Source organism: Chiloscyllium punctatum, chromosome 28, assembly GCF_047496795.1.
Source record: "Chiloscyllium punctatum isolate Juve2018m chromosome 28, sChiPun1.3, whole genome shotgun sequence".
NCBI lineage: Eukaryota > Metazoa > Chordata > Chondrichthyes > Orectolobiformes > Hemiscylliidae > Chiloscyllium > Chiloscyllium punctatum.
The window spans coordinates 47,000,357-47,144,535 of NC_092766.1; positions in this window are offsets into that span (position 1 = coordinate 47,000,357).

Here is a 144,179-nt window from a genome sequence, read left to right on the forward strand (position 1 = left end):
ACCGGCATGTCCTTTCAATAACTATACAGAATACTTTATATAGTGTTTCAATGTTCTTCCGACAAAGGTGTATTACCTCACACTCCTCTGTATGGATACTTATAAGGCCTCTCCCCGAACAGCACACCAGAGTTTCGCTGCTGTTGTCGTTTTCCACACTGTTTTCCTCATAAAATGCAATTCTTCCAGGTTATTGCCACCTGTAAGCGTTGGAATTGTCTGAGAGGCACATTCCTCACACAATAAATGAAAATCTGGCACAGTCATTAAGGTGAGCAAGTCATATAATGAACCACTGCAAACAGAGAGACTGAAGTATTGACACACTGCCAAGGGAGCCAGAAAGGTAATGACATCGTGCGAACTGAGCAAGGAAATGCTAACACACAGCTTCTGCACCATGTGAAACAGTTGCAAACCCACCACACAGCAAGATAAATACTGACAGATATTCCATATTCGCATCTGTGTCAATGCTTTAGTGTATGTAGCTGTGCTGCTGCTGTTATGCTGCCTTTGTGTGTGTGTATGTGTGTGTGGGGGGGTAAGAGAGAAAGTACACGTGTTTGCGTTTGAGTGTGCATGTAAATGTTTGTCTGTACCTGTGCGCATTTATGTGTGCCACGGACTGTTCGTTTGTGTGGTGTTTAATACTATTTAATACCATTCTTCTCTGTCCTTCTCAGAGACTGCCCAGATGGATACGGAAGAGGATGAATACCATCTGGGATTTCATCTCCATTATTATATTCACGGGATGTGGGTATATATTGCCTGTTTCAAGTTGCACTTAAGCAGGTGGTGGAGCGATGCTTCCTTGAACCTTTAGGGCGCCGGACAGTGGTTCAGTGACTAACACTGCTGCTTCAGTGTCAACTACTTGAATTCAATTCCACCATCAGGCAACTGTATGCGTGAAGTTTGCTGTTTCTCTCGTGTATGCATGGGTTTGCTCCAGGTGTTCTGCTTTCCTCCCACGTTCCAAATATTTGCAGTTTCGCTGAATTGGTTATGCTAAGATTGCCCATAGTATTCAGGGATGTGTATGTTCGGTGCATTAGTCATGCGAAATACAGGGTTATATGATTACGGTAGCAGGATCGGTGAGGGCGGGACACTATCCGGAGGAATGTTGTGGACGTGTTGGGCCAAAAGGCCTGTTTCTACTCTGTCGGGAATCCATGATAACCGCAACAGTCGTCGTGACGATTAGAGTCACAGTCATAGAGTTGTACACAGAAAATGGCACTTCGGTCTAACTCGTCCATTGCGAATATGTATACGAACCTAATTTAATTTCACTTGCCAACACTGGGCCCATATCACTCTAAACCCTTTCTATTCATACACAAATTCAGGTGTCTTTTAAAAACTGCAAGTGTACCAGCTTCTACCACTTCCTCTGGCAGCTTATTTCTTACACGCAACACCATCTGCTTGAAAACGTTGACACTTAATTCTCTTTCATATCTTTCCCATCTCACCCTAAACCTGTGTCCCCGAGTTCTGGGCTCCCACATCCCATCGAAAAGGCATTGACAATTTACCCTATCCATGACCTTCATGATTTTATAAACCCCTGTAAGGTCATTTACCAGCCTCCGATACTCCAGAGATAAACAGCCCTATGCAGCTTCTCCCTATAACTCAATCCTCCAACGCTGGCAAAGTCCTTTTATATCTTTGCTGTACCCTTTCAAGTTTATCAAAGTTCTTCCGATAGGAAGGAGTGCAGCGCTGTATGAAATGTTCCAAAAGTGGCCTAACCAACGTCCTGTTAAGCTCCAGCATGACCTCACAATTCCTCTGACGTATAAAGGAAAGCATAACAAACACCTTCTTAACTATCGTTTCCACCAGCGACTCTCCTTTCAAGGAGCAATGAACATACACTCAAGGTCTCTTTGTTCAGCAACAGTCGCTAAGACATTTCCATTAAGTGTATTTGTCCTGCTTTGATATACTTTACCAAAATGCAGCACCTCAAAATTATCTAAATTAAATGTCATACACTACTCCTCAGCTCATTTCCCATCTGATCAAGATTCCATTCTAATCTTTGCTGTCTACTGAGCCTCCAATTTTGGTGTCATCTACAAACTTACTAACTGTACCTCCTACGTTCACATCCAAATCATTTATATAAATGATGAGCAGTACTGGACACAGAAGTGATCCTTGTGGCAGTCCACTGATCAAATGCCTCCAGTATGAAAATCAACTCACTACCACCACCTTCAGTCTTCTGCTGTCAAGCCAGTTCTGGAACCAAATGGGTAGTTCTCCTTGAAATGTGGTGGTTCTAGCTTTCAAAGGTGATGTTTAATGATTTGTTGTGAATTTCTGCAAAGCATCTTATAAATGATAGGCACTGTTGCTTCAGAGGGTCGTTGGAGGGCGTAGATACTTGTGGGTGTAATTCTAATCAATCTAGTTACTTAGCCCTGAATGGTGTTGAGCTTCTAGAGTGTTGTTGCAAGTTAGACCTTCTATTGACCATGTGAGAAGACCTCAAAATATTTCAGGTATGTAACCTAGACTTTAAATTTTTTTAAGAATTTTGACGAGGTGTAAATTGAATATTCCAGGAGTGACACAGTCGGTCAAAGCCCCTCGGTTTTAAACAAAACAGAATTTATTGATAGAATACTGAATGAAACACAATCAAACGAGAACACAATACAGAATAACAACCTATCTGAAAACCCAATAGATGAACACAACTTAATAATATTGTTCGAAGTCCCTGTAGTATTCCCAAGTAACTGTTCTTATTTGAAAAAAAAGAAATCAAACACAGTTTTACCGGCGAGAGAGATTCAGCATGGAGCACCTTCTTCCATGTTGCTGTTCCTTAAACCTGCAGCCTCACACACTGACTGCATGCTAAAACCAAACCAAATCAGTTCAGAAATGGTTGAGCAAGAAGAACTGGCTATTCCCCTTTCCTTTTGGAAGGTATTTCGGAAAAAAAACTGAAAGCCTTTTGCCTGAGGCAGCATTTCTTAGCTATCATTAAACCGGCCCTAAAACCCATCGAGACGAGACACCGCCGACCTCTGCTTGTATGAACTCTCTGAAATAAAATCCAGTGACAACATAACCTTGTTAAATCAGTATCATCGTCACAACACTCTTCTTATAAAGAATGAAACAACAATACGTAAAGATGGCTTCATTTTAAACAGCTTAATCTAAATTGTCAATAAACTACAACACTCACTTCGATCATATTGACTTTAAAAATGCAAATATGCACGCTAATTTGTATTATAGTCTGCTTTATTCCTGTCTTCGAATGCTCCGTTTCTCATCCAAGTCTCAGCACACGTCGCAAATCATGTTTTCTCATCCTTCCACATGCATTATTTTCAAATTGAACGTACGTAGCAACAAGCTCCATCTAAACAGTCTGGAACTTTTGTCCTTATGTTTCTCTCCAAACTACATTGATTTATGATTCGTGTGTATTGTTGTCACAGATACATTGCTTGTTGCATTAAAAAGTTATAATGCCAATAACAAGCTCAAAGGCTTCTTCTCGACTGTCGATTTTTTTTGGTTGATGAATGTCCTGTTTCTTTGAGAAGTACCCGATAGGTCTATTTTATCTTCCCTTTGTCTTCCATTGCGAATACGGCACTCAAACGCATATCACAAACATCAATGGCTACCTTGAATGGCTTTGCACAATGAGGTGTGGCTTCAACTGGGCCGTGGTTAACACAACGTTTAGGCTGTCAAATAGTATGGACAGTCGGGTTTTCACTGGAACGTATTGTTTTTTCTTTAGCAATTCAATGTTACATCAATTCAATTCAATGTGGAACAAGTTTTCAATAAAGTCCACTCATTCCCAGGACCATCGCGCTAATCTTTTTATCGATGGGAGAGAAAACTCCCACCTACCTTTGTTTTTGCATCCCGTGTGGCCCTTTGTGCGTGTCCAATAACATGTCCCAGGCAGGTGACATGGGCTTTGGAAACTTCATTTTTAGCGATGCTTACCACCAAGGCTGCCTCCAGAAGACAATGGAACAGTGATGATAAATTATGCAAATGATCCTTTCATGTCTGATGAGAAATTACTAGGTTAATCACATATCAGGCACAATTTAATAATCCAGAAACGATCTTATTGATTAGGCACTGAAATGTGGCTGCTCATTTTTCGTACCAAATGATATGACTTGAAACTGGTACATTCCATTCTATATTACAAAAGCTGCAACTTTCGTCCGTCTTTTCGACAAGGTTTTCTGTCAATATCCTTTGAACAGGTCCCACTTAGAAATATGCTTGTCCAACTTTTCCACACAGTCTTCGAAACGCACGATAGGACACTTATCAGCCTTTGTAACTGCATTGACTTTGCGATAGTCCACATATAATATTTGGATTCCGCTACTATTAGCATGGATGTGCTGCAGCCACTTTAACTCTCTTGGATTATACTGTCCTGGACCATGAGGTCATTCTCTCTTTGTAACTGTGCCATCTTTCGAGGATTATGCCTTCAAGGATGTTGCTGAATCTGAACGGTATCTCCTACATCTACATCATGCACAATCAGGCCAGTACCTAACAACTTATTTCAACATTTTTCACTGTGCAACAGTAAGAACTCTTGTAGGTCATATCGATTTTTCTCTAGAAGTTAACACAACAATTTATCCCAGTTCTTGACATCTTCTTCATTGCCCAACTTAGTTTGCAGGAGAGATCATAGAAGATAGAACGAACAATAGTACAGTCCCTTCAGGCATCGATATTGTGCCGACCTATTATCCTCCTCCATGGTCAAATGATTTTACATACTCTTCATTCTACGATCTTTCATGTGTCTATCGAAATGTCGCCTAAATGTCCCTAAAGTATATGAATCCACGAACAACGCTAGCAGTGCATTCCATGCACCCTCCACTCTCTGTTTAAAGAATCTACCTCTGATCTCTCCCCTGACGTTGCTCCAATCACCTGAACATTATGTCCCCTTCTGATAGTAATTTCGCCTTGGGGAATATTCTCTATCTAGCCACTCTATCTATGACTCTCATCATGTTGGACACCACTGCCAAGTCACCTCGCACCCATTGTTCTAATGACAAATTCCATAGTTCCTTCAAACTTTCTCATAAGGCATGCCCTCCAGTACAGACAACATCCTAGCAAATCCCCTCCGTACCCTCTCGAAAGCATTCACAGCCTTCCTATAATAGGGAGAACAAAACTGAACATAAAGGGTCTTGTGTGAGCTAACCAGGGTTTTATTAGAGTTGCTGTATTAGCTCGTGGCTCATGAAAACCAACACAAAATACACCTGATTTCCAGCTCTTTGAACTAGGGTGAAAATTTTGAGCGATCTATGGACATGGAACCCAAGTTATCTCTTTTCCTCCACACTACCCAGAATCCTGTATTTCACCCGACATTCTGCATTCAAATTCGTCCTTCCAAAGTGAATCATTTCACGGTAATCTAGTCTGAACACCATGGGCAGTACTGCATCCCGTTAATGTCCCGTTGCAGCCTACTATAGTTCTCCACACTATCTACTATTCAACTAACCACAGTTTCATCGGCAAACTGACTATCCCAACCTTCCAATTCGCCATCCAAATCATTATTAAAAATCACAAAGAACAGATCAGATCTGTTCCAGAACAGATCCTTGAAGAAACGACAGGTCATAAAACTGCAGGTTGAATATATTCCATCTACTAGCACCCTCTGTCATCTATGGCCAGCCAATTCTGTATCCAGACATCCAGATTTCCCTGCTTCCCATACATCCTTACTCTTTCAATGAGCATACCAGAGGGAGCCTTTTTAAACGCCTTGCAAAAATCAATGGACACCACATCCACTGCCCTCTCTCCATTAATTTTTTTGTCACATCCTTAAACAATTTATTAAGATTTGTAAGGCATGACCTGCGCTCACAAACACATGCTGACTGTGCCTGCCAAGGGCTGGCTTGCCAAGTAATCAGAAATCCTATCTCTCAACACCCTCTCCGATAACTTGCCCAACACACATGTAAGACTCATTACTCTGTAGTTATCTCTGTTCCATCCCTTGAACAAGGGACTAAAATATGCCATTCTCCAATCATCTGGCACTACTCCAGTGGACAGCGAGGACGAAAAGATCATCACGAAGGGTTCAGCTGTCACTTCCCTCGCTTGCTTTAATAACTTTGGGTGTGTACCGGCAGGCCCAGAGAACTTGTATATATCCAATTCTGAATCCTCTGATCTTGATGTTTCACTCTGCAACCAATAACACATTCTCTTTTCATTTCATTCTGTACAAAAATGTATTTTGACCATATTCATATGACTCACCCCGTGAGACTTCTTTCTGCCTGGATTTCTTTTTAATCAGCTCAGCTCACTCAATTTCCCTTCGAATGAATAAGGTCCACGAAACCTTGCTTTTGAACGTTCCCTGTTACATGAAGTAACACTAAGCCTTTATCCCGAACGCAAAATTACATTTAAAAAATTCTTCCCTGCTTCCTCTTTCATTGTGCACTGTGATACATTTAAATTGTGTAAAACGAACGCCTCCGCTTCATTTCATCTTTCCCAAAAATCTGACAAAAATTCCAAATATGTTGTTTCTGAGTTATGACTTGTAGATTCTTCGTTGATCAATTTTCGCAGTACTCTCACTTCGTGCCCAAAACAGTCAAATGAACTGAACTTGCTCGATTCATTTGGTGTGTCTGCAATCGCATGAATTGTAAACAGAAATCCCTTTGGATAGCCATGACTGTAAGCCATCAACATGACTTTTAGTGCCTGATGCTACCTTTTTAGTGTTCCCTGCGATTCCGAATGGTACGCAGTCGATTTGAATCATTTTAATCCTCAGTTATCCATAATTTTATTGAATAATGTTCTTGTGAAGTTTGACCCCTATTCTGCTTGTATCTAGCCCGTATCTAGTGAAATATTTCACGAACTCCTCTGCAAACGTTTTCACTTTTGTATTGCATAAAGACATGGCTTCTGGAGATCTACTGGCACATCCATTATTGTGAACAATGACTGATTCCCATGTTTTGTTTGAGGTGAGGGTCCAATGCAATTGAAAAAGAGTCTTGTAAAAGGTTCCAGAAATGCAAGAATGGGTATTAAAGGTGTGGGTTTTAATACTGCCTGTGCATTTCCAATTACCTAACAAGAATGACGGGTCTGGCAAAATTCAACGACACACTTTAGTAACTCTCACGAATAGAAATGTATTTGTATTTCAGCTTGAGACTTTCTTACCACAAAATGAACGCTTACCCGCAGTTTGTGCGCTATCTGCAACACATCCTTTGTCTGAACCATCGGCAGTGCGACTTGTTGAACCTTTGTCTATTTCTTATCTGCCTGAACATGTGATGTTCTCCACTTTAAGACATCATTTCTAATTCAGTAGCACACCGCAATTCATCTGGGTTCTTCTTCTGAGTATATTTTGATAAAATTAGTTTAGCTTCTCATGTTCCTGCTGTAACTCAGTTAATTTCTCTGAAATAAAGATGTCTGCTTTCTCACCTATGTGTTCCTGGTTTGACTAAAAATATTGAGCACCAGGGTCTCTGGTAATTTCACTGCGTGGTGATACTACCATTTAAGTGTTATATAGCCTTTGGTTCTTATTTTTCTGAGTTTTGGTAAACGCAGAGACTCCAGGAGCTCTGGTTTTGAGAGGTTTTCGGGCCAGTTAGATGATAGCCAACGGATCCATTCTCAAGCAAAAGACTTTGAAATTTGAGAAATAAACCCTTGTCCAATAAAAGGAGAGTGGCCAGTCCTCTGGTTTGGATTGATTTTAGCAAACAGATTTGAGACGTGTCTACAACCCAAATAATCAGATCCATGCCGCTTCTCCATCTGCATCACTTCTGTAAGACCTCGTTTTGAATTTTACCTTTTAGGCCAAGACGTGTTTATGGGGACTGCGGCAAGTATTTGGAAAAACATCATTCGGTCAGGACAGTTTATTGTGTTTTCGGATACGTTAGATTATTCTGTATTGTGTTGGTGCTTGTTTGTGTTTCAATTAGCAATCTTGTGATTAAATTCTGTTTTATTTCTAACTGTGTGGTCGAACCAGTTTGTGTCACTCCTGGAATATCCACTGCAGAACTGCTTAAAGCAATGAGCAAAGTTTGAGTCCGGGCTATATCTGTAGTCTGATCTCTCCTGTTTCAACTGGTGAATTTTCGACCTTGTGAACACACGTTCCGGAACAATGCTAGGATATGGGTCCTGAAATCGTTAAGGTGCCTGAGTTTCCAATAGCTTTTCAGCCACACTCTGTAGCGATCCTACCTGTGTAATAGTTACATCATCAGCAAGGACAAATTGTATTCCTTGAGCTGAGAGCTGGTCCAGCATTCCTACCACGACATCTCCACTCTTCACTGGACACTAACATCACTCTAAGCAATTGCAAGCTTCTTGTATCACTATAAATTCCAATTATTAGTACTTTTTTCTGACAATAGTTCTTCAGAGATACATATCTCACTCACAGTTCAAAATCAAAGATTGAGAAGATGCCGTATCTCTTAATGTTGTAACCACCTTATGTGCTGTTGCTGGCCTATTCAAGTAACGTTCACCTTTGCCTATGTTTGAAGGAGATCTGGCAGTTCCTCCTTAACCATTCTCCGTTAAGGTTATACATTCTGGTGTCGCTTTTGTTTCTCCGAAATGCTTCATCTGCACATAATTCACTGACTTCCCTACATCTGGCGTCCTGGTTCTTTTGTTAACACACCAACACTGTGATTTTACGTGTCCCACTTTATTGCAGTGAAAACACCAGAGCATTTTAACTTCTACTTTCATTTCAAAGATTCCCTTTCTACCCTATGGTAAGATATCCTATGATCGTCAACAAGATCTTTCTTCCCCTTTCCAAATGAGGATTTCTCTTCTCACCAATTTCTATTCTACACTGAGTGAAACTGAGGTTGGAAGCCAAACTTTGACTAAGGAGCCAATTCATAATCATCAGCCATTCCCACTGCTACTTTTGCCGTTTTCGCTCTGTAATTTCCCACAAGGGTTATTACTACATCATGAAGTGTATTGTTGAACACCTTCAAAATAATTATCCCTGTAAGAGCGTCATAGGTGTTCTGAATTTTAATGCAATAATCCACCTTTCAAAATTAATTTGCTTGACTTTTTCAAACTCAATATATATTTGGCAAGCGTCACTCCTTAGATTCCTGAAATGTTTTCTGTATGCTTCTGGCACAACCTCATGCGCACTTTACATGGCTTTCTTCACCTCCTCATACGCCCCAGATACCTCCTCTGGCGGTGATGAAAATACATCGCGAGCTTGAACTATATGTTTTGCTTGCATCCACAGAACCTATCTTGGTCTGGAGCCAGGGCCACCTTTTCAAATGTGATGAGAAAGGTTTCTACATCATTCTTGTAAACGTTATGTAATGGGTTCACTCAGACACTCACTAGGACTTTCGCTGTCATACATTTGCTCAGCCTCACTCTCTTCCTCACTAAGCCTACCTTCAGCTTTCATCGACCATCCATTTAAACTGAAATTCCATATCTGAGTGCCAATTTCAGAAGTTCAAGCTCCTTCTCTTCCTTCCATTCCTGGGTCTCTTTTTGTCCATCTGCTTTTATTCTTTCTCTTTCCCTCTCTTTTATTTTGTCCTCCAAAAGCGATTCGTTTTGTTCCATTTCGTCTACTTGTAATCGTTATTGACACAGATCAATTTGTTTCACACTTTCCTTCTATTTGTCTTCTAAATCAAGTTGCTTGCTTTTCAATTGAATTTTAGTCGTTTCAAAGATTCTGATCGTGTTTTCAGCAAATTTGAATGTTGAGCTTTGCTGTAATTATCTGTCCTTTTCTCATGGAAGTTACAACTCCAAATTGTCTGATAACTCCAGCAGCTTGGCGTAATTCATCTTTTGTAACTCACCCAAAATCACTCCTTCCAGACCCAGAAAACTCTTAGTAATGCAATTATCCGAAGCACTGTTGAAACCAAACGAAATCAACAACAGAACGAATTGCATTAACACCTATCACAATTTGACTTCCAGTCTAGTAAAGCTAGTCCTAAATTGGAACTGTAGAACACATCTCGAAAGTTATGTTATGGATCAGGCCCCCTTCGAAACATTTCAAGAATGTAGCCCAGACACTAACGTCCAGTTGTTTTCAGCAAGTGTACAATGGAAATTCCAGGAATGACGCACTCATCAAAGGCACTCAGATTCAAACAAAGAATAATTTACCTACAGACGACGGAATGAAACACAAACAGAACATAACACAAAATAACTTAACATATCCAAAGAGCCAACAGACTATTGCAACTTAACGATAATGTTCCAATTTCCTCCAACAATCCCCATAAACACCCCTTCACAAAAAAAAAGAAAATCAAAATCAGGGTCGTAGAGACGGGAGAGCGGTTGCAGAGTAATTAAGCGTGCAATACCTTCTTCCATGTAATTGTCACTTTGACCAATACCCTCTAAAATCGACTGCTTGCAAAAACTAAACGAAAGATGAGCTAGGAGAACTGACCATTCCCCTTTCATCATACAAGATTATTTTTTTAAATTTGAAAGCTTTTTGCCTGAAGTAATATCTGTGAGCTATAATCGGATTTGCCCCAAAACACATCCTGGTTAGACACCATGAATCCTCTGCTTTTACGACTACTTTGTAGAACAAACAAAAGGGTACCATAAGCTTGTTAAAGGAGCACCATTATCACGTACCCATTCAGGTAACTGGGTCGCATTCTGTCACCCTCCTGACATTTGTCTTGTGGGGAATGAAGAGGTTTGGGGGAGTCAGGAGGTATATTACACAATGCAATACTCCTAGCCTCAGCACAAGGCAAAACACACACACACACAGGCACATACACACACACACACACAAACACACATAATCAATGACAATCAGGTCAATTTAGACAATACTTCCGAACCTCACATCATTTAATAAATACAAAACGAGATGTATGCTGTTTGGTGCCCACGTCCAACTCATTTCTTTGCGTTGCAATTTCTGTGTTTCAAACACTGGCACATGTGGTACTCCATGAGTAACGGCATTCATTCCAGAAAAAGATAATGCCACTTTCAACTTTGATTCCATGAACGAATTCTTAATCCTATGGTATACTTTCGCCCATTTCCCAAGGTTCTGAGTTTCTTCACTCATTGTTTAACTACATGTAAAAAAGACTTCTTCAAATGCCAATACACCACTCCCACTGGCGCTTACTTGCAGATGCCTCAAGTATCACGAATTGCAGCAGGGTTGTCAAACATGATTTTGCCTTCCTGAATCTAACCTGCCTCTGATTCGCCAAGTGCCTCCTGCTCACATTCCTCCGTAGAGATTCCAATATGTTGCCCATAAATAGTATCATGTCGTCGTACAGTTAGGATTTTGTTTGGTTTCCTGCCCACTATGTCGTCATTTCTTTTTTTCAGAATAGAAAAATCTTTGAAGCATAATCAGCAATTCTCTCTTGTAGTTACAAAGTTAAAAGACTTTTGGATAAGTATATGAACATTACATGTTTTGAGGGATATAGGCGAAGAGCAGGCAGTTGGGATTATTTTTATTTTGGGTTGAGACTTGACATGGACTGGTTAGAACGAAGGGACTGGTTCCATCCTCTATGACTCTATAACTATTTCACGAGCTTTATTGCCATCATCTTGAATACTGGAGCATGGAGCTGATCGGATGCAACATCGTATCAACCATAAACTTAAACAGTAATTTCTCTTCCTTAGTTTTAATCTCCCACTGATTCTCATTTTCAGCAGTTACTTTGTCTCATAATATTTCTGGACCATTTTCAGTTTCTTTTGTGCAATTTCTCCTAAGTGGGGAGTGGGACAGAGATAGCTTCCATCATCGTTTGAATACATCGGAGCTATGCATTTGGCAGATGTTTAACATGGAAAACCCACTCTATCATCAAAAGTAGCATCAAAACAGTTCATTGGAACTGTCACTTCATGACATCAATAGCATGAGGTGACAGGTTATGTTGAGAGAGGTGACAGAAAACTGTAACACCCCATTTCTAATCAAACTGGTTACACGCCTTGCAGCCGCAGAAGCCCTGGTAAAGGCAAGAATGCGTTTGCAATCGAAATACTTGGAATTGGAAGACTGACAGGAACAGAACTGCAACCAGAACTGTCTGGATGGCTTACTCAGAGACAGCACTGATGCAATGCTGAAGACTGGGGATATTATGGAACTGGTAGTGGAAAGCTTTGCTGAGAGAAGGAATTTTGAAACATAAATTACCTCAGGACAAAATGGGGCCACGGTTGTTATAAAAAGGTTGTTCCTCCTCATTTATTTGCAAGTGAAGTGTAATAAATCGAAGGAATAAAAATGAAGCTTGTGAACGAAACTGAATACAATGGTTTACATCTTTCCAAAATATAGATAACAGAAAAAGTGATTGTGTTCAGAATAGTTCAGAGAGTCAATAAATGGACAGAGACTAACTTACCAGGAACACCAACAAGAGCGAGGATGGGATAGTAACCTGCTTGAATAATCATCAGTACACCTTCAATACGCGATGGTATCCATTTCCAAAAATAAGAAACCAAGTACACACCATAGGATAAACTTCTGTCGATTGTTTGACCATTCCATTCTATGACTCTGTGATTCTCGTACATTTTTCGAATATTTCAATCAATGATTCTCAGAATCGGATCAATTTGTAACATTCCATTCTATTGTTCTCTGATTCTGATCAATTATTGGAACATCACATCTTTTGTTGTTCTCAGATTTTGAATTTTCCCGTTCTGCTCATCCTATGCATGTTGAAGATTATTCCACCGTCGATACTATAGGTTAATTAATTCAAAGAATTCCCTTATTAATGGAACAAAGGAACCCCTCTAGTGACACAGTTATGATCCATGGAGACTGACATCATTCAGTCTCTGAACAACCATCTCCGGTTAACTCCTTTCAGTACAGCCTTAATACATCACAATAGTACTTGGTTCGAGTTGAATGGTTTCATCGCCTGCTATTGGCCATATGGCCCAGCTCCAATTGCTCTAATAATTTTAAAGGTGGAGGAGAATGTTGATGTTTTACGTCACAGGGTCGATTATATACTCATACATATCTCTCTGAAACCACGTTCAATAGAGCTAATCGAGAGATTGTTACAACACTGAAGTCTCTGCAATGAACTGCCAGGCTGAAAACCGATAATCTGAACATATGCAAGAAAGTGCGGATTTCTTCAGAATTTCCTCTCACTGCTCTAATGAGACAACATTTTCTCTGCGGCACAAAGCACTTCACTTTTGAAAAAAAAACAGAAAATATCTTTTTGCTCGGTTTATATGCCTTGAAGTTGCAATTAGTCTGTTTTTTGGCCTCACTCCAGAAGTAAATAATCCATTTACAATTACCTTCTTTGTTGAAATGGAAGATTAAAGTATCAGAGACAGGTTACATTTGTCATTAATTAAGAAACAAAAGAAATAAAAGGCAATCACTTTGGAGTCACTCCAGCCATGAATATTCGTTTTTTGACAGACAGTGTAAATAAAATGCATTGAAAGAAGCCGAATACTTTTCGGAGAAGAAACAACATGTGACAATGTCAACAAAACAGGATAACTTCAATGGATGGTGGAAAAATGATTTTATATACATTGTCAAATCAATATGTTTGTCTGCTCATACGTGCACATGATACAAGAATTAATAACAGAGAAACAGTTCCTGAAGTTTTGATTGTGCTATACGAGAATATGAAGCATTATTTCATTCTCAGAATTGTGTTATATCTCCCTTTTCTCAACAGTGCCGGTACCTCCGCACCTTTCTGGGATTCCCTGCTCTCATCTCCATTTCTATCAGGATGTGTATTATAAATTCGTGCATCTCATATACCGCCTTATTTGAATGAATAGAGTTTCTAACAGGAAATAAAGATGTTGGCCTGCTGCGTTCTGCCGGTAGCTAATGTCTGTCACATTGTTTGCGATATACATTCTGGCATTGCACCAAGTATGTGAACATATTATTCTGATGTACAAAATAGATACAGAGGACCACTGCACTTGGGATTTGCCAAAATAAACAGGGAAGTACATCTGCTTTTGTCTTTCATGTAGTTTTCTCTATTTTATACTTCTCCTCCATATCTCTCTGTCTTTCACACCAATCGTTTTTGCATGTTCCAACGCTCAAGTCCCGATCCTTCAGTTTAAAACTATTGCTCATATTTGGATGAGACACAATCATAATCACAAAGGTATGAGGGAGAATTCGACAGAGTTAACGGAAAGGGATCCTCGCAATGAAGACGGTGGGGCAGTATTGACAGGATTTTCTCGTATAATTCAGAAGTACAGCTGAAATTCCTCACAAAGAATGAATATACTCAAAAAAGCATAACTATAATCAAGTGAGGATAAGGTAACGAAGCCTTAAAACGAAATTAATGGAAAGAATAAAAACAAAAGTGAAAGCATGCAATGTGGTGAAGATTGTTGGGAATCCAAAGAATTGAGAAGCCTTCCAAAGCTCGAGAATATTTACAAAAACAATTTATTTGGGAAGAGAAGCGAAAATATGAGAGCAGGTTTGTAAATAATATAGGAAAAACTGCAAGGTATTTTTACGCATAGAACAGGTTATTGTTATGAAGTTGAAGCCATGTTCTGTACCTTTCACAGTGAGTGAAAGCTGTTTTGCACAAAGCGTTTACAAGCACTTGTCATGTGATTGACCGTTGGAGAGTTTACTGAAAAATGGAAACATGTACCATTTGGCTGTTTTCACAACAGTTTGAGTTTAACCAATCCATTCTAATTGTGCCCGGGGATACAACGAATTTGAATTGACTACCTTTCACAACATCGATCCAAAGAGACAATCCAATGTTTGATCTCTAAAGAAGTTCGCATTTTGAGAGTTAGCCAGAGAGTACCGAACTGCCATCGTCAGATTATCTGGCAGCTTCACATTCTACGAAAGGTAATTGAATATGAAACATCAATGAAACAAAAGACTAAAAATGGCAGAATTTGCAACTGAAACAAAACAGACAAACGGAAATGGTGGGTGGCTTTGGAAATTTAGTTGACAAAATTTTAATAGTCATTTTGACTGGATCAGCATATTGTTAGAGTTGGGTGGGGGGATAACAAAACTTTATGAGAAAGGAGGCCTTGAGCTGCAAACAGTTGTTCTCTAATCTTCACTTTTCGAGGTCAAGAATGAATTTGTGTGTTTTTCTTTTAACAATGGAATTTGTGGAGTTCTCTCTCACTCATACTTTAACAGATTACAATGCGAGGAGAGCTTTGCTGGGTATTTTGGTTCAATTAGCAGGTGACTTTACCGCCATATCGCAACAATTTGGTGGCTCGTCCAGGTTTGGATAGACTGAGACAAATCGAGTATGAGATTTGGATAGAATTAAGCACATTTGGTGCATGGAAGATCCCAGCTGGTTTAAATACTAACAGGTTAGCGTCCTAAATCTACAAATAAAACGTAGCTGAGACAATTGGTTTAAGTTCGGTTACTTGTGACTGGGTAAATTAAAAGTGATAGAAATCGCTCTTCAAGCTGCTAAAGAGGTCCTAGAGTTTGAAGAAGATTCTTAATTTTGGGAAGAATCTGTGGATGAGCAGAAAAGATCAGCGTAAGAATTATCAATGTTGTTAGAAAAGGGTTTGAACAAGGTCAAAAGAAAAACTGAAATTTGAAAGGAGAGTCTCAGACACTTCGTTATGTCCGATAAATGTTCAAGAGCAGTATGCTAGAAAAATTTAATTCCAATAGAATATAGAGTTAGAAGATAAACAGATGGAGAGAGGGAGAGAGGAAAGTAAAAGTGAAAGAGAGGAAAAGAAAAACTGGTAATGGTCTTCGCTAAGCGAACGGAGAGACAGAATTGAGAGAAAGAGAGAGAATTTGAACTTCGTAAGTTGTGACTCAATCAGGAAAGTAAAATTAACAGGAAGTAGATTAAGCTGACACTACCACATTTTGATGAGAATTATGTTGATACCTTTTTATTTCATTTGAAAATGTATCTCAACAGATGGAATTGTTAGTTGACATGTAAGTAATGCGAGTTCAGACTAAACTGTAAGGCAGAGCTTGTGAAGTATTTCCAGCACACTCAGATGAGGGGTCAACAGATAATGAAGTGGTCAACCAGGCTGTTCTAAATGCTTATGAATAGGTACCAGAAGTATAAAAAGAGCACTCAGAAACACAAAGAAGGAACCACGTCAGACATAGTTTGACTTCGAAGATACTCAACAGTAATCTTGATAGATGGGTCCGGGCTTAAAATTCGATGATGAAGGGCTTTTGCCCGAAACGTCGATTTCGAAGCTATTTGGATGCTGTCTGAACTGCTGTGCTCATCCAGCACCACTAATCCAGATTTAAAATTCGATGAGACCCTTAAGACTCGAAGTGCGATTATTCTGCTGGAGGAGTTTAAAAGCTGACTTCCAGAGATGATAAAAATTCATGTTGTTTAAAAAACAGTTTCAGAAGTGAGAAGAGCAGCAGAAATTGCAGATGAATGTAGGTGAGTTCATAAGGCAATATTTATGACAAAAAAATGTGATCCCGGGAAGGATAGAATTGAGAGAAGGGGATATCCTACACTACAAAACAAAGAGTAGAGAACACTGGAAATTGTTTTCCGGAGGTTAGAAAATGCCAAGGGGGTGAAAGAGAGGTGAAGGGCTTCAGGTATTTCCATTGATGTAAAGTGGGATAGGTAATGTCACAGTGCTTCATTGATTTAAAGAAAGGCACTGTGCAAAAGATGCACCAAAATAAGATAAGCTTGTGGCATTGGTGAAAGGAGCAAAAACGATCGAGGAGCACTCAAGGAAGTCCACAGCCTAGTCGAGGGCTGGTTATGGAGTTTGCGCCAGATTTCTCTGAAGAATTCACCTCCTGCCTTACTCTGAAAGAATGGGGGATAAGGGAAAAAATTAGAATTTTAAAAGATACAGGATCCACGCAGTTTCTAAGAATAATAAATGGCCATACTTGGAATCTTTTGACCTGTTACCAAAGAGAATTTTAATTTGTGGGTTCAATGCACATAAATGTAGCAACCCCATGTAAGATCAGGTTTGAGCGCCAACACAAGCCTGAGTTCGATATGCCTCAAACTGCGTTAAACAATACAGAAGTTCTTGGGGCTTGGGATAGTTTAGTGAAATGTCCATCTCAGGAGCAAAGAGCACAAATGAAGTGTTTTGTTGCAGCAGTCTTAGACTATATTCAGGATTAAGATCGGGAGGACTAATATTATTGTGCATGAGGTGAATATAGGGAATGCTGTTCCGATTAAACAACACCCCTCCAAGATTAATGCTTTCAAAGCCACACAGGTCCGGAAGGAAGTGAATCTGAAGCTGGACAAATAAATCATTCAGGGAGAAAGTGAGGACTGCAGATGCTGGAGATCAGAGCTGAAAATGTGTTGCTGGAAAAGTGCAGCAGGTCAGGCAGTATCCAAGGAGCAGGAGAATCGACGTTTCGGACATTAGCCCTTCTTCAGTCATAAGGAAAGTGTGCCAAGCAGGCTAAGATGACAGGTAGGGTGGAGGGACTTGGGGGACGGGCGTTGGAAATACGATAGGTGGAAGGAGGTAAAGGTGATTGGGATAAGGTTAAGGTGATAGACCGGAGTGGGGGTGAGGGCGGAGAGGTCAGGAAGAAGATTGCAGGTTAGGAAGGTGATGCTGAGTTCGAGGGTTGGGACTGAGACAAGGTGGGGGGGGAGGGAAAATGAGGAAACTGGAGAAATCTGAGTTCATCCCTTGTGGTTGGAGGGTTCCAAGGCGGAAGATGAGGTGTTCTTCCTCCAGCCGTCGTGTTGCTATGGTCTGGCGATGGAGGAGTCCAAGGACCTGCATATCCTTGGTGGAGTGGGAGGGGGAGTTGAAGTGTTAAGCCCCGGGGTGGTTAGGTTGGTTGGTCTGGGTGTCCGAGAGATGTTCTCTGAAACGTTCTGCTAGTAGGCGGCCTGTCTCCCCAATATAGAGGAGGCCACACCGGATACAGTGAATGATGTGTGTGGAGGTGCAGGTGGATTTGTGGCGGATATAGAAGGATCCCTTAGGGCATTGGAGGGAAGTAAGGGGGGAGGTGTTGGCGCAAGTTTTGCATTTCTTGCGGTTGCAGGGGTAGGTGCCGGGAGTGGAACTTGGGTTGGTGGGGGTGTGTGGACCTGACGAGGGAGACACGGAGGGAGTGATCTTTTCGGAATGCTGATAGGGGAAAGGAGGGACATATATCCCTGCTGGTGTGGTCCATTTGGAGGTGGCGGAAATGACGACGGATGATACAATGTAGACGAAGGATGATGGGGTGGTAGGTGAGGACCAATGGGGTTCTATCTTGGTGGCGATTGGAGGGGCGGGGCTCAAGGTCGGAGGAGCAGGAAGTAGAGGAGATGTGTTGGACAGCATTGTCGACCACGTTTGGGGGGAAATTCCGGTCTTTGAAGAAAGAGGCGATCTGGGTTGTTCGGTATGGAACTGGTCCTCCTGGGAGCAGATGCGGTGGAGACGAAGGGATTGGGAATATGGGATGGCAAGGTGGGAGGAGGTGCAGTCTAGGTAGCTGTGGGAGTTGGTCGGTTTATAGTAAATATCCGTGTTGATTCGGTCACCCGAGATAGAAATGGAGAGGCCTGAAAAGGGGAGGGAGTATTCTGAGACAGTCCAGGTAAATTTGAGGACGAGATCGAAGCTGTTAGTAAAGTGGATAATCAGTTCAATCTCCTTGAGGGAGCACGAGGCAGCGCCGATTGTCATCGATGTAGTGGAGGAAAATGTGCCAGTGTAGCTGCGGAAGATGGACTGTTGCAAATATTCTCCGAAGAGGCAGACATAGCTGGGGCCCATGCGGGTGCACATGGCTCCTCCTTTGGTTTGGAGGAAGTGGGAGAATTGGAAAGAGAAATTGCTCAGAGTGAGCACCAGTTCAGTCAGTCGATGGAGGGTGTCAGTGGAAGGGTAATGTTTTGTACGGCGGGAAAGGAAGAAGCAGAGGGCTTTGAGTCCTTAGTGATGGGTGATGGAGGTGTGCAGGGACTGAACCGAGTCCAGTGAACATCATTCAACTGAGTCAAGTGAGTGGAGTTCGCAGATCACCTTAGTTACCAAACCTGATGGGACTGAACGATTTTGTGGACTATTGGAAGTGTCAACTGCGCAAAATTCGGAATCATACCCAAAACCAAGAATAGAGTACTGTATGATAAAGGTGCACATGACAATAACATCACATTTCATTTCCTTATTCAAACTCTTAACCCCATTTTAATGAACTTCATTGGACATAATTATAAGTTCATATCAACTACTGCACACGTATAGATATGTAACATTGGAATCTGTTATATATCTGTATAATCCTGTCTGTACTCTATCCGGTAAATCCGCGATCACACAACTACTGTCACATTTTTACGACCCGTAGCATGTGCAACTTTCTCTGTACAGTACTCCAAAAGGGGGACCTTTTGCGGGTTCGCCAATGTGCACTAGAGAAATTAGTCCCACTAATGCCGCTGCTCAGCGTCGTACAGTCCTGAAATTATTAGGCGCTTCATGCTTTCCCTTTCTGTTACCACTTGCTCCATGTTGTCCAGCATCATTGGAATCACTGATTTTTTAAAAAAAAACTCATGTGAAATTACTCAGAATATATGGACAATGTCTTTGTCAGGGTTGCAGTGCTTCAAATGTAGGGCAGGATTGAATAGGCTGGGACAGTTTTCCATGAGGGGCTGAGGGTAATACTGACGCAGTAAGTGTGAGGGGGTCAGGCTGATAACGACGCACTAAGTTTGATGTGATCTGGCTGAACATGACAAAGTGAGGGGGTCAGGGTGATAATGACACAGTAATTCTGAGGCAGTCAGGGTGAGACTGAGCAGTACGTGTGACGGGTGAGAATGATAGTGACGCAGTAAATATGAGGAAGCCACGGTTATAGTGATGCAGCATGTGGGAGGGGGTCAGAGTTATAGTGATACAGAAAGTATAAGGGCGTCAGGCAAATTGTTACGCAGTAAGTGTGATGGGGCCACTGTGATAGTGATACAGTAAGTGTCGGGGGTAAAGGTGACAGTGACGTGGCACGTTTGAGGGGGTCAGGTAGACTGTGATGCAATGATTGCAAGTGGTTAGTCTGAGAGTGACGCAGGAAGAATGAGAGGGTGAGGCTGATAGTGACGTAGGAAGTGTGAGTGGGTCAGGGTGATAGTGAAGCAGTAAGTGTGAGGGTTTCAGGCTTATAGTGACGCAGTAAGTGTGAGGGAGTCAGGGTGATAGTGAAACAGGAAGTGTGAGGGTAATAGGCTGATAGTGACACAGTAGGTTTTAGGGGTGAGGCTGATAGTGACGGAATAAGCATGAGGGTATAACGGAGATAGTGATGCAATAAGGGGGAGGTTGTCGGCTTATAGTGACATCGTAAGTGTGAGGGGTCAGGAAGCTTGTGAAGCATTTAGTGTGAGGGATTCAGGTTTATAGTGACGCAGAACGCAAGAGGGGGTCAAGGTGATAGTGACACAGAACTACTGAAAGGGTGAGGCTGCGAGTGACGCAGTAAATGTGAGGGGGTAAAGGTTATCGTGATGCAGTAATTGTGAGGGGTCAGGGTGATAGTGACGCTAAATTGTGAGGGGGTCACGGTGATAGTGAAGTAGTAAGTGTAAAGGGGTCAGGGTGATGGTGATGCAGCAAATATGAGAGGCTCAGGCTGACAGTAACGGTGTGAATGTGAGGGGTCCATCTGATAGTGATGCAGTAAGTGAGCAGTGATCAGGCTGTGTGAGAGATGCAGTGTCAGTGGATCAGGGTGATAATGACGCAGTATATTTGTGGGGGTCAGGCTGAGAGTTAAGCAGTAAGTGAGAGGGAATCAGAGGATAGTGACGCAATAAATTGGAGGGGTTAGGCTGATAGTGACGTGGAAGTGTGAGGTGGTCAGGATGATATTGACACTGTAAGTTTTAGGGTCAGGTTGAGAGTGACACAGTAAGTGCGAGGGGGTCCAGATGATAGTGAAGCAGTTTGTGTGGGGGTGTCAGGCTGAGAGTGATGCAATACGTGTCATGGGATCAGGCTGATAGTGGCACATTAATTGTGAGGGGTCCGGCTGATAGTGACGCAGAATGTGTGACGAGGTCAGGGTGACAGTGACGCAGCAAATGTGAGGCAGTTAGGGTGAAAGTGATGCAGTAAGTGTGAGTGGCTCAGGTAGATAGTGCCACTGTAAGTGTGAAGGGGTCAGGCAGATAATGACGCACAAAGTATGAGAGGACAGGCTGATAGGCACGCAGTAAGTGCGAGGGTGGCAGGCTGATAGTGATGCAATACGTGTGAGGGGTCAGGCTCATAGTGGCAGAGTAACATTGAGCCTGTCCAGCTGATAGTGATGCATTAAACGAGAGGGGGTCAGGGTTTAGTGAGTCAGTGAGTGTGAAAGGTGAGGGCGCTAGTGACGCAGTAGTTGTGAGCTGGTCAAGATGATAATTACGCAGTAAGTGTTAGTGCCTGCTGTGATAGTGTCGTAGTAAGTGTGAGTGGGTCAGGGTCATAGTGACTCAGTAAGTGTGCACGGATCAGGCTGAGAGTGAAGTGTCAATCTCTCTCTGTCCACCTCTCTCTGACGCATTTTATATACCCCACTCTCTGTCCCCTCTCTCTCCGTCCCCCTCTCTCTGTCACCCCTCCATCTGTCCCCCACCCTCTGTCCCCCTCCCTCTCTCACCCTCTCTCTGTCCACTCTCTCTCTTCCCCGCTCTCTGCTCCACTCTCTGTCACCCTCTCTCTGCCCCCTCTCTCTCTGCCCCCCTCTCTGTCCCCCTCTCTCTCTGACTCGCCCATCTCCCCCACTCTCTGTCCCCCTCTCTCTGTCGCCCTCTCTCTCACCCCCTCTCCCTCCCACCCGCCTCTCTCTGGACCTCTTCACTGTCCCCCTCTCTCTGTACCCCCCACTCTCTTTCCCCCCTCTCTCTGTCCCCCCTCTCTCTGCCCCCTCTCTCTCTCCCCCCACTCTCTCCCTCTCTCTCTCTCTCCCCTCTCTCTCTGTCCCCCACTCTCTCTCTCCCTTCTCACTCTGTCACCGTCTCTCTCTCTCTCCCCCACTCTTTCTGTCTCCTTCTCTCTCTGTCCCCTTCTCTTCATCTCCCTCTCTCTGGCCCCTTCTCTCTGCCCTCCTCTCTCTGCCCCCCACTTCTCCCCAACTCTCTGTCCCCCTCTCTCTCTGGCCTCCCCTCTCTCTGTCCCCCTCTCTCTGACCCAACTCTCTCTGCCCCCCTCTCTCTGCCCGCCTCTCTCTGCCCTCCTCCCTCTCTGCACCATCTCTCTCTGCCCCCTCTCTCTCTGCCCCCCACTCTCTCTGCCCCCTCTCTCTGACGCCCCTCTCTGTTCCCCCACCCTCTTACCCCCTCTATCTCCACCACTCTCTGTCCCCTCTCTCTCTGTCCCCCCTCTCTGTCCCCCTCTGTCTCTATGCTCCTCTCTCTGTCCCCCTCTCTCTGACGCCCTCTATCTCCCCTCACTATCTGACCTCCTCTGTCTGTCCCTCTCCCTCTGACCCCCATCTTTATCCCCCTCTCTTTGTCCCCCTCTCTCTCTGTCCCCCTCTCTCTCTGACGCCCCTCTCTGTTCCCCCTCCCTCTTACCCCCTCTATCTCCACCACTCTCTGTCCCCTCTCTCTCTGCCCCCCTCTCTCTGTCCCCCTCTCTCTGTCCCCCTCTCTCTGTGACCGCTCTTTCTGTTCCCCCTCTCGCTAACCCACTCTATCTCCCCCACTCTGTCCCCATCTCTCTGTCCCCCTCTCTCTGTACCCTCTCTCTCTATGTGTCTCTCTCTATCCCCCTCTCTCTGACGCCCTCTATCTCCCCCACTATCTGATCTCCTCTGTCTGTCCCTCTCCCTCTGACCCCCATCTTTCTCCCCCTCTCTTTGTCACCTATCTCTCTGTCCCCCGATCTCTCTGTCCCCCGATCTCTCTGTCCCCCCACTCTCTGACCCCCACACTCTCTGTCCCCCTCTCTCCCCCTTCTGTCCCCGTCTCGCTGTCTCCCTCTCTCTCTGTTCCCCACTCTCTCTCTGTCCCCCTCTCTCTATGTCTCCCTCTCTCTCTGTCCCCCATTATCTGTTCCCCCACTCTCTGTCCCGCTCTCTCTGCCCCCCCCTCACTGTCCCGCTCTCTCTCTGTCCCCCTCTCTCTCCCCCCTCATCCCCGTCTCTCTGTCCACCTCTCTCTGACGCATCCTATATACCCCACTCTCTGTCCCCTCTCTCTCCGTCCCCCTCTCTCTGTCACCCCTCCATCTGTCCCCCACCCTCTGTCCCCCTCCCTCTCTCACCCTCTCTCTGTCCACTCACTCTCTTCCCTGCTCTCTGCCCCACTCTCTGTCACCCTCTCTCTGCCCCCTCTCTCTCTGCCCCCCTCTCTCTGTCCCCCTCTCTCTCTGAATCGCCCATCTACCCCACTCTCTGTCCCCTCTCTCTCTGTGGCCCTCTCTCTCTCACCCCCTCTCCCTCCCACCCGCCTCTCTCTGTACCTCTTCACTGCCCCCTCTCTCTGTATCCCCCCACTCTCTGTCTCCCCTCTCTCTGTCCCCTCTCTCTCTCTCCCCCCTCTCTCCCTCTCTCTCTCTCTCCCCTCTCTCTCTGTCCCCCACTCTCTCTCTCCCTTCTCACCCTGTCACCCTCTCTCTCTCTCCCCCACTCTTTCTGTCTCCTTCTCTCTCTGTCCCCCTCTCTTCATCTCCCTCTCTCTGGCCCCTTCTCTCTGCCCTCCTCTCTCTGCCCCCCTCCCCATCTCTCTGTCCCCGTCTCTCTCTGTCCCCCTCTCTCGCCCTCCCACTGCCCCCCTCTCCCTCTGCCCCCCTCTCCCTCTGTCCCCCACTCTCTCTGTCCCCCACTCTCTCTGTCCCCCACTCTCTCTGTCCCCCTCTCTCTGACGTCCCTCTCTGTTCCCCCTCCCTCTTACCCCCTCTATCTCCACTAATCTCTGTCCCCTCTCTGTCTGTCCCCCTCTCTCTGTCCCCCTCTCTCTGTCACCGCTCTTTCTGTCCCCCCCTCTCTGTACCTTCTCTCTCTCTATGCCCCTCTCTCTGTCCCCCTCTCTCTGAAAACCTCTATCTCCCCCACCTTATGACCTCCTCTGTCTGTCCCTCTCCCTCTGACCCCTCTCTTTGACCACCTCTCTCTGTCCACCTCTCTCTCTGTCCCGCTCTCTCTCTGTCCCCATCTCTCTCTGTCCCCCTCTCTCTCTGGACCCCCTCTCTCTGCCCCCCCTCTCTGCCATCCCCCTCTCTGACCACCTCTATCTCCCCCACTCTCTGTGGCCCTCTCTCTGCCCCCATCTCTCTCTGCCCCCTCTCTCTCTGTCCAGTCTCTCTCTGTCGCCCTCTCTCTTCCCCTCCTCTCTCTGCCCCCATCTCTCTCTGCTCCCTCTCTCTCTGTCCAGTCTCTCTCTGTCCCCTCTCTCCCTGACTCCGTCAATCTCCCCCACTCTCTGTGCCCCTCTCTGTGTCACCCTCTCTCTGATCCTCTCCACCTCCAATTCTTTCTGTCCTTCTCTCTCTGACCCCCTCTATCTCTTCCATTCACTGTGCCTCTCTCTCTGTCCCCCTCCCTCTGATCCCCTCTATCTCTCCCTCTCTGTCCCCCTCTCTCTCCCATCCACCTGCCTCTAACCGCCTCTCTCTTCCACCTGCGTATCTCCCTGTCCCCATCTCTCTTCCCGCCCTCTCTCTGTCCCCCTCCCTCTGTCCACTCTCCTTCTCCTCCGCTTTCTGCTCCCCTCTCTGTCGCCCATTCTCTGCCCCCACTCTCTCAGCCCACTTTTTCTTTGTCCCCCTCTCACTCTGACCCCCCATCTTCCACACTCTCTGTTCCCCTCTCTCTGTCTCCCTGTCTCTGCCCCCCTCTTCCTCCCACCCGCCTCTCTCTTTCCCCCCTCTCTCTGTCCCTCTCTCTCTTTGCCCCCCTCTCTGAGCCCGTCAACCTCCCATTCTTTTTGTCCCCCTCTCTCTGACCCCTTCTATTTCCCCCATTCTCTCTGCCCCTCTCTCTGTCCCCTTCCCTCTATCTCTCCCTTTCTTTGTCCCCCTCTCTGTGACCACCTCTCTCCTACCCGCCTCTCTCTAACCCCCTATCTCTCCCACGCGCCTCTCTCTCTGCCCCCTCTCTCTCAGCCCCCATCTCTTTGCCACCCCCTCTCTCTGTTCCCCTCTCTCTCTCTCTTTGTCCCCCTCTCTCTCTCTCTCTGTCCCCCTCTCTCTCCCTCTGTCCCCCACTCTCTGTCCCCCACTCTCTGACACCTCTCTCTGTACCTCCTCACTGTCCCCAACTCTCTGACCCCCCTCTCTGTTCCCCGTCTCTCTGATCCATTCTATATCCCCCCACTCTCTGTCCCCTCTCTCTCCGTCCCCCACTCTCTGTCACCCCTCTATCTGCCCCCCGCCCTCTGTCCCCCTCCCTCTCTCACCCTCTCTCTGTCCACTCTCTCTCTTCCCCGCTCTTTGCCCCACTCTCTGTCACCCTCTCTCTGCCCCCTCTCTCTCTGCCCTGCTCTCTCTCTGTCACCCTCTCTCTGTCGCCATCTCTCTGCCCCCCCTCTCTCTGTCCCCCCTCTCTTTGACCCCTCATCTCTCCCACTCTCTGTCCCCTCTCTCTTTCCCACTCTCTCTGTCCCTCTCTCTGTAACCTTCTCACTATCCCCCTCTCTCTATCCCCCTCTCTCTGACCCCCCTTTCTCTCTCTGTCTCCCTATCTCTGACCCCCTCTCTCTCTGTCCCTCACTCTCACCCCTCTCTCTCACCCTCCCTCTCTCTGTCCCTCTCTCTCTCTGTCCCTCGCTCTCTGTCCCCCACCCGCCTCTCTCTCACCCCCGCTCTCTGCCCCCTCTGTCTGTAGCACTCTCTCTGTCCCCAGCTCTCTCTGCCCCCCTCTCTCCCTGCCCCTCTCTGTCTGCCGCCCTCTCTCTGCCCCCCTCTCTAGCTGATACCCCCTCTCTCTGTGACCCCCCTCTCTCTCTTGCCCCCTCTCTCTCTGCCCCCCTCTCTCTGCCCCCTCTCTCTGCCCCTCACCCTTTGACCCCCCATCTCCCTCACTCTCTGTCCCTCTCTCTCTGTCCCTCTCTATCTGTACCCTTCTCACTATCCCCCCTCTCTCTGTCCCGCCTCTCTCTGTCCCTCTCTCTCTGTCCCCCTCTCTCTGTCCCTCTCTCTCTGCCCCCCCTGTCTGTCGCCCTCTCTCTGTCCCCCTCTCTCTGCTCCCCTCTCTCTCCCATCCGCCTCCCTCTATCCTCCCTCTCTCTGTCCCTTCTCTCTCTGTCCCCCCTCTCTCTGTCCATATCTCTCTGTCCCCCTCTCTCTGTCATCCCTCTATCTGCCCCTTCTCTCTCTCCCCCGCTCTCATTCTCCCTCTCTCCCTGTCTCCCTCTCTCTCTGCCCCCCCTCTCTCTGCTCCTCTCTCTCTAACCCCCTCTCTCTCTGCCCACTCTCTCTCTGCCCCCTCTCTCTGCCCCCTCTCTCTCTTGCCCCCTCTCTGTCTGCCCCCCACTCTCTGACCCGTTCTATCTGACCCACTCTCTCTCTCACCCGCATCTCTCTCATCCCCGATCTCTGCCCCCCTCTGTCTGCCACACTCTCTCTGTACCCCTCTCTTCCCCCCCTCTCTCCCATCCGCCTCCCTCTATCCCCCCTCTCTCTGTCCCCCTATCTCTGACCCCCTCTCTCTCTGTACCCCACTCTCTGTCCCCCCTCACTGCCCCCTCTCTCTGTCCCTCGCACTCTGACCCTCCCTCTCTCTGTCCCTCTCTCTCTGTCCCTCTCTCTGTTCCCCACCCGCCTTTCTCTCACCCCCGCTCTTTGCCCCCCTCTGTCTGTCGCACTCTCTCTGACCCCCTCTCTCCCTGCCCCCCTCTCTCTCTGCCCCCCTCTCTCTCTGTCCCCCACTCTCTCTCTCCCCCACTCTCTCTCTCCCCAACTCTCTCCCCCTCTCTCTTTCCGTCTCACACTCTGACCCCTCTCTCCCTCGCCCTCTCTCTGCCCCCGTCTGTGCCCCCTTTTCTTCTGACCCCCGTCTCTTTCTGACCCCCTCTCTCTCTGTCCCACTCTCTGTCACCTTCTCTCTCTGCTCCCTCTCTCTCTTGCCCCCTCTCTCTCTGCCCCCCTCTCTCTGCCCTCCCCCTCTCTGTACCCCCTCTCGCTGTCCCCCCGTCTCTGTGCCCTCTCTCTCTGCCCCCCTTTCTCTGCCCCCCTCTCTGACCGCTCTCTCTCTCTCTGCCCCCTCTCTCTGACCCCCCTCTCTCTCTGTCCCCCTCTCTCTCTGCCCCCCTCTCTCTGCCCTCCCCCTCTCTGTACCCCCTCTCGCTGTCCCCCCTGTCTCTGTGCCCTCTCTCTCTCTGCCCCCCTTTCTCTGCCCCCCTCTCTGACCGCCCTCTCTCTCTGCCCCCTCTCTCTGACTCCCCTCTCTCTCTGTCCCCCTCTCTCACTGCCCCCTCCCTATGCCCCCCCTCTCTCTGCCCCCTCTCTCTCTGCCCCCCTCTCTCTGCCGCCCTCTCTCTCTGCCTCCCTCTCTCTCTGCCCCCTCACTCTCTTGCCCCCTCTCTCTCTGCCCCCCACTCTCTGACCCGTTCTAGCTGACCCCCTCTCTCTCCCACCCGCATCTCTCTCATCCCCGATCTCTGCCCCCCTCTGTCTGCCACACACTCTCTGTCCCCCTCTCTCTCTATCCCCCTCTCTTTCTGCCCCCTCTCTCTATTACCTCCACTCTCTCTGCCCCCTCTCTCTGTCCCCATCTCTCTGTACCCCCTCCCTCTGTACCCCCCTCTCTCTGTCTCCCCTCTCTCTGTCTCCCCTCTCTCTCTGCCCCCTCTCTCTCTACCCCACCTCTCTCTCTGCCACCCTCACTCTCTGTCACCCTCTCTCTGTCCCCCTCTCTCTGCCCCCCTCTCTCTGTCACCTATCTCTGAACCCCTCTCTCCCTGCCCCCCTCTCTCACGCCTCTCTCTGTACCCCACTCTCTGTCCCCCTCTGTCTGTCCTCCTCTCTCTGTCCCCCTCTCTCTCTGTCCCTCTCTCTCTGTCTCCCCTCTCTATGTCTCCTCTCTCTCTCTGCCCCCTCTCTCTCTGCCCCACCACTCTCTCTGCCACCCTCACTCTCTGTCACCCTCTCTCTTGTCCCCTCTCTCTTCCCCCTCTCTCTGTCACCTATCTCTGAACCCCTCTCTCCCTGTCGCCGTCTCTCACCCCTCTCTCTGTCCCCCACTCTCTGTCCCCCCTCACTGCCCCTCTCTCTCTGTCCCGCGCACTCTGACCCTCCCTCTCTCTGTCCCTCTCTCTCTGTCCCTCTCTCTGTTCCCCACCCGCCTTTCTCTCACCCCCGCTCTTTGCGCCCCTGTGTCTGTCGCACTCTCTCTGCCCCCCTCTCTCTCTGTCCCCCACTATATCTCTCCCCCACTCTCTCTCTCCCCCACTCTCTCCCCCTCTCTCTTTCCGTCTCACACTCTGACCCCTCTCTCTCTCGCCCTCTCTCTGCCCCCTGTCTGTGCCCCCTTTTCTCTCTGACCCCCGTCTCTTTCTGACCCCCTCTCTCTCTGTCCCACTCTCTGTCACCTTCTCTCTCTGTTCCCTCTCTCTCTTACCCCCTCTCTCTCTTGCCCCCTCGCTCTCTGCCCCCTCTCTCTGCCCTCCCACTCTCTGTACCCCCTCTCGCTGTCCCCCCGTCTCTGTGCTCTCTCTCTCTGCCCCCCTTTCCCTGCCCCCCTCTCTGACCGCCCTCTCTCTCTGCCCCCTCTCTCTGACCCCCCTCTCTCTCTGTCCCCCTCTCTCACTGCCCCCTCCCTATGCCCCCTCTCTCTTTGCCCCCTCTCTCTCTTGCCCCCTCTCTCACTGCCCCCCTCTCTCTCTGCCTCCCTCTCTCTCTGCCCCCTCTCTCTGCCCCCCTCTCTCTCTTGCCCCCTCTCTCTCTGCCGCCCACTCTCTTACCCGTTCTAGCTGACCCCCTCTCTCTCCCACCCGCATCTCTCTCATCCCCGATCTCTGCCCCCCTCTGTCTGCCACACTCTCTCTGTCCCCTCTCTCTCTATCCCCCTCTCTTTCTGCCCCCCACTCTCTATTACCTCCACTCTCTCTGCCCCCTCTCTCTGTCCCCATCTCTCTGTACCCCCTCCCTCTGTACCCCCCCTCTCTCTGTCTCCCCTCTCTCTGTCTCCCCTCTCTCTCTGCCCCCTCTCTCTCTGCCCCACCTCTCTCTCTGCCACCCTCACTCTCTGTCACCCTCTCTGTGTCCCCCTCTCTCTGCCCCCCCTCTCTCTGTCACCTATCTCTGAACCCCTCTCTCCCTGTCCCCCTCTCTCACGCCTCTCTCTGTCCCCCACTCTCTGTCCCCCTCTGTCTGTCCCCCTCTCTCTGTCCTTCTCTCTCTGTCCCCCTCTCTCTCTGTCCCTCTCTCTCTGTCTCCCCTCTCTATGTCTCCCCTCTCTCTCTGCCCCCTCTCTCTCTGCCCCACCTCTCTCTCTGCCACCCTCACTCTCTGTCACCCTCTCTGTGTCCCCCTCTCTCTGCCCCCCTCTCTCTGTCACCTATCTCTGAACCCCTCTCTCCCTGTCCCCCTCTCTCACGCCTCTCTCTGTCCCCCACTCTCTGTCCCCCTCTGTCTGTCCCCCTCTCTCTGTCCTTCTCTCTCTGTCCCCCTCTCTCTGTACCCCCTCCCTCTGTACCCCCCCTCTCTCTGTCTCCCATCTCTCTGTCTCCCCTCTCTCTCTGCCCCCTCTGCCTCTGCCCCACCTCTCTCTCTGCCACCCTCACTCTCTGTCACCCTCTCTGTGTCCCCCTCTCTCTGCCCCCCTCTCTCTGTCACCTATCTCTGAACCCCTCTCTCCCTGTCCCCCTCTCTCATGCCTCTCTCTGTCCCCCACTCTCTGTCCCCCTCTGTCTGTCCCCCTCTCTCTGTCCTTCTCTCTCTGTCCCCCTCTCTCTCTGTCCCTCTCTCTCTGTCCCCCTCTCTCTCTGTCCCCCTCTCTCTCTGTCCCCCACCCGCCTCTCACTCACACCCGCTCTCTGCCCCCCTCTGTCTGTCACACTCTCTCTGTCCCTCTATCTCTGCTCCCCTCTCTCTCCCATCTGCCTCCCTCTATACTCCCTCTCTCTGTCCCCCCTCTCGCTGACCCCCCATCTCCACAACTCTCTGTCCCCATCTCTCTGTCCCCCTCTCTCTGTCATCACTCTATCTGCCCCCCCCACTCTGTCCCCCTCTCTCTCTCCCCCGCTTGGGAAGGTAAGTGATTGTTATATGAAGAACTTACCTCGACGCCAACAGTCTTTTCGCAGCAGAGAGCGGCGGGAGCTGGGCGGAAGTTCAGACGGAGCGCAAAGCCGGTCGGGAAGGTAAGTGATTGTTATTAGAGTGGGTGTGTTCTAAACCCCAGGTCCTACAAAGTAGGGTCTCCCTCCCTCCCTCCTCCTCTAACCTGAATTAAGAGTCCTCAGACTTGCCAGAGGAAGAAGGTCTAAGGAAGTTTAGATCGAAGAGTGAGGCTTCAGCTCAGGAATCTTGTTAAGGAGGTTGAGTAAAGAGATTACACCACAGTTGAAGAGGGTGAAGACATGACTGCTCAGCTGGTTCAGTGCGCTACGTGTTTGATGTGGCAGGTCAACGACTGTGGTGTGTCTGGCTCGTAAATGTGTGGAAAGTGTGCGCACATTCAGCAATTGACCGAGCATATTGCAGCACTGACGAAAGAACTCGAAGACCTTAGGCTCATCCGAGAGAACGAGATCTTTCTGGACAAGACCTTCAGCGAGGTTATGACACCAATCATGCCAGAAGTGAGCAGAAGAGTGCAGACGGTGAGGAAGGCAGAGAGGAGACAGGTGCAAGAGACGCCGGGAGAAGTACCTGTCAGGAACAAGTTGAAGCTTTGGAAACAGTAGAGTCTGATGACACTGCCAGTTCGCAAGGCGGCCATGTTTGTCAATCAAACGTTGCCGCAGAAGCAGAGTGGAAGAGTCGGACATCGCACAGAGCCGTGGTAATAGGGGACTCCATCGTGAGAGGAACTGACCGGGGTTTTTGTGGCAGCAGACGGGATTTAAGGATGGTGTGTTGCCTTCCTGGTGCTAGAGTGAAAGACATTGCGGCCAGAGTGCAGGACATCCTCAAGGACGATGGTGAAGAGCCCGAGGTGGTGGTACACGTCGGCACAAATGATGTCGGGAAGAAGAGGAGGAACATACTACAGCGAGACTTCGGAGAACTAGGAAGAAGGCTGAAACGCAGGACGTCCAAGGTGGTTATCTTCAGTTTGCTTCCAGTTCCTCGGGCTAGTGTGTCCAGAAACCGGGAGATAATGGACTTGAACGTGTGGTTGGGGAACTGGTGCAGGAAGCAAGGTTTCAAGTTCTTGGATCACTGGGGTATATTTTATGGTAACCATAAATTCTACAAGAGAGACGGCTTGCACCTTAATAGATCAGGGATCAGCATTCTGGCAGGCACGTTTTCTGCTGCAACACCGCTACATTTAAACTAAGTAGCGGGGGGGAGGGGACAAGCTGGATGTTTAAAAAGGAAATTACAGGAGTAGTTAGAACAAGAGAAGTCAAGAAAGACAACTGTATCAAGGAGGCAGAAAACTGGAAAAGGCATCTTGCTGTAAAGTTGAGTGAAATAAGGGTTGAGGGGAAGGGTGAGAGCAGTAACAAATCAAAAATTCAATATATGAATGCACGAAGCATTAGACACAAGGTGGATGAGCTTGAGGCTCTTTTGGAAATTGGCAGATACGATATTGTGGGGATAACTGAGACGTGGCTTCATGGGGACAGGGCCTGGGAAATGAATATTCAAGGCTACACGTGCTACCGTAAGGACAGACTGACGGGCAGAGGGGGTGGGGTGGCCTTGTTGGTAAGGGAGGATATTCAGTCCCTTGCGCGGGGGGACCGAGAGTCAGGGGATGTAGAGTCAGTGTGGATAGAGCTTCGAAACACTAAGGGTAAAAAGACCCTCATTGGAGTCAACTACAGGCCCCCAAACAGTAGTCTGGATGTCGGATGTAAGTTGAATCAGGAGCTGAAATTGGCTTGTCGCAAAGATGTTACTACAGTTGTTATGGGGGATTTTAATATGCAGTTAGACTGGGAGAATCAGGATGGTATCGGGCCTCAAGAAAGAGACTTTGTGGAGTGCCTCAGAGATGGATGTTTAGAGAAGCTGGTGCTGGAGCCGACCAGGGATAAGGCGATTCTGGATCTGGTATTGTGTAACGAACCAGAATTGGTCAGTGACCTCGAAGTGAAGGAGCCATTGGGAAGTAGTGACCATAATACAATAAGCTTCAATCTGCAATTTGAGAGGGAGTGGGTACAATCGGAAGTGACAATATTTCAGTTGAATAATGGGAAATATGGAGCTATGAGGGAGCAACTGGCCAAAGTTCAATGGTGCAATACCTTAACAGGGAAGACCGTGGAGGAACAATGGCGGATATTTCTGTGTATAATGCAGAAGTTGCAGGATCAGTTCATTCCTAAAAGGAAGAAAGATCCAAGCAGGAGACATGGGCGGCCGTGGCTGACGAGGGAAGTAAAGAAACATATAAAGTTAAAAGAGAAAAAGTATAACTTACCAAAGATAAGTGGGAATACTGAGGACTGGGAAGCTTTTAAAGAACAACAGAGGATTAGTAAGAAGGAAATACGCAGAGAAAAAATGAGGTAAGAAGGTAAACTGGCCAAGAATATATGGAGGATAGTAAAAGCTTTTTTAGCTATGTCCAAGGCAAAAAAAATGGTTAGGACAAAAAATGGGCCCTTGAAGACAGAAACAGGGGAATATATTACTGGGAACAAAGAAATGGCAGAGAAATTAAATGGGTACTTCAGATCTATGTTCACTGGGGAAGACACAAGCAATCTCCCTGAGCTAACAGTGGCTGAAGGACCTGAACTTAAGGGAATTTATATTTGCCAGGATTTGGTGTTGGAGAGACTGTTAGGTCTGAAGGTTGATAAGTCTCCGGGACCAGATGGCCTGCATCCCAGGGTACTGAAGGAGGTGGCTCGGGAAATCGTGGATGCGCTGGTGATTATTTTCCAGAGTTCAATAGAATCGGGGTGGGTTCCTGAGGATTGGAGGGCGGCTAATGTTGTGCCACTTGTTAAGAAGGGTAGGCGGGAGAAAGCAGGAAATTATAGACCAGTTAGTCTGACCTCAGTGGTGGGAAAGATGCTGGAGTCTATGATAAAGGATGAAAATACGGCACATCTGGATAATAGTAACAGGATAGGACAGAGTCAGCATGGATTTATGAAGGGGAAATCATGCTTGACTAATCTTCTTGAATTTTTTGAGGATGTAACTCGGAAGATGGACGAGGGAGATCCAGTGGATGTAGTGTAACTGGACTTTCAGAAAGCTTTTGATAAAGACCCACACAAGAGGTTAGTGAGTAAAATTAGGGCGCACGGTATTGGGGACTAAATACTAGATTGGATAGAGAATTGGTTGGCTAATAGGAAACAAAGGGTAGTGATTAACGGCTCCATTTCAGAATGGCAGGCAGTACCAGTGGGGTACCGCAGGGATCCGTGCTGGGACCGCAGCTTTTTACAATATGTGTAAATGATATAGAAGATGGTATCAGCAATAACATTAGCAAATTTGCTGATGATACAAAGCTGGGTGGTAGGGTGAAATGTGATGAGGATGTTAGGAGATTACAGGGTGACCTGGACAAGTTAGGTGAGTGGGCAGATGCATGGCAGATGCAGTTTAATGTGGATAAATATCTGGTTATCCACTTTGGTGGCAAGAACAGGAACGCAGATTACTACCTCAATGGTATCAAATTAGATAAAGGGGCTGTTCACAGAGATCTGGGTGTTCTTGTCCACCAGTCAATGAAGGCAAGCATGCAGGTACAGCAGGTCGTGAAGAAGGCTAATAGCATGCTGGCCGTCATAACAAGAGGAATTGAGTATAGAAGCAAAGAGGTGCTTCTGCAGCTGTACAGGGCCCTGGTGAGACCACACCTGGAGTACTGTGTACAGTTCTGGTCTCCAAATTTGAGGAAAGACATTCTGGCTATTGAGAGAGTGCAGCGTCGGTTCACAAGGTCAATTCCTGGAATGGGGGGATTACCTTACACTGAAAGACTGAAGCGACTGGGCTTGTGTACCCTTGAGTTTAGAAGACTGAGAGGGGATCTGATTGAAACGTATAGGATTATGAAAGGATTGGACACTCTGTAAGGAGGAAACAATATTCCGCTGATGGGGGAGTGCCGAACCAGAGGACACAACTTAAAAATTCAGGGTAGACCATTTAGGACAGAGATGAGGAAAAACTACTTCACCCAGAGAGTGGTGGCTGTGTGGAATGCTCTGCCCCAGAGGGCAGTGGAGGCCCAGTCTCTGGATTCATTTAAGAAAGAATTGGATAGAGCTCTTAAAGTTAGTGGAGTCAAGGGTTATGGAGATAAGGCTGGAACAGGATACTGATTGGGAATGATCAGCCATGATCATATTGAATGGCGGTGCAGGCTCGAAGGGCAGAATGGCCTACTCCTGCATCTATTGTCTATTGTCTATTGTCTCTCACCCCTCTCTCTGTCCCCCCTCTCTCTCTGATCCCCCTCTCTCTGTACCCCCCTCTCTCTGTCCCCCTCTCTCTCTGTCCCCCTCTCTCTCTGTCCCCCTCTCTCTCTGTCCCCCCCTCTCTCTGTCCCCCCCCCCTGTCCCCCCTCTCTCTGTCCCCCTCTCTCTGTCCCCCCTCTTTCTATTCCACCCCTCTTTCTATCCCTCACTCTCTTTGTCCCCCTCTCTATGTCCCCCTCCTCTCTCCATCACCCCCTCTCTCTGCCCCCCTCTCCTTGCCCCCCTCTCTCTCTCTGCCCCCCCCTCTCTCTGTCTCCCTCTCTCCACCTGTCCCCCTCGCTCTATGTCCCCCTCGCTCCCCGACGCCCCACTCTCTGTCCCCCTCTCTCTGTTCCCACCTCTCTCTCTGTCCCGCTCTCTCTCCACCCTCTGTCCCCGTCTCTCTGTCCCCCTCTCTCTGTCCCCCCCTCTCTGTGCCCCCACTATCTGTGCTCCCCCTCTGAGTCCCACCCCTCCCTGTCCCCCCATCTCTGTCCCCCCCTCTCTGTCCCCCCTCTCTGTACCCCCCTCTCTGTACCCCCCTCTCTGTCCCCCCTCTCTGTCCCCCCGCTCTGTCCCCCCTCTCTGTCCTCCCCTCTCTGTCCCCCCCCTCTGTCCCCCCTGTCCCCCTCCTCTGTCTTCCCCCTCTGTCCCCCCTCTGTCCCCCCGTCCCCCCTCTGTCCCCCCCTCTGTCCCCCCTCTCTGTCCCCCCTCACTGTCCCCCCACTCTCTGTACCCCCACTCTCTGTCCCCCCACTCTCTGTCCCCCCACTCTCTGTCCCCCACTCTCTGTCCCCCTCTCTCTGTTCCCCCCCTCTCTGTTCCCCCTCTCTCTGCCCCCCCTCTCTCTGTGCCCCCTCTTTCTGTTCCCCCCTCTTTCTGTTCCCCCCTCTCTGTTCCCACCGCTCTCTCTGACCCCCTCTCTATCCCCCCTCTCTGTCCCCCCTCTCTGTCCCCCCCTCTGTCCCCCCCTCTCTGTCCCCCCTCTCTGCCCCCCCTCTTCCCCCCTCTCTGTCCCCCCCCTGTCCCCCCTCTCTGTCCCACCCCTCTCTGTCCCCCCGTCCCCCCCTCTCTGCCCCCCCGTCCCCCCCGTCTCTCTGTTCCCCCCTCTCTCTGTTCCCCCCTCTCTCTGTCCCCACTCTCTCTGTTCCCCCCTCGCTCTCTGTCCCCCTCGCTCTCTGTCCCCCTCGCTCTCTGTCCCCCTCGCTCTCTGTCTCCCTCTCTCTGTTCCCACCTCTCTCTCTGTCCCGCTCTCTCTCCACCCTCTGTCCCCGTCTCTCTGTCCCCGTCTCTCTGACCCCATCTCTCTTTCCCCGTCTCTCTGTCCCCCTCTCCATGTCCCTCTCTCTCTCTCTGTCCCCCTCTCTCTCTCTGTCCCCCACTCTATGTCCCCCTCTGTCCCCGTCTCTCTGACCCGTCTCTGAACGCCCCTCTCTATCCGCCTTTCTCTGTCTCCCTCTCTCTGTCCACCTCGCTCTGACGCATTCTATATACCCCACTCTCTGTCCCCTCTCTCTCCATCCCCCTCTCTCTGTCACCCCTCCATCTGCGCCCCACCCTCTGTCCCCTCCCTCTCTCATCCTCTCTCTGTCCACTCTCTCTCTTCACCGCTCTCTGCCCCACTCTCTGTCATCCTCTCTCTGCCACCTCTCTCTCTGCCCCGCCCTCTCTGTCGCCCTCCTCTCTGTCTATCCCATCCTCCCCACTCTCTGCCCCACTCTCTCTGTCCCCCCTCTCTCTGTCCCCCCTCTCTCTGTCCCACCTCTCTCTGTCCCCTCTCTCTCTGCCCCCCTCTCTGTCGCCCTCTCTCTCTGACTCGCCCATCCTCCGCACTCTCTTTCCCCCTCTCTCTGTCCCCCCTCTCTCTGCCCCCTCTCTCTCTCCCCCCTCTCTCTCCCTCTCTCTCTGTCCCCCCTCTCTCTTTCCCGCTCTCTCCCCCTCTCTCTCTTTCGCCCCTCTCTCTGCCCCCTCTCTCTCTCACCCCCTCTCTCCCCCTCTCTCTGACCTCCTCACTCTATGTCCCACTCTCTCTCTTCCCCCACTATCTGTTCCCCCACTCTCTGTCCCCCTCTCTCTGCCCCCCCCTCACTGTCCCGCTCTCTCTCTGTCCCCTTCTCTCTCCCCCCTCATCCCCGTCTCTCTGTTCCCCTCTCTCTGAACCCCCCTCTCTGTCCCCCTTTCTCTGTCTCCCTCTCTCTGTCCACCTCTCTCTGACGCATTCTATATACACCTCTCTCCGTCCCCCTCTCTCTCTGTCCCCCTCTCTCTGTCACCGCTCTTTCTGTCCCCCATCTCGCTAACGCCCTCTATCTCCCCCACTCTGTCCCCATCTCTCTGTCCCCCTTCTCTCTGTCCCCCTCTCTCTGACGCCCTCTGTCTCCCCCACTATCTGACCTCCTCTGCCTGTCCCTCTCCCTCTGACCCCCATCTTTCTCCCCCTCTCTCTGTCCCCCCTCTCTCTGTCACCGCTCTTTCTGTCCCCCATCTCGCTAACGCCCTCTATCTCCCCCACTCTGTCCCCATCTCTCTGTCCCCCTTCTCTCTGTCCCCCTCTCTCTGACGCCCTCTGTCTCCCCCACTATCTGACCTCCTCTGCCTGTCCCTCTCCCTCTGACCCCCATCTTTCTCCCCCTCTCTCTGTCCCCCCTCTCTCTGTTCCCCCTCTCTCTTCCCCCCTCTCTCTGTGCCCCCTCTTTCTGTTCCCCCCTCTTTCTGTTCCCCCCTCTCTCTGTTCCCCCCGCTCTCTCTGTCCCCCCTCTCTGTCCCCCCTCTCTGCCCCCCCCTCTCTGTCCCCCCTCTCTGTCCCCCCCCTCTGTCCCCCCCTCTCTGCCCCCCCTCTGTCCCCCCTCTGTCCCCCCCTCTCTGTCCCCCCTCTCTGACCCCCCCCTCTGCCCCCCCGTCCCCCCTCTCTGCCCTCCCTCTCTGTCCCCACTCTCTGTCCCCCCTCCCTCTGTTCACCCCTCTCTCTGTTCCCCCCCTCTCTGTTCCCCCCTCTCTCTGTTCCCCCCTCTCTCTGTTCCCCCCTCGCTCTCTGTCCCCCTCGCTCTCTGTCCCACTCGCTCTCTGTCCCCCTCTCTCTGTTCCCACCTCTCTCTCTGTCCCGCTCTCTCTCCACCCTCTGTCCCCGTCTCTCTGTCCCCGTCTCTCTGTCCCCGGCTCTCTGTCCCCCTCTCCATGTCCCTCTCTCTCTCTCTCTGTCCCCCTCTCTCTCTCTGTCCCTCTCTCTCTCTGTCCCCCACTCTATGTCCCCCTCTGTCCCCGTCTCTCTGACCCGTCTCTGAACGCCCCTCTCTATCCCCCTTTCTCTGTCTCCCTCTCTCTGTCCACCTCGCTCTGACGCATTCTATATACCCGACTCTCTGTCCCCTCTCTCTCCATCCCCCTCTCTCTGTCACCCCTCCATCTGCGCCCCACCCTCTGTCCCCCTACCTCTCTCACCCTCTCTCTGTCCACTCTCTCTCTTCCCCGCTCTCTGCCCCACTCTCTGTCATCCTCTCTCTGCCACCTCTCTCTCTGCCCCCCCTCTCTGTCGCCCTCTCTCTCTGACTCGCCCATCCTCCCCACTCTCTGCCCCCCTCTCTCTGTCCCCCCTCACTCTGTCCCCCCTCTCTCTGTCCCTTCTCTCTCTGCCCCCCCTCTCTGTCGCCCTCTCTCTCTGACTCGCCCATCCTCCCCACTCTCTTTCCCCCTCTCTCTGTCCCCCTCTCTCTGCCCCCTCTCTCTCTCCCCCCTCTCTCTCCCTCTCTCTCTGTCCCCCCTCTCTCTGCCCCCTCTCTCTCTCTCTCCCTCTCTCTCTCTCTCCCCCCACTCTCTGACCCCCCTCTCTCTGTCCTCCTCTCTCTCCCCTCTCTCCCCCTCTCTCTGACCTCCTCACTCTATGTCCCCCTCTCTCTCTGCCCCCCACTATCTGTTCCCCCACTCTCTGTCCCCCTCTCTCTGCCCCCCCCTCACTGTCCCGCTCTCTCTCTGTCCCCTTCTCTCTCCCCCCTCATCCCCGTCTCTCTGTCCCCTCTCTCTGAACCCCCCTCTCTGTCCCCCTTTCTCTGTCTCCCTCTCTCTGTCCACCTCTCTCTGACGCATTCTATATACACCTCTCTCTGTCCCCCTCTCTCTATGTCCCCCTCTCTCTCTCTGTCCCCCTCTCTCTGCCACCGCTCTTTCTCTCCTCCATCTCGCTAACGCCCTCTATCTCCCTCACTCGGTCCCCATCTCTCTGCCTCCCCTCTCTCTGTACCCCTCTCTCTGACGCCCTCTGTCTCCCCCACTATCTGACCTCCTCTGCCTGTCCCTCTCCCTCTGACCCCCATCTTTCTCCCCCTCTCTCTGTCCCCGCTCTCTCTGTCCCCCCTCTCTCTTACCCCCCTCTCTCTGTCCCCCGATCTCTCTGTCCCCCGATCTCTCTGACCGCCTCTCTCCCCTCTGTCCCCGTCTCGCTGTCTCCGTCTCTCTCTGACCCCCTCTCTCTCTCAATCTGTCCCCCACTATCTGTTCCCCCACTCTCTTTCCCCCTCTGTCTGCCCCCCCGTCCCCCTCTCTCTCCCCCCTCATCCCCGTCTCTCTGTCCACCTCTCTCTGACGCATCCTACATCCCTCACTCTCTGTCCCCTCTCTCTCCGTCCCCTCTCTCTGTCACCCCTCCATCTGTCCCCCACTCTCTGTCCCCCTCCCTCTCTCACCCTCTCTCTCTTCCCCGCTCTCTGCCCCACTCTCTGTGCCCCTCTCTCTTGCCCCCCCCTCTCTCTCTGTCCTGTCTCTCTCTGTCCCCTCTCTCCCTGACTCCGTCAATCTCCCCACTCTCTGTGCCCCTGTCTGTGTCACCCTCTCTCTGACTCTCTCCACCTCCAATTCTTTGTGTCCCCTCCCTCTGATCCCCTCTATCTCTCCCTCTCTGTCCCCCTCTCTCTCCCACCCGCCTGCCTCTAACCGCCTCTCTCTCCCACTCGCATCTCTCTCTGTCCCCATCTCTCTTCCCGCCCTCTCTCTGTCCCCCTCCCTCTGTCACCCTCTCTCTGTCCCCTCTCCTTCTCCTCCGCTCTCTGCTCCCCTCTCTGCCCCCACTCTCTCTGCCCCTCTCTCTGTCACCATCTCTCTGTCACCATCTCTCTGCCCACTCTCTCTCTGTCCCCCTCTCACTCTGACCCCCCATCTTCCACACTCTCTGTCCCCCTCTCTCTGTCTCCCTGTCTCTGCCACCCTCTCCCTCCCACCCGCCTCTCTCTTTCCCCCTCTCTCTTTCCCATCACTCTCTGTCCCCCTCTCCCTCCCACCCGCCTCTCTCTTTCCCCCCTCTCTCTGTCCCTCTCTCTCCTTGCCCCCCTCTCTGTCCCCCTCTTTCTGAGCCCTTCAACCTCCCATTCTTTCTGCCCCCCCCCTCTGACCCCCTCTATTTCCCCCATTCTCTCTGCCTCTCTCTCTGTCCCCCTCCCTCTGACCCCCTCTATCTCTCCCTTTCTCTGTCCCCCTCTCTCTGTCCGCCTCCCTCTCCTACCCGACTCTCTCTAACCCCCTATCTCTCCCGCCTCTCTCTCTGTCCCCCCTCTCTCTGTCCCCCCCTTTCTGTCCCCCCTCTCTCTGTCCCCCCTCTCTCTGTCCCTCTCTCTCTGTCCCCCCTCTCTCTGTCCCCCCCTCTCTGTCCCCCCCTCTCTCTGTCCCCCCTCTCTCCGTCCCCCACTCTCTGTCGCCCTCTCTCTGTACCTCCTCACTGTCCCTCTCTCTCTGACCCCCCTCTCTGTTCCCAGCCTCTCCGATCCATTCTATATCCCCCCACTCTCTGTCCCCTCTCTCTCCATCCCCCTCCCTTTGTCACCCCTCTTTCTGTCCCCCGCCCTCTGTCCCCCTCCCTCTCTCACCCTCTCTCTGTCCACTCTCTCTCTTCCCCGCTCTCTGCCCCCCTCTCTCTCTGCCCCCCTCTCTCTCTGCCCCCCTCTCTCTCTGCCCCCTCTCTCTCTGCCCCCCTCTCTCTCTGTCACCCTCTCACTTTAACCGCCCATCTCCCCCACCTTCTGTACCCCTCTCTCTGTCGCCCTCTCTCACCCCTCTCCCTCCCTCCCGCCTCTCTCTGTACCTCCTCACTGTGCCACTCACTCTGTATCCCCTAACTCTCTGTCCCCCACTCTCTGTCACCCCTCTCTCTGCCCCCCTCTCCATCTCCCCCTCTCTCTCTCACCCTCTCTCTCTCTCTCCCCTCTCTGTCCCCCACTCTCTCTGTCCCTTCTCACTCTGTCACCCTCTCTCTCTCTCTCTCTCTCCCCCACTCTTTCTGTCTCCTTCTCTCTCTGTCCCCCTCTCTTCCTCGACCTCTCTCTGACCCCTTCTCTCTGCACTCCTCTCTCTCTCTGCCCCCCTCTCCCCATCTCTCTATCCCCAGCTCTCTTAATCCCCGGCTCTCTCTATCCCCGGCTGTCTCGGTCCCCCTCTCTCTCTGTCACTCCTCTCTGTGCCCCCCCCCCTCTCTGTCCCCCCCTCTCTGTCCCCCCCTCTCTCTGTCCCCCCTCTCTCTGTTCCCCCCTCTCTCTGTCCCCCTCTCTCTCTGTCCCCCTCTCTCTCCCACCCGTCTCTCTCTCTGTTCCCCCCTCTCTGTCCCCCTCTCTCTCACTCTCCCCCTCTCTCTCTCTGTCCCCCAACCTCTCTCTGTCCCCCACTCTCTCTGTTCCCTCTCTCTCTCTGTCCCCCAACCTCTCTCTGTACCCCACTCTCTCTGTTCCCTCTCTCTCTCTGTCTCCCCCACTCTCTCTGTCCCCTTCTCTCTCTGTCCCCCAATCTTTCTCAGTCTCTCTCTGTCCCCCTCTCTCTGTCCCCCTCTCTCTATGCCCCCCCTCGCTCCCCCTCTCTCCGTCCACCTCTCTCTCTGTCCCCCTTGCTCTCTGTCCCCCCTCTCTCGCCGTCTCTCTGGCCCCCTCTCCCTCGGTCCCCTCTCTCCTTGTCCCCCACTCTTTCTGTACCCCCCCTCGCTGTCCCGCTCTCTCTCTTTGTCATCCGCACTCTGTCGCCCTCACTCTCTGTCCCCCTCTGTTTCTTTCCCCCTCACTCTCTGCCCCCTCTCTCTCCCCCTCTCTCTCTGTACCCCTCTCTCTGACGCCTCTCTCTATTCCCCCTCCCTCTTATCCAATCTATCTCCACCACTCTCTTTCCCCCCACCTCTCTGTCTCCCCTCTCGCTAACGCACTCTCTGTCCCCCACTCTCTGTCCTCCACTCTCTGTCCTATCTCGCTCTATGCCCCCCTCTCTCTATGCCCCTCTCTCTCTATGCCCCTCTCTCTCTATGCCCCTCTCTCCATGCCCCTCTCTCTCTGTCCCCTCTCTCTCTATGCCCCTCTCTCTGTCCCCCTCTCTCTGACGCCCTCTATCTCCCCCACTATCTGTCCTCCTCTGTCTGTCCCTCTCCCTCTGACCACCCTCTGTCCCCCCTCTCTCTGTCCCCCCCCTCTCTGTCCCCCCCTCTCTCTGTCATCCCCCTCTCTCTGTCATCCCCCTCTCTCTGTCATCCCTCTCTCTCTGTCTCCCTATCTCTCTGTCTCCCCCTCTCTGTCGCCCTCTCTGTGACCCCTTCTCTCTCTGCCCCTCTCTCTCTGTCCCCTTCTCTCTCTGATCCCTCTATCTCGCCCTCTCTCTATCGCCATCTCCCTCTGTCCCCCTATATCTGCCGCCCTGTCTCTGCCCCTCTCTCTCTCTGCCCCTCTCTCTCTCTGCCCCCCTCTCTCTCTGTCCCCCCTCTCTCTCTGTCCCCCTCTCTCTCTGTCCCCCCTCTCTCTCTGTCCCCCTCTCTCTCTGACCCCCCTCTCTCTCTGTCCTCCCCTTTCTCAGTTCCCCTTTCTCTCTGTCCCTCTCTCTCTGACCCCCCTCTCTCTCTGACCCCACCCCTCTCTCTGTCCCCTCTCTCACTGCCCCACCCTCGGTCCCCTCTCTCTCTGCCTCCCTCACTCTCTTGCCCCCCTCTCTGTCGCCATCTCTCTGTCGCCATCTCTCTGTCGCCATCTCTCTGTCGCCATCTCTGTCTGTCCCCCTCTCTGTCTGTCCCCCTCTCTGTCTGTCCCCCCTCTCTCTGTCCCCCTCTCTCTCCCTCGCCACCCCTCTGTCCCCCCTCTCTCTTTGTCCCCCCTCTCTCTCTGTCCCCCACTCTCTCTGTCCCCCACTATCTCCATCCCCCCACTCTCTGACCCCCCTCACACCACTCTGTACCCCTCTCTCTGCCCCCCTCTCTCTCTCCGAGATTGATAGGTTCTTGTTGTCTAGAGGAATTAAGGGCTAAGGGGAGAATGCTGGTAAGTGGAGCTGAAATGCGCATCAGCCATAATTGAATGGCGGAGTGGACTCGATGGGCCGAATGGCCTTACTTCCACTCCGATGTCTTATGTTCTTATGGTCTTATGGTCTGTCTCCCCTCTCTCTCTCTGTCTCCCCTCTCTCTCTCTGTCTCCCCTCTCTCTATGTCCCCCTCTCTCTCTGTCCCCCCACTCTCTGTTCCCCCCTCTCTCTCTGTCCCGCTCTCTCTCTGTCCCGCTTTCTCTCCACCCTCTGTCCCCGTCTCTCTGTCCCAGTCTCTCTGTCCCCCCACTCTCTGTCCCCCCACTCTCTGACCCCGCCCTCTCTCTGTCCCGCTCTCTCTCTGTCCCGCTCTCTCTCTGTCCCCGTCTCTCTCCACCCTCTGTCCCCGTCTCTCTGTCCCCGTCTCTCTGTCCCCGTCTCTCTGTCCCCCTCTCCATGTCCCCCTCTCTCTCTCTGTCCCCCCCTCTCTCTCTGTCCCCCCCTCTCACTGTCCCGCTCTCTCTCTGTCTCCCCCCCGTCTCCCCCCTCTCTCTGAACCCCCCTCTCGGTCCCCCTTTCTCTGTCTCCCTCTCTCTGTCCACCTGTCTCTGACGCATTCTATATACACCACTCTCTGTCCCCCTCTCTCTCTGTCCCCCACTCTCTCTGTCCCCCTCTCTCTCTGTCCCCCTCTCTCTCTGTCACCGCTCTTTCTGTCCCCCATCTCGCTAACCCCCTCTATCTCCCCCACTCTGTCCCCATCTCTCTGTCCCCCCTCTCTCTGTACCCTCTCTCTCTATGCCCCTCTCTCTGTCCCCCTCTCTCTGACGCCATCTATCTCCCCCACTATCTGACCTCCTCTGTCTGTCCCTCTCCCTCTGACCCCTCTCTCGGTCCCCCCCTCTCTCTGTCCCCACCTCTCTCTGTCCCCCCCTCTCTCTGGGCCCCCTCTCTGGCCCCTCTCTCTCTCATCCCCCTCTCTGACCACCTCTATCTCCCCCACTCTCTGTGCCCCACTCTCTGTGCCAGTCTCTCTCTCTCTGTCCAGTCTCTCTCTGTCCCCTCTCTCCCTGACTCCGTCAATCTCCCCACTCTCTGTGCCCCTCTCTGTGTCACCCTCTCTCTGACCCTCTCCACCTCCAATTCTTTCTGTCCACCTCTCTCTGACCCCCTCTATCTCTCCCATTCACTGTGCCCCTCTCTCTGTCCCCCTCCCTCTGATCCCCTCTACCTCTCCCTCTCTGTCCCCCTCTCTCTCCCACCCGCCTGCCTCTAACCGCCTCTCTCTCCCACCCGCGTCTCTCTCTGTCCCCATCTCTCTTCCCGCCCTCTCTCTGCCCCTCTCTCTGTCACCATCTCTCTGCCCACTCTCTCTCTGTTCCCCTCTCTCTCTGACCCCCCATCTTCCACTCTCTCTGTTCCCCTCTCTCTGTCCAGTCTCTCTCTGTCCAGTCTCTCTCTGTCGCCCTCTCTCTGCCCCCTTCTCTCTGCCCCCATCTCTCTCTGCTCCCTCTCTCTCTGTCCAGTCTCTCTCTGTCCCCTCTCTCCCTGACTCCGTCAATCTCCCCACTCTCTGTGCCCCTCTCTGTGTCACCCTCTCTCTGACCCTCTCCACCTCCAATTCTTTCTGTCCACCTCTCTCTGACCCCCTCTATCTCTCCCATTCACTGTGCCCCTCTCTCTGTCCCCCTCCCTCTGATCCCCTCTACCTCTCCCTCTCTGTCCCCCTCTCTCTCCCACCCGCCTGCCTCTAACCGCCTCTCTCTCCCACCCGCGTCTCTCTCTGTCCCCATCTCTCTTCCCGCCCTCTCTCTGCCCCTCTCTCTGTCACCATCTCTCTGCCCACTCTCTCTCTGTTCCCCTCTCTCTCTGACCCCCCATCTTCCACTCTCTCTGTTCCCCTCTCTCTGTCCAGTCTCTCTCTGTCCAGTCTCTCTCTGTCGCCCTCTCTCTGCCCCCTTCTCTCTGCCCCCATCTCTCTCTGCTCCCTCTCTCTCTGTCCAGTCTCTCTCTGTCCCCTCTCTCCCTGACTCCGTCAATCTCCCCACTCTCTGTGCCCCTCTCTGTGTCACCCTCTCTCTGACCCTCTCCACCTCCAATTCTTTCTGTCCACCTCTCTCTGACCCCCTCTATCTCTCCCATTCACTGTGCACCTCTCTCTGTCCCCCTCCCTCTGATCCCCTCTATCTCTCCCTCTCTGTCCCCCTCTCTCTCCCACCCGCCTGCCTCTAACCGCCTCTCTCTCCCACCCGCGTCTCTCTCTGTCCCCATCTCTCTTCCCGCCCTCTCTCTGCCCCTCTCTCTGTCACCATCTCTCTGCCCACTCTCTCTCTGTTCCCCTCTCACTCTGACCCCCCATCTTCCACTCTCTCTGTTCCCCTCTCTCTGTCCAGTCTCTCTCTGTCCAGTCTCTCTCTGTCGCCCTCTCTCTGCCCCCTTCTCTCTGCCCCCATCTCTCTCTGCTCCCTCTCTCTCTGTCCAGTCTCTCTCTGTCCCCTCTCTCCCTGACTCCGTCCATCTCCCCACTCTCTGTGCCCCTCTCTGTGTCACCCTCTCTCTGACCCTCTCCACCTCCAATTCTTTCTGTCCACCTCTCTCTGACCCCCTCTATCTCTCCCATTCACTGTGCACCTCTCTCTGTCCCCCTCCCTCTGATCCCCTCTATCTCTCCCTCTCTGTCCCCCTCTCTCTCCCACCCGCCTGCCTCTAACCGCCTCTCTCTCCCACCCGCGTCTCTCTCTGTCCCCATCTCTCTTGCCGCCCTCTCTCTGCCCCTCTCTCTGTCACCATCTCTCTGCCCACTCTCTCTCTGTTCCCCTCTCACTCTGACCCCCCATCTTCCACTCTCTCTGTTCCCCTCTCTCTGTCTCCCTGTCTCTGCCCCCCTCTCCCTCCCACCCGCCTCTCTCTTTCCCCCCTCTCTCTGTCCCTCTCTCTCCTTGCCCCCCTCTCTGTCCCCCTCTCTCTGAGCCCGTCAACCTCCCATTCTTTCTGTCCCTCTCTCTCTGACCCCCTCTATTTCCCCCATTCTCTCTGCCCCTCTCTCTGTCCCCCTCCCTCTGACCCCCTCTATCTCTCGCGTTCTCTGTTCCCCTCTCTCTGTCCACCTCCCTCTCCTACCCGCCTCTCTCTAACCCCCTATCTCTCACACCCGCCTCTCTCTCTGTCCCCCCTCTCTCTGCCCCCCCCTCTCTGCCCCCCTCTCTCTGTCCCCCCTTCTCCCCCACTCTCTGTTCCCCACTCTCTGTCCCCCACTCTCTGTCCCCCACTCTCTGTCCCCCACTCTCTGTCGCCCTCTCTCTGTCGCCCTCTCTCTGACACCTCTTTGTTCCTCCTCACTGCCTCTCTCTCTCTGACCCCCTCTCTGTTCCCCGTCTCTCTGATCCATTCTATATCCCCCACTCTCTGTCCCCTCTCTCTCCGTCCCCCTCTCTCTGTCACCCCTCTCTCTGTCACCCCTCTCTCTGCCACCCCTCTTTCTGTCCCCCGCCCTCTGTCCCCCTCCCTCTCTCACCCTATCTCTGTCCACTCTCTCTCTTCCCCGCTCTCTGCCTCCCTCTCTCTCTGCCCCCTCTCTCTCTGCCCCTCTCTCTCTGCCCCCTCTCTCTCTGCCCCCCTCTCTCTATGCCCCCCTCTCTCTCTGCCCCCTCTCTCTCTCTCTGCCCCCCTCTCTGCCCCCCTCTCTCTCTGCCCACCTCTCTCTGCCCCCCTCTCTCTCTGCCCCCCCTCTCTCTGCCCTCCTCTCTCTCTGCCCCCCTCTCTCTGCCCCCCTCTCTGTCCCCCTCTCTCTCTCTGACTCGCCCATCTCCCCCACCTTCTGTCCCCTCTCTCTGTCGCCCTCTCTCTCACCCCTCTGCCTCCCTCCCGCCTCTCTCTGTACCTCCTCACTGTGCCCCTCACTCTGTTTCCCCCCACTCTCTGTCCCCCACTCTCTGTCACACCTCTCTCTGCCCCCTCTCCATCTCCCCCCCTCTCTCTCTCCCTCTCTCTCTCTCTCCCCCTCTGTCCCTCACTCTCTCTGTCCCTTCTCACTCTGTCACCCTCTCTCTCACTCTCCCCAACTCTTTCTGTCTCCTTCTCTCTCTGTCCCCCTCTCTTCCTCGAGCTCTCTCTGGCCAATTCTCTCTGCCCTCCTCTCTCTCTCTGCCCCCCTCTCCCCAACTCTCTATCCCCGTCTCTCTCTGCCCCTTGCTCTCTCTCCCCCCTCTCTCGCCCTCTCTCTGCCCCCCTCTCCCTCTGTCCCCCTCTCTCTCTTCCCCCCTCTCTCTGTCACCGCTCTTTCTGTCCTCCCTCTCGCTATCCCCCTCTATCTCAGCCACTCTGTCCGCTCTCTGTCACCCGCTCTCTGTCCCCCCCACTCTCTATGCCCCTCTCTCTGTCCCCCTCTCTCTGACGCACGCTATCTCCCCATTATCTGACCTCCTCTGTCTGTCCCTCTCCCTCTGACCACATCTTTCTCCCCCTCCCTCTGCCCCCCTCTCAAGCTGATATCCCCTCTCTCTGTGAACCCCTCTCTCTCTCTCTTACCCCCTTTCTCTCTGCCCCCTCTCTCACTGCCCCCCCCTCTCTCTGCCCCGCTCTCTCTGTCCCCCCCTCTCTTTGACCCCCATCTCCCTCACTCTCTGTCCCCCCCTCTCTGTCCCTCTCTATCTGTACCCTTCTCACTACCCCCTCTCTCTGTCCCCCCTCTCTCTGTCCCCCTCTCTCTGTCCCCCCCTCTCTCTGTCCCTCCCTCTCTGTCCCTCCCTCTCTCTGTCCCTCCCTCTCTCTGTCCCCCTCTCTCTCTGTCCCCCTCTCTCTCTGTCCCCATCTATCTCTGTCCCTCCCTCTCCTCTGCCCCCCCTCTCCCTCTGTCCCCCTCTCTCTCTTCCCCCCTCTCTCTGTCACCGCTATTTCTGTCCCCCCTCTCGCTATCCCCCTCTATCTCCCCCACTCTGTCCGCTCTCTGTCACCCCCTCTCTGTCCCCCCCTCTCTCTATGCCCCTCTCTCTGTCACCCGCTCTCTGTCCCCCCCTCTCTCTATGCCCCTCTCTCTGTCCCCCTCTCTCTGACGCACTCTATCTCCCCATTATCTGACCTCCTCTGTCTGTCCCTCTCCTTCTGACCACATCTTTCTCCCCCTCTCTCTGCCCCCCTCTCAAGCTGATATCCCCTCTCTCTGTGAACCCCCTCTCTCTCTCTCTTGCCCCCTTTCTCTCTGCCCCCTCTCTCACTGCCCCCTCTCTCTGCCCCCGCTCTCTCTGTCCCCCCCTCTCTTTGACCCCCATCTCCCTCACTCTCTGTCCCCCTCTCTCTGTCCCTCTCTATCTGTAACCTTCTCACTATCCCCCTCTCTCTGTCCCCCCTCTCTCTGTCCCCCCTCTCTCTGTCCCCCCCTCTCTCTGTCCCCCCTCTCTCTGTCCCTCCCTCTCTCTGTCGCTCCCTCTCTCTGTCCCCCTCTCTCTCTGTCCCCCTCTCTCTCTGTCCCCCTCTCTCTCTGTCCCGCTCTCTCTCTGTCCCTCCCTCTCCTCTGTCCCCCACTCTTTCAGTCCCCCTCTCTCTCTGTCCCCCTCTCTGACCCTCCCACTCTCTGCCCCCTCTCTAGCTGATACCCCCTGTCGCTGTGAACCCCCTCTCTCACTGTGCCCCCTCTCTCTGCCCCCGCTTTCTCTGTCCCTATCTCTCTTTGATCCCCCATCTCCATCACTCTCAGTCCCTCTCTATCTGTACCATTCTCGCTATCCCCCTCTCTCTGTCCTCCTCTCTCTCTGTCCCCCGCTCTCTCTCTGTCCCCCTCTCTCTCTGTCCCCCTCTCTCTCTGTCCCCCCTCTCTCACTGTCCCCCTTCTCTCTCTGCCCCCCTTCTCTCTCTGTCCACCCTCTCTCTCTGTCCCCCCTCTCTTTCTGTCCCCCCTCTCTCTCTGTCCCCCCCTCTCTCTCTGTCCCCCCCTCTCTCTGTCCCCCCTCTCTCTCTGTCCCCCTCTCTCTCTGCCCCCCCTCTCTCTCTGTCCCCCCTCTCTCTCTGTCTACCCCTCTCTCTCTGTCCCCCCTCTCTCTCTGTCCCCCCTCTCTCTCTGTCCCCTCTCTCTCTCTGTCCCCTCTCTCTCTCTGTCCCCCCACTCTCCCTGCCCCCCATCTCCCTGCCCCCCACTCTCTCTGCCCCCCACTCTCTCTGTGCCCCTCCCTCTGTCCCCCTCCCTGTGTGCCTCTATCTTTCTGTCCCCTCTCTCTGTCCCTCCTCTCTCTGCCCTCCTCTTTCCCCCGCTGTCCCCCTCTCTCTCTGTCCCCCTCTCTCTCTGTCCCCCCTCTCTCTCTGTCCCCTCTCTCTCTCTGTCCCCTCTCTCTCTCTCTGTCCCCCCACTCTCCCTGCCCCCCATCTCCCTGCCCCCCACTCTCTCTGCCCCCCACTCTCTCTGTGCTCCTCCCTCTGTCCCCCTCCCTGTGTGCCTCTCTCTTTCTGTCCCCTCTCTCTGTCCCTCCTCTCTCTGCCCTCCTCTTTCCCCCTCAGTCCCCCTCTCTCTCTGTTCCCCCCTCTCTCTCTCCCCCTCTCTGTCTCTCCCCCCCTCTCTCTCTCTCCCCCCTCTCTCTCTCCCCCCTTTCTCTCTCCCCCCTCTCTCAGTCCCCCACACTCTCTGTTCCCTCTCTCTGTCACCCCCTCTCTCTGTCTCCCCCACTCTCTCTGTACCCCTCTCTCTATGCCCCCCCCCTCGCTCCCCCTCTGTCTGTCCACCTCCGTCTCTGTCCCCCTCGCTCTCACTCCCCCCTCTCTCTCTGTCCTCCCCTTTCTAAGTTCCCCTTTCTCTCTGTCCCCCTCTCTCGAACACCCTCTCACTCTGCCCCTCTCTCTGTGACCCCTTCTCTCTCTGCCCCTCTCTCTCTGTGCCACTCACTCTCTGATCCCTCTCTCTTGCAATCTCTCTGTCGCCCTCTCTCTCTGTCCCCCTCTCTCTCTGCTGCCCTGTCTCTGCCCCCCCCCTCTCTCTCTGACCCCCCTCTCTCTCTGAATCCCTCTCTCTCTCTTGCCCCCTCTCACTCTTGCCCCCTCTCTCTTGTCCCCCTCTCTCACTGCCCTCCCCGGTCCCCTCTCTCTCTGCCTCCCTCTCTCTCTTGCCCCCTCACTCTCTGTCATCCTCTCTCTGTCACCCTGTCTCTCTGTCACCCTCTCTCTCTGTCACCCTCTCTCTCTGTCCCCCCTCTTTCTATACCCCTCTCTCTCTGTCACCCTCTTTCTCTCTGTCCCCCCTCTCTCTGCCCCCCCTCTCTCTGTCCCCCCCCCTCTCTCTATCCCCTCTCTCTCTGTTCCCCACTTCTCGGTCCCTGCCTCTCTCTGTCCCCTGTCTGTCTGTCTCCCCCTCTATCTGCCCCCTCTCTCACTCTGTCTCCGTCTCTGGCCCCCTCTCTCTGCCACCCTCTCACTCTGTCCACCCTCTCTCTCGCCCCCTCTCTGGCTTCTTCTCTCTCTGTCCCCTACTCTCTCTGTCCCCCTCTCTCTCTGCCATCCTCTCGCTGTCGCCATCTCTCTGTCGCCCCCTCTCTTTCTCCCCCTCTCTTTGTCCCCCACTCTCTCTGCCCCCACTCTCTCTTTCCCCCACTCTCTCTGTCCCCCCACTCTCTCTGTCCCCCCACACTCTCTGTCCCCCCACACTCTCTGTCCCCCCACACTCTCTGTCCCCCCACTCTCTCTGTCGCCCCACTCGCTCTGTCCCCCAACTTTCTCTGTCCCCCCACTCTCTCTGTCCCCCCTCTCTCTCTGTCCCCCCTCTCACTGTCCGCCCCCCTCTGTCCCCCCCTCTCTGTCCCCCCTCTCTCTGTCCCCCCCCTCTATCTGTCCCCCCCTCTGGCCCCCCTCTCTCTCTGTCCCCCCTCTCTCTCTGTCCCCCTCTCTCTCTGTCCCCCCTCTCTCTCTGTACCCCCTCTCTCTCTGCCCCCACTCTCTCACTGACCCCCCTCTCTCTCTGACCACCCCTCTCTCTCTGATCACCCCTCTCTCTCTGACCACCCCTCTCTCTCTGACCCCCCTCTCTCTCTGACACCCCTCTCTCTGTCATCCCTCTCTCTGTCACCCCTCTCTCTGTCACCCCTCTCTCTCTGTCCCCCTCTCTCTCTGTCCCCTCTCTCTCTCTTGCCCCCTTTCTCTGCCCTCTCTCTGTCACTCCCCTCTCTGTCACTCCCCTCTCTGTCACTCCTCTCTCTGCCCCCCCTCTCTCTGTCCTTCTCTCTCTGCCCCCTCTCTTTCTTGCCCCCTCTCTCTGACCCCCCTCTCTCTCTGACCCCCCTCTCTCTCTGTCCCCCCCTCTCTCTGTCCCCCCTCTCTCTCTGACCCCCCCTCTCTCCCCTTTCTCTTTGTCCCCCTCTCTCTCTGCCCCCTCTCTGTCACTCCTGTCACTGCCACTCCTCTCTCTCTGCCCCCCTCTCTCTCTGCCCCCCCTCTCTCACCCCTTTCTCTCTGCCCCCTTTCTCTCTGCCCCCCTCTGTCATTCCTCTCTCTGTCACTCCTCTCTCTGTCACCCCTCTCTCTCTGTCACCCCTCTCTCTCTGCCCCGTCTCTCTCTGCCCCCTCTCTCTCTTGCCCCCTCTCTGTCACTGCTCTCTCTGTCACTGCTCTCTCTGTCATCCCTCTCTCTGTCACCCCTCTCTCTGTCACCCCTCTCTCTCTGCCCCCCTCTTTCTCTGTCCCCTCTCTCTCTCTTGCCCCCTTTCTCTGCCCTCTCTCTGTCAATCCCCTCTCTGTCACTCCCCTCTCTGTCACTCCCCTCTCTGTCACTCCTCTCTCTGCCCCCCCTCTCTCTGTCCTTCTCTCTCTGCCCCCCTCTCTTTCTTGCCCCCTCTCTCTGACCCCCCTCTCTCTCTGACCCCCCTCTCTCTCTGTCCCCCCTCTCTCTCTGACCCCCCTCTCTCTCCCCTTTCTCTCTGTCCCCCTCTCTCTCTGCCCACTCTCTGTCACTCCTCTCTCTGTCACTCCTCTCTCTGCCACTCCTCTCTCTCTGCCCCCCTCTCTCTCTGCCCCCCTCTCTCACCCCTTTCTCTCTGCCCCCTTTCTCTCTGCCCCCTCTCTCTGCCCCCTCTCTGTCACTCCTCTCTCTGTCACCCCTCTCTCTGTCACCCCCTCTCTCTGTCACCCCTCTCTCTCTGTCACCCCTCTCTCTCTGCCCCCCTCTCTCTCTTGCCCCCTCTCTGTCACTGCTCTCTCTGTCACTGCTCTCTCTGTCACCCCTCTCTCTGTCACCCCTCTCTCTGTCCCCCTCTCTCTCTGTCCCCCTCTCTCTCTGTCCCCTCTCTCTCTCTTGCCCCCTTTCTCTGCCCTCTCTCTGTCACTCCCCTCTCTGTCACTCCCCTCTCTGTCACTCCTCTCTCTGCCCCCCCTCTCTCTGTCCTTCTCTCTCTGCCCCCCTCTCTTTCTTGCCCCCTCTCTCTGCCCCCCCCCTCTCTGTCACTCCTCTCTCTGTCCCCCTCTCTCTCTGTCCCCCTCTCTCTCTGTCCCCCTCTCTCACTGACCCCCCTCTCTCTCTCTCTGTCCCCTCTCTCTCTCCCTCTGTCTCCCCCTCTCTGCCCCCCTCTCTCTGAACCCCCCTCTCTCTCTGCCCCCCCTCTCTCTCTGCCCCCACTCTCTCTCTGACCCCCCTCTGTCACTCCTCTCCCTGTCCCTCCTCTCTCTGACCCCCCTCTCTCTGACCCCCCTCTCTCTGACCCCCCTCTCTCTGTCCCCCCGCTCTCTGACCCCCCTCTCTCTGACCCCCCTCTCTCTGACCCCTCTCTCTTTATGTCCTCCCCTATTTCTCTCTCTCTCCCTCTCCTTATCTCTCTCTTCCCTCTCTCTCTCTCTGTCTCTCCCTGCTCCTTCTCTCTTTCTCCATCTTCTCTCACTCTCGATCCCCCTACCTTTGTCTCTCTCTCTCTCTCCCCACCTCCCTCCGTTTCTCTCTGACTGAATCTCTCTCCCTCCTGTCACGCCCTTCCTCTCTCTCTGCTACCCTCTGTCTCCCTGGTCCTTCCCTCTCCCTCTGACCCAGAGACTTGGGGTTGGTGGTGAGGCTGCGTGTGCGGGTGTGGGGTGAGATGATTGAGAGATGTGGGAGGTGGGGTAAATGGGGTAGAGATGGAATTGCAGGAGGGAGACCGAGACGGCAGGGGAGAGAGAGAGAGTGAGGGTGAGGGGGAGAGAGAAGAATGGAGGCAGGTGTAGAAACTCATGTTGGGGTTATGAGAGAGAGAGGGGAGAGTGAGGCAGAAAGAATAGTGGAGGCAAGTGGAGAAACCGGGGTTGGGGTTGTTTTCTGAGAGGGGACCAGAGAGAGTGAAAAGGGAGAGGTGGTGAGAAAGAGATAGTGTGCAGAAATAGATCGAGAGGGAGAGAATTGAGGAGGAAAAGTGGGGGTGAGGAAATGGGGAGGCCACGTTGGAGTAGGGGGGTCAGAGGAAGTTCGACCCAGCTTCTGAGCTCAGGGCGCGGTGCCCTCCCCTAGCCTGAGGACCAGGACTTGGGGCTGAGTCTGTCTCTCTCCAGCTCAGCTTCTCCAACACAAAGACACACAACAACATCAGTCACTCTGCTGTTCGGCACGCTTTAATCAACATTTTTATTGTTTACAAATGGAAGTGATGGATACAGTCAGTGGGATGGTGCCTTTTCTCACTGGCCCCTGAGTTGTGAGCAACATTGAAATGTTTCCCTGTAACCCCCCTGGGGGATAAGGATGGAAAAACCAGCACTACCCTCAGTCTGTTACCATAGCGACTGGCTGCTCCATCGCTGAAACACTGAACTGAAATGAGAAAATCCCGGATGGTGTGATTAATGAGGGAAATTGATGGATGGATGGATTTGGGTGAAGGGATATTTCAGCACATTCTTCAGCTGCTGCCTGAACTTAGTCTGGGTCACGGCATAAATCGCGGTGTTTGTGCAGCAACTGAGGAGCTGCAGCATGAAGCCCAAATCCAGAACAAACCAATCGAGATACACAGACTGATACCCAATAAAATACATCCGGAACCATATAGAAAACAGCATTAACGTTGACCATAACAGGATGAAATTGGCCGAGATCACAAACAGTAAAATGATGGATTTTTTTCGGTTTCTCATTTCAGTGTCAGAATGAGCGTCCCCATTGGTGTGAACGCGGAGTCTCCTGCGGGCTCTGCTGGTCACTAAAATGTGTCTGACGGTGAGAACATTGAGCAGCAGAATCAGGAGAAATGGGACACATGGGGTTAGAATGTGGTGGAGGAACTCGATTGTGACCCAGAAACTGGAGAAATGAACAGCGTCTGTTGCCTCACAAAACCAGGGGTGTTCACCAGCCGATACTGATCCGTGAGCATAAAATACCAGAAAATGTTCTTTAAACAGCTCAGCACAGTCACTGCCCCCAGAACCACAGCCGCCGTTTTCTCACTGCAATATTTACTTTTCAGCTTCTGGTAACAAATGGCCACAAACCGATCAAAGGTGAAAGTGACGGTGAACCAGACAGAGCAGTCAGTGGTTGCATGAACCAGGACGGCGTGGATATTACACACGGGGACTGAGTCCCTCAGGAAATAAAAGTGTTCCCCATAAACAATGGGAATGTGTCTCAGGATCAGGTCGAGGATAATGACCAGGAGATCCGCCGCTGCCATGGCCCCCAGGTAACGTCTGACACATGGAGACAATCCACAATCTTCATAAAGCAGGACGTAGATGGTCACTACGTTAACTGTGAGGAAGGAAAACAAACCCATTATCCATCAGCTTGGAGGCAAAGGGACCCGTTTGATCGGGGACCCAGTGAGATTTTCAAATGTGTCCCTGTATTCAGGGATTTATTAAAATAATTGGAGCTGGAATAACAAATGGGAAGGTGGGAATTGCTGACAAAAACGTGTCATAAACCACAAGAAACCCTCCCTTCCCAAACACACAGAAACACATCCATAAGGACAGATGGTTTCTAGAACATTCCCACACACTCGATCCCTCGAGAGCAGACACAGGTCACACCTTCCCAGTTCCTAATACGGAGGGTGGGAATGTTGCTGTCCTGAAGTATTCTCTCCCAGTTTCCTGAAGACAAACGGAGTTTGGGAATTCCTGTATATTGGTCTAAATTGTGGTCGAACCTGTGTCGGGAAGAAATGTAAACGCAGGGAAAACTTATTCACCCCTTTAACTGCCAGAGGGGCCTTCGGAACAGTGTCTCCTTCTCGCTGGAACGGGATCTCTTCCCTCGGAATCTTATCGTTTGTTCAATTCGCTGACGTCCGGCCGTTCACAAACAATGTCAGGGACAGAACGTTCCGGGGAATGTCAGTTATAGAATGTCAAGGACAGAACGTTCCGGGGAATGTCAGTTATAGAATGTCAGGGACAGAACTTTCCGGGGAATGTCAGTTATGAATGTCAAGGACAGAACGTTCCGGGGAATGGCAGTTATAGAATGTCGCGGACAGAACGTTCTGGGGAATGTCAGTTATAGAATGTCAGGAACAGAACTTTCCGGGGAATGTCAGTTATAGAATGTCAAGGACAGAACGTTCCGGGGAATGGCAGTTCTAGAATGTCAAGGGCAGAACGTTCCGGGGAATGGCAGTTATAGAATGTCAAGGACAGAACGTTCCGGGGAATGTCAGTTATAGAATGTCAGGGACAGAACTTTCCGGGAATGGCAGTTATAGAATGTCGCGGACAGTACGTTCTGGGGAATGTTAGTTATAGAATGTCAAGGGCAGAACGTTCCGGGGAACTCCTTGACATGTCCATGACCTTCCCCCATCCTCTCTGACCTATCACCTCTCCCCCACCTCCGTCTCCCGATCACATTCCCAGCTCCGATACCCCAGCCCCAACTCCTGCACCAGCCCCAGCCCCCTCCCATTTATCTCTCAGCTCACCGGCCCACAAGCCTCATTCCTGATGAAGGGAGTTTGCCTGAAACGTTCATTCCCCTGCTCCTCGGATGCTGCCTGACCTGCTGTGCTTTTCCAGCACCACACTCCCAGTCAGGAAACAGTCCGACACCGTCATACTCACAGGATCAGGCCGGATGGGTAATGTAGATTAGATTAGATTACCTACAGTGTGGAAACAGGCCCTTCAGCCCATCAAGTCCACACTGACCCGCCGAAGCGCAACCCACCAAGACCCATTCCCCTACATTTACCCCTTCACCTAACACTACGGCAATTTAGCATGGCCAATTCTTTGGACTGTGGCAGAAAACCGGAGCACCCGGAGGAAACCCACGCAGACACAGGTAGAATGTGCAAACTCAACACAGTCAGTCACCTGAGGCAGGAATTGAACCCGAGTCTCTGGCGCTCTGAGGCAGCAGTGCTAACCACTGTGCCACCGTGCTCACCCATGATGTTTCATGAAGCCCCATCACCGTCCCTAGGTATATCCTGTCCCACCGGCATGACAGACCCACCAGTGGTGGGGGCACACTGGGATACAGTCAGTGAAGGAGTTACCCTGCAAATCCCCAACATTGATTCCAGAGCCCAGGAAATCTCATGGTAACATAACATGGTCAAGGAAGTCGCCTGAGGTTGGTTATCTCCTGTCCCCCACCCCTCCTCTTGGAAACAAATCAGACGAAGCAGTGAGGGTGATAAGGACTCAGACCATCCTCTGGGTGTGGGACTTCAATGTCCATCACTAAGAGTGCCCCCAATGGCCAACCGCTGCCTGAGCAGGGACAGGCTTCAATACACAACAGCCAGACTGGGGGAAACTTTCTCACCAAACTTCTTGTCCAAGTTGGATCTTTCCCTGACAGTATCTGAAGGAGCAGCCAGCACACAGTCCTGGTCGAGGCATAGTCTCAGCCCCATATTTGACATACTCAAGATTCGTATGTTCCTGGAAAAGCACAGCAGGTCAGGCAGCATCCGAGGAGCAGGAAAATCACCGTTTCGGGCAGCAGACCTTAATCACGAATGAGGCTGCGAGCCTCCAGGATGGAGAGATAAATGATATTCGGCGTACTGCTCACTGTGTGATGTGGCACACCCTCCTGTGAAGTAGGACATACTTCTAAAGGACCGAGCACATGGAAACTGGCCATCCATGAGGCACTGTGGGCTAGTAACAGCCGCAGCATCAATGGCCTTCCCTCCATCATAAAGTCAGAAGTGGCCTATTCACTCATGGTTTCAAAATATTCAGCAGCATTCATAACTTCACCGATACCGAAGCAGGCTATTCTGCCCATCAAGAGTTTTAAACCGGAACAGAATGAGGCCAGTCAGCCATTGGAGGCTGTTACTCAGCGATTGGAAAATAACTTTTAATCTCTCATACCTGTTACACAGGAAATGGAAGGGAACATTCAGCATTTCAAAGCTGCTACACAGGAATACGGGGAGCTGCGTAGACCACAGCAGTGCATTGATCTATAAACCCGGACGAGATATCTGTCCAGGATGGGGAGCTGTGCAGACCACAGCAGTGCATTGATCTATAAACCCGGACGAGATGTCTGTCTAGCACGGGGAGCTGTGCAGAACACAGCAGTGCATTGATCTATAAACCCGGACTAGATATCTGTCCAACACGGGGAGCTGTGCAGAATTCTGCAGGGCACTAATGTGTGAACCTGAAAGAAATATCCATCCTGTATGTGAAGCTGCACGGAATACACCATTGAATTATCTATAAACCTCAACCAGTTAGTCTGACCAGCATAGGGATCAGTGCAGTAATCACCGTGAATTAATCTGTAAAAGAGGATCAGTTACCCTCACAGCATGTAGGACTGTGTACCCCACCACAGTAAATTTGATCTGTAACCCAGGAGCAGTTAGCCTCACAGCATGAAGGACTGTGTACCCCACCCCAGTGCATTGATCTGTAAACCAGGAGCAGTTACCCTCCCAGCATGTAGGACTGTGTACACCAACCCAGTGCATTGGTCTGTAACACTGTGTTAGATCCCTGCCCAGTGTGGGGAAACTTGCAGCACATGCTGGAAGTGACAGGATGTGCAGCTCCCATCCATTTCCAGCTCCAACTCTCCATTGTGCCCTGACAAGGGAGTGCTGTGAGTGTGAACATCACTGCCACAGAGATACAGAGATGGAGGGGGTATCAGTTTAAACAAAAAGAAATGAGAGGGGTCTGGGAAATAGACAGAGAGGGGGAGACTGAGAGAGAGTGTTGTGGAAGGATGTGTTCCCAGGTTTCAGAATGCAGAAATGAAAACATTTAAACCGCATCCTGTAACGTAAGCCAGTGTTTCCAGGAATGGTAGGTGAACATGATATTGGTGGGAGTTCAGATGATGCAGAGTTTTGGATGAGTTCTGCAGCTTTGTATCTGTGTGGAGGTTCAGCAGAGTCTTTGACACTTTGGGCTAAATCTAACAATAATTTGTCTCAGTGTAATTTCCATTTACTGTGACAGATTAGATTACTTACAGTGTGGAAACAGGCCCTTCGGCCCAACAGGTCCACACCGACCCACCGAAGCACAACCCACTCATTCGCCAACATTTACCCCTTTACCTAACACTATGGGCAATTTAGCATGACCAACCCACCTAGCCTGCACATCTTTGGACTGTGGGAGGAAACCGGAGCAAACCCACGCAGACACAGGGAGAATGTACAAATTCCACACAGTCAGTCACCTGAGTCGGGAATTGAACCCAGGTCTCTGGCGCTGTGAGGCAGCAGTGCTAACCACTGTGCCACCGTGCTGACAGAGGGATCATCTACACGAGGCCGAGTTAGTTTCCTGGTGCTATCTTATTGGACTCACCTCATTAACTACTCCATGGTGTCCCTCATTCAATACCAGCCCGATTATCCCACCCAATATGGCTGGAGGTACTCACCCAATATGGCTGGAGGTGACCCTGGATATTCCATGATCCCTGACACTGGCGCCATCTTTAAAAGGCCATGGGGCACACGGTTGAGCTTTCTCTGATAGGAGCTGCCCTGCATAGTTTACCCCGAGCATGGCAGATAAGGGGTAATTACACCACGGTTTGTCACCAGGGGCACAGAGGTCCTGGTGGATGGGCTAGTACAGAGGGGGACCATTTTCTTCACAGAGGGGGCACACCACCAGACCCACCGAGCATGGTCTGAGCTCACCACCCAGCTCAATGCAGTATCTGCGGTCTGAAGAAATGTCCAGCAATACAGGACAAGCATCAATAACCTTCCCCGCTCTGTCAGGATAAGGGTCACCATATTCTCTCTGCTCCCTCACACTCACTGTATATCTGTTATAGCACCGACCCCCGAACAAGGCACATGGTCCACCACTCTCACTGCCGCATGCTGCACCTTCTCTCTCTCTCTCTCTCTCTCTCTCTGTATCTCTGTCTCTCTCTCGCTATCTCTCTCTCTCTCTCTCTCTCCACTTTAGCACCCCCACGTCCCCCCCCCCCCCCCCCCCACAGTAATAACACTGCATGGATACAACCCTGTGGACTGACTCCCTCCGGACACCTCACCTTGACCATGTCCACCACCTACACCAGCACGAACAGCAGGGCCACTCACTCCCTACTCCTTTCTCCCGTTCCAGGAGAAACAGCCTGGAATAGGACAGAAAGGGCCAAGCCGGGTGGTGGAGTGCCTGATATCCGTTCCCTTACCCCCTCCCCCCGCCATGTGGGGAGGACCCTGGTACGAGCCGGAGAGGACAGGGACACCTCGTGTGGAGATTCTGAATCATCCATGACCCACCGATCGAGTAAGGAGCAATGTTTAGTGAAGGTCAATTCTCACTTTTAATCCACTGGCAGCTCCGTTTCCCCCCGGCACAACTTAGAAGCCATGGCCCTGATGCCATCTCCCTTTTGTGTCGAGCTGTTACAAATGGAATCCCCACAGTCTCGGTGGGCAGGTGGGTCGGTTAACAACACATCGTCACCACCACCTCCCAGGAAGGGAGCACCGAGACTCCCTCCTACACCTCCCCATGTAAACAGCTCAGATACTGAAACTAATCTGTGATTGTTACTGCTCTCCCCACTTGTCCTGATATCTTCAACAATCTGTGCTCATATACACCCAGCGCTCTCTGCTCCTGCAGCCCCTTTATAATGGCACAGCCTGTTTTAAATTGTCTTTCATTGCCTTTCCTACCAATGTGTATCACCTCAAACTGCTCGACATTGATCCCCATCTGCCATAAACCTGAACACTACACCGACGTGTGATTGTCCTGTTAGAGTTCCACACTCTCCTCCATTGACTTCAGAGTTCTTACAGGTTCGGTGCCATCTACAAACATTGAGATTGTTATAGTGTCACAGTCCCCAAGAAACAACTGAAATCCTGCCCCACACACACGAGTGTGAGCAAGTGAAATACTGATATATTCCTATGGACAAAGTCGAATAATGACATGCTGTCAATGGAGCAACAAAAGTCCTGACACACACCAGACGGAGCGAATGAAATATTGACAAACCACAGAGCAAGAGAAATCCGGAGAGGTCCCACTTATCTATATTCATCAGGGTATAATGTGATGAAGTTGAAAGTATGTACTATTCCTTTAAGAGAGAGTGAATGCTGTTCTGAACTGAGAGCTTACAAGCTCCTGGATATGAGAGGATAGCAGACCAAGAAACAATATATCGCTATAGAGCTAGAGTCGGGGAATAAGCAGTTAAGAGAAAGAGGGCCCCAGAATTGTGAATAGTTGATGTAAAATGTTCACTTTCAGAGTGAAAAAAAATTGATGTTTTTATTTAAGCAGTGGAATTTGGCAGATCTGTCCCTCATATTTTAATAGTTTATGAGGCGAATTGAGCATTTCTTTATGTTTCATTTAAATTACCAGATGAGCTTCACGTCGTGTACTAACCTTTCCCGTGTGTGTATCTGTGTTTCTCTGTGTGGGGCAGGTCTGGCAGTCTCTGTGGTGCTTAAAGTGATGCAATGCCACCCTCTGCTGGCCTCCACACGCCACTGCACAGTCATTGGCAGAGGGTGAAAACCAACAGGGATTCATTCAGAGATGGGGAGGGAGAGGGCAGCTGATAACAGCACCATCCAAACTGATGTCTTATTCATTGACTGATCTAAATGTACTTTAAACGTTGTAACTGTCCCTGCTTTCACCACTTCCTCTGGAAGTTCATTCCACACGCAAGCCAGCTTCTGTCTAACATAATTACCTCTCAAGACCTTCCTAAATCTTTTTTCCACGCACCTTAAAACATCCCTCAGTTTTGAATCCTCAACTCTAGAGAAAAGACATCAGCCCTTCAGCTTCTCTGTAACCCTCATTATTTTATAAACCTCTGTAAAGTTACTGCTTAATCTCATATTCTTCAGTGAAAAAAGTCCCAGCCGATCCAGCCTCTCCTTATAGCTCACTCCCTCCTTTCCCAGCAACATCCAGGTTAATCTCTTCTCAATCCTCGCCAACTTAATAATATCAACGTCAGTAATATCAAAGTGAATAGTCAAGGTATTTTCTAAGGGTACGGGGAGTCCAAAACTAGAGGACATAGGCTTAAGGTGAGAGGGGAAACATTTAAAAGTGACCTAAGGGGCAGCTTGTTCACCCAGAGGGTGGTGTGCCTATTGAATGAGCGGGCAGGGTGACTAGACTGGACACAGTATTCCAGAAGAGGTCTCACCAATGTCCTGTACAACCACAACATAACATCCCAATTCCGATACTCAAAGGTCTGTAATATGAAGACACGTGTGTTAAACACGTTCTTAACCACACTAACTATATCAGATACAAATGTTAAAGAATTAAACCTGACGGCCTAGGTTTCTGTACTACAGCACTGCCAAAGGCTCTACTTTTAATTGTATAGGTCCTGCTGTTGTTTGATTTACCAAACCCAATACCTCGCATAAATCCAAACTGAACTCCATGAGCCACCCCTTAGCCCAGTGAGTGATATTACAGTCACCTCACCCTCCCCCTTTACTTTTAAAATACCCATCCCTCTCCAGGATGCCTACACACTCTGGCCTTGATTTTCACAAAAACCCTGAGCTTGGGATGCGTGGTGTGGTTAGGGGGAGGAGGGACAGATTGCAGACACAGTCAGTGGGGAGGAGAGGCTGGACTGCAATCAGCGGCCTGGTGTCATTTCATGGTTTAAGGAAAAGGGGAGTTGCACGTAAGAGGTGGGTAAGTGTGATCAGTGTTTTGGGGTCAGAAATTAAGCTCTTCCTTCGTCTCTGGTGTTCAGTAATAAATATCTATTTGATACCCTTCATGGGGCAGAGTGTGTCTGCAGGATTTCTTTCCTTAATACTGCAGACTACAGATCATAGCAATTAAAGATGTTTATAGTTAATTTCGATGGCACAGCACGTGCACTCAATATCCTACAGTTGAGACAAATATCTTGCATATGTTTAATAATACAAAGTGTTTTGTGTAGTTCAGTATTGGGAACCTGATTATAATAAATCCACACCGAGCTGAAAGTGGGCACTAAAATATGACCCAAAATCTGGGTATGGTAGTGTGGTGGGTAGTTTCTCGGTCTCTGAGCCAGAACTCTGGATTTGATTCCAATTCCTGAACTTGAGTGGTCGTGTTCCTAGCTCTGGGCTAGAAGGCCAGGATTCAAGTCCTGCCTATTGCAGAGGTATGTCTCATCAGTCAGAACAGGCTGATGAACAAACACACAGGAGAATACTGTTACAGCTTTATGGGTATTGCTGAGTGATGCTAGAGTCCCTACCTCCGGGCACAAAGGTCTCGGTGTAAAGCCCACAGAAGTGTCTCAGGATACATCTTAACAAACTGATTAAAATGGATTTAGAATTGTGACTTGATGGAGAAGGAAGAGGCATCAGTATTGCATTTCAGAATTTAGGCCCAGGATGACTGAAATAACAGCCATTCGTGTTGATTGGGGTCACATTTTCCAGCAAAGGTTTATAAAATCAATATGGCCATAGATAGGGTGAGTAGTCAGGGGTTTTTTCCCAGGTTAGGGGCGTCCAACACTGGAGGGCATTGGTGGAAAGTGAGAGGGGAAAGGTTTTGAGGAGGCCTAAAGGGCAATATTTCACACAGAGGGTGGTGTGCGTATGGAATGAGCTGCCAGAGGAAGTGGTGGAGGATGGTACAACTACAGCATCTGGGTACTGAGAGACCAGGCAAGCTTTTCGCATTCAGGTAAACACAGGTATTCTGAATAAATTAAACATTTTTATTTTTTAATGACGCAGGGCCATGTAAACATATTTCAAATCAAACGAGACCATTTTCTGCGAAGGGTATGGCTCTGTGTATGACAGCAGCAATGATGCACCTACATGGAACAGGGAATGTGATGGAGACATAGTTTGGACAATGTACAAGGAGACCTCACATGGTCCACTTTGGGAGAGGATGACATTACTGTGAGATTCAACCCAGAGAGGGAGAAAATGCAATCTGCCTGAGAAGGAATGGCCTATTGCACTCTCTCTCCTTCATTGTTCCTCATCACAGAAATGTGTGCGAGCTAAAAAAAACCTCGACAGTCATCGTTACCATTCTTATTTTTATGGAATCCCTGCAGTGTGGAAACATGCCCATCGACCCAACAAGTCCATACCAACCTTCCCAAACCATTTCCCTATATTTACTCCTGACTATTGCACATAACCTAGAAATCCCTGAACACTGCAGACATTTTAGCATGGCCAATCCACCGAACCTACACAGTTTGTGGTAGGAAACTGGATCACCCATTAGAAGCTCACACAGACAAGGGGAGAATGTGCAAACTCTACACAGACAGTCACCCAAGGCTGGAATCGACCCCAAGTCCCTGGTGCTGTGAGGCAGCAGTGCTAACTACCGTACTACCGTTTGGATGATTCTGAACCAGAATTCACTGGAATCTACTCACTGCATAAAGCAAAGGGAATTCAGCCAAATCCAAACTCTCCCAGGATGAAATCTCATTGCTAGCAGCATGTGTGAGTGCAATATCTTCAGAAGCAGAATAAGGTTTTAGACAATCTCACAGTTTTTCCTTTGTCATGAGTTCCAATAATATTTGGACCAAGTTCTTTCAAGTTAAAGTTGCAGAGATTGTGTGTGTGTGTGTGTGTGTGTGTGTGTGTGTGTGTGTGTGTGTGTGTGTGTGTGTGTGTGTGTGTGTGTGTGTGTGTGTGTGTGTGTGTGTGTGTGTGTGTGTGTCTCAGTGTTTTTAGAAAGGGAAATATTAATGATATATTTGCAATATCCAAACAGTTTGCCATTCGTCTTTCCATCATAGTTTGAGAAACATTGCTCTGGATTACTAACGTGTTGTTTTAGCAGATTAACGAAACTAGCCTGACTTGTTCCTAAAACTGACCCTGACCCTGACCCAGTCTGAGACCGATGTCATCGGCCATATCACCAACCTGGTCACATTTAATATTTGTTGTGAGCAGTGGAGGAGTGGGACTAGAAAAGGAAACAGTGACCCAAAAAGTCGGGGAACTATAGACCGGTGAGCCTGATGTCAGTGGTGGGTAAGTTGTTGGAGGGGATTCTGAGGGACACGATTTACAGACATTTGGGAAGGCAAGGACTGATCGGGTTAGACAACATGGCTTTCTGTATGAGAAATCATGTCTCATTAGTTTGGTTGATTTTTTTGAAGAGGTGACAAAGAAGATTGATGAAGGCAGTTTGGTAGACATTGTCTATATGGACTTCACAAGGGGTTCTTTTAAAGAACAAAGACCAAAGAAAATTGACAGCCCAGGAACAGGCCCTTCGCCCTCCAAGCCTGAGCCGATCCAAATGTACTGTCTAAATCTGGCGGTCAATTCCGAAGCATCTGTCTTCCTCTGCTCCCCACCTAATCATGCATCTGTCCAAACGCATCTTAAATGAATCGACCGTGCCTGCCTCCACCACATCTGCTGGAAACGTGTTCCAAACGCCCACCACCCTCTGTGTGAAGTACTTACCGCGTGTATCCCCCTTAAACATTCCACCTCTCACTTTGAAAGCATCACCTCTCTTTATTGAATCCTTCAACCTGGGAAAAAGCTTATCTCTATCCACCCTGTCTATACACTTCGTGATTTTGGAAACGTCAACCAGGACCCCATCAATCTCCTTTTTTCTAGTGAAAATAAACCTAACCCACTCAGCTTCTCTTCATAGCTAGTATTTCATTCTGATTGGTAGACAGATTAGTATTTTTCAGTCACATGGGATACAGAAGAAGCTAGTCACAATTGGCTTGAAGGAAAAGGAGTATTTTTCAGACTGGAGGCATGTGAGCAGCAGTGTGCTGCAAGAATCAGGTCTGAGTTCACTGCAGTTCATCATTTACGTAAAGGATTTAGATGTGAATACTGGGGCCATAGTCAGTAAGTTTACAGATGACATCAGAAATGTGGTGCAGTAGATTATCTTAGAGAACAACGAGACCAAAATCAGATGGGACAATGGGGCAAGGAGTGACAGATGAAGTTTAATTTAGATAAATATGAGGCTTTGTATTGTGTGAAGGCAAATCACGGCAGAAATTATACACTTAATGATCAGGTCCTGGGGAGTGTTGTGGAACAAAGGGATATAGGACTGCAGGTATATTATTCCTTGAAAGTGGAGTCACAGGTAGACAGTGTGGTTCAAAACACATTTGGCACATTTGCCTTCTCAGTCGGAGCATTCAGTACAGGACATGTGGTGGCATGTTGTATCTGTGCAGGATGTTGTGAGGACACTTTAAGAATACTGCGTACAACTCGGTTTTCTGCAGAAAAGATTGACACGGATGTTCCAGGACTGGAGGTTTGAGCTTCATGGAAAGGTTCGTCATGTTGAGGTGTTTCCCCTAGAAGTGTCAGAGGTTGAGGGGTGACATTGTAGAGATTTATAAAACCATCAGGGTCATGGATAGTCTGAACAGCCACTTCCTGCTCCTCAGGATGGGTGGGGGGGGGTCCAGAACAAGAGGGCATAGGTTGAAGGTGAGAGGGCGAATGAGGTAAATGTTTCAGACACAGAGTGGTGTGTGCATAGAAAGTGCTGTCAGAGGAAGTGGTGAAGCGCACATTTAAAAGTATCTGAGAGGAGTGATATTGGCCAAATGCTGACAAATGGTACTGAATCAGATTTGACATCTGCTCGGAGTGAACAGACTGCACTAATGGGTCTGTTTCCGTTCTGCATGACTCTCATATCTCTTTACAGAGCTTCCCCTCTCTGCAAATTGTGCTCGATTTATTGGTCATGTTGTAAACGCAGATTCACTGAGAATCCAGCCTCCATACCTCACCGGAGATGGCTCACAAAATCATCTGGTGTCACTGACTGCAATATGCAATACCAGAACATTCATAAAAATAACACACACTGACTTTCCAATAACAGAATGTGAGAACATCAGAAACAGGGGCAGGCCGTTCACTTCCCAAACCTGCCTTGCACTTCACTCAGATCATGGCTGATCTGCTCCTGGTCTCAAATCCTCTTTCATACCCAATTCATCATTGCCCTCACCTCTCTGACAAGTCAATATCCATCTATTTCATCTTCAAATATTTTCAGTCATCTAGCTCCCCTAACATTCTTGAGAAGAGAAATCCTGACATTCAATCCCACCTGTTTGAAGAAAACACTTGCTGCTCCTATATCATGGTTTATTGATATGAACAAAAGAGGTTGAGACAAGGGTTCAGGTAAAAATGACTGGCCCTGATATCAAGGCAGTGGTTGACTTCTGTTGATATCAAGGAGCTTAACAAAACTGGACATCATGGGAATCAGAGTAAACTCTCCAGTGTTTGGAGTCAAACATGGCACAAAGGAAGATGTTCATCATCCCAGTCCTGGGTCACCTCTGAGGGAGATCCTCAGAGTAGCTTCCTCTTCACAAACATCTTCAGCTGCTTCATCAATGTCTCCCAGCCCCCACCCTCCCCACCACAATATCAGTAGTGGGGATGGTCGCTGAAGATTTCACAATGTTTGGAACATTTTGTCGCCCCTCAACTCCTGAACTGGTCCATGTCCATGTGCAGCAAGACCCAGACTCCATTAAGACTTGTGCTGTTAAAGTGTCAGTAACATTCATGTAACAGCACTGCCTGACACTGCACATTGCCACAGTAAAATAGAGTTCATTCAGCACCTCACGCTGGCTTCAAAGGAATATGAGGAAGTCATTCAGCCCATTGACACTGTTGGAGAAGAACAGGGACAGCCGACTCAGTGTCTCCAGACTTTTTTCTCAGGAAGGGAAGGAGTCTAGTGTGATGGACCACATCGGAGCCCCTCGACAATATTTGAAGGCAGTAGCCGCGATTCTAATGTTTTCTTATTTTAAAAGAAATGTAAAGTTTCTGTTCCAGATGCAATGTGACTGGTCAAACTGCTTGGTGTGAAGCAAAACACTATTTACTTAAACACGAAAGATGAAACAAAACCAAAGAAATAGGAATTTAGAATAACGTAATTCTATTGGACAAGTTAACAGAATAATGGATCTAGGAACTATTACTAATGAACTGTTCCAATATAGGAAAATCCCATAAACACAGCCCTTGGCAAAAAGGAATATTCAGACACAGGTTGTCACAAACATTTCTCCAATCCAGGAATTAAAAACAGCAGCAAGAGAAATTTCAGAGAGGTTAGCAACCAGGAGACACTCCCTGAAGCTTCCAAATCTGTGGAGAACCCAATAGTTTTTGATGTTACTGAGAAACCAAAACCCAGTGATCCTAATCTGTGAGAGCTGGCCACACCCCTTCAGACTGCATTAAAACAAACACAAGGCGACCCTCGATGTTTACTCGAGTGGTCTTAACTCGCCAGCTTGGTAACGGTCGTTCAATCTCTCTCTTAAAATAAGCGAGGACAAAATAACCTCTTAAAGCTGCAGCATCATCACACTTGTCAGCACATCGAGCTGTCAAACAGGAACCCAGTCAGGCCCTTGGCCCTGTGCAATTGGGCAAGGAAGTAGCAAGTCAGTCCCTTGAGCCACTTACACAGGAACAGTAGGAGACCATTCCCACCATAATGCACTTACACGGGGGCAGAATGAGGTAATTAGTGCTGATTCCTGATGAATGTCTTATGCCCAATACGTTGATTCTCCTGGTTCTCAGACGCTGCCTGACCGGCTGTGCTTTTCCAGCAATCAACTCTCTACTCTGATCTCCAGCATCGGCAGTCCTCACTGTCTCCTAATTGATGCTCCAACATGATGAACAAGTGGAGCAGAGGCTGCATAGACAGACAGCTCCACGTTGTTCCTCTTGGCTCCATTCCCTATGATACACAGGTGGGACTTTAACATGGTTCTCTTGCGGTGAGCAGAGAAACCATATGTCTTGTGTGAAGTCACAAGAAGGCATCTTTCATCTCTGAGAAGAAAGCCTGGTGATTCAATGTAGGGCGGAAGTGGGTGGGAATGGTTACCTGTTTCAGATCGAAGGTATTGTGGCTGCTGTTGGGGATTGTGAGCAACCTGACGTTCAGTACAGGGTTCATACGCCGACTGCACAATAACATGGGGAGAGTTCGTAGAGGCATATAAACTGTTAGCAAAGCCACGTTAGGCTGATGAATGGATTCTCTAAGTTCAAATAATGCTGACCATGCTCATGTTGATCTTGTCTAGTGCATGTCCTGTTCAGTGTAACCTGTATGCCTTACTCTGTCCAAGTCTATTTCCACCCTATGATCTGCCTGGCCATGCTTACTATGACCTGTCTCGACTGCTCAAAAATAAAGTGTTTCCCTGTACTGAGGTACACGTGACAATAAATCAAACCAATCAATGTATGGAATTTCTCTCTCTGTCAAAGTCTGTTTTGGAAATAAGTGATTGCTGTCACTCCTCGTGTTTCAGCATCACTATTTCTTGGTCTCTCACAGCTCTACAGGTTAAACACTCAGCTTCTTCACTTTATTCTCATGATACCATCATCAGTGTCAGTGGTAAGGACATCATTCCTTACGAAGGAGATCAACTCTGTAGAGAGTGCCCCTAATGCTCTCTCAGCGAGGCTCTGCAACAGCAGAAACATGGCTTTACTTATGTACTCGAATCATCTTACAATGAAGCTTAGCATACCATTGACTGCACCCATTACTTACACGGTTTGATTCAGAACGGTCAGCATAGACTTGTGAGTGGGAGATCATGCGTCCCAAATTTCTTAGAGTCCTTTGGTAAAGTGACCAAAAAGGTTGACGAGGGCAGAGTGGTAAACGTAGTCTCTACGGATTTCAGGAAGGTCTTTGATAAGGTTCCACATGGCAGGCTGCTCTGGAAGGTTCCATCACGTAGAATGTTGGGGGATTTGGCCAGTTAGATACACAGTTGGCTTGTTGGTAGGAAGCAGAGTTTTTTAGTGGAAGGATGCTTGTCAGACTGGAGGCTGGGTTCATAGCTGTTTGTTATCTATGATTTGGTTGAGAATGTACAAGGCATGATTAGTAAGTTCGCAGATGACACTAAAATAAGTGGGAGCATGATCATTGAGGAAGATTATCAGAAATTGCAGCAGGCCCTTAATCGGGTGGGCAAGTGGGCCGGAAAATGGCAATGAAATTTAATATAGAAATGTGAGGTCTTGCATTTTGGAATCTCAAATCAAGGTAGGAGTTCCATGGTGCATGGGAGAGCCTTATGGGGTGTAGTGTGCAGAGAGACCTTGGCGTTCAGGTGCATGGTTCTCTGAGAGTGGAGTCACAGGTCGACAGGGCAGTGAAAAGGGCATTTGCGACACTGGCCTTCATCAGGCAGGATATTGAGTATAGAAGTTGGCAATTTATGTTTCAGTTACACAGGACTTTGGTAAGGCCGCACTTGGAGGATTGTTTTCAGTTTTGTCACGTTGTTATAGGGAGAATATAATGAAATTAGAAAGAGAGCAGAAGAAATTTACAAGGACATTGCCAGGACCCAATGGTCTGAGTTATAGGGAGAGGTTGGACAAGATAGGACATTTTCTTTAGAGTGTGGGAGACTGAGGGAGTCCTTATAGAGCTGTATAAAAGCATGAGGGATATGGATAGGGTGAATGCTCTCAGTCTTTTCCAAGGTTTAGAAAATCGAGGACGTGAGGGGATCAGTAGAAGGTTAAAGGGGAAGGAATAAAAGGGAACCTGACGGGCCACTTTTTTACACAGAGGGCTGGTACGTGGATGAGCTGCCAGCAGATGTGGCTGAGGGGGTTACATTAACAGCATTTCAATAGCATTTGGATAAATATGTGGATCGGAAAGGACTGGAAAGATATGGGCCAACTGTAGGGAACTGGGGTTAGCGTGGATGGACATTTACAAAGTGGAGTCAAACCCCTCTGTTAATTAAAACCAAACACCCAGAAAAGCTCGCCTCACCTTGTTAATTTGTTAACATATGAGGGACACTATCTCCTACATTCCAATATTTAAACAAAAATTAGCAATTAATTTCTTAACTTTAATAGTGAACACTAAACAACAACTATTCACGAATCCAAGCACCCCCCCCCCCCTTGTCTGAGCTACTTACGATCTGCCTCCGACTCTATAAAAATATACTATTCCACCAACCCACATATGAAACATTACAACCACACATTCTCTATCTTCCCCGCTGTGTTCACTCTTTCAGCTGCTGATCTCCTGGGTCATTTCTTTGCGCAAGTAGGTTTGACATGAACATGTATCTTTGATAGAGAGTGTTAGAAATGGCCAGTTAGCACTCCTGCTCTCCAGCAGTTACTCTGCTGTAGGATGGCAGTGGGGTAAAAACAATGAATGCAGATGCTGGAAATCAGATTCTGGATTAGTGGTGCTGGAAGAGCACAGCAGTTCAGGCAGCATTCAAGTAGTTTCGAAATCGATGTTTCGGGCAAAAGCCCTTAGTGGCTCCTCTAGTGTTCAAAATGCTGGGTTTTTCTACCCCCCATGATACAATAATTCTCATAATTTGATTGCTTTCCAGGTGTCCAAACAATAATATTCACATTCTGTTGGCTTCTGGTATCCTGAGCGTTATTTAAACTGTTTGGTTATATTTGAATTGTTGTCAAAACTGCAAACAAAATTCAGGTTTCTATTTCCTAGTTAATTGTTACATGTGGAACAGTGTGACCTTTAGCTGGCATCTGTGGCTGTACTTTCTATTCATCAAAACCCGTTCTGTCTTTAAATGACCGGACATGATTTCGGCTTCATAACACTTCCCCACTTCAAAAAAAAATTAAATGGCAGAATGAAAAGATGGCTTCATTTCTTTTCCTCTAATTCTTAATCCCAATATTATGAAATACAAAAGTATTAATCTCAGCTTTACCATACATATTCATTCTGCACACATATATATAACACTGCAATAAGTCAAATCTTATCTAAACATTTTCCTTTAAATCCACAATTAAGCATCTGCTATCACATTTTAGGACCTACAGCATGTACGTTTTGTAACGTAAAAGTTGGTAAGATAAGACTCCAATGAAATAGTCTCATATTCTGGTCTTTAAATATTCCAAAAAATGCGAGAGGTATGTCGTTCTCCACAACCATCTCCGACTATTCTTTTGTCATATAAACATTAAAGTATTGTCAGTCCAGTGCTAAACTTCATCATTCTTTTTCAATAATGGAAATTTTGTATTTTTTTTCCGGTGGATATTGAGTTTTTTTCGACAAGTAGCCAATTGGTCATTCAATCCCATCATCCTCTTTCTCTATCAATACATCTTCGACCACTATACCCCGAGCATCAAACACAATTTTCAAAGGCTTTAAAATTATTTGGTGTAGCTAAAACTGGTGATGTGATTAATCCTGCTTTAAAATTCTCAAATGCCTCCTGGCATTGTTCTGTCCAGCACAATTCTATGTTCTTCTTTAGTAATTCCATCAGTGGTGCCAATACGCGCTGAAGTTTGCAACAAACGTCTGATAGAATCCACGCTGTTTCAAAAATCGAAGCACCTCTTTCTTCGAGGATGATCTTGGAAATTCCCCAAATCCCTTTGGCTTTGTGTTCCATGGGTCAACCTTCCATTTCCAATGTAATGTCCCAAGAACATTACCTCTGCCTTCGCGAATTCTGTTTTCTTTAAGTTTATTACCAAGTTTGCTTCTTTTAATCGTTCAACATGCTCAGCCAACTGTTACATGTGAGCTTTCAATCACTTGCTAAAGATCACCACATCAAAACAAAAAACTGCACAATTTGTTCATCTGGCCGCAACTCCATTCTTGAGTCTTAAATGTGGTGGTGCATTATTCATTCAGATGACGTACTCTAACTTTTTTTTGTCATATCCGGTATCTTTACCAGATAGTTGAACTGACTTATTTTTTTAATTTGAAAGGGAACAATAAACCTGGCTTTGAAGGGATTTCCTACGACTAGTGGAAATACTAACACGTCATCCCCACGTGAAATCATCAGTGTTTCAGAGTTTTTATCTGCCACCTGCTTCATTCCATGCTGTGTCCTCTTCAGGTGTTGTTTAGCTAACTCACCGACTCCATCTAATTTCTCCCTCATGTGAGATATATATTCCAAGTGTGAGATCTCGGACTTCGGTCCTGTCAATTTAATTTCAATTTTAATTTCAAAGGACCTCTCACTTCATGTACGAATATTAACTCAAAGGAAGGAAAGTGAGTAGATTTATTTGGGGCATCTATAATGGCAAAGAATATAATGAGGCGCCTTTATTTCAATCATTCGGGTAATTCTGACAGTACACTGTTAATATTGTCTTCAGCTTCTGATGCCAACTTTCCAAGACTCTCTGCGATTCGGGATGCGATGCACTTGATTTAAACTGCTGTGTGCCGAAGCTATCCATGGCGTCCTTAAACAGCTGCGCGGTAAAATGAAACCCTTGTTCTAACTGAATCACACAGCATAGCCCACAGTGAGTAAAGAAAGCTACCAATTCCTCCACCTCCCTTTTTGCCTTTAAACTCCATAATGGAATTATGCATGGAAATCGGGTAGACACATCCATTATGATCAGCAGATATTGGTTTCCACTTTAATTTGGAAAGGGGAGCTGCACAATTAATCATAACCCATAAGAAAGGTTCGTCGAATACAGGAATTGGCAACTACGGTGCTGGTTTTATTACTTCCTGTGACCTACCTACCATTTGGAATATATGAAATGTACAACAATAAATACCCATGTCCCTGCTCATTCCAGCCACTAGAAATGCATTAGCCTGAGTCTTCCGTGCATCAACTCCTTTGGAGTTTTCTTTCGGTTTTCCTTCCTGTTGTAACTTACAACAGTGGGATCTTGTTACTACACAGTCTGGAAAAATCCCTGGGTATTTTTATTTTAATTCCCCTGTTCCCTGGTCTTACTTTGGCTTCTCCACCACAAGGGGTGCCTTTCCCACCTTGGATCCTGCTAAATCATTCCCAAGAACAAACTGTATTCCTGGTACTGACCCTCTGTCACTCAATTTCACTGTTACTTCCCCAACCTTGATGTGGCACTCCAACCTGATGTTACACAAGGGAATGCTTAATTTCTGTCCCCATTCCATAAATTATCACGCTGTTCAGTAATTTGTCAGAAAAAGTGATAATATTTCCATCTCTTACTATTCGAGGCCGAGGGAAAGTGAGGACTGCAGATGCTGGAGATCAGAGTTGAAAAGTGTGGGGCTGGAAAAGCACAGCAGGTCAGCAGCATCCGATCGGCAGGAAAGTTGACGTTATAGACAATAGACAATAGGTGCAGGAGTAAACCATTCTGCCCTTCGAGTCTGCGCCAACATTCAATATGATCATGGCTGATCATCCTAAATCAGTATCCTGTTCCTGCCTTATCTCCATAACCCTTGATTCCACTATCATTGAGAGCTGTATCCAACTCTTTCTTATATGGATCCAGAGACTTGGCCTCCACTGCCCTCTGGGGCAGAGCATTCCACACAGCCACCACTCTCTGGGTGAAGACGTTTCTCCTCATCTCTGTCCTAAATGGTCTACCCTGTATTTTTGAGCTGTGTCCTCTGGTAGGGCACTTGCCCATCAGCGGAAACATGTTTCCTGCCTGCAGACTGTCCAATCCTTTAATAATCTTTTTTGTCTCACTCAGATCCCCTCTCAGTCTTCTAAACTCAAGTATATACAAGCCCAACTGCTCCAGTCTTTCAGCGTAAGATCGTCCCGCCATTCCAAAATTGACCTCGAGAACTTACGCTGCACTCCCCCAATAGCAGAATGTGTTTCCTCAAATTTGGAGACCAGAACTGCACACAGAACTGCACACAGTGTGGTCTCACCAGGGGCCTGTACAGCTGCAGAAAAACCTCTTTCCTTCTATACTCAATCCCTCTTGTTATGAAGGCCAGCATGCTATTAGCCTTCTTCACTACCTGCTGTACCTGCATGCTTGCCGTCATTGACTGGTGTACAAGAACACCCAGATCTCTTTGTATTGCCCCTTTACCTAAATTACTTCCATTTAGGTAGCAATCTGCCTTCCTGTTCTTGCCACCAAAGTGGATAACCATGCATTTATCCACATTAAACTGCATTTACAATGCATCTGACCACTCAACTATCCTGTCCAAGTCACCCTGTAATCTCACATCCTCCTCACATTTCATCCTATCACCCAGCTGAGTATCATCAGCAAATTTGCTAATGTTATTACTCATACCATCTTCGATATCATTAACATATATTGTAAAAAGATGCAATCCCATCACTGATCCCTGTGATACACCACTGGTCACTGCCTGACATTCTGAAATGGAGCCATTTATCACTACTCTTTGTTTCCTATCAGCCAACTAATTTTCAATCCCAGTCAGTACTTTGCCCCCAATGCCATGCGCCCTAATTTTGCTCACTAACCTCCGATGTGGGACTTTATCAAAAGCTTTCTGAAAGTCCAGGTACACTACATCTACTGGATCTCCCTCATCCATCGTCAGAGTTAAATCCTCAAAAAAATCCAGAAGATTAGTCAAGCATGATTTCCCCTTCATAAATCCATGCTGACTCTGACCTATCCTGTTACTACTATCCAGATGTGTCGCAATTTCATCCTTTATTATAGACTCCAGCATCTTTCCCACCACTGAGGTCAGACTAACTTGTCTATAATTTCCTGTTTTCTCTCTCTTCCACCTTCCTTAAAAACTGATACGATATTAGCCACTCTCCAATCCGCAGGAATGATCCCAAATCTATCAAACTCTGGTAAATAATCACCAGCGCATCCACGATGTTTCGAGCCACCTCTTTCAGTACCCTGGGATGTAGACCACCAGGCCCCGGGAACTTATCAAACTTCAGACGTAACAGTCTCTCCAACACCAATTTCTGGCAAATATAAATTCGCTTACGTTCAGGTCCTTCAGCCACTGCTACCCCAGGGAGATTGCTTGTGTCCTCCCCAGTGAACACAGTTCTGAAGTACCAATTCAATTCTTCTGCCATTTCTTTGTTCCCCGTAAGATATCCCCTGTTTCTCTCTTCAAGGCCTAATATTCGTCGTAACCATTTTGTTTTGCCATTCACATTCCTGAAAAAGCTTTTACTACCCTCCTTTATATTTTTGGCGAGTTTACCTTCGTACCTCATTTTTTTTCGGTGTATTTCCTTCTTAGTAATCCTCTGTTGTTCTTTAAAAGCTTCCCAGTTCTCCGTTTTCCCACTTATTTTTGCAATGTTATACTTTTTCTCTTTTACCTTTAAATGATTCTTTACTTCCCTCGTCAGCCAGGGCCACCCATGCCTCCTCCTAGGATCTTTCTTCCTTTTTGGAATGAACTGATCCTGCATCTTGTGCATTATATACAGAAATATCCGCCATTGTTCCTCCACTGTCATCCCTGCTAAGGTATTAAACCATTGAACGTGGAACAGCTCCTCCCTCATAGCTCCATATTTCCCTTTATTCAACACAAATACTGTCACTTCCGATTGTACCCGCTCCCTCTCAAATTGCAGATTGAAGCTTATTGTATGATGGTCACTACCTCCCAATGGCTCCTTCACTTCGAGGTCCCTGATCAATTCTGGATCGTTGAACAATACCAGATCCAGAATTGCCTTCTCCCTGGTAGGCTCCAGCACCAGCTGTTCTAAGAATCCATCTCGCAGGCACAAAGTCTCTTTCTTGAGGTCCAATAGCATCCTGATTCTCCCAGTCTACTTGCAAGTTGAAATCCCCCATAACAACTGTAGTAACATCTTTGCGACAGGCCAATTTCAGCTCCTGATTCAACTTACATCGGACATCCAGACTACTGTTTGGTGGCCTGTAGATAACTACAAAGAGAGTCTTTTTATTCTTAGAATTTCTCAGCTCTATCCACACTGACTCTACATGCCCTGATTCTAGGTCCCCCCACGCAAGGGACTGAATATCATCCCTTACCAACATGGCCACCTGACACCCTCTGCCCATCAGTTTGTCCTTACGATAGCACGTGTAGCCTTGTATATTTATTTCCCAGGCCCTGTCCACTTGAAGCCACGTCTCAGTTATCCCCACAATATCGTATTTGCCAATTTGCAAAAGAGCCTCAAGCTCATTCATCTTATTTCTATTGCTTCATGCATTCATATATAGTATTTTTAATTTGTTACTGCCCTCACCCTTCCCATCAACTCCTATTTCACTCAACCTTACAGCATGATCCCTTTCAGAGTTTTCTGTCTCATTGATACAATTGTCTTTCTTGATTCCCCTTGTTCTAATTTTCACTTCAATTTCCTTCTTATACATCCGGTTTGTCCCCTCCCCCAGCTCGTTAGTTTAAACGTAGCTGTGTTGCACTCGCAAACTTGCCTGCCAGAATGCTGGTCCCTAACCGATTAAAGAGCAAACCGTCTCTCTTGTAGAATTTATGCTTACCACAAAACATACTCCAGTCATCCAAGAATTTAAATCCTTGCTTCCTGCACCAGTTTCACAGCCACACGTTCAAGTCCATTATCTCCCTGTTTATAGCCTGCGGAGAAACTGGAAGCAAACCAGAGATAACCACCCTGGACGCCCTGCTTTTCAGCTTTTTTCCTAGTTCTCCGAAGTCCCGCTATAGTATGTTCCTCCTCTTCTTCCCGACATCAGTTGTGCCGACATGTACCACCACCTCTGGTTCTTCACCTTCGTCCTTGAGGATTTCCTGCACTCTGTCTGTGATGTCTTTAACCCTGGCACCAGGAAGGCAACACGCCATGCTTAAGTCCCGCTTGCTGCCACAAAAATCCCGGTCAGTTCCTCTCACTATGGAGTCCCCTCTTACCACGGCTCGGTGTGATGCCCGACTCTTCCGCTCTGCCTCCACGCCAACATTTGATTGACAGACCTGGCCGCCTAGCGGACTGGCAGTGTCATGTGTCTCGACTGTTTCCAAAAGATTCAACTTGTTCCTGACAGGTACTTCCCCCGGGGTCTCTTGCATCCCGGGGTCTCCTCTACGCCTTCCTCATCGTCTGCTCTCTTCTGCTCTTTTATGGTATGGTCGGTGTAATAATCTCGCTGAAGGTCTTGTCCAGAAAGATCTCGTTCTCTCGCATGAGCCTAAGGTCCTCGAGTTCTTTCATCAGCGCTGCAATACGCTCGGTCAGTACGTGAACGTGCACACACTTTCCACAATTATAAGAGCCAGACACATCAGAGTCGTTGAACTCCCCCATCAAGCACGTAGCACACTGAACTTGGCAGTCATGTCTTCACCCTCTTCAACTGTGGCATAATCACTTCACTCAAACTCCTTATCAAAGACTCGTTTCAGGCATAATTCCTTCAACAGGAAAGTGGGGGGGTAAGGGAAGGGGAAGGGGCTGAGGATTAATTAGGATGGTGAGGGTGGAGCTAGGTGGAAGATAGCTTGGAAGGCGATAGGTAGATGTAGGCGGGGTCTCATGGTGATAGGTCGGAGGGGAGGTTGAAGTGGATTGGTGGTAGGACAGCTGAAACCGTCAAACTATACAGCATCATCGTTGACTTCACCAATTTCCAAATTGCCTCTCCCCCAACCTCATCCCAGATCCAACCATTCAAATTAGCACTGCCCTCTTGAACTGTCCTAACTGTCCATCTTCCTTCCTAACTATCCACTCCACCCTCCCCTCTGACATATCACTTACACTCCCACCTACATCTTCCTATCGCCCTCCCAGTGACCCTCCTGCCAGCCCTTGTATTTATCTGTCAGCCCCCTTGTCCCCCCGCCACATTCCTGATGATGGGTTTATGCCTGCTATGTCGATTGTCCTGCTCTTCGGATGCTGCCTGATCTGTTGTGCCTTTCTGGCTCCTCACTTCTCAACAAACAGAAACTGAACAGATCCCGCATCATGCAAAATTATAACTTCTTGTCCTCCCCCCACATCCATTTTTTCTTAGTAAGGTTTATCTACAGAGGCGAATTCTCTATAGGGATCCGGCACTGACTCCATACACAGCCCTGTCTAGGCTGTACAATCTCCTGCAGCTCCTCGGCTCTACTTGGGGTCTCCTTTACCAGGTTCACTAATACCACTGGCTTAAACTCTTTTACCACAACCTTTCCTAAAGTGCCTTCCTTCAACCCCCAGCACTGTGTGACCCAGCTTACTGCAGTGAAAGCACCTTTTCCCAGTGCCCTTTTTAAACCGTCAGCACTGTTATTTTATGTGTTCCACTTCCTTATACTGAGAACACCTGAGGTCTTTCACTTCCTTTCAACGCCTTTGGGTTTTTTTGTTCACCTGTGGTAAACTATTGCCAGTGTGCTTTTCTCTATGTTTTGTAGTGTTGGATCTCCCCTTCTCCCAATTTCTATCCCTCAACAGGATGAAAATCCTCCCAGAAGCTAAATTTCATCTCATGCACCAATGCATATTTACCAGCCATTTCCGCCACTGTTCTCACTTTTTGAACTTCCTGTTCATTCACATGAATTCTTACCATCTCTGGAAGTGAGTCTTTAAACTCGTCCAGCAGAATAATCTCCCATCGGGCCTCACAGGTCTTACCAATTTTTAAGGCCTGCACTCATTTATCAAAATGACTGTGGTTAATTCTTTCAAACTCAATATAAGTCTGACCTGGTTCCGTCTCTATATTTCTGAACCTGTCTATGTTGTTCGCGTACCAATTCATAAGCACTCAAAATAGCATGTTTGACAACTGCATAATCTCTTGCTCCCTCATGTGACAGCACTGCACATACCTCTCAAGCTGTGCCAACCATCTTAGTCTGAACTAGCATTACTCACAAGTTCACAGGACACGACATCTGCCGAGCCAATTTTACAGATGAAATACAAAATGTTTTAGCATTTTTCTCGCCGAAATATGGCAATGTATGCACATAGTTGTATACATCCCGACGTTCTCCCTTCATCTTCATCCTGCCAATTTAACTTTCCTATCTAATTCCAAATTTCTGAATTTCAAATTCTCCCTCTCTTCCTTTTTCCTCTCTTTCTGTTTCTCTATCTTCTCTCTGTCTTTCTGTCTCTCTCTTTATCTTCTAACCCCAGTTGCCCCACTTGCAATTTAAGTTTTTTCTAACTCGACTGCAGTTGCCTGCTTCTCTGATACACCAAACTGCTTGACAAACTCCATTATGATGACAGCTTTCCTTGTGTCCCTGGTGAAACCCAATTCTAATCTACATGTTAATTCTAAAATTATGTCCTTCCTTTGTCTTTCTACACTTTCTTGGCAAATTTGTGAATCATCTTCAAACCTCAGAACCTCTTTAGCAATGTTAAAAGCCATTTCTTTTAATTTAACCAACCACAAGGAAACAAAATTAATTGAATTTTGTCACCTGTTTTATTTGAAGATCTAGATCACTAACTGACAAATGATGGAATCTGCTGGGACCTTTTGTACCCCAAATCTGTTCAAATCTCATATTACAAGCGCTCAAACCGTTATTATGTCGATGTCTAACCCCTCTGTTAATTATAACCATTACACCCAGAAAAGCTCAACTCGCCTTGTAGTATGTTAAAACATGAGTGACAGAGAAGTCCCAAATTCCACTCGTATGAGAAAAATAACCATGTATAAGTATGTACGTTAGCTCGCTGAGGTTGAAGGGTTGTTTTCAGATGTTTCGTCACCATGACTAGGTAACATCATCAGTGAGAGTCTCTGGTGACGCACTGGTGATATGTCTCGTCTTTCTATTTATAGGTCTTAGTTCCTTCAGGTGTGTGATGTCATTTCTAGTTTTTGTTTAAGGGAAGGTAGATAGGATCTAAACTGATGTGTTTATTGATGTACTTCTGGCTAGAATATCATGCTTCTAAGAAGTTTCGTGCGTGGCTTTGTTCTAGGAAGTGTGTGTTGTTACAGTCAACGTGGTGTCCTTCTTTGTCTGTATGTATGGAATCTCGTGATAGTGGGTTATGTCTTTTGGTGGCCAGTTGGTGTTCATGTATCCTGCGAGCACGACAACAGGAGAATTTTAAATGGAGAAAAAATAATTTTATATACACTGTTCAATCATGTGTGTGTTCAGAGAAGTAACATTTTTCATATGTGTCCATAACATTCTGAATGAACAACGGAGACACAGTTAACGAAAAATGATGCACATGATGTATAACATTCATAAAGCATTAAAACATTATGTGATCCTCATCTGAAGTGATACCTTCCCTTTCTCTCAACGTTCCCCCTTTCTCTGGGATTCCCATCTCTCGTCTATCATTCTTATCAGGATGTGTGTTATAAATTCTTGCTTCTCGTGTCCCAACTTATTTCATTTAATTCCCTTTCTACCAGGAATTAAATATGTTGGCCTGCTGGGTTCTTTCCAACACTAGTGTTTGTCATATTATTGGAGATAAAAGTGATAGAAGCAGACCCAGCATTTGAACATATTGCTCTGATGTACGTGCACTGTAAGAGGACCACAGCATACAGGCATTGCCAAAACATTGAGGGAAGTACATCTACTTCTTTCGATAATCTAGTTTCTCATTTCCCACACCTCCATAACTATAACCTCTCTCTCATTCTCTCTTTGTAACTCGTCAATAAATCCACCAATTATTCTTCGTGTTCCATCTCTGAAAACTCCTTCTTTCAGTTTATATCTATTGCTCTCTTCAAGATGTAATGTGGTTATAATTAAGCAATGTAGCTACAAAGACATGGGGGCGTAGCTGGCCAGAGTTAATTGGAGGGGGAGCAGTGCAGAAAAGACCATGGCGCAGCAATGGGAGGAGTTTCTGGGGATAATTTGGAAGATAATACCAGAAATGCAACCCCAAGCAGACGAAACATACTCACGGGAGGACAAGGCAGCCATGAGTGAAAAGGCATCAAACCAAAAAAGAAAACATACAATGTGGTGAAGATGATTGGGAATCCAGAGAATTCATTGACTCTGAAACTACATAAGGCTGGCATCACTGACACGACAGAGCTCTTAGTCACGGTCAGGGAGAGAAACAGAGGAAACACGTTAATTTTAAACACAGAAGATGGCATTTCTCAAGGAAAAGGATTCAGGTGAATTAAACATGAGAATTAAGATCTGTTAAATGCTTTTCCGGAATGTGTCAGATTGGAAGCAAGACCCGGGGAGACAGACCCTCAGCAGAATGAGAGTTTGAAAATGGAAGTATTTCCACATCAGAAACCAGGTTAGGTCACTGAGTCCAGGGCTGATGGGTGAATGGGTCTCAGTGAGAATTGGGGAACAGACAGCAGAATTGCATTGCAGATGTTGCAGCTCGAAACTGCGTGTTCATGTCGTGCTGTAGACCACAGCAGCAGGAGAAGCAGACATGCATTCAATCACAACCTGGAACTTTTTGCCAGGATAACACCTCAGTCTGCCATTACCATCAAAACCATCAGTGACGAGAGTGGGTGAACATGTCAGAGTCAGAATCACATGAGCCTTAACCTGATGCTAACTCATTAAAGCTACCGTACTTGACCAACAAATCTGAACGAAGCCCTGCCGTCCTGGCACATTCAGTTATAAATGGTCATGGACGATTAAACAAATGACTGGAGGAGAGGGCTCCACAAACATCCTAAATAATGGAACAGACCTGCACATCAGTGTAAAACAGAAGGATGTTTTGTCTGCACCATCCTCTGCCAGAAGTGTTGAGTCGACGATAGACCTCACCCTCATCATTTTGTCCACCAAATCACAGATGACAATCTTCAACCAATTCGATTTGCTACCCGTGACATGAAGAAACAGCTGAACACAATAGATACGAAAAAGGCAATGGGTCCTGACCCCATTCCTGCAATAGGACTGAAGACTTGTGCTGCACATCAAGCCGGGTCCCTGGGGAAGCTGTTTCATTCCAGCTCCAACTCTGACATCTCCCTGGCAATGTGAAAAATTGCTCAGCCATGTCCCGTCCCCGAAAACGGGAATAATTACAAACTGACCAATTACCACCCCCTCAGTCCCATCACGACAGTCAAATTGGTGGGGGTTATTTTTGATAGAGCTGACAAGCAGCACAGAAATAACCTGCTCAGTGTGGTTTCCGATAGGTCCCCATGTGGAGATGGTCTGTTGTGTAAATTTCACTGGATTACTAATCCAGACCAGGCTAATGATCTGGCAGCGGGTGGAAGTTAACTACAATTAATAAAATATCGAGATCTAAAATCTGGTTTCAGTAACAGTGCCCTTGAAGCCAATATGCATTGTAAACAGAATTTCCTTCTCCAATGTACTTTTAGGAAGTGATTCTCCGGTGATTTCCTGATTCTGGCTAAAAGTGACTACAAAGCACATGACATGTGATAAACATTTCAATGGTCTCTGAACCTCAATCAAGGGCACTCATTTGTATCAAACTACTCCGAGGTCTGAAAGGAAGAAACCGGACAGAACACTCGGCCTCAGCATCAGTGTCGGAAAAGGGAATGGGAACACAGTACTGTTGACCCTGCAGAGACCCCCTTCCTAACATCTGAGAGCTTGTGACAAAATTTACAGAGCTTTCCCACAGACTGCACAGAAACAGAGGGAAAAGAGTAGGTCATACAACACATTTAGCCTCCTCATTCTAGTTCATGGAAAAAAATCTCCTCAATGCACTTACCCCACACGATATGCATATCCGTTAATGTGAGTAACCTTGGGAAGCTATAAAATAGGAAGTGAATGAGTACGTTTGGTCCATCGAGTTTGCTTCCAAATTCAATGTAATGATGGTTGGCCCTTCATTTCCCCACCGTACTCCTGCTCTCCCACTATCCCTTTACTGTCTCTAAATCCTTATTTATAAACAGTGTCTTGGTTTCCAGGTGCGAGCGAATTCCCCACATTCACCAGTCAGTGAGTGCAAACATTTATTATCATCTCAATGCTGAATGGCCTGCCTGTATCTAATGCTGTGGCTCCTTGTTCCAGACGTCCCAGCCAAGGGAATTATCATCCATGCTTCCAATCTGTCTCACCCTGTCAGAGTTTTGCATATTTTACTGATATCTCCACTCATTTTCCTAAATCCCATGGAATACAGGCCCAGTCACCCCCAACTCTGCTCCCACAACAAGCCCGTCATCCCAGAGATCAGTCTGGTCATCCTTCACTGCTCTCCATCAATGTCAGGTTTGTCCTTTATTAGGTAAGGAGACCAAAACTGCCCACAATACTGCACAATGTTTGAATAATGTCTCACCAAGGCCCTGTACAGCTGCCGTAAGACACCCATTGTACTGGACTCACATCCCCCTGAAATAAAGTTCAGAACACCATTTATCTTCTTTACTGCTTTCTTTCCTGCAATATTGCTTTCAGAGACTGGTGTGCAAGGAGCTGCAGATCCTTGTCAGTGTTGTAGCTCCCCACTTAGTTGGTTTGTGGACACTGGTCAGCGTGCCAATGCCATGCCCAGTATTGACTTCTGGTTACAAACTCACTGCGCTGCAGGGACCTCAGGGGTTTATGCAGAACGAAACAACAAAAAGGACCATACGTCCCTTTGTAGATCAACATGTTTCAATCAATCATTTTCAAATGGTAGGCTGCCAATTTATCGTTTCTACCAAAGGGCACACCGTCACCTCTATCCACATTGTTCTCCATCTGTCACGTATTTACCCATTCACTCCACTTGTCTTAGTCTTCTCGGTGCTTTTTTACATCCTCCTCACCCACTCACAATCCCACATCCGTTAGTGCTGTCAGCAGGTTGGGATATATTGTATCTGATTCCATCAACCAAATGTTTAAAGGGCATTGTGAACAGCTCAGCCGCAAGCACCGACCGCTGCAACACCTCAGCAACCGTCCTTTGTTAATTTCTATTTATTTATTCCGTGACTCTTGGAGTCACTGGCTGGGCCAGCATTTATTGCCTGTCCCGAGTTACCCTTGAGAAGGCTGAGCTGCCTTGTTGAACGCTGCAGTCCACCTGCTGTGGTTGACCTCCAATGCCATTAGGGAGGCAATCCCAGGATTCTGACCCATCAACTGTCAATGAGCTGTGATATAATTCCAAGTCAGGATAGTGAATGGCTTGGAGGGGAACATAAAGATGATGGTATTCCCAAACATCTGTAGCCCTTGTCCTTCTAGATAGACATGGTCGTGAGTTGAGAAGATGGTCTGTTAGGATCTTTGATGAATCATTTCATTGCAGCATCTAGATAGTAAAACACTGCTGCTGCTGCTGAGCGTTGATGATGGAGCATTGTGGATGAAGGGACAGTCAGACTGGTTGCTTTGTACTGGATGGTATAAAGCTTCATGAGTGTTGTTGGGGCTACACTCATCCAGGCAAATTGGGAGTCTTCTATCACACTTCTGACTTATTCATTGTCGATGATGGACAGACGTTTGGATTTCAGGATGTGAGTTACTCGCCGCAATATTCCTAGCTTCGGACCTGCTCTTATAGTTACTGTGTTCATGTGGCGAGACCAGTGAGTTTCTGAGGGATGATTACCCAACAGGAATCTGATATTGGGGGATTCAGTGATAGTAACACCATTGAATGCCAAGGGGCAGTTTAGATTGTATTTTATTGGTGATGGTCACCGTCTGGTATTCGTGTGGGCTGAATATTACTTGCCACTTGTCAGCCTGGATACTGTCCAGATCTTGTCACATTTGTACATGGACTGCTTCAGTATCTGAGGAGCCGCAAATGTTGCAGAACATTGTACAATCATTGGCGAACATCCCCACTTCTGACCTTAAAATGGAGGGAAGGTCATTGATGAAGCAGCCCTGAAGAAGTTTTCAGCCACTGCTCGAGGGACTCCTACAGATTTGGAGCTAAGTTGACTGACCTTCATCAACCATAACCATCTTCCTACGTGTCAGGTATGATTCTAACCAGCAGGGAGTTTGACTCTGATACCCATTGATTCCAGTGTTACTAAGGCCCCTTGATACCACACTTGGTCGGAGGTAGTCTTGTTTAAAAGGGCTGTCACTCTCACCCCACCTCTGGAATTCAGCTTTGTCCATGTTTGAACCAAGATAATGAGGTCAGGAACTGAGTGGCCCTGGTGGAGCCCAAACTGGGCGTCATTGACCAGGTTATTGCTTAGCGGGTGCTGCTTGAAATAACTGACACCTTCCACCACTTTATTGATGACAGTGAGTAGACTGATGGAGTGTTAATTGGCCGGATTGGATTTTTTCTGCTTTTTATATACAGGAGATACTTGGTAATTTTCTACATAATCGTGGAAAGCCATTGTTGCAACTGTATTGAAACAGCTTGGCTTGGGGAGTGGCAAGTTACGGATCACAAGTTTTCAGTACTATTGCCAGAACGTTGTCAGAGTATGGACCCTTTGGAATATCCAGTATCTCCAACCGTTTCTGGATATGTCGTGGACTGAATCAAATTAGCTGATGACTAGTAACTGAATCGCTGTGGACAACTGGAGTGGGCTGACATGGATCATCCACTCAGCACTTCTGACTGAAGATTGTTGCGAATGCATCAGCCTTATCTTATACATTGAAGTGATGGGCTCTTCCATCATGGAGGACAGGGGTTATTTGTGGAATCTCTTCCTCCAGTAAATTGTTTAATTGTCCCCAACGTTTCTCGACTAGATGTGGAAGGACTGCAGAGCTTAGATCTGATCTTTTGCTTGTGGGATGACTTAGCTTTGTCTATCACTTACTGCTTATGCTGTTTGGTGCACAAGTTGTCCTGATTGGTGGCTTCACCAGGCTGACACCTCATTGTCAGGTATGACTGGTGCTGCTCCTGCCATCATGCACACTCCATTGAACCAATGTTGATCCTCTGAACTGATGGCAATTGTTGCCAGGGGGATATGCCAGGCCATGAGGTTATGTGGGAGTACAATTCCGCTGCTATTGTTGACACACAACACCTTATGGACATCCAGATTTGAGCTGCTAGATCTGTTCGAAGTCTGCCCGATTTAGCACCGTGATAGTACCACCCAAAATGGTGGAGGTTATTCTCAATGTGCAGATGTGACTTTGTCTCCACATGACTATGCGGTTGTCACTCTTACCGATACTGTCATGGACAGATACTTCTGCAACTTGCAGATTAGTAAGGCTGTGGTCAAGTATGTATTTTCTTCTTGTTGGTTCCTTCACCACCTGCCGCCAGTTATATCCATTAGGACCCGGCCAGCACGATCGGTATTGCTGTAGCTGAGATACTGTTGGTGATGAACATTGAATTCCCCCACCCAGAGTACATCTTGCGTCCGTGCAACCCTCAGGGGTTCCTCCAAGTGTTGGTCAGCATGGAGGAGTACTAATTCATCAGTTGATAGAGGTTGGTACGTGGTACTCAGCAGGAGATTTCCTTTCCCATGTGCAAACTAATGCCATGAGACTTCATGGGATACGGAGTTACTGTTGAGCACTCTAAGAGCAATTCCCTTCCAACTGTATCCCACTGTGCCGCCACTTCTGCTGTGACCATCCTGCTGATGAGACAGGAGATACACGGGGAAGGTAATGTGGAGTGTGGGATATAGTCATACTCACAGAATCCTACACTACAGAAAATGTCAGGCTGTTGCTTGACGAGTCTGTTTATTTCTATTCATTGTTTCCTGCCAGCTGTCGCATTCTAGAAACATATCCATATATTAGCCCCAATCCACTCAGATTTGATTTTGCAAACTGGACTTGGAGCTTTACCAACGTTTTTCGAAAAATCAAAATGTTTTACATCCATTGCTTCTCTTTCATTTGTCTTCCAATCTATTTCTCAAACATAATTCCCATTTCATAAATCTGTGTTAGAGTGGTCTATGGCCATTAAGTTCAGCCCCAATAAATTCTGCGAAACCATTTACTTACTATGTTCTATGTTTCATGTACTCTATCATTTTCCCACAACAGACTTGGTTTTCCTTGTATTGTTAGAAAGTTTTGTGAAGACAGAACGTAAGTAGTGGCTTCATAGTTCTGCCATTTCCCTGTTTCCCATTCTCCATTCTCTGGTTTCAAACTGGAAGGAAACTGCACTTGTTGTCTCATATTTCTCACATTGACATTATTTAACAAGCTATTACAGTTCACTCTTATAACCCCTATGAACATTACTCTTCAGAAACCTATCAATTCCTGCCTTAACCTGCTCAATAATTGACCTTCCATACCACGCACTCACGGGAGCATCGACTCTGTGCCAACAGAAATACAGCACAATCTATACTAGTCCCACATTCCTTCACCAGGCCCATAGTCTGGAATGTTATAATACTTCCAAGTGCTCGTCCATGTGCTTTTTAACGATTGTGAGGTTACCCATGATAATTCGCCTCTCAGGAAGTAATTAAAGAACCCCACACCTCGAGGTGAAAAAATGCTTAAATTATCTCTGAACCTCAAACTCTTCACTTTAAAAGTGTGCTCCTTTGTTATTGACACTCTGACTAAAAGGAACAGCTACTGTCTATCCACCCTGTCCGTGTCGCTTATAATCTTAGCCGTCAGAATCACTGACCCCTCAGCTTTCTCTGCTCCAAAGTAAACAAACCTGAACTTATCCAGCCTCTCTCAATACCTGATGTGCTCCATCCCAGGGAACATCCTGGTGAATCACCTCTGCACCCCCTCCAGTACAATCACATCCTTCCTGGAATGTGGCTCCTGGCCAAACCAAAGCCCTGTATAGCTCTTATAATCTACACCCTGATTAGGAATCGCTGTACCCAAGGTCCAATCCTTAAATAGTCCATTAACCTGTCCAGGAGAACGTGAACACTGCACTTGGTGGAGATCAGAGCTTAATAAATGTGTTGCTGGAAAAGTGCAGCAGGTCAGGCAGCATCAAAGGAGGAGGGGAATCGACGTTTCGGGCATAAGCCTTCTTCAGGAATTTGCCCGAAATGTCGATTCTCCTGCTCCTTTGAGGCTGCCTGACCTGCTGCGCCTTTCCAGCAACACATTTTTAAGCATTAACCTGTCCAGTCACGTTCAGCGATGTTTGGAGAAGCACCCTCTGACCTTCCCAGTGTGCTGCCATTCGTTGAGTCCTTCCCTGCCTGGTTCCTTCTCCCAAAGTGCATCACCTCATATTTATCAGGGTACATTCCATCTGCCCATCTGACCAATCATCGGTATCTTCCTGTAACTTAAGGCCTTCCTCCTCAATGCGAACCAACCGGCCAATCTTTATGTCAAACATATACTTACTTATCACACCTCCCCCACTCTCCACCTAGCCCCCTCCACATTCACATCTTTTTTTGTTATGAATAACATGAACAATAAGGGACACAGCACTGATCCCTGTGTTACACCAGGGGACACTGGTCTCCAGTCGCTCAAGCAACCTTCTCCGACCACGCTCTGCATCCTGTCACTCAGACAATTTTCGTTGTAACTTGTCGAGTTATACTTCATATTGTGAGATTTTACTTTATTTTTCAGCTTCCCAGGTGAAAATTTGTCAAAGGCCTTCTTACAAAAATAAACAATCGACCTCCTCAAACTAAGTCAATAAAATCCATTGGATGTGACTTCCTTCTGATAAAGTCATGATAATTATCCCTGATCTAACCTTGCGACTCTGATTGGAGTTCGATTTTCTCCTTCCCTATTTTATCCAGTAGTTTCCTTAACAGTGATCTAATACTCGCTCATCTATAGTTCCCTGGTCTATCTCTTCCACCCTTACTGTGAAGTGGAATTGCATTAGCAGTTCTCCAGTTCTCCGGCATCTCCTTTATGATCAGATTGTAATTACAATATTCAGTCAGGGTATTTCCTCCCTCGACCCCAACAGCCGCCTGTGATACAACTCATTCAGACATGGTGATTGGTCCACATTTATACAGAACAATGCCTCATATCCTTGCTCGTATTTTACATCAATCTGTTCAAGATTTTCTCCAGTCCATCTTTTGGAATTCTGGACCTGTATCCTCCTTCTCCCAAGTAAAATAGATGTGAAGGTCTCATGTTACAATCCATCAACCTTCTCCAGCTTGACACACCGATTGCCCTTTGGTTTCTAATGGACACTAGCTGTTTGCTGATTATTCTGTTCTACTTGTCAGTGTACAAACTCGTGGGATGGATTCACCCAGGTCTCGCCTACTTGCACTTCTTCTTGTCCCTCTGTTATTCAGTCCTTTCGATGTTTCTAAGATTCACTGCAATCACCTCTCATGTTTTTAAACTCGCGGTTACAGGCTGAGTTTCCCCGTCAGACAGGCTTGCCAAGTTAGGGATTAATTCGTAAAATACCTCTTGCAGTTCCACTGTACTCAGAACATTCTTTCTTAGTTTGGGACTCCGAACAATACACAATACTCTAAGTTTAGTCTTACCAACACTCGAAGCAACTGGTGCACAACATCCTCTATCTTCCAATTGCATTCAAATGAATGTAAACCTATTTTCTTTTTTTGCATATGTTCTTCCCAATATCTCTGGCTTTAACATTTTTATGAGCTTACTGTGTGAGTTCTTAAAAAAAAGCTCATGAATATCCAACTGCATGTTATCCATTGGTTCTTCATTGCCTATGTCTCCAAGAATCATCTGCAAACCATTCCAAAATATGTTTGCCACTTCCGGTTTTCCTTTCATCGGTACATTCTCACACTCCCGAGTTATGTTATTACCTTCTAAATATCTAGTAGCATGTTCTTTGTAATCGAGTCCAACAGATACCTGACTGCGGATGACAAGATAACTGGTCTGTAGTTCACACTCTCCAAATGCATCCTTTCTTAAACTGTTGGAGAATATTTATAACCTCTTCCTTATCCATATTGGCTAAATCCCTTTCGAGAATGCGTCGGAAAATAAAGTGAAAATCCGCAATGCAATCAACATGTCGATTGCTGCTTGCTCTGAAATACTTGTATGAAGTACATCTAGTCTGTCAGATTTATAAATACTCAATCCAGCTTTCTTTTCAAAGATGACCCCAACACTGATAAGAATGACCTTAGACTTTACTTACACAAGTCCCATGGTCACTTGGTATTTCTGGAAGATTTTCTGGACATTCTTCCATGAAGATAGACACAATGAAACTGTTTCTTATCCCTGCGATTTCTCTGTTCTCTCCAATACATTATCCTGAACGCACACCCACTGTTCGACATTTGACCTTGATTTTATTATTTTTTCCATACATTGATAGACGCTTTTTAGCAGTCTTCATATTTTTCTTTCGTTTGCACGCTTTTTCTCTTTATGATTTTCTTCTCAGTTTCTTGGTCATTCTTTGCTGGGTCGCACATCTCTCTGAATCCACTGGCTTACTGCAAAACTTGGCATTTTTCTTAGCTGCATCGTTTCATCTAGTAGGTAGATGAAGGTGGGGTTGAAAATGATAGTTGGAGAGGAGGGTGGACCAGATTGATAGGAAGGCAGGTGGACACATAGGAACATTCAAAAGGGCGGTGATGACTTGGAAGGTTTGAGTAGGATAAGGGGGGATTAGGGGAAATGGGGAAATGCGAAAATAAACTATGATTCCCTGTGGTTGGAGGGTCCCAAGGCAGAAGAGGAAGCTTTCTTACTCCAGGCTTCTGTTGGCTTGGGTTCGGCGATGGAGCAGGCCCAGGACTCTCATGTCCTTGTCAGAGTGGGAAAGGGAGTTAAAGTGCTCAGCCACGAGGCGATGGTGTTGTTCAATGTGGTTGTCCCAGAGATATTCCCTAAAAGAATCTACAAGTTGACCTCCTGCCCCGCCAATGTAGAGAAGACCACATTGGGTTTAATGGATGCAGTAAATGAGGCGTTCTGTCTCCCTTCATCACTTATCACTTTCAACCACACCTTCATCTACGTATCGCAATCCCAGCTACCTCCCCCCTGCCTCACCCTCTTCTCATTTATCTCTCAGCCCCCTTGCCCCATAAGCTTCATTCCTGATGAAAGGCTTATGCCCAAAACATCAATTTATCTGCTCTTAGTATGCTGCTTGACTGTGCTTTTCCAGCATACATTCTTCGACTCTGATCTCCAGCATCTGTAGCCCCCACTTTCTCCTCACACCTTCATGGTCTGCATGACTCGGATTTCTAACGGTTACTTCAAATACAACAAAAACTGTCGTGTACTCAAACAGCATAAAAGAAAACAAATACATTGTGGTCACTGTCCCCAAATTGTCCTTTCCGGCAAAATTTTCAATTCACTCTTCTGATCACTCAACACCAATTCCTAAATAACCTGATCTCGAGCTCAGTGCTCAACATAATATTCATGTAAACTATCTCACACGCGGTCAGGTAACCCATTTTCCCAGCATTAGCATTCATTTGGGTTAACACAGTTTCGATATAATTTAAACATATATTATTACTGCAGTACTCACAAATGTGTGTATCTCATTTCCTGTTTTATAACATGTCCAGCATTTGTATTGCAGCTTTCACTTTGATATATAAATCCCATCAATGTTTGCTCCACCTTACTAGATTCTGTAGAAGCTGAGCGACGTGGGCTCTGGGGAGATTAATGACAGAGATCATCTCGCCACATCATTAATGATCTTCTCAAACTTGAATTTCTACAGATATCCCATTATGCTGTGGCGTAGAGAAAGACAATGATCTTCCAACAATGCTCTGTTTCCCCCAGAGTGCTGAGACATCTCTAAGCTGGGAGGGAACTTGACAGAAGGCTGGTAAAGTGTTGCTGCTGCTGTACAGGGTCTTAGTGAGATCACATCTGGAGTAGTGTGTACACATTTAGTCTCTTCTATGAAGAAAAGATGTTGTTATATTGGAAACAGCTCAGAGATGGTTCCCTCAACTGATTCCTGCAATGAAGGTGCTAGCTAATAACGAAAGGATGATCAGGTTGACCCAGTATCCATTGGAGTTTACAAAAATTAAGGATGATCTTCTTTCAACATAGATGACAGAAGGAGTAAACAAGTGAAGCGAATTACACAGATAGTGGAGGAATCCATTCCATTCTCCAGCCTGTTACACAGGAACAACAGGAGGATATTCAGGCCTTCGACCCTGTTACATCAAAACAGGATGAGGCTATTCAGCCCCTGAAGCCTGATATACATTTACAGAAGGAGGCCAATCAGCCACTCGACCCTGTAACAGTAGGCCATGCTGCACCAGTATCCTGTTAAACAGCAACAGGATCAGTGCATTCAGCATCCTCAAGTTTGTAACATAGGAACTGGATGCTGTCACACAGTGACTGGAGATTGTTACACTGTAATTACAGGAGGCCATTCAGACCCACCGACCCTATTGCAAGGGAATTGGATAAGGATAAAATCTATCTGAGACTTCTTTCATGAGAAAGGAAGAGGTAATTTAGACACGTGTCTGTTGTATGGGAACAAGAGAATACCAATCAATCCCTCGGTCACATCTCCGAATACATGAGGAGACCATTCAATATTTCCATGGAGAAGTATGAGAATACCCATCTGCCCCTCAAAATGTTACCCAGCAACAGGAAGATTCCATAATCTCCCAATCCTCTAAAGCATCAACAGCAGCAGGTCATTCTGGCCTTGGAGACGACAACATGGGAATACCAGAAAGACGTCAGCCCATCGAGTTTGTACACCAGCAGGATGATGAGTCCATTCAGCCACACATGACTCTTACACTGCACTGGAGCAGATCTCTTAAAAAACGTGTGCCCATTAAATAGGAATTCAAAGAAAACGTAAAGGCTTTCGAAAGGGAAGAACTTATAATAATGGTATACATTCGGGACTAAAGTGTAACAATAAATCATTGTAATTTCAGGCTAATTGTAAGAGTCCATTGTTCAGGACATTTGCAAAGTTAAACCACAATCTGTCAAAGTCAACATGGTTTTACAATGGACAATCAATTTTGAAGTGTTTGCTTGAGTTATTTTAAGATGTCACAAACAAGGTGGATCATGGGAGATGGAACATATCTGGTCTTCCTGAATGCATTGGATATGTCGCTTCTCCAAAGAGTAAGTGGTAAGATCAGACAACATGGGTTTAGGAGTAACTTATTCGCTTGGATGGAGAATTGGTTAACCAACAAAATGGAGTCAGATGGAATAAATGTGTTATTTTATTTTCGCAAATGCAATTTGTGGGGTGCCATTGATTTCAGTACTCATGCCTCAACCATTTGCGATCGATGGTATTACTGTACTCGGTTGATGGGATAGAAAATACGATGCCACATTTTCAGATGACTCTCACATCGATGGGAAATTACTTCGGAATGATGATGCAAGAGATTTTAAAACTAAATGGATAGGTTGGGTGAATGGGCCAACATTTGGCAAAGGAAAATTAAAGTGAATAAATATGGGGCTATTCAAGTTGGCCAGAATAATAGAAAGACAAATTATTATCTAAATGGAGAGAAAGATCAAAGTGTTTCGGTGCAGAGGGATCTGGATGTCTGCTTGTTTATCACAGTAAACCTGCCTGTGGGTACTGCAAGTAATGAGAAATGCAAGCATAATTTCAGTGTTTATTTATAAAAGTATAGAGTAGAAAGGTAGGGAGTGTTGCTGTAACTATACAAGGCATTAGTGAGGCTGCAACTGGAGTACAGTTAAGGTGTCTTGCAGAATGAGGTATTTGCATTGGAGGCAATTAAGAAGAGCTTCATTAGATTGATTCCTTATTTGAAGTGTTTGTCTTATGAAGAGAAATTGAGCAGTTTAGGCCTATACTCTCGAGTTTATAAGAATGAAAGACGATCTCATTGAGGCATGCAAAATGCTAAAAGTAATTTAAAGTGTAGATATGGAGTGGATTTTATTTTCATGTGGCGCAATCTACAACAAGAGACTAGAGTTTTAGGGTGGAGAGATAGCAGGAAAGTCGAACAGAGGGCGCGTTGACATCAGCCTCATCGAGGGGTTGGATTCCTCACAGATGCTCCTTATTCTTATTCAACACTTCGACTGTCTTGCACAGGAATGGGGGAGGACTGGGTATCATACAGGAAGCAGGCACTCAGGATTAACCAATCTCAATCAGTTAGACAGAACGTAACCAGTAAGGTTACACAGTGACCAGCGCTGGGTTCTCAACTATTTACAGTCTATATTAATGATCAGGAGGATGGAAGGTTTGGTGATGTCACTGTGGTAAGCAAGAGATTAATGTTTGGGAGAAGATTTGTAGCTCGGGTGCTCGTTGTTGTGGTTCTGTTCGCCGAGATGGAAATTTGTATTGCAAACGTTTCGTCCCCTGTCTAGGTGACATCCTCAGTGCTTGGGAGCCTCCTGTGAAGCGCTTCTGTGTTGTTTCCTCGGGCATTTATAGTGGCCTGTCTCTGCTGCTTCCTGTTGTCAGTTCGAGCTGTGCACTGTAGTGGCCGGTATATTGGGTCCAGGTCGATGTGTTTGTTGATAGAGTCTGTGGATGAGTGCCATGCCTCTAGGAATTCCCTGACTGTTCTCTGTTTGGCTTGCCCTATAATGGTAGTGTTGTCCCAGTCGAATTCATGTTGCTTGTCGTTTGTGTGTGTGGCTACTCAGGATAGCTGGTCGTGTCGTTTCGTGGCTAGTTGGTGTTCATGTATACGGGTCGTTAACTGTCTTCCTGTTTGTCCGATGTAGTGTTTTGTGCAGTCCTTGCATGGGATTTTGTACACTACATTAGTTTTGCTAATGTTGGCTATCGGGTCCTTCGTTCTGGTGAGTTATTGTCTGAGCGTGGCTGTTGGTTTGTGTGCTGGTATGAGTCCGAGTGGTCGCAGTAGTCTGGCTGTCAGTTCAGAAATGCTCCTGAAGTATGGTAGTGTGGCTAGTCCTTTGGGTTGCGGCATGTCCTCGTTCCGTTGTCTCTCCCTTAGGCATCTGTTGATGAAATTGCGAGGTTATCCGTTTTGGCGAACACGTTGTATAGGTGTTCCTCTTCCTCTTTTTGCAGTTATGGTGCGCTGCAGTGTGTTGTGGCCATTTTGAATAGTGTCCTGATGCATCTTCGTTTGTGTGTGTTGGGTTGGTTGCTTTCATAGTTTAGGACTTGGTCTGTGTGTGTGGCTTTCCTGCAAACCTTTGTGGTGAATTCTCCGTTCGGTGTTCTCTGTACCATCACGGCTAGGAATGGGAGTTGGTTGTCCTTTTCTTCCTCTCTAGTGAATCGGATTCCTGTGAGTGTGGCGATCATGATCTGGTGCGTGTTCTCTATTTCTGTGTTTTTAATTATTACAAAGGTGTCATCCACGTATCTGACCCAGAGTTTGGGTTGAATTTGTGGTAAGACTGTTTGTTCTAACCTTTGCAATACTGCTTCTGCTATGAGTCCAGAGATCGGTGTGCCCATGTGTGTTACGTTGATTTGTTCGTATATTTGGTTGTTGAATGTGAAGTGTGTTGTGAGGCATAAGTCCAGTAGTTTAAGTATGCCGTCTTTGTTGATAGGTTCAACGTCCTGTTGTCTGTTATGTCTGTCCAGCAGGTTGGCTATTGTTTCTTTGGCTAGGGCTTTGTCGATAGAGGTGAACAGTGCAGTTACATCGAATGAGACCCTAGTTTTTTCCTTGTCTATGTGTATATTTCTGATGATGTCCAAGAATTCATGTGTCTATTGTATAGATTGTCTGGAACCGCTGATCAGGTGTTTTAGTTTCTGCTGTAGTTCTTTGGCCAGTTTGTGTGATGGTGTCCCTGGTAGTGATACTATGGGTCTGAGTGGGATGTCTGGTTTGTGCACTTTGGATAGTCCATAGAATCTGGGCGTGTTGTTGCTTTCAGGTTTCATTCTCTGTAGGTCAGGCCTGGTTATCTGTCCGTTTTATTGTAGATTACTCAGTGTGTTGTTTATCCTATTGGTGAGCTGGGGTGAGTTCAACCTCCCTCTTTTGGTAGGTGTTGGTATCTGCAAGTAGTTGTTGTGCTTTTTGCATGTACTCTGCTTTGTCCGGGATGACCATCATTCTGCCTTTGTCTGCTGGAAACCAGGTCTGTTCTACAAAGAATGAAACCTGAAAGCAACAATACCCCCAGATTCTATGGACTATCCAAAGTGCACAAACCAGACATCCCACTCAGACCCATAGTATCACTACCAGGGACACCATCACACAAACTGGCCAAAGAACGACAGCAGAAACTGAAACACCTGATCAGCGGATCCAGACAATCTATACAATCGACACAGGAATTCTTGGACATCATCAGAAATATACACATAGCCATGGAAGAAACTATGGTCTCATTCGATATAACGTCACTGTTCACCTCCATCGACAAAACACTAGCCAAAGAAACAATAGCCAACCTGCTGGACAGACATAACAGACAACAGGACGTTGAACCTATCAACAAAGACGGCATACTTAAACTACTGGACTTGTGCCTCACAACACACTTCACATTCAATAACCAAATATACGAACAAATCAACGGCACGCAAATGGGCTCACCCATCTCTGGACTCATAGCAGAAACAGTAATGCAAAGGTTAGAACAAACAGTCTTACAATAAATTCAACCCAAACTCTGGGTCAGATACGTGGATGACACCTTTGTAATAATTAAAAACACAGAAATAGAGAACACGCACCAGATCATCAACGCCACACTCACAGGAATCCGATTCACTTGAGAGGAAGAAAAGGACAACCAACTCCCATTCCTAGACGTGATGGTACAGAGAACACCGAACGGAGAATTCACCACAAAGGTTTACAGTAAAGCCACACACACAGACCAAATCCTAAACTATGAAAGCAACCACCCCAACACACACAAACGAAGATGCATCAGGACACTATTCAAAATGGCCACAACACAATGCAGCGCACTATAACTGCAAAAAGAGGAAGAGGAACACCTATACAAGGTCTTCACCAAAAACGGATACCCTCGCAATTTCATCAACAGATGCCTAAGGGAGAGACAACGGAACGAGGACATGCCGCAACCCAAAGGACTAGCCACACTTCCATACTTCAAGAGCATTTCTGAACTGACAGCCAGACTACTGCGACCACTAGGACTCATAACAGCACACAAACGAACTGCCACTCTCAGACAACAACTCACCAGAACGAAGGACCCGATACCCAACATGAGCAAAACTAATGTAGTGTACAAAATCCCATGCAAGGACTGCACAAAACACTACATCGGACAAACAGGAAGACAGTTAACGACCCGTATACATGAACACCAACTAGCCACGAAACGACACGACCAGCTATCCTTAGTAGCCACACACACAGACGACAAGCAACATGAATTCGACTGGGACAACACTACCATTATAGGGCAAGCCAAACAGAGAACAGCCAAGGAATTCCTAGAGGCATGGCACTCATCCACAGACTCTATCAACAAACACATCGACCTGGACCCAATATACCGGCCACTACAGTGGACAGCTCGAACTGACAACCGGAAGCGGCGGAGACAGGCCACTGTAAATGCCGGAGGAAACATCACAGGAGGCTCCAAAGCACTGAGGATGTCACCTAGACTGGGGACGAAACGTTTGCAAGACAAATTCCCATCTCGGCGAACAGAACCACAACAGCAAGAGATTAAATTATCAAGAGAGGTTGGAGAGTCTGCAAATAGATTCAGTGAGGTAAAGGCAATAGATAATAGTTTGGCAGGTGGAATTTAACATGATATAACCTGTCATTTCATTTACAGGAATAATGGAAAGCAATATGTTGCTGAAATGGAGAGGGATATCAGGACTTAATGAAACTGTGTACTGGAGCGTTCACTCAGATCCGTTCAGACTTGGGAGGTTTTACTCCATCCCTGATCGTCAGCTCCCAGAAATTTAAAGTGACCCTATTGGAGTCCGTACACATGCAATACTTTGATGTGGTTGATTGGTGGTGGGGATGATATTTTGAAACGTGTATCAAGGGGACAGCCTTTATCCAAGATATATTAATTTCTTTCTACGTGGAGACCCGATGACGATGGGAATGGCTGACTGCTTCTGAATGAAGAGACCATGACTGCTGCTAGGACAGTGAGTATTCATCAATCTGATGTACTGTGATGGGCACACTGTAACATTAATAGAGAGAGAGAGAGAGAGCTCCTTCAGTTCCTCCACCTCTCCCCATTGACATGGATACTCTGCAAATGCCATGTACACCATAGGGAATCCCACTATACTGGATACACCTGGCAGCTCCCCACTGTGGGAGAAACAATGTATTTACCTTATCCACCATATATACCCTCCATCACCGAATGATGACATTGATGTTGAGATCCTGGGAAATGATGGATATGGCACCTAGTCCTGCCTGGAAAGTTCTGGATCATAGAAGCTGAATGAAACAGTGACCCTAACAGCCACTGGCAGCACCATCCTCCCCCTGGTGTGAAGCTGCAGGTCGTGTTGAAGGAGGTGACACCGCTCTGTGACCAGCTCCTTGTTCAGTCAGGGTCCCTCACACTCTGCTCCTGGGTTAAATGGAGTTTTGGAAGCTGTTCCTGGAAAACCCGGGGTGGATACAGCAGATCCCTTTCCCCACACACACTCACTGTGTGGTTTCAGAGCTTACCTTCTCTGCAGCCTCTGCTCCATTTGTTGTTCATTTTGCAGGCTCAGATGCTGTAATTCCAGTCCCCATGCTCCATCCAGAGTTGGGTCGCCAAATCCTTACGTCTCCCTGAATGACTGAGGCAACTTACAGCACAACCTCCAACAAAACATCCGCTGCCCCTCCATTAAATTTTCAATTGCAGAAGCCGGTCTGAAACCCCTCGCTACAAGTGTTTTGGACCAGACCAGATCCCACCAAACTATTTCCAGAAGGCTGCTTAGACCCAAACCTTTCCTTATTTTGAATATAGATGTGAAGTGTGCGTTCCAGATATGTTGTGACTACTCAAACCACTCGACATTAAGCAAAGTATAATATATTTAAATGATTTAATTAAAATACAATCAAAGAAAAGAACATTTCAGGATGGCTTATATGTTGGAACCCTTACACAAACAATAGATACCGTACCGTCTTGGTAAACACCGCTTGGCACAAAGATATATTCAAATACAGATCCTTACAGCAGTTTCCCAATCCAGGAGGAAACAACATCAACTGAGATCTCAGAGAGAAAAGCAGCTAGGGATCATGCATTGAAACTTCCAACCCTTCTGGGATCCCCAGCAGCTTCTGAATGCTACAGCCAAAAATAAAATGAGGAAATCTGGTCTGGGAGAGCTGCCCACTGCCCTTCGATTGTTACCACCGTTTTAATGAAACATAAAATCTCAGTTATTTATTTAAACTGTATTCAGACAGCAGTTCTGCACCTCTGCCTTTCACACCTCTCTTCAAAAAAAAAAAATCCAAGAGAAAATAACCTTTTTACAGTGATAGTATCCTCACAACTCCATCTGTAATAAAACAATCCATCAATACACGAAGGTGGATTCATTTTAGACCTCCTAATCTTCCTCTATTGGTCGACTGAAATGCATATATATTACATTGACTCTGAGCATACATATATTCACATCTATTTCGATTTCAGTCATTTTACTCCTGCCACAGAATGCCTTTGTCTTTCTTCATCCAAGTCTCCACAACGTGTCAAAACTTAAGTTTTCTAGCCCTGTCAACTGTATAATTTCAAATTGAATGGCAGCAATAATAAGCTCAATCGAAACAGACTGGTATTTTTCTCCCCAAACCTCTCCAAAAACTTTAAGAGGTCACGATCAGTGATAACAAAATTGTCTCAGGTATGTTATTCCCAATTTAAGTGCTGAAATGTTGTAACGCCAACACCAAGCTCAAGGCCTCCTCCCCCACTGTGGAATAAATCTGTTGATGTTTCCACTGGACACTCCAATCCACGTTACATAATGGAGCACTTCTAATCTTTCCAATAGTCCTTTTCAATGACATAGCTCCTCATGTCTCAGCATAAAAGAATTACATGCTCTGTACCTCTTAATGCTTTAATCTCTTTACCTGCTACTCCTGGCCTATGCCAGTAAACCTTAACTAGACCTCACACACTCTTCTCCATCTCTCACAGAAACCAAACTTTGATTTCTGAACATAATCATCATCAGCAGCCATTTCAGCTTCTACTCTTGCCATTGTAACTCTCAGCTCTTCCACACGAGTTCTCACGACTGCAGGAAGTGAATTATTGAACTTCTCTAAAATAAGAATCTCTCTAAGACTGTCATAGTTTGGTCTGTTTTTAATACCCTTATCCACCTTTCAAAATTACTTTGTTTGATCCTTTCAAACTCAATGTGCGTTTTACCAGGGACCCTCTTTTAGATTCCTGAAACGCTGTCTGTCAGTTTCTGGCCCAAGCTCATGTGCACTTCAGATGGCTTTCTTCACCACTCCATACTGGCCAGATACCTCCTCCGATAGGGATGCAAATATCTATCAGCTTTGGATCAACTAAATCCACATGGTCACTGGTGTCTGCATTTGTTTAGCCACTTTCTCAAATGAAATTCAAAAGGCTTCCCCATCCTTCTCATCAAATTTAAAGAACACTTGGATGCATTTAAACAGAACCCCGTTAGGCCATTGGTTACAATAGGGTTGCTCAACCGCACTATCGTCCTCATCCCACCGGCCTTCTACCTTCATCTCCGCCATCTATATCAACCTTCCTCTCTAATTGCTAACTTTTTAAGTTGAAACTCTCTGCTTTTCTTCTGTCCTTTTCTCTCTTTCTTCTTCATTTCCCTTTCTTTCATTTCTACTTTACATCATAACTCAAACTCTTTCAATTCCTTCTCATGTTCAAAGAGCATCATTTGAAATTGAATTCCAGCCATTTTTAAAGAGTTTGATGGCGGTTCCACTGAATGTAATTGTCGAGGTATAGCTGTAATTATCTCTCATTTAATCACAGACAATCGCAACCCCAACTCCAGGTTGTTTGTCAATTCCTACAGCTTTGCCATCATTACCTTTTGTAAAACCCCCAACTTCACTTTTCCACACCCAGAGAACCCTAAGTGACTGAATCTTTCTAACAAAATACTGTTGAAACTAACCGAATTCAACATCCAGAAAAAAGACACTATCAACTACCATACGCGACCTTTGAACCCAATAGCCTCCTGGTGCATATTCTCCAGAGTTTGCATGAGCTTATTCTGGATGATTTGGTTTCCTCCCACAATCCAAAGATATGCATGTCAGGTGCATTGGCCAATGATAAATTGTTCATCGTTTTCAGGGATGTGTGGGTTAGTTGCCTTCGTTGGGGTAAATGTGTAATAATAGGGTAGAGGAATGGGACTGGATAGGTTACTTCTGGGAGGGTTAGTGTGGACTTGTTGGGTCGCATGGCCTGTTTGCACACTGTAGGGATTGTAATTCTAAACCAAATTTGGTATTATCGATTTAGAACCTGACAAGAGACCCCAGTTTGCTATAGACAACCAGACTGACTCAAACTAGTTTAAGAAGGTAGGTTGGATGCCAACCTTTCCTTATTTTAAAGGTAGATCTGAGTTGGGTGTTCCAGATGTCAAACTATTCAAAACACTCACATTTCAGCAAAACACAATAAATTTAAACACACTAATGAAAATCCATAAAAAATGAAGATGAATTTGGAATAATTTAACTATTGGAAATCTTAACCGAATAATGGATACAGTACCTTCTACTAATGACCTGTTCCAATACATCATCCTCCCCTAAACATATCCCTTGGCAAAAAGGACTACACAAGCATGCATTCTTGCATACAGTTCTCCAATCCAGGAGGAAACAGCATCAAGTGAGAATAGCATCTATGGATAATTTACTGAAACTTACAACCCTTTTGGGACCCCAAGCACCTGGTGATTGTTATAGCCACAATAAAAAAAACCTCGAAATCCTAGTCTGTGCCAGCTGGCCATTGTTACTGCTATTTATTTAAAAATGCCTGAAAGCCCCATAAGTTATTTACTTGAGCCATTTTGAGTAGGAAGTTTTTGCCTTTCAGAACTCTTACATAAAGAATGGAGAAAATATCCTTTTATTTAAAAAGTGACTGCATTATCAGGCAACTTAGATGGCTGGTCCTTTACTCAGTGGGCTTCCTCGTGTTACTGATCGCAAGGTCACCTGAGAGGGACAGCCACAGGTACAGACCAAGTTACAAGGATGTTTCTTATAACTTCCGAAACACGCCTGTCCATGGTCCATGCCACACCCCATTTCATTATTTCTGAGCTACACAATGCCAGCACTCGATACACTAGGGAGCCAAAGCCCAAGGCCAGGGAAAGATACAAAGGGACAGAGCGATTTACATTAAAGACAGAAACAGACAGTTAACTAAGTGAAAACATGTTGTGGAAATATGGGGAAAAAGACAGGGCAGTGGGATGAACTGGAGAAGTGAGATCTTCGAGAGTAAAATGACAAGAATGAGATCATTGAATAAAAGCATTGTCAGATCAGCTGAAATGGTTTGTTACATCAAATTCTCAATCTGCTTTACAGAACACCACAAACAACATAAACCGGGACAAGTTGACAGCCCAGCATGGAGAGCTGAGCAGACCATGCTAGTGTGTTGCTCACTAAACTGCACTATCTGCGCAGCATGAGAGTATTGCAACCTTTACTATCATATGCTCATTATACTCGCAGCAGATTACTGCCTACAAAGGGAAGGTTTGCTCTCTCTGTCTGTGCGTGCGTGCGTGTGTGTGTGTGTTCATCAGAGACTGAGAGAGAGACCGTGGGCGCGCTCGATTGGTGTGGTTGAATGCGAAACTCATTGTTCGAGAAGGAACGCACATGGAGGAAACAATTTTAAATATGAACAACAGGCAAGCTTTTTGTTAATCAGTAGAGAACGAAAGAAGTTTCATGGACAGAGAAGGTAAAGTGTTTGAGAATGTTAAAATAAAGTCATTGCCAGACATAACAGCAATATGCATCGGCGTGCACATGAATGACAGATGGATGGGAGTTTGGTGTGAGTTCGAATCAGATTTGCTTCGGCAGGTTTGAAGCCGGGAGCGTCAGCAGCAGATTATTGGCTTCATTAAGCCTGTATTTCAGAGCTCAAGCTTCAAACAGCAGATAGACTAAACCAGTGAGATATATTCTGGGGTGGTGAGATGTTTAAGTTAGAAATGGTCAGGGAATGGTGTCAAGAATCAGCTCATAGTCAAATGGATCTCCTACAGTTCTGACTTGTCTGCTTCAGCTGCAGATATTGGCAAGGAATGGGATGGAAACAGTGGAAGGAAGTGGAGTTTGTAACCAGAAGAGTAGACAGTGACCTCCATGGTCTTAAAAGTGATGGCAATGATACAATGCATTGTGGTACTCCCCTGAAACTGAATAAATCAACATAGAGACCCGTGAGTAACACGGACAGAGCAGAGAGCGAGAAAGTCATTGAACACCTTATTTGATGCAGTTAGTAGTGGTCTGTAGAGTGAATATCTGGATTGAGAGATTCAACAGGAAGAATAACAGTGGCAGGAAGTGTAGACTATATGAAATAACAATAATACACTCATAACTGGTTTATAGAAAACAAAATATGGATACTGACACTTACCAGGAACACCAACGATAGCCAGGAAGGGATATTAAAAGTATTGAATAATGGGAAGAGCGTAATAGATCCGCAATGATAATGACATCCAATCAAATGCAGAAAGATACCAAATATAATCAGATAAGCTCCTGTGTATTGTTGGAATATTCCAGTCTAATGTTCTCAGACTCTGATCCATTGTTGGAACATTCCAGTCTAATGTTCTCAGATTCTGATCTCTCCTCCCCCTCTCTCTGGATCTGTTGATCCCTGTCAGTGCTGATGCTGATTCTCCCGCTCATGTTATGGGTTGACACATTGAAGAGAGCCCATTTATCATTAAAAGACGGAAACCCTCCACTGGGATAATTAGAATCCATGGAGATTGGTATTAATCGCTGTCACTGAACAAATAGACTCAATTAACCAATTCAATAAATCACTTTTCATTTTCTGGTTTTGGACGGAATGGATAAGGTTGCTGAGGGATGGACCATAAATCTTTCAATATTTTTAATCTTTTTTTCCCTTGTATATGAGAGTATTAACAGAACACTTCAGCGGTCGATATATGTTCCACTCTGTTTATGAAAGGAAGCAGTTATAAAATAACAGATCTGCTGCGTAAAAAAAAAATGTCAGGTGGGCAAGTTTCTAGATACCTGAACACAAAGTACGGTACTTATTGACCAGTGTGAGGCTACTCCATGTTTTAATGCCCTGTTATCAAATCCTTTCATCACCTTGAGACAGAGCATTGAGACTGCTGCTCAGTAACAGGCCAGAGCAATTCTGTCCCTATGGGCCTCTTACAGAGGGATAGGAGAAGGCCTTTTAGCCCATATTAGCCTGTTGCTACTTGAAAAGCTGGAAAGTTGGAATATTGGCACATTTTCCCAAGAGAATCAGTCAAAGCAAAGGGATGTGTCACTGCAGCTGTATGAGGTTTCACTGAGAGTGCACCTGCAGTACATTGTGTTGTCTGTGTTTCTGTATCTGAGAAAGGATGGACCTCCATCAGATACAGTTTAACGGCTGCACGTAATCCACAGGTTGCTGTGTCTCGGATCTGTTATACAGGGACAGGAGGAGGTCATGTAGCCTCTCAAGTGTGTTATAGAAGAACTGGAGTAGGTCATGAAGTCTCTTGGGTCTATCACAGAGGGACAGCATTTCCAGTGTAATACAGATGGACAGGAGGAGCCTATTCAGTCTCTCGAGCCCGTTATAAAGACACAGGAAGTGTTTATTTAACTTTCAAGTTTGTTATGCATAAATATTAGGTTTAAATTAGTTATGGAATCGGAAATACCTGGTGTCAACATTAAAGCTCTAACTTCTAATGAGGCCAATTTTGAAAATGTTAGGTGTGCCCTGTGAAAGGCTGATTGGGATAACCTATTCACAGGTAAAGGGATGGTTAGTAAATGCAAGGCCATCAAAACGTGGTTTCCTAGAGTCCAGAGCCAACGTGTTCCTATTAGTGAGAGGGGTAAGGCTGGTGAGTGCAGGGAGTTCTGGATGGCTAGATATATCGATGCTCTGATCAAGGTAAGGAAGGAGGCATATGTGAGGTAAACAGAGCTGAGATCAAGTGAATCCCGAGAGGTGTGTAAGGGCAGCAAGTGTACAGTCGATGGGGAAATCGGGCCAGAAAAATGTGGACATGAGATGGCTTTAGAAATTGGGTTAACGAGGCATTGAAGAAATTCTACAAATCCGTTAATGGCAAAAGATTAAGTAGGGAGAGAATAGGGTCCCTTAAACATCAGGAAGGCTACCTATTTATGGAACCACAACAGATTTGAGGGACACAAAGCAAGCATTTCTCCTCAGTATTTAATGTGGAGGAGGTTACAAGAGCGAGAGAATGAAGAAATATGCAGTGATACCTTGAAAAGTGTGTATATTACAAGGAGGTCTTGGACATTTTAATACACATAAAGGTGAACTAATCCCTGGGACCTGATCAGTTGTATCCCAGATGTTTTTGGGAAGCTAGGAAATAGATTGCTTATGCATTTTGCTGATATATTTGTAACATTGATTTTCACAGGTGAAGTGTCAACAGACTGGAAGGCTGCTAACATAGTGTCATTATTTAAGAAAGTCAGGAAAAAACAAGTAACTATAGATCGGTGAGCATGACGTCAATGGTGACTAAATTGTTGGAGGGGATTTCGAGGAAAAGGATCGATATGCATTTGGAAAGACAAGGACTGAAGAGGGCTTTGTACAATGGAGATCACGTCTCACTGTCTCGTTGGATTTTTTTGAGGAAGTGAAGAAGATGATTGATCAAGGCAGGACAGTGGATGTTATCTTTATGGAATTCAGTAAGAAAACCAAACTGTTCTACATGGTAGACTGGTTAGCAAGGTTAAACTGCCTGAATTCCAGGGAGATGTCTCCAGTTAAATCCATAATTTTCTTGAATATTGGACACATGCCGTGACAGTGGACATTTGTTCATTAAACTTGGAGACCTGTCACCAGTGGTGTGCCGCAAAGATCAATAGTGGGTCCACTGCCTTTTGTCACTTATACAAATCATTTATATTTGAGTATATGAAGTATGGTCAGTAACTTTGCAGATAATTCCAAATTTGTTTGTGCCATCGACAGTGAAGTATGATCTCTCAGACCACAATGGGACTTTGCTTCGGTGAGCTGAGGAGGGCAGATGGAGTTTATTTTAGATAAATGTGAGGTGCAGCATTTTGGCAAGACAAATCAAGGCAAGACATATAGGTATGGTCCTGTCAAAAGCTGCCAATCAAGGAGAACTCCATAGAAATTGTCGAATTCCTACAGGAAATAGGATTTTTGGCCCATCGCGGCCAACCGAACCTCTTAACAGTATCCCACTGGACAAACCCCTACCCTATCCCTCTCTACCTGCATTTCCCATGGCTACTCCACCTCGTCTACACATCCCTGGGTACTTTACATAATTTAGTATGGCCAATCTACCCTTATCTGTATATCTTTATACTGTCGAAGGAAAACATAACATCCGGAGGAAACTCATGCAGACACGGAGAGAATGTGCAAACTCCACACAGACTGTCATTCAATGATGGAATTAAACCCAGATCGCTGCGCTCTGAAGCAGCAATGCTAGTCACTGAGGTACTGTGTCACCTTCTGGTGCAGGTTCTCCATTCCCTGCAAGTGCCGTCACAGGTAGACAGCGCAGTGAAAAAGGCACTTGGTGATCTTCCTTTTATTAGTACGTGCTTTAAGTCTAAGCGTTTGCATGACATTTTGCATCTGTACAGGTCATTGGTTTGGCCACATTTGTAATATTGCCTTTAATTCTGGTCTCTCTACTGTCAGAAGATGTTGTCAAACCTGAAAGGGTGCAGAAGAGAGTTAAAAGAATGTTGCAGGTGTTGGAGGGTTAGAGTTACAGGGAGAGTTTGAATAGGCTGGGACTATTTTCAAGTGTTGAGGCTGAGGGGTGACTTTAAAGAGGTTTATAAAATCATGAGGGCCAAAGATAAGGCAAAATGTCCACACATTTTATCCAGGATAGGCGAGTCCAAAATTAGAAGACAAAGATTTAAGGTGAGAGGGGAAAGATGTAAAAAGGGACATGAGAGACAACATTTTCACATAGAGACTGCTGTGTGTCTGGATTGAACAGCCAAAAGAGGTGGGGGAGGCAGGTACAGTTACACCATTAAAAAGCCATTTGGATGGATACATGCATGGGAAGAGTTTAGAGGGAGATGGGCCAAGTGTTGGCAAGGGGTAACGAGATTTATTTAGGCTATTTTGTCGGTATGGACGATCAGACTGAAAGGTATTTTTCCGTGCTGTACATCTCTGAGACTCTATTGCCTCTTGAGTGCATAGTACAGGAACAGGAGGAGGATAATCAGCTTCTGAAATCTGTCAGTCAGCTTGTTTGCTTAATTTCTGAGACTAAAATACATAAATACATCATTCAGATTTTAATGGTGTTTTACAAATACAGGGAAAAGGCTTTTAGTGAAGAGAAGCTGTAAGTAATGTGAAGAGGGCATTCAGACCCTCAACTCCATTCCACAGGAGCAGCAGGTGAGCACAGAGCTATTGGAGCCTGTTACTCAGTAGCAGGAGGGGGACATCTACTTTCGCAAACCTTGGATCAGGAGGCAGTCACTCAGCTGCTCGAGACTGGGACACAAGAACAGGAGGCAGTCATTGAACTGCTTTAGACTGGGACACAGGGACAGGAGGGAGTCACTCAGAGCTCTAGACTGGGACACAAGAACAGGAGGCAGTCATTGAACTGCTTGAGACTGGGACACAGGGACAGGAGGGAGTCACTCAGAGCTCAAAACTGGAGCACAGGGAAATCTGGAGGTTAGTGAGGCCCCAGCATCCTGTTTTGCAAGGACAGCAGGAGGTGACTCCCTCTCCGCCAGTATGGGACACTGGGAGAGAAGGGGAGTTTGCTTGGAACAAACAGAAATATATGAGTTAGTTGCATTAGTGGTCCGTTCAATCCTGCCCCAACATTCTCGAAGACCACGGCTGATCTGATTGTGATTCCCTCATTCAATTATACGGAGACTACACTCTCTGCAGCCTCTGCTCCTTTTGTTGGTACTGTTGGTCATGTTGCAGACTCAGATGCTGCAACAGCACTCACCATGACTCATTCAGAAGGATGGGTCTAACAGGATGAGTCAGGATTTGAAGGGTCCAATCACAAGAATGAAAACTCAAAATAAAGGCATTGCAAGATGTTTAGTACTCTCACATTCGCAATCCAACTTACATAACTTTCAGGATGGAGCACTGTGTAGATCCGGATAGTGTACTGCTGAACGCAACACAGCAATATCCAGAATGGAACTCTGTGCAGCCCACACCAATGCTTGATCTATAATCCTGGGCTAAATATCCAGCGTGGGGAGCTGTGCAGACCGCACTGGTTCATTCATATATAAACCCAGGCTGTTGCATTGTTCGGTAACCTTGTGTTAGATCACTGCCCAGTGTGGGGAAACATGTAACCAATGCTGGAAGTGACAGGATGTGCAGTTCACACCCATTTGCAGTTCCATATATTCACTGTGCCTTGACACATGTAAATGTAAAATGCTGCAAATTTAAAAATCACTGCGAGAAAGAGATGTAAATGGACTATGAAATACCAATAGTTCTGATTAAGGCGCATATCACTCTAGTATTTAAAGTTGAAATAACTGAGATAATATCCAACGAGGTTTTGTGAATGGTGCAAAGAAGTAAGAGGGGGATGGTGATGTTATAGTGGTTGCATTATAAGCCTCCAAATCACCAATGGGAATTAGAGGAACAAATATGCAGGGAGACTGGTGAGATTAGCAGGAGCAATAGGGTTGTCATAATAGGTGATTTTAATTTTCCTAACATAGACTGGGACTTCCAGAGGGTTAAGAACTTAGATGGAACGTAATTTGTTAAGTGTGTTCAGGAAAGCTTCCACAAGCCGCATGTAGAGGGTCCTACTCGGGAAGTGATTTGAGCTATATTAATTTTAAAGTAGTTATAGTAGGAACAAAATTGGTCCACAGATACAAGTTCTAAATTGGGGCAAGGCGTATTTGGTTGGAATTAGGCACGGGATTGCAGGGGATGATTGGAGTAGTTTGTTACCAGGTAAAAGGATTCCGTAGAAGTGGGAGGACTTCAAAAGTGAAATAGCTCGAGTTCAAGGTCTATGTGTTCCTGTGAGGGTGAAGTGAAAGTGAGGCTGGAAGAGAGAACCCTGGATGACAAGAGATATTGAGGCTTTGACCAGAAAAAATGGAGGCGTCGCTCAGGTACAGGCAGCTGGGACCAAGGGAATCCCTGGAGGTACACAGGGGATACAGGAGTTTACTGAAGAAGGAAATCAGCAAGGCGAAAAGGGGGTATGAGTTAGCCTTGGATAAGCAGATTAGAGTTCATCCAAATTCACTACAGTAAAGAAAAACATCCAGAGAGAGAATAGGACGTCTTAAAAACCGAAATGGGCATGCATGTGTAAAACCTCAAGAGATGGGTGAAGTCCTCAATTTCCCCTCTGTGTTTATCATGAAGAAAGACATGAAGACCTGTGACCTTTGAAAAGTTAGTTGGCATATCTTGGTACAGTCCATATCACAGTAGAGGTGCTGAAGGACATATTAGAATGCATAAAGTCAGATCAACCTCTTGGTCCTGACCAGACATATCCAAGAACACTGCAAGAGGCGAGAGAAGACAGTTCAGGGGCCAAGGTCCCGGATGACTGGGGGTGGGGCGGGGTAACAAATGTGCCCTTATTCAAGAACGGCTGCAAAGAAAAGCCTGGGAAATATAGACCAGTAAGCTTCACATCTGTTTTCGGTAAACCGCTTGAGAAGGTTCTGAGATATTAGATCTGCATGCATTTGGAAAGACAGAGTTTGACTTGGCGCAGTCAGCATAGCTTTGAGCCTGGCAGATCATGCCTTACAAATTTTGCTGCAGTTTTTGAGGAAGTGACCAGGAAGGTTGACAAGGGCAGGGTGGTGGACATTGTCTATATGGATTTCAGTAAGGCCTTTGATAAGGTTCCACATGGTAGGCCGCTCTGGAAGGTTAGATCACATGGACTCCAATGTAAACTGGCTAATTGGCGACACAATTGCTTGACGTTATGAGCAAATGGCTATGGTGGAGGTATGCTGTCGGACTGGAGGCCTGTGACTAGTGGAGTGCTTCAGTGGTCGGTCCTGGGCCCCTTGCTGTTTGATATCTATACCAATCATTTGGACCAGAGTGAACAATGCAAGTTTAGTAAGTTTGCAGATGACTCTAAATTCGGAGGCATCATTTACAATGAGGAACATTATCAGAAATTGCCGCAGTACCCTGGTCAGCTGAGGAAGTGGGCTGAGAAATAGCAAATGACGTTTAATATAGATAAGTGTGACATCTTGCTTTTTGGAAACTCAAATCCAGGTTGGAGTTAAATGATGAGTGAGAGGGTCTTAAGGAGTGTAGTGGAACAAAAGGACTTTGGAAATCAGGTGCACGGTTGTCTGAAATTTGAGTCACAGATACACAGGACAGTGAAGAATGCTGTTGGCACATTGGCCTTCATCAGGGCCTTGAGTATAGATGTTGGGACGTTACGTTGCAGTTGTACAGGATGTTGGTAAGGCTCCAATTGGAGTATTGTTCTCAGTTTTGTTCACCTTGCTCTCGATAGGATATTGTTCAATGAGAAAGAGCGTAGAAGAAATTTACGCTCTGGGCTAAAGGCTTTAAGTTATAGGCAGAGGTTGGACAGGTTAGAACTTATTTCTTTGCAGCATAGGATTCTTATAGAAGTGTAACTCTTATAAAGTCATGACAGACGTGCATGGGGTGAATACTTCGATTTTGTTCCTAAGGTAGTTTAATCGAGGACATCCATTAATGTTTGGAAAGGGAAAAAAAATGTAAAAAGGAACCCAAGGGGCAACTTTTTTACACAGAGTGTGGTACGCATATGGACTGAGCTGCCAGTGGAAGTGATTGAGGTGGGTACAATAACAACATTGAAAATGCATTTGCACAAATCCACAGATAGGTAAGGATTAGAGGGATACAGAGCAAGGGCAGGGAAATGGGGTGAGTGTGGATAGAACTGTTGGTTGGCATGGACCAGCTGGGCCAAATGGCCAGTCATACTGGCAGTCTCATGCAGTATGACTGTAAATGAGTGTGTTTTGGAGTGGAGGCAGAGTGGGGGAGACTGAGAAAAAAATGTCATTGAGGGATATTTTCACAGGTTTCAGAATGCTGAAATGAAGACATTTCGGTAGTATCATGCAACACAGGTCAGTATTAAGAAGAATTATAAGTGAAAGGGATATTGCTGTGAGTTCAGGCGATGGAGGGTTTTGGATGAGCATTTGTTCTGCAGCTTTGTAACTGTGAGTGAGGACCGCAGAGTCTTCGCCTCACTGGGCTGAATGTAACAAAAAAACTGTCTCAGTGACAATTACATTGGGTGTGACAGAGGGGTTGTCTGCACGAGACCGAGCTAGTTTCCTGGTGCTATCTTACCAAAACCATTTCATTAACTACCCATCCCACGCCATAGTGTCCCTCTCATTCAATGCCAGCCCGATTCTCCCACCCATCATGACTGGAGGTACGCACCATCGCCTGGATGCCCCTGGATATTCATTGATTCCTTACCCTGGGGACAACTATAAAAGGCCAAGGGGCACACGGTTGAGCTTTCTCAGTTTGGAGCTGCCCTGCACAGTTTACCCCGAGCATGGCAGTTAAGGGGAAATTACACCACGGTTTGACGACAGCAGCACGGAGGTCCTGGTGGATGGGTTAGTACAAAAGGGGACCTTTCTCTTCCCAGAGGGATCACATTACCAGACCCACCAAACATGGTCTGAGCTCACCACCTACCTCAGTGCAGTGTCTGCGGTCTGAAGAAATGTCCAGCAAAACAGGACAAGCATCAATAATCTTCCCCACTCTGTCAGGATAAGATGAGATTACTTACAGTGTGGAAACAGGCTCTTCAGCCCAACAAGTCCACACCGACCCGCAACCCACCCATTCCCCAACATTTCCCCCTTTCACCTAACACTGTGGGCAATTTAGCATGGCCAATTCACCTGACCTGCACATCTTTGGACTGTGGGAGGAAGCCAGCGCACCCGGAGGGAACGCAGACACGGGGAGAATGTGCAAACTCCACACAGTCAGTCGTCTGAGTCGGGAATTGAATCCGGGTCTCTGGCGCTGTGAGGCACCGTGCCGCCCCCAATACGGGTCACCATATTTTATCTGCTCGCTCACACTCACCGTATGTCTGTTATAGCACCGACCCCCGAACGAGGCTTATGCTCACTCTCACTATTACATACAGCTACTTCCCTCTCTTTCTCTCTTGCCTTTCTAATGCCGCCCACATAATTATGGAATATTGTGGAGAATGCCAATTATGAATGTTCCATATAATGTTCCAACTTATTCCCAGTTTCAGGGTAACGGCTGTGTAACATGTAAGAGGATGGAGTAGAGATGTACGTTTTTCAAATCACACACAATTAAAATCCACCATTAGGATTCAATACTTCAAATATGCACCAGCATTCAATACGTTCGGGGGTGATCTGATGGTTTTCTCAGCTCCATGTTACAGGAAATTTTAGTCATTTAACCCTCAGGTTCCTGTTACTGAGCAGACGATTCTCAGACACTTTTTATCCCGGGTTTCTTCTAGCACATGTTCAGAAGGCATTTCCCATGGTGACGGACTCTCCCTACTACATATTTCATCTGCTTTATACATTCTTGCAACAGTCAGCATGCTTTCCACAGACCAATCAAAAACATGCACTTATTTTATGGTTATGAAAGGTTTGTGAAGGTTTGTAGCTCAGGTTGAGGTTTATGGTGTAGGTTTGCTCGCTGAGCTGTCGGTTTGATATCCAGACGTTTCATTACCTGTCTAGGTAACATCATCAGTGGCGACCTCCAAGTGTAGCAAGACTGTTGTCTCCTGATTTCTATTTATATGTTTGTCCTGGATGGGGTTCCTGGGGTTTGTGGTGATGTCATTTCTGTTCGTTTTCTGACGGGTTGAGAGATGGTATCCAGATCTATGTGCTTGTTTATAGCATTGTGGTTAGCGTGCCAGGCCTCTAGGAATTCTCTGGCACGTCTTTGCGTGGACTGTCCCAGGATATATGTGTTGTCCCAGTCGAAATGGTGTTTTTTCATCCGTGTGTAGGGCTACGAGGGAGAGAGGGTCGTGTCTTTTTGTGGCTAGCTGGTGTTCGTGTATCCTGGTGGCTAACTTTCTTTGTAGTGTTTGTGGCAGTCCTTGCATGGAATTTTGTAGATGACGTTGGTTTTGTCCATGGGTTGTACTGGGTCTTTTAAGTTTGTTAGGTTTTGTTTGAGAGTGTTGGTGGGTTTGTGTGCTACAAGGAATCCGAGGGGTCTTAGTAGACTGGCTGTCATTTCTGAAACTTCTTTGATGTATGGTAAGGTGGTTAGGGTTTCTGGCTTTTATGGTTATCGAGGTCCAATCACAATTAGTCACTCTGGTTATTTCACTTGTCCACCTTATTGTATTCAGCCAAAGACATTTTCCAAACACTTGTCTCATTATAAAATACAATTTCAAGCAGAGAACGTTTTTATCCTCAGCCGTTATCATGACGGTTATCTCAAATATACCTTTTTCCTTGTCATGAATGTTTCTCTTGCCCTTTGTCTGTGACCTTTTCTGTGTGTAACAGTTACACAGTCTCCCCCTCAGTTGGCTGGATGGTTGGTTTGTGATGCAGAGGGAGGCCACCAGCGCAGGTTCAATTCCAGAGACTGACTGAGGTTACCATGAAGGGGATGCTCTCTCAACCTCACCCATTCACCCGTGTAGGGACCTTCAACATAAACCACCATGCCTGGTCTCTCTAATGAGAGTTATTTGGGACTCTAATCTATCAATGTTAACATTTTAATTTTTTAACAATTTTTTTATAGAAAAATATATATTTATTTTTATATTAAACTAATAACAAAACAACTCTAATAACTGTACAAAATTACACCCATGTGCATGTATATGAAAAATAAGTTAAAGTCTCTAAACGGACAGAAGAAAAACAAAAATAAACAATAAATAATAAATAAATAATATGGCTCAGCGTAACAAAGTGATAGCTCTCGTTCTTAGAGAGCATTAACTGATACACATTCGTACGTTCATAATTCTTCATATGTGATTCATTAGACAATATCGTCATGACTATATAAAACCCCTTTTTAGAGTGGCAGATAAGCCTGTATCACGGTAATCCAAGAAGATTTGCCATATCTTATATAAATCTCTGCTTTTCGGTGCACCATGCTGGTGAGAAAGTCCAAAGGGATATTCACCATGACGAGCTTACAACCACCCAACAGACCCGGGGGGGCTTTCTGGCATCCGACACAACAGAATATTCTTCCTAGCACAGGAAATATGGGAGAGATATTAAACGAGTACTGTGGAAGAGGATATGGAAGATATAGAATGTAGGGAAATAGATGGTGACACCTTGCAAAATGTTCATATTACAGAGGAGGAAGTGCTGGATGTCTTGAAACGGGTAAAGGTGGCTAAATCCCCAGTACCTAATCAGGTGTACCCGAGAACTCTGTGGGAAGCTAGATAAGTGATTGCTGGGCCTCTTGATGAGATATTTGCAATATGGATCGTCACACGTGAGATGCCAGAAGATTGGAGGTTGGCTAACGTTTTGCCATTGTTTAAGAAGGGTATTAAGGACAAGCCAGGAAACTAAAGACCAGTGAGCCTGACGTTGGTCGTGGGCAAGTTGTTGGAGGGAATCTTGAGGTACAGGATTTGCATATATTTGGAAAGACAAGGAGTGATTAGGGATAGTCAACATGGCTTTGTGCAGGAGAAATCATGTCTCACAAACTTGATTGAGTTTTTTGAAGAAGTAACACAGAGGATTGGTGAGGGCAGAGGAGTAGATGTGATCTATATGGACTTCAGTAAGGGTTTTGATAAGGTTGCCCATGGGAGACTGAATGGCATGGTTAGATCTCATGGAATACAGGGAGAAGTAGCCATTTGGATACAGAACTGGCTCAAAGGTAGAAAACAGAGGGTGGTGGTAGAGGGTTGTTTTTCAGCATGGGGGCTTGTGACCAGTGGAGTGCCACAAGGATCGGTGCTGGATTCACTACTTTTTGTCATTGACATAAAGGATTTGGATGCGAGCATAAGAGGTACAGTTAGTAAGTTTGCAGATGACACTGAAATTGGAGGTGTAGGGAAGAGCGAAGTGGGTCACTTCAGATTGACCAAATGACCAATGGGCTGAGAAGTGGCAGATGGAGTTTAATTCAGATAAATGCAAGGTGCTGCATTTTGGGAAAGAAAATCTTAGCAGGACTTATAAATTTAATAGTAAGTTCGCAGGGAGTGTTGCTGAACAAAGAGAGCTTGGAGTGCAGATTCATAGCTCCATGAAAGTGATGTCGCAGGTAGATAGGATAGTGAAGAAGGCTTTTTGTATGCATTCCTTTATTGGTCAGAGTACCGAGTACAGGAGTTTGGAGGTCATGTTGCGGCTGACCAGGACACTGGTTAGGCCACTGTTGGAATATTGCGTGCAATTCTGGTCTCCTTCCTATCAGAAAGATATTGTGAAACTTGAAAGGGTTCAGAAAATATTTCAAGGATGTTGCCATGGTTGGAGGATTTGAGCTATCGAGAGAGGCTGAACAGACTGGGGCTGTTTTCTCTGGAGCGTTGGAGGCTGGGGACTGACATTATAGATGTTTAAAAAATTATGAGGGGGCATGGATAGGGTAACTCGGTAATTTTTTCCCTTGGGTCGGGAAGTCCAGAACGAGAGGGTATTGGTTTAGGGTGATAGGGGAAAGATATAAGAGAGAACTACGGAGCAACTATTTCAAACAGAGGGTGGTACATGAATGGAATGAGCTGCCAGGTGATGTCGGGGAGGCTGGGAAAAGTGCTACATTTAAGAGGCATTTGGATGGGTATATGAATAAGTAGGTTTTGGAGGGTTATGGGCCAGGTGCTGGCAGGTGGGACTAGATTGTTTGTGATATGTGGTCGGCATGGATCTGTTGGAGCGAAGGGTCAGTTTCCAAGCTGTGCATCTCTATGACTCTATGACTTATATTAATCTCTGTTTTTTGGTGCACCATGCTGGTGAGAAAGACCAAAGGGATATTCTCCATGATGAGCTTACAAAGATCCAACAGACCCGCGGAGTTTTCAGACATCCAACACCAAAAAATATCTTTCCTAGCACAGAAAGTAAGGACGCAATTTTTTTCCCATGTGCATCTGCGTAAGATACTGTGGGCAGGCCCAGGAAATAAGAAACCGGGTCCATCTCTAATTCAGTCCCCAAGACCCACTCTCCTACACCTAACACAGTGCTCCAATATATATAAAGCCTGCAGCAGGACCACATGCAATTAGTAAGAGTGTCTGGAGTCATTCTGCATTTAGGACATGCGGTAGGATAATCCCACTTTGAATTTTGAGAGAAAATCTTGGGTCAGATAGAACCTATGAAGAATTTTCAACTGCATGGAATGTGTCCTATTAGAGATCAAAATTCTTCGAGCATTTTCACAAATATTTTCCCATGTCTCCGAAAAGATCTAAACCCCCAACTTCCTCGCACAGACGTCACGAAGCTGCAAAGTCTTGTCTGAGGGGACAATCTCAAACAAATGACACAGGATACTGACAGAGAGTGTATTCTTTACAGTAGTCACCTGCTACTCTGCATCGGATCTATAGGTGTCTGTTAAAATTGTGTTTTTTAATCAAATCTCTAATCTGAAACAAAAACAGAAGAGGACTCTACTGGGTAGTACATACTTACGAGTTATTTGATCAAATGATATCAGTGTTTCTTCCTCAAGTAACACTTGATGGCTCAGTGGTTTGCACTGCTGACTCACTGCACCAGGGTGACGGGTTTGGTTCCAGCCCTGGGTGACTGGCTGTATGGATTTCGTATATTCTTAACTGCGTCTGTGTGGGCGTCCTGCCCCAGTCCAATCTTGTGCAGGTTAGATGAATTGGCCTATGATAACTCATTCGTAGTGATCAGGGATGTGTAGGTTTGGGCTTTAGGCAGGGTAAATATAGGATGGTAGGCGTGCGTCTTCAGAGAGTTGAAGTGGACTTGCTCTGCCCAAGGGCTTGTATCCACTCTGTAGGGATTCTACTAATTCTAAATCACTCAAGCAAGGTACACCCCTGGCTGCCCACAGATTAAATCTGGAATCCATTATCGACGGTTAACAACTTGGTATACCAATTATAGGGTAAGAAACATGAGGGCTGCATTGCTCTCGATCTGACGCATTGTCCTTCAAGTTTTAACAGTATTGATAATCATTAATTTATGACATTAATTCATAAATGTTGTAATTTTATCTAAGAACAAAAGTAAAAAAAAAGGTTTCACTTTGTCTGAGAGGGCTCAATGTCTAGCCGTATTGATGCCGAGTCCTCAGCCGCCCAGGCACTCAAATACGATGAAAAAACTTAATTGATTGCTTTTAATCATGGAGATCTACCCCCCATAATCTGTGGGGCAGTATCGATTTTGTTAGCTTGATATAGAATCGCTTATGGTGTCAAATAAAAGAGCTAAACCCGCTATTATGTTTCCGAAATATCTGTCTGGGAAACATCAAAGGAAGCATTTACACAGGATATAGCAAATGAGGAAAGATATTCATTTTAATAACAGCTATCCTACCTAGCCAGGATATTGGAAATGCCTCCTATCTTTGAAGGTCTTGCTAAATTTTGTCAAACAAATGGACACAGTTCACATTAAATAAATGATCAAAGACAAATGTAGTGAATATACTGAAATAGGGAAACCACCCCCGTGACCATTTAAAAGGAAACCAGGATTTGCCCTCAGTATCAGGTATTTCCCTAAGACCTCCCATAGGCATGGCCGCCAACTTTGTAAAATTAATCTTATCGGACAGTAAGGCAACAAGCGAATTAATGCATTGCATCACATGAACAACCAAAATTGTGGGATTTGACAAGAACATAAGACCCTCATCTGCATACAATGTAATCTTACGTGACTTCTATCCCACTTCTCGATATGTTGGCATCCCTACGGATGGCATCCGCCAGTGGCTCAATCTCCAACGTAACCAAGAATTGTGAAATGTATTAACCTTATCAGCTGCCTGGAGCAATATTAATATTACTGGTTGGCACACCATTAGTGAGAACGGCAGCCAGAGGATCGCGGTAAATGATCCTCACCCACTTGATAAAAACATTGTGTAGACCAAAACGTTCTAATGTACAGAAGAGATCTGACCACTCAACCCAATCAAATGCCCTCTCTCATCTAAATAGATCAATAATCCCTGAACAGATTGATGTTGACACTCTTGGATCATATTGAGTAACCACTTAACATTGTAGGAAGATCTCTGCGGCCCTTTACAAAGCCTGTTTGGTCCTCTTTGGCAATGGAAGGCAGCAAAGTTTCCACCTTAATGTACAGGTCACAGACGGGATTTTGAAACCAACATTTAAAAGTGAGATTGGCGTGTAAGAAGCACAATCCTCCAGGGTATTCCATTCTTAAGCATCAGAGAGATATGAGCCTCTCTAAAGGATGGAGGGAGGGGTTTGTGACTGTATGAGTGATAGAACATGTTAAACATCAGCCCTGACAATAGGTTTATAAATTATTTATAAAACTCACTCAGAAATCCGTCAGGAACGTGCACCTTTACATTCTGAAGCTGCTTCGCACCTTCCCGTGCTGACAATCGTGCATTAAGGCACAACACCTATTCAGGGGTAACTCCTGGAATACCCAGGTTCTAGAAAAATGACTCCATCTTAATCCATCTATCCTCAAAAAGTTCAGTCTGAAATAATTCGGAGAAAAATCTCGGACAGGCTGCATTAATCTTTTTTAATCGGAGGGAAGGATTCCTGTACCTTCCCTAATTGAGGTAATGGCTTGAGGGGGCGCTCATTTTCCTGGCAGGTTAGGCTAAATACTTGCCTGGCTTATCACCATGTTCAAACAGCCTTTGTTTTTCAAAAGTAAGTTCCTTCCTGGCTGTCTGTGTGAGCGAGGAATTCACTGTAGACAGAAGCGTTGTGATTCTCTGCAGATTAGGCACTGAGGGGCGATCACAGTATGCATTCTCCGCTGTCCTCAGCTGTGTCAAAAGCCAGCGTTCCTGCTCCCCCTTCTAGAGTTTCCTGATGAATAACTATTTCCTTGGCATGAGCGTTAGCAGTTTCCCATCGAATGGATGAGTTACTGGTTGAATCTGCATTAATGGCTAAGAAAGATCTGAAATCTTTACAGAAATACTCAATGAACTAACTAGCCTTAATAAAAAAAGGCTCCATTCGCCAGCGTCTCGAAACTGTTATACTGCTTCATGGTCAGAAATGGTAATATTCCCAATTGTGCAGGATGCCACCGAATCTAAGATTGTTGCAGGGATGGAGAAGAGATGAACATTCGTGTGGCATTTATGCGGGTTATAGGCGAAAATAACATCCATTCTTGTGAGGTAGATCTGCCTCCAGACATCCACCAGCTCTAGTTCTGCACAAGAATCAACTAATGGCTTTCATTATGAGGAGGGTATTGGGTGATCTTTTGACATTCTGTCCACTGTGGGGTCCATAAGACAGTTGAAGTAATCTGCACTAATGCACCATGAGACAAGATAACTTAATTTGGAAAATGCATCTACCACGGTTTTAAGAGGGTGCGCCGGGAGGCAATAACCATTCAAAATACTGTATTCTTTCCCATTGTTCAAGGGTGTGGGGATTATGATCCTCCTGTGAATGTCTAATGTAATCTAGTAATTTAACTGGAAGATTCTTCCTATCCAAAATGTCTTCCCCCCTACTCCTATTATTAATAAAACGAGAAATAAACCCAATCAAATCCGCCCTGCTGTAATATCAAATGTTCCTTGTCATCAAGGTGCATCTCTTGCAATAGGACAACATCCACTCTCTCCTTTCTAAGACTAGAAAGTACATTTTTCCTCTTGACTGGACGATGGCTCCGCTTATTGTTCCAGGTACACCATTTAAGCACATCATTATCCATCACACACTGTAGCAACATTTGAGCTCTAGAGAGGAAGAACTCGAATTACACATCACTGATCATGAATGAAAAAAGACTCATAGAGCTGAAAAACAACACGAACTAAGACTACTGCATCTAACAAGCTCTCAAAACTTTCCAAAACTAAACACACACAAAAAAAAACAAAAAATGAAACAAAATCCAAAGTGCCAATGACCCTCCTCACCTCCCCCTCCCCTCCACGCCCGTCCAGTGGGCACGGTTACATACCCCAAAACTTCATCTTTTGCCTGCTAAAAATATGACATCCAGAGCAATTAACGACAAAAATCGGGCTTCAACAACCCTTTCGTCGGTATTTAGTCATCACAGCTACCTTTGTAACCCGCTCCAGCTTGAGCCGCATCCCAGACACAAGCAAGGAAAGAGAAAAAGTGTAGTAATACTAATGAAGAAGTTAAAAGTGAGTACTCTACCCATCCCCGACTATAATTTAACTTTGGCTAATGCCAGAAAAATCCAAGAAAATTTCTTTAAGAGAGAAACATGATAATCTAAACATCCATTTGCTTTAAAATGTCACAAAGTTTTCTCTTTCTCTGGAGAGTCAGATGAGTGTATGGATCCATTGAAAGCAATACGGAGCACCGCTGGGTATTTTGAGGAATACTGACCACCGAGTTCACTTACTCTTCTCTTGATATCATCAAAAGATTTTCTTTCCTGAATCACCGCCGTTGAAAAGTCCTGAAAGATCATAATCCTGGAGCCCTCGTGAATTAAAGCCATCGGATCTTTCCCCTGGGTTCTGGAAGATTCCATCTGCCTATGTTTATCCCCATAACTATGTAACCGCACAAGGACAGGGTGAAGGCGTTGGTCTGAGTCTGACCTCCGCACCATAACCCGATGAATTGTTTCAGTCTTCACCTGTCCCTTTTCAATTTTGAAGTGAAGGAATCGCTGCAGCTCGTTCTCAATAAACTCACCTGTTGACCACCTTCCATCCGGTCCAGCAAGCCGACGATGTGAACATTCTTCATCCTATCCCTGTTCTCGAGGTGGTCGTCATGTTCAGTTAAGGTATGGACCTGCTTTTCAAAGGCGAGGATCCACTCCTGAAAGGAACTGATCGCGGTCTCTGTCGCTGCAGTACGGCGCTTGGCATAATCTGTTCTGTTTCCAAGGCTTTCAAGTTGCTGCTCATGTTTCTGGAGCATGGCTGAGAGCGGATCTAGCCACTGCTGAACCCTTCTTCAATCATTACTTCAATCATTTCACATACTTGGTGAACTCAGTGACCAAGGCCTGGTGAGTAACTGGGTCCATGGAACGAGCAGAGGAGGTTACAGCTACAGCCTCAGGCATGCTCGATGCTTCTGACGGGTGCACCGTGTGTTGGGACTTACTTGATCCTTTCCCATGTTTTGTCATTTCCATATGATAAAACGGGATTAGTAAAGATTCTATCTCTCTTTTAGTGTTGAACTTTACGTAAATGGCTGGGATGGGATGGGTTAGAGAACCACTTTGCCCGTGATGTGATGCAGAGCCCAGCAAAACAGACCTTCCGGATCTCCGGTATCTTAGATTCCCCCTTAATGTTTTATCGATATTAACATTTCATTTTGCATTATATTCCTGGACGTTCAGGACCCGTGTAATTTGATACCACTGTCTACATTTTCCCCTACTCTGCAAATTGCTGCCCATTCCTCGATAATCCTTGACTCTGTTGTTATTCATGAACCTTCTGTCGGTGCCTCAAAAATATTCAATACTTCTGCCTCCAAAGGTCTGTGGGGAAGAGTGTTCCAAAGACTCTCAGCACTTTGAGAAAACAAATATAAACTTTATTAGAATAGATTAGATTAGATTACTTACTGTGTGGAAACAGGCCCTTCGGCCCAACAAGTCCACCGCCGAAGCATAACCCACCCATACCCCTACATCTACCCCTTACCGAACACTACGGGCAATTTAGCATGGCCAATTCTCCTGACCTGCACATGTTTGGACTGTGGGAGGAAACCGGAGCACCCGGAGGGAACCCACGCAGACACGGGGAGAATGTGCAAACTCCACACAGTCAATCGCCTGAGGCGGGAATTGAACCCGGGTCTCTGGTGCTGTGAGGCAGCAGTGCTAACCACCGTGCCACCGTGCCGCCCACTATGAACTGAGTGTGAGATTATTTTTTTTTGTGTCTCCTTATCTGAGAAAGGATATAATTACATTGAAAGCAGTTCAGAGATGTTTCGTCTCACGTATTCATGGGGTGAAGGGCTTATATTATGAAGGCTTTAACAGGGTACTCTTGGAATGAGAATGAAACATACAAGACCTTGATAAGTGTGGATTAGGTATATACCCGCTGGGTGTTTGTAAAGGCCAAATTTGTTGTCATTGTCACAGAACCTTTGCAGTGTGGAGGCAGGAAATTCCATCTATTAAGTCCGCGCTGATGCACCAAACAGCATCCTAACTGGACGCGGCCCCCTACCTTATCCATGTAACCCTACATTTCCCATAACTAACCCACCTAACCTACACATCCCTGGGCACTATGGGCAATCCACTTTAAACTGCACATCCTTGGACTGTGGCAGGAAACTGGAGCACTGAGAGGAAACCCACACAGGCAAGGGGGAGAATGTTCAAACTCCACATAGATGGTTGCCCGCGGTTGGAATCGAACCCAGCTCCTTGGTGATGTGAGGAGGCAGTGCCACCCACAGATCCACCATACTCCTCCGTTAAGTCTGTTAGTAACTTGTGGCTGATTAAAGAAATCTGCCTGACTTCTTATCAATGAACATAACTCAGTCTGCGACCTTTATCATCGGCCATATCACCAACCTGGTTACATTTAAAATTTGTGAGCAGTGGAGGATTGGGACTAAAAAAAGGAAATAGGGACACCCTTCATCCTCAGTCACAAATGGAGTGAGAAGAAATTCACAAAGTGGGAATTCAGTCAAGTGGAAATCCTCTTTCCTAGAAGTTTGGGATGGCTGAATCTTTATATTATATCGAGGCTGGCTTCATCTGAATTTCCATAGACAGGTGAATCAGGGATAATGGTGCATGGAGAGAAAAGTGCAGCTGGGACCACAATGAGATGAGCCACGATCTCATTTGCTGGTGGGGTAGTGTCAAAGGGCCGAATGGCCCACTCCTATCCCTCAGCCCTGTGTTCTGATGTTCCATTCAGCTCTTCGGACCTGCAAATCGAGGCCACTCCGATGGTTAGGTGTAGTTTTGGAAATGTACTTTGAAAATCTCGTCTGGATCAGGAAGTGACCCTCACCCCCAATCCCTGTTTCCAGGCTTCCCATCTCTGTAACTTCTGCTCCAAATTTAAGCCATGTCCCAGACCCAGATTCGCTGTGACTCCAGCCCCCATACCCCACCCAGGGTAAACTCAAACAAACCCTCTGCTCATCCGAATGTAGCATTACACAACACAACTTCCAGGAAAATAACCAGTTACTTTCCAAAAGTATAACATGTGAAATTAATAACAGTAGGAACAACAGTAGGCTCTTCGGCCCCTCAAGCTTGCCCTGTCATTTAACACGAACATGGCTGATCTACTCCAGGACTCGACTCCACTTTCTTGCCGACTCCTTGAGGAGAGTGAATGAGTTATATATACCTGCTGGGTGTTTGTATAGTCCAAATTTGTTGTCCCTCCACACCTCTCCGGATTAGGGAATTCCAGATATTCACGACCTTCTGAGAGAAGACATCACTTTGCATCTCAGACTGAAATCGATGTTCCATATTCGGTATCTATGTCCTCAAGTTCGGGACTCCACCCAGGATTGGTAACAACTTCTCAACATCTACAGTGTCAACCCCTCTCTGTGTCTTGTATTTTTCAGCAGGATCACTCCTCATTCATTTAAACCCCAATGAATAATCGCCTCACCATTTTAGAGATTCTCATTAACCCAAACCTTTCGTCCCAGGAACCCATCTTTTGAAACAACCCAGTTACTTGCTGCACAGCATGCTGACTTTATGTTTCATACACAGGAAGACTCCAATCCCTTTGTACTGCTCCTTTTTTGGAAGTCCTCTCCAATAAATAACAGCTTGCATTTGGTTCTCAGTGTCATCCACAAATTCGGATGTTATGTTGCACTCAACTCCCTCTTTCAGGCTGTCAGTATAGATTGTAAATAACTGATGCCATCGGACTCAGAGCTGTGGTACTCCAGCAGATACACCTTTACCATGAAGATTCATTAATCCTGCCTCTCCGATTTCTAAGTGCGAACCAATCATCATCCCATGTTAATAAATTATCCATCATCCTACGACATTCTGTCACGTGTAAGAACTTTTATTTTGTAATACCTTGTGGAAAATCTCTGGAAAGCCTGGTGTCGACCAGATCCCCTTTATCAAGTCTGCGTGTTACATTCTCAGGCATCTCCAGAAATACCTTGCCTTTCACAAAACCACTCGGACCCTGCATGAAGCATTTCTTACTGTCCATGCTGGCCAAGTTTTCCTAATTAAGCTCGCCCCACCTGCTTTCATTTGGCCCATATGCCTTGAAATGTTTCCCATTCATATGTTTGTCCAAATGAGATTTAAATGTTGTACCTCCCACACTTCCTCTGACAGCTCATTCCATACCCAACCACCCTCTGTATAAAAAGTTTCCCTTAGTTCCTTTTAAATCGTTCCTCTTCCACCTTAAACCTATGCCTTCTATGGCTGAACTCCCCCATGCCGTTGGAAAGACCTTGGCTATTCACCCTATCCATATCTCTCATGATTTTAGAAGCTTTTGCAATGTCACCACCCAACCTCCTACACTCAATCTGATACTAATTTCAAGATCAAGCATTTAAAGATAAGCATTGCAAATTTAAACAATATTAAGCATGACAGGTAAACAATACTCAGCCCAAACTTCATATGCTGATTTGTTTTTTCTCCATATTACAATACATAGGCCGCATGAAATGCTTACTCGTGCCAATAAGAAGTCAAACACCTGAATTCCTTTACCTAAAGGGGGCGATGATCTCGACAGTGAAAACGTACCTGTAGCCAGATCTATATAATGCCACATAGTCAACATTCTCCCTCCTGGCCTCCCTATGACCTTGTGTGGTTGTGTCTTTTTTATCTTGCACTCAGTTGAGAGAACCACTTTCCCCCATTCACACTTTAATATAAACATATTTTACATCACCCCCTCGTTCAGCAGTGCTAAAAGCCCGTTTATCATTTCCACACCATCTTTTCCCTGTCACCCATCCCCCACCTCTGACAAGGGATTAAAAATCCCAGGTTCCAATCCTTTTCAGTACTGAAGAAGTGTCACACTGGGCTTGAAATGCTAACGCTCTTTCTCTGTCTCTGCAGATGCTGACCGACCTGGTGAGTTTCTCCAGAAATGAATAGGCACAGAACAGATTTTAACTAAAACAAATAACTATTGCTACTGGAAATAAAAATACAAAAATTGCTTGAAAAACTGGGAGCGTTGTAAAGGGTCACTGGACCTGAAAGCTCAACTCTGCATTCATTCCAGTTGCCGCTGCAACATTTTCGATAATTTCTTCAGAAATGTCTGTTTTTGGACAATTTCCAATGAAGGATGTCAATGATTCTCAAACATCCCGTCCAACCTGTAGCGTCGTACACTGGGGACTGAATGATAATGCATTGTGTACAAGTTCCTAGATTCTAAAACTGCATAAGACTGACATCACTGACACGACAGAGCTCTTAATCATGTCAGGGAGAAAAACAGAGGGAAACACATTCATTTCAAACCAATCTTCGTATCAATAACAAACTTACTTATGACAATCCCTACCCCTCGTCCATATTCACAGCTGCATCCTTTATGATAAGGTTTAAAATCAGAAAACATCAGCTTATAGTCTAACAGATTTATTTGGAGGCACGAGATTTCAAAGTGCTGTATCTTCATCAGGTGGTTGTGCACTTTGATTAAGTGCTTCGAAAGCTCGTGCCACCGAATAAACCTTTTGGAGTATAACCTGGTGTTATGCAATTTTTAGCTTTGTCCACCCCAATCCAACACCAACACCTCTGAATCAGAAATAATAAGAGACACAACACTGATCTCTCTGGAAAACCATTGGATACTAGCCTCCAATCGCACAAACAGCTTTCTACCACTGCCCTCTGTCTCCTACCACTAATGTTGATTTGGATGCAACTTGGCAAGTTACTAATGAGTCGTACCTGTTCCCTGGTTATTCTGTTCTCCTGGAGAGACTTGTAGAATATCAGGACATTCTCCCTAATCTTGTCTGCCAGTAGGTTTCCGTGCCCCTGTCTTAGTTAGTCTCCTCCAAGTGAAGGATTACCTCCTTATTGCAGTCTTAATTGACCTGTCCCAGATCCTGCCATTATTTGCCTTGAATGTGGAATAGACAGCGAGGGAAGCGTTCTGTTAATTTTCAACTTGTCATATGTTTTGTGAATTTTCTAAATTTCACTGTCACCCACGTCTCATTCTTTGAAACTCTAGCGAACACAGGCCGAGTTTTCTCATCAGGCAATCTCACCATCTGAGGGATTAATCTGGAGAATGCCCATTGCACTTCCTCTGTGGTCAGTATATCCTTTCTGAGATTCGGTCACCAAAACTGTACGCAATACTCCAGGTACAGCCCCACCAACACGCTGTGAAACTGCTTGCACATGTCTTTGCATCGATGATCTGACTCTCTTATATGAAGGCGAACCAAACTTTAACTTTCCACTTACATATATTCCTCCAAATACCCTTCACATTCATTGCATTTACAACCTCGTTTTTTGAGTTCTTATAGAAACTCTTTGGAAAATCCTATCTATGCCACTTCTACTTATTCCCCATTATCTATGCTGTAAGGAACAACTTCGAACAATTCCAAAGTTTAGCAAGTATGATTTCTCTATCAGAAATGCATGCTGATTCTCTCCATTGTTGCTGTTAATTTCTAAATAGCAAAAACGTCATCCTGTGTAATAGATTCCAACAGTTTCCCTACAAATGTCAAGTTAACTGGTCTGCAGTAAGCCACACTATGTCTTTTTTCCCTTTGTAGCTGTTTGGATCCCTTCCATTTGTCGGTCGTTCTTGGATCACGTTTATCCACAACAGTTTCCGGTGTCTGCAGAATGTACAGGAAAATAAAACGCAGTCATCGACTGTGCAATTAATGCTTCTATTGGTGGTTTATTTCCGACATCTTCATAGGACGTACATCTGTTTCGTTAGACTTGCTCAATCCAGCTCCATGTTCAAGTACTACCTTGTTTCTGATATGAATTGACTTTATGTCTTTAGCTCCAGAAGTCCGATATGATCACTTGGTATTACTGGGGGATTTTCTGGCTCTTCCTCCATGAAGGCAGATGCAAAGTAACTGGTTATTTCTCGGCCATTTCCCTGTTCTCCACAATGACCTCTCCTCTCCCGATTACAAATTTCCACATTTGACCTTGCTTTTATTTTGATTCCTTTGAATATAAATCGCAGATTGATGCAGTCTTTGTGCTCCTGTTTGTTAACATGTACGTTCTCTTTGAGATTTCCTTCACAGTTTCACTGCCTTCCTTTTTTGGATCGTTAATTTCTGAGAATTCTCAGGTTTTAACAATAGCTGGAATTCTGCTGAAGTCACTTCCTATGATTAACATATTTTCTAATTTGTTATGTTAACCATCATTGATTCACTTGCTCACTCTTTGGTGTTTGTACCTGAAATAAATAGATGTATGTTGCAGACTTTACAGTATTTCTAAAAACTCCTGGTCCTGACCAGTTATATTTAGGAACACAGCAGGAGGATAAGAGGACAGAGAAGAAAATGTGGGAGCACTACTTGGCTCTTTTCTATCATCGCTGGCCAACGAGTGAGGTCCCGGACGACTAGAGCATAGCGAATGCTAAGCCTGTGTTCAAGTAATGCTACAAAGATAAACCTGGGAACTAAACGCCAGTAATTCTACAATCTAGTGGGCAGGTTACTTTAGAAGATTCAGAGAGATTGGATATACATGCATTTGGAAAGACAGGGTGTGGTTCGGACTAAGATTAGGATGGTGCTGGAAAAGCAGAGCAGGTCAGGCAGCATCCGAGGAGCAGGAATTGAGGGGGAACTGGCAATTTAGGTACAAAATTGCCTTGATGGTAGGAAGCAGAGAGTAATACTGGAAACATGCTGGTCAGACTGGAATAGTGGATTGCCTCAGGGGTTAATGCTGGCACCACAACATATTACATATGTCTATGATTTACATGAGAATGTCCAGGCATGATTGGTAAGTTTGAAGTCTTCACTAAAACAAGCGGCATCATGGAGAGTGAGGAAGGTTATCAGAAATTTCAGAAATTAGCGCAGTATATTGATCAGCTGGAGAAGTGGGCTGAGAAATAGCAAATGGATTTTAATATAGATCAGTATACGTTCTAGCAGTTTAGAAAGTCAAATCAAGTTTGGAGTTTCATGGCGAATCGTTGGGTCCTAAGGAGTGTAGTGGAACAGAGGGATCTTGGAATTCAGGTGCATGGTTCTCTGAAAGTTGATTCAGAGGTAGACATTGAAGACAGCTTGTTGCACAGGGGCCTTAATTGGTTTATATTACTGAGTATCGAAACTAGAGAGTTATGATGCAGTTATACAAGATGCTGGTGAGGCCATATTGGTAGCGTTATGTTCAGTTTTGTTCACTTTGGTATAGGAAGGATATTATCAAACTGGAAAGAGTGCAGAAAAAAAACTTACAAGGATGTTGCCAAGGTCTCAATGTTCTGAGTTATAGAAAGAGTTTGGACAAAAAAGGACTTTTTACTTTTGTGTGCATGAAGATGATGAGGATCATATTGTCGTTTATAAGATCATGTCAGGCATGGATAGAGTGAATGCACACAGTCTTTTTTCCCAGGGTTGGGCAATCACAGACTAGAGAGCATCAGTTTAAGGTCAGAGGGGACACAATAAAAGGGAATCTGAGGAACAACCTTTTAACTCAGTGGCCTGTTATTCATATGGAATGAGAAGTCGTTGAGGAAGATACATTGACAATATTTTAAAGGCATTTGAACAAACACATGGATAGTAAAAGATTAGAAAGATACGGGACAATGGCGGGGAAATGGGTTTAGCATGGATGGGCATTTCGGTCGGAATGGACCAGTTTGGGCTGAAGGGCCTGTCTCCGTGATGTCGGACTCTCTGACTCTAACAACCGTTGCTTGTCTCCCACTGAATGTTATATTGTACTTTCCAAATTCACTGTAGATATCTTGAACTCTAGCCTTCAGTCTTCAATGATGTTTGACTGGACTATTCAAGCATTCTATATTGTATGCAGACACCTTGTAAACTGCACCTTATCAATGCCATTATTCCTTAAAAGCTGCTTCAGACCAAGGTTTATAATTCGTCCTTCTGACCACACAACATCAAATCCGAAATAACCTGCTCTCTAGTTTGCTTCGCAACATACTCTTCAACCCACCTCATATAAACTTATAGAACTTATTTTTCACAGCTTCAGCAGTCACTTACTTAACGTAGTTTAGATACAATTTGAGACCATTCAATAAGACTGTGGCATCCACAATACTTGCCTATCTAATTTCCAGAACATACGATGCTCAGATTTTCTGCTACCGTTTGGTTTCGATATATAATACACTAATATTTGCTTCTCCTTGCTATCTGAAATTCTACCTCAACTGATACGGCGGAACCTGAGGGACATGTCTGTGTCGTTATGAGTGATAGACCTGGACAAAACATTCAGGGAGGCTCACTTCGACGCTGAGATGATCTGAAGAAATGTCCCACAATACTGGACAAGCAACAATATCCTCCTCGTTCTGTTAGGATAAGAGTTACCACATACTCTCTGCTCCCTCACAGTCACTGTATATCTGTTACAGCACCTAACCCCGAACAAGGTTCACGCTCTGTCTCCAAATAAGGCTCAGGCACGACTACTCTCATTATTGAATTCAGCAACGAATAACACTATATGGATTCAAAACTGTCGACTGACTCAGTCCAGACACCTCACAACTCCCCCCACTTACACCAGCACAAACAGAAGGGTCACCCATTCACACTCTCCCTCCATCCCTTTCTCCCATTCCAGGAGAAACAGCCTGGAATAGGATAGATAGTGCCAAGCCGGGTAGTGGAGTGCCCGATATCCGTTCCCTCACTCCCCACCCCCCGTCATGTGGGAAGGACTCTTAAAGAGCTGGAGAGGACCAGGACGCCTCGTGTGGAGAATCTGAAACATCCACGACCTACTGCCAATGTTAAGGAGAAATGCTCAGTGAAAGACAATTCTCAGTTTAAACCCACTGGCAGTTCCAACAACAGTCCTTTCACTTCCAAAAAAAAACACAGATACCTCACTGCACAGAGACGCAGACACAGAAATACACAGACGAAACACACAATACTTACAAGGATATAGATATACATATACGTATAAACACACAAATACATACACAGTCACATACAAATCGACATAAATACAGATAGTAACACAGGCTGAAACACAGACAGACAGATGTAGACACGAAAACACACAGATTACAAGCATTTGGACACACGCACGCACACACACAGGCGCACACACACAAACAGAGGCACAGACACGCATACACACAGACACACGCACAAACACTTGCATACAGATACACAGAGGCACAGACACAAGGGTCATGAAGACACAAATCGATGTGTTTTGATTTGTAAGGGGATCAAGGATTCTAGGGAGAAGGCAGAAGAATGTGGTCGAGGTACATATAAGAAATTATTGTCCGGAATTTCCGACTTGATCAGCTGAATGGCCTCAATCTGCTCATTTCCTTAATGCTCCTGCGGTCTTCTGCTATCAGGCCTTCTCTTCCTGAGACAGCAGCAGAGTGTGGGTACGATACATATTTGATTGGAAAGGGTCAGTGGGAATGTGGGATAGGTTTGGAGTCTGGAATGGATTACATTCCTAATTATTCCAAATTATTCTGTCCTTATGTCTGAAAAGATGTGGTGATTTGATGTTCAGTTAACACAGTTTTAAAATAACAGTCCCACAATGAAATAAGGACGTCCCTTTCACTTTAGTGTTCTGTTACCTGTGGTGTCCTCATCCTCAGGGAGCAGTGAAGACTTAGTTATTGAAGATATTCAAGGCTGAGCTCGACTCATCTTTACTGGACAGAAGTGTCAGTGTTTATTGGGAACAGACAGGAAATGGATGGTCAGACACACTCGATCAGCCATGAACATTCTGAATGGTGCAGCCGAATGGGCAACTTCTTCCCATCCCATGTGTTGTTCCCTCAATCCACTCCTCCAGGCTCTTGCAGAGATATACTGTTGTCCCTACCCGATGTGTTGTTCCCTCAATCCAACAGGGTTGGGGCCCACTCCATTCAGTCAGACAGGATCGTTACAATGACACAGGAGGAGACCATTCCGCCCCTGTCAGGAATTACACAGGAGCATAGAATGAAGTAGATTAGATTAGATTAGATTACTTACAGTATGGAAACAGGCCCTTCGGCCCAACAAGTCCACACCGCCCCGCCGAAGCGAAACTCACCCATACCCCTACATTTACCCCAGCACCTAACACTACGGCCAATTTAGCATGACCAATTCACCTGACCTGCACATCTTTGGACTATGGGAGGAAACCGGAGCACCCGGAGGAAACCCACGCAGACACGGGGAGAATATGCAAACTCCACACAGTCAGTCGCCTGAGGCGGGAATTGAACCCAGGTCGTTCAGTACACTACACAGTCCAGGAGGAGGCCATTCAACCCACCTGAGCTGCTACACAGGAAAAGGGAAGCTGTCGCTAACAGGAAATACAGAGTAGAGGTAAATGTTTATTTTCAGGCTGTAAATGATGGAGTGCCTCAGAGATCACTGTGGGGTCATCAGTGATCAATAATCGGTATCAAAAATCTGGAGGAGGGGGAGCGAGTCGCTTGGAGCTCAATTAGCTCATATACCAAGATGGTCATTCAACGTGTCGTCAAATGGAGGTAGTGAGTCTGCAATGTTTAACAGACAGGGAAGGTTAGTGAGCAAACATTCAGCAGAAATAATATAAAGGAAGTTGTCTATTTTGGCGTGAAAGATGAAACAATGGGAAACAATTTAAATGGAGAGAGATTGCCGAACTCTGTGATACAGGTTTCTATGTTCTTGCGACATGAATCATATGAAGTCAGTCTGCAGATGTAGCTAGTGATTTGGAAGGTAAGTGGAATGATGCTGTTTTTGGCAAAAGGTATCAGGGTTAATCGCAGGAATGTTTTACTGCATCTGTACAAGCATTGCTGAGACCACACCTGATGCACTGTGTGCAGGATTGATCCGCTCAACTAAAATAAAAAGGTATAATTATTTTCGAAGATTTTCAAATCGGTTTCACTGTACTCATTCCTGGAATGCCGGCCTTTTGTTATGGGGGATTATCAGGTTCGCTCTTAGCTGAGAAATAGTATTGAACCATACATGACTTTTGAAAAGTGTATCAGCTGGATGCATATTATCTCCTGTCAGGGAGACTAAAGCTAGAGGAAAAAACTTTAAGAAAAAGATGCATTGATATTAACATACATTCTATGAAGACACCTACCAATATTTACAAACTGCACAGACAAATGTAAGCATGTCATCAAATTATAAAGTAGGGACATTTTTTTGCCATTGGAAGGAATTGTGTACAACAAGAGCAATGACGCACCTGCATATAATCCATAATCAGGTTTTCGAGAGAATGGTCCAGTTTGGTGTTCCGTTGACAAAATTGTATGTTCCAACACAGAGAGGGAGAAAAATGTTCCCTGTCTGAGAAGGAGCAGCCGATTGAACCCTCTCTCTTACTTTGTACCGCCAGATAGCAAAGTGTGAGACCATAAAATCCTTGTGTCAACTTTACCACTTGTGAAGGATTCCTGGTGCGGACTCATTGGAATCTCTCCACTGCCTGAAAAGAAGGGAATTCAGCCAAATCCCACTGTTCAAGAAAGAAATCCCACTACCAGTACGTTGTATGAGCAGAATAACTTCAAAGGCAGAATAACATTTGGGGCACTCTATCATTTTGCCATTTGTTATGAGTTCAACTTTCTGTGTCTCACATTTTTCTTGAAAATGGCCTAGTCTAATACCTAAATCACTGGCCACCTCACTAAACTGGCTGCTTTTAAGATGGGTGTAACCAATGGAGGAGTGCGACTGGAAAAGGACATCGTGACCCTTCAACATTTGTTGGAACACAAATGAGAAATAATCAAAGGGATGTTTAAGTAGAAATTCCCTTCCCCAGAGGGTTGTGGTTTCTGGATATTTGCATTTATTCAAAGTTGTTTTTGGTATGTATAAAATGGCATACAGATATAAACGTGCTGCTGAGACCAAAAGCACACAGAGCCGTGACAAAGTATCTAATGGCCCACTCCTGCTGCTCAGTCCTGTGTTGCTATGTTCTATTCAACCCCCACATCTCCTGCAAGGAGCAGATGGAAGCCAATTGCTCCAAATACCTGGTCAGCAGTAACACAGGATCTCATTCAGTCCCTCAAGACTGTCACACATGGTTTGGAGTCCGTTAGAAAATATTTGGTTCGAAAGACGCCTCTGGTCTCTTTACAGAGTGTTTCCTCTCTGCAACGTGTGGTTCATTTGTTGGTGATATTATAGACCCAGATTCACCGTGAATACAGTCCCCATACCTCAACAAGAGATGACTCACAAAATACTTTACTCTCTCTGATTGCAACGTTCAATAAGAGAGCATTCAGGAAAATTACAGCCATTAACTTTGCGATTGCTGAATATGAGGACAAAAGAAACAGGATCAGGTCATTCGGATGATCAAGCCATTGCATAACATCATGGCTGATCTACTGTTGTCATTAACTCATCTTTAATGCCCCATTCTTCACCCCTTAGCTCTCTGACAGGTCAAAGATCCATCTAACTCCTCCTTAAATGCTTTCCGTGAGATAGCTCCCCTCGGTCTCCAGCCCAGATCATTCCTGACAGTGATTACCCTCTGTGAGTGGAAAACACTCTCTACACATACACCGTCACCTATTGATATGAACAAGAGGTGAACACAGGGGCTCAGGAAAGAGTGAATGGCTTTGATATCAAGGCAGTATTTGACTGAGGATGGCATCGGGACCACCGACTTATTTGATCTGAATGTGGATCAGGTGTAACCTTCCCACTGGACGGGGTCTTTCAGAACACAATAAGGTTTGGGGTCAGTCACCAACAATCCTCTCAGTCCCGGGACATCTCTGCAGGAGATCCTCAGGATATACTCCTTAGCACAAACATCTTCAGATGCTACTTCAATGTATTTTCCAATCATAAGATCTGAAGTAGGTGTGATGACTGAAGATCACAGAATGTTCAGAACATTTTGTCCCCCATCAGCTCCTGAACAATTCTGTGTCCATGTGCAGCAAGACCCGGACAGCATTCCGGTTTGTGTTGTTAAAGTGTCGGTAACATTTTCGTAACAGCACGGCCAGACACTGCACAGTTTCACAGTTAAAAGAGGAGCTCATTCAGCATCTCAAGCTGGTTGAACACGAGTATGAACTAACATTCAGGAACAAGAAGAGTGACAGCAGATTCAATACTCCTGCCTGTTACACAGGAAGAAGAGTGGTCTGTTCAGTGCATCGAGCTCGTAAACAGGAACAGGCAGAACCCAATCAGACATTTAAACCTGTTCCATGAGACCAGGAGGAGGCTATTCATCCCCACGAGACAGTTATACAGGAACAAGAGGGGGTCATTGATATTCCAACATGAACAACCAATGAAACCGAGGCTGCACTGATAGAGGACTCCATGATGTTAATCATGGTCCCATTGTTTGTAGAACGTGTGCTGCTTTAACATAGTTTACTGGCAATGAGGAGGGAAGCCAAATGATTTGTGCCAAGTCTCAAGGAGGCATCTTCCATCACCGAGAAGACAGACCCATGTTCTCCATGGAGGTCAGAATCTGTTGGGAATAATTAACTGTTTTAGCATGAAGGTATTGTGGCTGCTGTAGGGATTGTGGATAACGAGACTTACAGTGTAGGACCATACACCAAATGCACCGTATTAATGTGGGGAGAGTTTATTCAAACACTGGCCCTCTGTTTCTCTCATGCGACATAGGAATTTGGTGTGGAGTGAGGAGAATGTTCTCAGACGCTCTTAAACAATCGACAATCATACAACCCAAGTAAAAAACAAGCTATTGAATTTTTCTCCGTATCAGAACGTATTTAGAACATCATTAGTGATTATCCATCCCCCTTTAGGTTCAATGCAAACGCCTCTTATTCTCTCACTGAGCTTCACTCACTGCTCATGGTGCCATCATCCCAGCGATTAATCTGGTGAAACTTGAGAGAAAGTCTATCCACAGTACCCCAAATACTGCCTGAACAACACTCTCAGGGATTGTCAAAAAACATATTTCCTCTCACTTAGACAACGCTATTTCTTTCCTGTGCCACAAAAAACCATTCCTTCTCTATGCACTATGACTGACATGGAATTTATATGTCCCTTACATTTGTAGGTAGCATCAATAAAGCCAACACCAGAGATGCCTATGGAGATATGTATCACTTTCGGGGAGAATTTCAATGAGATTGAACCTAAAATCGGGGATGATCACGGACCTGAATGGAAATGAGATGTAGCATTACAGAGAACAGGCAGAGAAAGGGAGTTATCTTTACTTCTGTTCTTCTCTCACAAGATGTATGAAGCCCTGGTCAGGGCAGCATGTTTTTCAGATCTTGAACAGAGTGGTTGGTTCAGCTGTTCCACAGTACCGTCAAGAGTAAAACGCATTGCTGTGGGTTTGTAGTGTTAGAACACACGATAAATCTTCCTGCTTAATTAAAACCAGCAACAGAGAAAAGATTTATCCCATGCAGTAATCCGTGATAATTCTAGAGTCCAAGTCTATTTAAAGCAAAAATTGACAACTTTATTTCTTAAAATATAACAGAGAAAAATAAACGAAAGACTATTTACAACTTCTTCCTCTAACCTGTCATTTACCTTCCCCCTCCACAATACTAGTCCGATTACACTCCTAATTAAGATTTACAAAACAAAACTTCTTATCTCAAAACCAGAAAGCTTTCGGTTCTTCTCCATATTCCTGTCTTTTTTTCTTCTGGTGGACTCTGCTTCACCAGTTACTAATCAATAAAGATACCTATAGGAGAGCTATTTTTCAGGCTGTCTTTGGATGCTGGTAGCTTGGAAGTTCTCCTCTCAACTGTTCAAATTTCCAAGGTCTTGTTCTGCCAAACTATTGTATTGTAGCATTGGCTGCTAAGATTGTCAATATAAGAAATTGAAACTTGGTAGGTGGGTATTTTGGGGTATAATTTAAAATGTTTTGCTGAAATTGTTTTCAGGCAATGAGCTAATTGGGTTGTTCGACCAAATGTTACATTATATCTATTTTTCAGAACTCTTGGTGCTGTCAGGTAGTTATTGTTGGTTTTTAATTCTCTCGAGGGAACCTTACACCCACGTGTTCATCACAGAAGTCACATGGAAACTTGACGATGGAAGCATGACACATTGACTTCCCTAAAGGACTTGAGGCAAGCAGATTTGTTTTTATAACAAATGATAATGATTGCTTTTAAACTCCTCAATTTCCTTCATGTGGTATTTCTCTGTGGCTCTAGATTATGAGTAAATGGATTGACCACCATAAACTGTCTTCCCTTATGTGCAGAGAACAAGTTAAACATTCTCAACAGCAATTATTTAGTGACGGACATGTGGTCACAAAAACGTGAAACTGTTGTATCTGGATTGAACAAAGGCACAAATGGTTTATTCAGATATCGCACTGAGACTAAGGACGAGACTGGGATATCATGACGGTAATATTGGACAGGATTGGTGAGTGAGGAGGACATGGAGATCTAAATCTGTGTAGGACAAAATGGATGATGGAGTTTGAGAAGAGTCTGGTTCCTTCTCGCAAAACAGAGAGTACTTTTTAAATCGTAGTATAATAGTTATAATATAGAAGGAAATGAATTTTGGTTTGGAACTGAAGATATTGACTTGCACTTTCCAAAATGTACATATCATGAGCAGAAATTCAGTTCAACCCGGTTTAGTAGACAAATATAATGACATACGAGGAACACCAACTATTGCGAGGATGGGATAGTAACTACCTTGAATAATCCAAAGACTATTCTGGATCCGATATGCTAATGATATCTAAGGCTGAGAAAGCCAGAAAAGACTCAAGGATAAAGTCCTGTCCATTGTTGGAGCATTTCCTTCTAATGTTCTCAGATTCTGATCCATTGTTGGAACATTCCAGACTAATGTTCTCAGATTCTGATACATTGTTGGAACATTCTAATTCATGGTCCCCAGATTATAAACAATTATTGTAACACTCCTTCCTAATGTTCTCAGATTCTGATCTCTCCTCCCCTTCTCTCTCGAGCTGCTGATCCCTGTTAGTGCTGTCAGTGATGTTCCTACTCAAACTATGTGATAACACATTGAATAGAGTCCATTAACATTCAACGATGGACACTCTCCAATGTGATAATTAGGATCCATGGAAGTGGACATTAATTACAGTCACTTAACGAATAGCTTCATTTAAGCCCTTTGAGTTTAATATTGATTTTATTAACATTCAAAAGAATGTTTAAAATTTACTCATTTAGCTTAGGATATATTGGGGGTGACTGAGGGAAGGAATATTGGAGATGGTAGATTGATGACGTGTAATCATTCAATCTGCCTTAGATATGGGAGTAATGTCAAAGGATTGTCAGGATAAACAAGTTTCTCCATTTATAAATGGAAACGTTCAGTCAGTAACTACTGATCAGTGATTATAATGTCAGTAAAATATGGAGAGAACTTTTCTATCCATAATCTGACAGGCAAATGTGCCTATGACAACATGAGTTATAACGGACAAATGGCATGGGTATGTTAACAGAGAATATGATGCGACACACAATTCAGATGGTTAGTCGAGGATCAGAGAGGGCAGGTGAGGGTCATGCTGTTAATGTTGTCGATGTCAATCAACTGTGATTTAGTACCATGCACTGGTTTTCAATTTGAGTGTTAGCATGATATTGGGGACATGGCTGCAGAGACTGGAGGGAGGGAACATGATATTTCCCAGTCATCAGTATTGGGATGTTACTCTTTATAAAGCATAAGAAGATCAAATTCCAGGATACATCTCCAATGAGGAATGAGGAGAGCCAATATTAACCATACGACCAGAAGACATTGGAGCAGAAATTTGGCCTTTCAGCCCATTGAGCCTGCTCCGCCATTCAATGATGGCAATTAAGCTTCTCAACCTCATTCTTCCGCTTTCTGTAACCTTTCATCCCTTTTACAATCAAGAACCTATCTGTCTTAAATATACTCTATTACCTGTCCTCGACAGCCTTCTGTAGCAGTGCATTCCCAAGATTCACCACTCTCTGGCTGAAGTGATTTGTCTTTATCTGTGTTTGAAAAGGACTTCTCTTTACTCTGTCCCCTCGGGTCCTAGTCTCCCCGCCATTGGAAATATCTTCCCAAAATCCACCCTGTCCAGGTCATTCAATATTCTGTAAGTTTCAATTAGACCTCCTAACATCCTTCTGAACTCTATCAAATATAAACCAGAACCGACAGATGTTCTTCATATGTTAAGCTTTTCATTCCTGGGACCACTTTCGTGAATCTCATCGGAAAATGTTCCAGATCCAGCACAATAATCCAAATACAGCCTGACCAAAATCTTAGAGAGCCTCAGACGTACATCCCTGCATTTATATTCAACCCCTTTCTAGATGAATGGAATCATTTTATTTGCCTTCCCAACTGCTGACAGCCTGCAGGTTTACCTTTCAAGATCCTTGGACTAGAACCCTCCCACTGATTCTACCCCCCCCCCCCCCACCACCAAGTCTTCTGAACTTGCTCGCTATTTAGAAGATAGTCCATGCCTTTATTCTTCCTGGCAAATTGCATAACATCACACTTGCCCACGTTATACTCCACATGCCACTTCTTTGCTCACTCCCCTAACCTGTGGAAATCCTTCAGCAGAAGAACGTGAGGACCGTAGATGCTGGAGATCAGAGTCAAAAAGTGTGCTGCTAGAAAAGCACAGCCAGTCACGCAGACTCTGAGGAACAGGATATTCGACGTTTCTGTCATAAAGCCATTATCAGGAATTAAGTGGGTTGGCGGAAGGAGTTTGATAGATGAATGGAAGGGGCTGGGAGGAAGGTAGCTTGGTAGGCGATGGCTAAATTGAGGTGAGTGGTGAGAGTGGAAAGTGGAGTGGACAGATGGGAAGGAAGATAGACACGTAGGACAGTTCAACGGGCGGTGCTCAGTTGGAGAGTTAGATCTGGGATAATGTGGAGCGAGGGGAGATGAGGAAAATGGTGACATTGCGCTGGATACCATGTGACTGAAGGGTTCCAAGGTGGAAGACGATGCGCTCTTCCTCCAGACGTCTGGTGGCTAGAATGTGGCAGTGGAGGAGGCCAAGAACTTGCATGTCTTTGGAGGAGTGGTAGGGGGAGGCGAAGTATTCATCCACAGGGAAGGAGGGTTGTTGGGTGTGTGACGGAGAGTGTTCTCTGAACTGTTCTGCAAGTTGCTGTCCTGTCTCCCCAGTGTAGAGGAGACCAGGAGCAATGGAGAGAGTATATGAGGTGTTTGCACAGGACATTTTCTGTCTGAGGTGGAAGGCTCCCTTGTGGCCTTGGATGGAGGTGAGGAAGAAGTTGTTGGCACATGCTTCATACCTCTTGCAATGGCAAGGGAAGGTGCCGGGAGTGGAAGGTGGCTTGTTGAGGTTTGGGATGGGGGACGCGTGAAACTAACGAGGGAGTGGTGAAGGGAATGGTCTCTGCAGAATGCTTATAGGTTTGGGCAGGGAAGTATATCTCTGGTGGTGTGGTCTGACTGTTGGTGGCAGAAATGGTGGAGAATGATGCGTTGTATCCTGAGGTTGGTGGTCTGGAAGGCGAACATCAGAGGGGTGCTAGAGGGTGCTACTGAACCCTCCTGCAGCCGAACTACCTCTTCGATGCTACCTATCCCTCTATTCCATCTTTGCACTGTTGGAAAACTTAGCCAGAATGCCCTCAGTTCCTTCATGTAGACCATTAATGCACAAAGCGAATTTTGTGGTCCCAACACTGAGTCTTGAGGAATATAACTTGTCACTGGCTTCCATCCTGAGAAGGACACATTTATCCCCACTCTCTGCTTTCTGTCATACAGCCATACATTTATCCAACTTAGCACCTTGCCTGTAACACCAGGGGGGCCCTCATCTTTCTCAAAAGCCTCCTGCGTGGCACCTTATCAAAGGAATTTAGAGAAGCAGGTGGATAACATCTACTGGTTCTCCGTGATCAAATCTGCCCGTTACTCCCTCAAAGTATTCCAGCAGGTTTGTCAGGCATGACCTCCCATTGATGAAACAATGCTGACTTTGCACTGTTTTACTAAATACTTCCAAGTATTCAGAAATCCCATCCTTCACGATGGATTCCAAGATGTTACCCACAATCAAGGTTAGGCTAATCAGTCTGTAATTTTCCATCTTCTGCCTAACTCCCTTATTACGTGGACTGTCACTTTAGCAATTTTTCAGCCTTTCCTGATTTTAGTCATTCCTGAAAGATCACCACTTTCACTTTCACTACGTCTTCAGCTATCTCCCTAACAATGCTGGGGTATAGTCCATATGGTTCAGGTGATTTATCCAAATTCAGGCCATTCCTTTTTCAAGCATGTTCTTCTTGCTGATGCCCACCAGACTCAGCTCTGCCCTATCACTCCCTTCATTTTTTGGGAAATTACTCGTGTCTTCCACCATGAACATTGATGCAAAGTTCCTCATTCATTTCTTTGTTTTACGCTACTTTTTCACCAGCATCATTTTCCAGTGGTCCACATTCACTTTTGCCTCTCTTTTGCATTTTATATATCGAAAGATCCCCTTACAGTCTCTTTTCTATTACTGGTTAGCTTACCTCCATATCTAATCTTCTCTGTCCTTTTTTGCCCTCTGTTAGTTTCCTAAATTCTCTAGTTTCCCATTGTCCCTCACCACATTATACGCTTGCTGCTTTGCTTGTATGCAATCCCTGACTTCCCTCGTCAGCCCTGGTTGTCTCATACTCCCAGTACCATGACTCTGTTCCTCGGCAAGAATCTCTGCTGTGTCTCCTGAATTAATCTTCGAATCTGCTGCCATTGCTGTTCCCCTGTCTTTCATGCTTGACCCCTCTCCCAGTTAATTCTACCCAGCTTCTCCCTTATGCCTCTGCAGTTGTTTTATTCAGCTGAAATACTGTTATCTCTGATTCTATCTTCTCTCTCTCAAATTGCACTATAAATTCGTCCATGTTCTGATCATTGCTTCCGAAGTTTACCTTCACCCTTACGAATCCTGCCTCATTAAATCCAGTATCATCTGTTCCCAAGTGGACTCCACCAGAAGTTGTTCCAAAAAGCCATCTTATAAACGTTTCTAAAATTCATTTCCTTGCGAACCACTACCAATCTAATGTTCCGAGTTTCACTACATACTGAAATTACCCATGATTACTGTACTTTGCATCTCCTACACATTTTTGTTATGTCCTGGGGTATCTTGTGCCCCAGCTCCTGACTACTCTTTGGAGCCCTGTACAAGACTTCAACTGTGGTTGTCTCACCTTTGTGGTTCCTCAATTCTGCCCACGGAGATTCTACAACATCTGACCTTACTTCATTTCTTACTATTGATTTAATTTCAAAACTTACTAACAATGCAAACCCACTCCCTCTGCCCACCTGCCTATCTTTTCGATAGGATAAATATCCTTAAATATTCAGATCCCCTTGTAGTCACATCTCTGTGATGCCCATTGCTTCATACCTGCCGATTTAATTCTGTGCCACAAGCTCATTTACCTATTCCTTCTGCAGCATGCATTCAGTTGGAACCCCCTTCAGTCCTGCATTAACCGTCCATCTTCTCATTGTCATTCATTTGTGCAGTGCGTTTGAAGTGTGATATGTTAAACATTTCCAGATGCTCTATCCTATTTGCGTCTGTGCTGGAGATTTTAATAACCTCTCCTGAGTTCTGTACTCTTACCTCCTCTAAAATTTCGGCTTTTCGAATTAAACCCTACAAGTGCACCCCCATCCTGACACACACTCCTAATCAGTTTAAAGCTCAGTTGACAGCCCTGTTCGGATTCACTCGGATTCTGGTCCCAGCACGGTTCACATGACGACTGTCCCATCGGAGCAGGTCCTTTCTTCCTCAGTAATAAATGCGTTTATTCAACACAAAATACTAGGATAAAAAAGCTTTTGTGTACATACCAAAGTATGAAAACTACAAAGAGACAACGTTGTTAAAATACACTTACTATGGGAGCTATATAAATTGTAATGTGAATTACAAAACCATGGAAGTGATGGGAAAACTTTATCAATCATTATTTGACCCAGAGCTGAGATCCTGATTTCCCCTCTGCCAGTGATTCCCTTCACTGAGATTCCACCCTGCCTCTCACGCAGTGTCGAGAGGGGCTACAAGTGCCTGTTGGCCCAGAATATTTAACTTAATCCATCTTCTCCATGGAACCAATCTATTGGTCTATTGGATTGTGTTCAGCTGTCAGCAACTCAGCTCTGTGATGTCATTGGCGATAAATGATCTGGGATGACAGCCAGTATTAGCATGGTGCTCACTGGGTATGGCACCAGACAAAGGGCTTATTATCAAGTCTATCCAGATTAAAGAAAAGGCCTTGCTGGAGTTGTGCTGAAAGGATATTTGAATTTTGGAGACATTAGAATATGTCACGTGCGAGTGAGGTTAGGAATGGTAAAGTAGCACAGATAAATACACGGCCAAAGAGCTGGTCGGGGAGGCAGCACTTCCAATATGTGGATCATGGGATTGCCAAGTCGGCAGATGGACGAGGATAAACAGACGATGAGAACATGGCAGAGCAGATGGATGTAATTCAGTCTGTTTACTCAGCTTTGCTTTCCAACTGGATTCTAGTTATTCTGTTCCTTTCAATGGCAGGGTCTTTACCCAGCATCTCCAGCGGGTCAGAAAGTTCCCAGTGTCGTTGTGTGCACAGTCCTGCGAAGGGAGTATCCAGTGCCAGGGAATGGGGTGTGGGACGACCCAGGGGTGGCACAAGGAAAGGCTGCATGTAGTGACGATGGACTGAGGGAACTGCGAGAGATGGAATGGCCATCCAGGGACACTTCACTCAGACAAGTGGCTGGGCAAGATTCCTAAATACCCAGAGGAACCCGCGAACCACGGCTGCTTTTCCAAAAACCTGTCACATTTGCTGCATTTCTCCATCGAACAAAAGCAAAAATAGTTTAGATTGTAGAAATCTGAAGCAAACACAGAGACGTACTGTGGAGAGAGAAAAGAGTTAACGGTCCCAATGCAGACACGGGTGAATATACAAATTCCACACAGACAGGGTGCAGAGATTGAAAATGAACCCAAGTCTCTAGCACTGTGAGGCAGCATTGCTTTGTCACCATGCTGCCCAATGATGGATAATTGGGGATAGTATAGTTAAAAGCGGAGATACTGTTCTCCGTGAGCAGGATTAAGAGTTCTGCCTACATGGAGCTTGGGTTTGAGATATATCATCTGGGTTGCA